Source organism: Hydractinia symbiolongicarpus, chromosome 7 (assembly GCF_029227915.1).
Source record: "Hydractinia symbiolongicarpus strain clone_291-10 chromosome 7, HSymV2.1, whole genome shotgun sequence".
Classification (NCBI taxonomy): Eukaryota; Metazoa; Cnidaria; class Hydrozoa; order Anthoathecata; family Hydractiniidae; genus Hydractinia; species Hydractinia symbiolongicarpus.
In genome coordinates this window covers 20,840,784-20,981,843 of record NC_079881.1, presented here as the reverse complement: position 1 = coordinate 20,981,843, position 141,060 = coordinate 20,840,784, and the positions used below count along the sequence as shown (strand labels likewise).

The 141,060-nt window shown below is 36.6% G+C and overlaps 18 protein-coding genes and 2 long non-coding RNA genes across 23 annotated transcripts; 10 read left to right on the top strand and 10 right to left on the bottom strand.

Annotated features, from left to right (window-relative positions):
- Positions 1-6,624: 6,624 nt before the first annotated feature.
- LOC130649447 (uncharacterized) lies at positions 6,625-16,494 on the bottom strand. 2 transcript variants are annotated; one of them, XR_008983053.1, is made up of 5 exons: positions 16,355-16,494; positions 15,144-15,327; positions 9,956-10,132; positions 9,168-9,529; positions 6,625-6,936 (listed from the first exon to the last, which is right to left on the bottom strand). It is a non-coding gene; the product is annotated as an uncharacterized LOC130649447 (long non-coding RNA). The 2 variants fall into 2 exon arrangements; XR_008983052.1 differs by lacking the exons at positions 9,168-9,529; positions 9,956-10,132.
- Positions 7,963-17,044, top strand: LOC130649443 (uncharacterized). Of its 2 annotated transcripts, XR_008983051.1 has the most exons (5): positions 7,963-10,132; positions 15,144-15,342; positions 15,454-15,635; positions 16,243-16,674; positions 16,967-17,044. XR_008983051.1 is itself a non-coding variant. In XM_057455716.1 (4 exons), exons 1-4 carry the CDS (start codon positions 8,654-8,656, stop codon positions 16,309-16,311), a joined length of 1,929 nt encoding a protein of 642 aa, XP_057311699.1. In that variant the 5' UTR covers positions 7,963-8,653; the 3' UTR covers positions 16,312-17,044. The 2 variants fall into 2 exon arrangements, 1 of the variants encoding a protein (XP_057311699.1); XM_057455716.1 differs by having other exon boundaries at positions 16,243-17,044.
- An 827-nt stretch (positions 17,045-17,871) lies between these two features.
- On the top strand, positions 17,872-20,411 carry LOC130648624 (uncharacterized). The gene is made up of 2 exons (XM_057454680.1): positions 17,872-17,901; positions 19,506-20,411. The coding sequence occupies exons 1-2, from the start codon at positions 17,872-17,874 to the stop codon at positions 20,409-20,411; spliced, it is 936 nt and encodes a 311-aa protein (XP_057310663.1).
- Positions 20,412-26,734: 6,323 nt separating this feature from the next.
- On the top strand, positions 26,735-28,734 carry LOC130649445 (uncharacterized). The gene is made up of 2 exons (XM_057455719.1): positions 26,735-28,435; positions 28,516-28,734. Exons 1-2 carry the CDS (start codon positions 27,918-27,920, stop codon positions 28,727-28,729), a joined length of 732 nt encoding a protein of 243 aa, XP_057311702.1. The 5' UTR covers positions 26,735-27,917; the 3' UTR covers positions 28,730-28,734.
- LOC130649444 (uncharacterized) lies at positions 28,734-30,621 on the top strand. Its single transcript, XM_057455718.1, has one exon. The coding sequence runs from the start codon at positions 29,087-29,089 to the stop codon at positions 29,882-29,884; it is 798 nt and encodes a 265-aa protein (XP_057311701.1). The 5' UTR covers positions 28,734-29,086; the 3' UTR covers positions 29,885-30,621.
- LOC130648623 (uncharacterized) lies at positions 30,071-30,996 on the bottom strand. The gene is made up of 2 exons (XM_057454679.1): positions 30,268-30,996; positions 30,071-30,121 (listed from the first exon to the last, which is right to left on the bottom strand). Exons 1-2 carry the CDS (start codon positions 30,994-30,996, stop codon positions 30,071-30,073), a joined length of 780 nt encoding a protein of 259 aa, XP_057310662.1.
- Position 30,997: 1 nt separating this feature from the next.
- LOC130648622 (uncharacterized) lies at positions 30,998-31,915 on the bottom strand. The gene is made up of 2 exons (XM_057454677.1): positions 31,598-31,915; positions 30,998-31,422 (listed from the first exon to the last, which is right to left on the bottom strand). The coding sequence occupies exons 1-2, from the start codon at positions 31,788-31,790 to the stop codon at positions 30,998-31,000; spliced, it is 618 nt and encodes a 205-aa protein (XP_057310660.1). The 5' UTR covers positions 31,791-31,915.
- Positions 31,916-33,661: 1,746 nt separating this feature from the next.
- Positions 33,662-37,175, top strand: LOC130649446 (uncharacterized). Its single transcript, XM_057455720.1, has 7 exons — positions 33,662-33,794; positions 33,888-33,963; positions 34,171-34,501; positions 34,603-34,800; positions 34,907-35,337; positions 36,912-36,977; positions 37,093-37,175. The coding sequence occupies exons 3-5, from the start codon at positions 34,330-34,332 to the stop codon at positions 34,951-34,953; spliced, it is 417 nt and encodes a 138-aa protein (XP_057311703.1). The 5' UTR covers positions 33,662-33,794; positions 33,888-33,963; positions 34,171-34,329; the 3' UTR covers positions 34,954-35,337; positions 36,912-36,977; positions 37,093-37,175.
- Positions 36,477-40,121, top strand: LOC130648621 (uncharacterized). The gene is made up of 9 exons (XM_057454676.1): positions 36,477-36,578; positions 36,912-36,977; positions 37,296-37,350; positions 37,446-37,507; positions 37,683-37,838; positions 37,945-38,496; positions 38,637-38,816; positions 38,920-39,118; positions 39,232-40,121. Exons 1-9 carry the CDS (start codon positions 36,477-36,479, stop codon positions 39,609-39,611), a joined length of 1,752 nt encoding a protein of 583 aa, XP_057310659.1. The 3' UTR covers positions 39,612-40,121.
- A 10,042-nt stretch (positions 40,122-50,163) lies between these two features.
- On the bottom strand, positions 50,164-54,074 carry LOC130648914 (uncharacterized). Its single transcript, XM_057455044.1, has 2 exons — positions 53,634-54,074; positions 50,164-53,452 (listed from the first exon to the last, which is right to left on the bottom strand). The coding sequence occupies exons 1-2, from the start codon at positions 53,659-53,661 to the stop codon at positions 53,022-53,024; spliced, it is 459 nt and encodes a 152-aa protein (XP_057311027.1). The 5' UTR covers positions 53,662-54,074; the 3' UTR covers positions 50,164-53,021.
- LOC130648620 (uncharacterized) lies at positions 51,490-52,878 on the top strand. The gene is made up of 2 exons (XM_057454675.1): positions 51,490-51,754; positions 51,837-52,878. Exons 1-2 carry the CDS (start codon positions 51,490-51,492, stop codon positions 52,784-52,786), a joined length of 1,215 nt encoding a protein of 404 aa, XP_057310658.1. The 3' UTR covers positions 52,787-52,878.
- A 93-nt stretch (positions 54,075-54,167) lies between the features above and the next one.
- Positions 54,168-58,102, bottom strand: LOC130648619 (uncharacterized). Its single transcript, XM_057454674.1, has 7 exons — positions 57,668-58,102; positions 57,212-57,580; positions 56,927-57,115; positions 56,614-56,777; positions 55,323-56,535; positions 54,314-55,164; positions 54,168-54,271 (listed from the first exon to the last, which is right to left on the bottom strand). Exons 1-7 carry the CDS (start codon positions 57,979-57,981, stop codon positions 54,168-54,170), a joined length of 3,204 nt encoding a protein of 1,067 aa, XP_057310657.1. The 5' UTR covers positions 57,982-58,102.
- On the bottom strand, positions 57,992-59,002 carry LOC130648618 (uncharacterized). Its single transcript, XM_057454673.1, has 3 exons — positions 58,999-59,002; positions 58,767-58,955; positions 57,992-58,644 (listed from the first exon to the last, which is right to left on the bottom strand). The coding sequence occupies exons 1-3, from the start codon at positions 59,000-59,002 to the stop codon at positions 57,992-57,994; spliced, it is 846 nt and encodes a 281-aa protein (XP_057310656.1).
- An 806-nt stretch (positions 59,003-59,808) lies between these two features.
- Positions 59,809-60,429, bottom strand: LOC130648617 (THAP domain-containing protein 1 A-like). The gene is made up of 3 exons (XM_057454672.1): positions 60,085-60,429; positions 59,951-60,022; positions 59,809-59,889 (listed from the first exon to the last, which is right to left on the bottom strand). The coding sequence occupies exons 1-3, from the start codon at positions 60,427-60,429 to the stop codon at positions 59,809-59,811; spliced, it is 498 nt and encodes a 165-aa protein (XP_057310655.1).
- A 369-nt stretch (positions 60,430-60,798) lies between these two features.
- LOC130648616 (uncharacterized) lies at positions 60,799-61,731 on the top strand. The gene is made up of 2 exons (XM_057454671.1): positions 60,799-61,232; positions 61,617-61,731. Exons 1-2 carry the CDS (start codon positions 60,799-60,801, stop codon positions 61,729-61,731), a joined length of 549 nt encoding a protein of 182 aa, XP_057310654.1.
- A 5,727-nt stretch (positions 61,732-67,458) lies between these two features.
- Positions 67,459-69,502, bottom strand: LOC130648615 (uncharacterized). The gene is made up of 5 exons (XM_057454669.1): positions 69,334-69,502; positions 68,924-68,949; positions 68,400-68,859; positions 68,059-68,340; positions 67,459-67,895 (listed from the first exon to the last, which is right to left on the bottom strand). Exons 1-5 carry the CDS (start codon positions 69,500-69,502, stop codon positions 67,459-67,461), a joined length of 1,374 nt encoding a protein of 457 aa, XP_057310652.1.
- A 2,884-nt stretch (positions 69,503-72,386) lies between these two features.
- Positions 72,387-72,758, top strand: LOC130648614 (uncharacterized). The gene has a single exon (XM_057454668.1). It carries the CDS (start codon positions 72,387-72,389, stop codon positions 72,756-72,758), a length of 372 nt encoding a protein of 123 aa, XP_057310651.1.
- A 5,137-nt stretch (positions 72,759-77,895) lies between these two features.
- On the bottom strand, positions 77,896-82,332 carry LOC130649044 (uncharacterized). 2 transcript variants are annotated; one of them, XR_008982995.1, is made up of 4 exons: positions 82,266-82,332; positions 78,927-81,906; positions 78,763-78,825; positions 77,896-78,117 (listed from the first exon to the last, which is right to left on the bottom strand). It is a non-coding gene; the product is annotated as an uncharacterized LOC130649044 (long non-coding RNA). The 2 variants fall into 2 exon arrangements; XR_008982994.1 differs by lacking the exon at positions 82,266-82,332 and having other exon boundaries at positions 78,927-82,016.
- A 9,232-nt stretch (positions 82,333-91,564) lies between these two features.
- Positions 91,565-102,198, top strand: LOC130648875 (cell adhesion molecule DSCAM-like). Its single transcript, XM_057454986.1, has 16 exons — positions 91,565-91,724; positions 91,844-92,125; positions 92,496-92,816; positions 93,360-93,659; positions 94,163-94,426; positions 94,656-94,994; positions 98,063-98,314; positions 98,753-99,070; positions 99,469-99,681; positions 99,845-99,937; positions 100,232-100,335; positions 100,469-100,646; positions 100,750-100,840; positions 101,152-101,294; positions 101,505-101,642; positions 102,021-102,198. Exons 1-16 carry the CDS (start codon positions 91,670-91,672, stop codon positions 102,077-102,079), a joined length of 3,150 nt encoding a protein of 1,049 aa, XP_057310969.1. The 5' UTR covers positions 91,565-91,669; the 3' UTR covers positions 102,080-102,198.
- A 27,011-nt stretch (positions 102,199-129,209) lies between these two features.
- On the bottom strand, positions 129,210-131,661 carry LOC130648613 (uncharacterized). Its single transcript, XM_057454667.1, has 3 exons — positions 130,638-131,661; positions 130,163-130,562; positions 129,210-129,441 (listed from the first exon to the last, which is right to left on the bottom strand). Exons 1-3 carry the CDS (start codon positions 131,659-131,661, stop codon positions 129,210-129,212), a joined length of 1,656 nt encoding a protein of 551 aa, XP_057310650.1.
- Positions 131,662-141,060: the final 9,399 nt, after the last annotated feature.

Below are 141,060 nucleotides of genomic sequence, written 5' to 3'. Positions count from 1 at the left end.
AAAAATGGCAAGTTTCGGTGAACTTTAAACAAAGAAACTTTCGCTTCCGTTTTAGAAAAATTTGCGGACAACACGTTTTTAGAAAATTTCACAGAAAGGCCCTAAAAACCGCGAAAATTTCTTCCAGCGTAAGTTTCTTCCTTTAAAGTAACAAAGGCACAGTTTAAATCTCATTTGGGCGAATACATAAACAAAGACAAAGATTTATTCACGGACTTCGTTCAGTGTATTACAAAAATTTATGACACTAGTTTATATTAGTTTTAATATATGTTAGCACTAGTTAAACCTTCTCATTATTAAGAACATTAAGTTTAATCTCAATCAATACACAAAGTATAAAGCTTAACAAAAATTAACACTTTCTTGTAAACCTAGATATGTGTTCCATCAAGATAGGTCTTTAATTTTATCAGCATACAAATGTTGGTCAGTTTAAACCTTTTGTTTATGTTCTAATTAACAATTTTATTTACTTGTGAAAAGAATTATCCACGTCATAACCATCGCTACATCATACCATTGCATCCAGTTTATTAGATGATGAGGTGACAAAACAGCTAGCTGTAATGATATTTCTTGTCTAATGACAGCTGGTTCTCCTATAGTTAGAGGTTGCAACCCTCTAGAGATTTTTCAAAAAAGCAAAATCCCCCTTTTTGCAAGGATTTCCTAAAAACATTGACCGTAAAAGGCAGAAAAATACAACAGCGACAGAACGCAACACTAAACAATAAATATTAAAGCAATTCAAAATGAATTGAATAGGTACAAATAAGATAAATAAAACTTATCATAACGTGAATATCCTTAAACGGATAAATTTAAAATTATTCTTTAGAGAATGTGTTTAAGAAGCAACCAACTATCTGCGCGCCAGGACTTGTGACCCTGGATGTAGCTTTCCACGTGTTATGGAGCTCCAACACTCAGCCTTACACAGATAATTGTTGCTGTGGACCTGCCTAATGACAGTCTCCCTCCTGCATACATAGCGTATAACAGCGCATGAGATGAGCAAATAATAAATAGTCGTTCTCCTTTGCGCAAATCGTAGCCTTGCAGCATCGTATCCATCGTAGCAGCGTATCATAGCATCGTATCCATCGTAGCATTATAGCATAGAATCGTGGCATCAAAAAATATATCTCTCCTATCGCAGGTTGTATGTGGCTCATAAATATATATTTATGAGTGTTTAAATGCACACATATATAGATCTTCTTCCTAGAGTACTCTGGTTTGTATTGCCCATAGTTAGTTCACCATTTACCTATGTGCCTTTTCTGGTCAGCAGCATATATTTTGGTCAGCAGTCTTGCTAGTATTTAAGCTGCAGTTGCCTCATGGTTTTCCTTTTCAGTTCTAGCAGTTTTTCTTATGCTTATGTCTGCTGCTTATTAATCCACTTATATCTAATCAATCATTTTGCAATCAAACCAATCTTTGGCTAATTAAACATGAATTTATCACCTATAGGGATGCTGTTATATTTTATCTCACCTACTCAAACGCCAGATGGCTCAGAAGATGAAGATTCAACTTCACAAACCTTCCAATCTGCTGCAATGTCTGTCGCTCTTGAGGAATCGTCCACACTCAAAAAGAAACGTATCCCAAAATGTCCTGGCTGCAAGGAACTTCTGGCTCTACACGACTTTGGTATTCCCAGTCGTCACTGTCCAGGTCGTCGTTCTAGCGCTACCAGCACTGTCACATCAGCTACTTCAACACTTTCCTCAACTATCGCTAATAACCCAATGTCTTCAATCCACAGATCTTCGCCTCTGCAGTCTCACCTAAACAACCCAAACAAATCTTCTTCGGCGTCTCAGCTAGCTGCTCTTCGAAATCAGCTGGCTGTCTTAGAACAGGAAGAGCTATCCCTAAGGGAAAGTTTACAAACAGAAGAGCAACACCTTCTCAATCAGATTGCTGCTCGACAATCAGAATTAGCTAGGCTTCGCTCAGCTTCTTCCAGAAATTCCCGCCCAGCACAAATTTTAAGCACTTCCCCGTTGCAGCAAAACTGTAAATCCAACCAATCGTGTCCAAGACAATCTCCGCCCTTCACCTCTTGACGTACAACCGCCATCTTGTTTTGCTTCCTTGCTTGCTCCGCAACAGTCCGCCAATTTGTTGACCAATCGCACTGTCATGTCACAACAACAAACACGCTCCCTATCGGATGTTTTTCGCCAGCAAGAAGACCGTAGTTCAGCATTGTTTCTGTGCCCTGCACTTTCTTCAAACACTGGAAATGGTAAGCCACTTCGTATTGTCGATTTTGTGTCTCGTCTTCGTCCTGTGGAGCAGGAGAAAGTTATTTCTACTGATCCTGGTTCGCAAACTACGCTAATGTTGGCCATTGGAAATAAGAAGCCAAGACTGGAATCTCTTTCCATGGAACAATATAACATAGCTAATTTGAGAATTTTTTATGAATTATCGTCTTCTGCCAGATTGCCAACCTCGTCCGATTTACGTGACTATTTGTCTTATTCCATTAAGATCTTAGAGTTGGCTAGAAAGTACACCTGGGAGTCTGTGCTAAAGTATGACGATGAATATCGAATTCTTCAGCACACTTATGGCAATCCATGGAGCTTTGACAATAGCCATTTGCATGAAGTGATGCTTATACCTCGTTGGGTCTCCCCTCCTGTCTGTAACCCTTCCAGTACCTTAAGTAAGGGAAATTCAGGTTCACCTGCCTCAGGATCGTCTTCAGGGTTTCCTACACATACTTCTTCCGGTGTGGAAATATGTCGTAATTTTAACCGCCAAAAAGGTTGCCAGAAAACAGAATGTAAATTCACCCACGTCTGCAACCGCAAAATTGGTAATCAGGCTTGTGGCAAACCTCATTCTGGACAAAACCACAATTCTGACAATTGAATACCCTCAGAATTTCGCACTCCTCTTAATGTTGACTTATGGACCAATGAACTGGCTGAAGACCCAGATCGTGACTTCCTCCTTAATGGAATTCACTGTGGTTTTCAGCTTCTTCCTAAGGACTCTGATTTATTGCCTGCCGAAATGAATAACTACTTTTCTGTTACCAGTCCTACAGCTCATATGAAAGTAGAAGCTACTCTGCTGGATGAACTTAAAACTGGTAACTATATTCTTACTCAATGTAAACCTACCATTGTCAGTGCTCTTAGGGCTGTCCCCAAACCTGACTCTGACGAGTTACGCATTATACATGACTGTTCCATGCCAGTTGGAAAGGGTGTCAATACGTACATTGATATTGAAAAACAAAAATTTCAAACTATCGATGATGCCTGTGCTATGATCAAACAGGGATATTTTCTGGCCAAGGTTGATCTACGCCATGCATATCGGTCACTACCTGTTCATCAATCAAACTATGCTGCGTTTGGTCTAAAATGGCGGTTTTCTGGAAGCACTCGATACTCATATCTTGTCGACTTCGACTTCCTTTTGGAGGTCGAAGTGCTCCTGGAATATTTCATCGCCTTACACAATCTGTTTATCGTATGATGCTAAGACGAGGTTTTCCTCTCGTTATTGTTTACCTAGATGATTTTCTTGTTATTGGCCGAACACAGACTGAATGTTATGAGGCCTATAACACACTCTGTAAATTACTTGTTGCACTAGGGTTTTAGCTTAGCCCTGCTATGTTGGTTCCTCCATGCCAGCAACTTACTTTTCTTGGAATTCTGCTTGACACTGTCACTTACCCTTTCTCTTCCACCTGCTAAACTGGATGCATTGAGGGAAGTAGTCTCAAATTTTTTAACCAAGCAGAAAGCCTCTAAGAATGAGTTGCAACGTCTTGCTGGTCGCCTAAATTGGGCTTGTAAAATCGTGTATGGTGGTAGAACGTTCTTGAGACGTGTCCTGGATCTGATGAACACCTTGTCTTCCCCTGCCCCGAAGTGTCGCTTGACGCTCGAATTTCACAGGGATATAGCTTGGTGGGATCAGTTCTTGGGTGTGTTTAATGGACAATGCGATTTCTATGACCAAAGACCTATTACCAGCCTGCAAACTGATGCTTGCTCTGACGCTGTTGGTGCCTTTTTTGAGGGTGATTGGTTCTATTCTCATCTATGGGTAGACCATTCCCCTCTTGCCTCTGCATATTAATTTTAAGGAAGCCCTGTGTGTAGTTCTTTTTGATATTCGCTGGGCTCCCACTTGGAAGAACAAAACTATCCATGTCTTCGTTGCTATGCTTAATAAAGGAACTACCAATCACCCTGTTATGATGGACTATTTACGTCAGTTGTTTTGGTCATCGGCTACCTTCAATTTTCTTTTGAAGGTTTTGCATGTAGCTGGTGCTCAGAATGTCCTTGCTGACGACATATCACGTCTTCATTCAAGACAACACTTATTATCATTTTTGCACTTTTTGCAGCTCAACTCACTGACTTCAGTCTGTGATTTGGTTGCCATCAATCATATGTCTGCCTATTCTTATTATTTTCTCATTGGTAAGTATACCATCTGTGGTAGCTAATTTTTGTATTCTCCTTCCTCTAGAGTTGCCCCCCTTCGTTTCGGAGTTGGTGCACGACGTTGTCCTTTTTCGGCAGGCCACCTATGCTGAGAATACAAAAAAGAGCTATCGCACGCATCGCAAGGCATATGAATATTTTTGTAGCCAGATGTCTTCGCCACTTGTGCCTGCCTCCACAGAATTTTTATGCCTATATATTGCCCAATTGGCTAGGTTTTTACTACAACAATCAGTTTGTATGTATCTAAATTTTGTTGGCCTTCTACATCTTGAGATGGGATATGCTAATCCTCTAACCAATAATTGGACACTATCCACAGTTTTAAAAGGTATGAAGCGTATGCTTGGTGTTCTGGCCAAGCCACGTCTTCCTATTACCACTGCTCTTCTTTTTGGCATTCGTTCACGCCTTAACCTAAATTGTAGCTTTCATGCTTCATTTTGGGCTGTTTGTTTAGTTTCATTTTTTGGTCTGTTACGTAAGTCACATTTATAGATGGCATCTTCTACGATATTTAATCCGCTCAAACAACTAGTTCGGTCTGATTTTACTTTTCATGATGACCATATTCTCGTTCTAGTTAGATGGAGTAAGACCATCCAACTGGGACAGCGCACAATTACTGTTCCACTGGTGGCTATTCCTACAATTTTAAAGGAAACTCTTTGCATTTAATTTAACGCATTGCAGTCTATTTTAGAGTTTTCTTTCATAATTTAAAGAAACAAAAATACCTTGGTTTTTATTTGGCTTGCACTTGGTAGAATGAGTAAAAAAGGTGAGAATTTTACGTTTTTTTACAGTTATTTTTTTACTAAGCATCTCAGTGCATTTCTTGGCTTATCGTTTCCTACTGTAATCAATTACCCTTGTGCTATTTTTGTTGATTATTTCCCAAGCTTGGCCTATTAGATTAACGTTAATTTATGTTCACATAAGTTTTTTTTTATCATTTTAGCACACCAACGATATACTTCCGCTGACATAGCACAAATAATCTTAGAGAGAAGAGGAAGATAGGAAAATAATTTACAAAGAGGTGGCAAGCCACCGCAATGATGAACTCAACCTGTTAGGTCTTTGGAAACAAGATAGAGGTTGTACCCCAGTGGGCACACGACGTCTTTTCAACGTTGATTAGACGTTGAATTCTGGTCGCGACGTCGCAACCAACATTCAACGTCTAATCAACGTTGGGTCTGCAACGTCGATGCAACCGACGTAAATTCAACGTCTTTTCAACGTTGCCCTCCGACATGAATACAACGTCGCATCATCGACGTCTTTTCAACGTCGTTTCCACAACGTTGTTTCAACCGACGTGATATCAACGTTGATACAGCGTCGAAAAAAGACGTTGTTTCAACGATCGTAAAACCGACGTTTATTCAACGTCGTATTGCAACGTTGATTCAACCGACGTCTTATCGACGTTTATTCAACGTCACTCCCGCAACGTTGATTCAACCGACGTCTATTCAACGTCGCACCCGCAACGTTGATTCAACCGACGTCTTATCGACGTTTATTCAACGTTGCACTGCAACGTTGATTCAACCGACGTCTTATCGACGTTTATTCAACGTTGCACCAAATTAACTTTTTACCGAGAATCTGTTCCGTTCAAATCTTATTTGTTTTAGTTCGTCTCACACTGGCCTGCAAAGTTATATCTCAAACAGACGTTCATAGAAGTGTTCCAAACTGTCCAACAAAATAACGAAGCGTACTCGGTGTTTGTTAAAGATCGTCATAAACTAGAAATAAAGAACGCACGTTTTACTTAATTTTTTTGTAATTTGTCAGCGATTGGATATATTAATGCCGACGTTATGTTGTTTTTCATATATATCGCTAATTTTACTGCAGTTTTACTACTTCAAAATATTACCATTTGTTTGCAACTTTACAGCCGCATCTATGTACTTTTTTACATGTGCATTCATTCTCTTATGCTATGTTAAAACTTTTGTGACATAACATCAGAGAATGAATGAACACAAACATGAAATGTACACAAAACATTCAATGGATTTTTTTTCAACAGAGCGTACCAAACGTTCGATTTATTTTTTGTAATATTTATCAGGGGGGTTTTTGTCCTCGTATTTTGAGAGAAACAAATATTTCAACTTGTATTATGGATGTGAGACATTTAAAATACAATCCATTTTGTCAAATTATAATTTATAATACAATAATAACTGTTTATTTACTTCGCTTTCACATATTTAAACCTTTACTTTGTCGCATGTAATATCCCTCCTAGTCATTGGCGGGAAACTTTCGATGAGGAAATTCGCGCCTAAGCCCCTAAGAAGTTCGTATCAACTCACAAGGCGAAAAGGGCGAAGAACCACAGACGTGAGTAAAGTATTTCTGTACAGCATATGCTAATTCGTAAACTTTGCTTCGGTAGCATTCGTAGCAGAATCTAAAGAAAGAAAAAGTTAGCTAAAATTTTCACGCATATTTATTTGACACATTCTAGAAATAAATCGTTTGACCCTAAATTATTTTAAATCAAATTTTTCCATGTCGGCAAAAAATTGCCGAAGTGATGTTATTTGTCTGCATGTCAACAAGTCGACATTTCAGTACAAGAGAGATGGGGATTCTTCAGAATGTAAGAAAAATTTATTTCCAGAGACTTATCTCTAAAAAAACAATGCTAGCTAGATTTCTCAAAAAATATTTAATGGATATAATGCCCAGGCTGAGGTGGTCTTACTTTTTTAATGTTCCAGCCTGGTATTGTTATTTTGTATTTCCAGCTTTTTTTATTATTTTACAGTACATTACACATACTTGCAATCCAAAAATTTTGGCGGGAAGAAAATTTGGCAGATAACAAAAAAAATTAAATTTGGCGGAGAACAAAATTTATTAATTTTGGCGGGAATTTAATTTGACGGATAACGTAAAACTCATTAAAAATATGAAAGATTGTTTGTTTCTTTGTAAATCATGTGACAACATTAGTTTTTACTATCTCGCCTGCGAGGATAGTATTGGTTTCCAACTCGTAACTGGCTAACTATGTCCCAAATGGTCAATTGCAACGTCACAGATTTAAACTTCGTACCTAAACTCTCTAAGTACTTAGAAGTCATCTAAATGACGTTTCAGACCAAAATTGGTATTTGTTTTCGACAAAATTTGGCACAGTTAACAAAAAAAGTATGCTGAACATAATGGTGACATCAAAATTTTGATTTTTTGTCACCTAAATGTCATTTTAGGCCAAAATTGGTCTGAAAATTAAAACTACTTCATTTTCGACCAAATTTGGCACAGTTAACAAATAAAGTATGCTGAACATAATGGTGACATCAAAATTTTGATTTTTTGTCACCTAAATGTCATTTTAGGCCAAAATTGGTCCGAAAATTAAAACTACTTTACTTTCGACAAAATTTGGCTCAGTTAATAAGAAAAGTATGCTGAACATGATGGTGACATCAAAATTTGGATTTCTTGTCATCTAAATGTCATTTTAGGCCAAAATTTGCCCAAAAATTAAAACTACTTTATTTTCGACAAAATTTGGCTCAATTAACAAGAAAAGTATGCTGAACATGATGGTAACTTCAAAATTTGGATTTTTTGTCACCTAAATGTCATTTTAGGCCAAAATTAGCCCAAAAATTAAAACTACTTTATTTTCGACAACATTTGGCACAGTTAACAAAAAAGGTATACTGAACATGATAGTGACATCAAAGTGTTAATTTTTTGTCACCTAAATGCCGTTTAAGACCATAAACGTTTCAATCGCGCCACTGTAACCATGAATGATAGGCTGTATTTTTTGTTAGCAGAAATTGTAGAATTGGGTCGCATTGTCGATGTTTCATAGTTGTGCATTTTTAATAGCGAGATAGTTTATGCAGCGCCTGCATCTTGTTTACATTAATAACCATCAACTTTAGATAAAAAAAAAGTCATTCGTCGTCAATACTAAAAGCATGTCCATTGAAATCCTCTTGTACAGTAGCAACACGAAAAAATTGGCGGATGGCGAAAAAGTTAATTTTGGCGGGGAATTTAATTTGGCAGGCACCGCCAAATTTTCATTCTACCAAAATCTCTGCCCTTAGGTATCAAATGATATAAAAACGTTTTATCATTATAAAATATTTTTTAGTGTCATGGCATATTTGAAAAGATACAGAAAAAATATTGCTGAAGTGAACAAACTTGCAAGAAGCAGTGATAGCGATGATGCAGTTGAAACTCACAGGGAAGGGGGAAATCAAATTTTTGAAGAGTGTTACATTGAAAGCAATTCATGTAGCATGGACTGTGATATTGACTCAACTGATACTGTAAATGACAGTGGCAGTAGTAGTGATGAAGAGTGGTTAAGTGATGCAATGGGAAACATCACATTATCGGAAGAACTTGCGTCATGGGCAGTGCGAAATAGAGTTACAAGAAATTCTGTTAATGAACTTTTGGACATCTTGAGAAAAAATGGGCATACTCTCCCAAAAGATAGTCGCACTCTTCTCAAGACACCAAGAAACGTGAACACAGATTCAATCTGTGCGGGAAAATATGTTTACTTGGGCATAGAAAATGGAATAAGACGAATGCTTCTTAACAATCCGAACATCACCGTAACAGAATATATCAAGCTTGCAATAAATATAGATGGAATACCTTTATATAAGTCATCAAGCACCCAATTTTGGCCAATTCTAGGTCAATTTGAATATGCAACACCATTTGTGATAGCACTTTTTTGTGGCAATAGCAAACCAACACCTGTTGAATACTTTTGCCATGAATTTCTGGAAGAGCTGCATAAACTTCGAAGTGATACCATGATCGTAAATGATATTGATGTACGAGTGGCTTTGCACTTTTTCACTTGCGACGCCCCAGCAAGGCAATTTTTAAAAGGCATAAAAGGCCATACAGGATACGACGGTTGTGAACGTTGTACTGTTGCTGGAGAGTATATCGAAGGTCGGATAATCTTTAATGACATTGATAAAAATCCCCGTACTGACGCTGGTTTTCTAAAATATGAGTACAAAAAACACCAGCTCAAATTAAGCCCCCTGATACAGTATAACATATGTTGTGTTACAGACTTTGTTTTAGATTACATGCATTTGGTATGTCTAGGGGTCGTTAAACGTCTACTGAATTTCCTGATTAAAGATGGTCCAAGACTATGCAAATTATCCAGAAATCAAATAACGTTAATTTCCAGCAAGTTGGTTCAGCTAAATGGTACACTTCCATCTGAATTTGTTCGTCAACCACGATCACTGAACGAATTCTGCAGATGGAAGGCCACAGAATTTAGACAATTCTTACTATTCACAGGGCCAATTGTATTAAAAGGTATATTGTCAAAGGAAGCCTTTACTCATTTCCTATCATTATCAATTGCTATCAAAATCATGTTGGAATCTAATGGTGGTATCAGGTCTGCTTACTTGAATTATGCTCATCAACTTCTGGAATATTTTGTGACAAATTCACAAGAATTTTATGGAAATTATTTCTGCTCATACAACGTGCATAATTTAATTCATCTATCATCTGACGTCGAGAAATTCAACTTGCCCTTAGATGCCATGTCGTGCTTTCCATTTGAAAATTACTTGCAAATTCTAAAAAAATTTGTTCGTAATTCACAAAATCCTACAGTACAAGTAGTCAAACGTATTACTGAGCTTGAAAATTGTGGAACAAAATATTCAAAAAAAGTGCTAAAAACAGTGATGTCAAGTCGAAATAGAGATAATTGTTTTTTATTGAAAAATGGTAGTTACATATTTATAAAGGAAATTATGAATGAAAGTGTAATATGTGATGTAGCAGCTAACGAGATCACTGAAAGCTTATTTCATTCACCTTGTGACTCAATGAAATTAGATATTTGCCTTATTCCACAAAACAAAATGCGATTGTTGAGACGGATGGAAATACCAATGACAGAGCTGAAAAGGAAAGTGGTAAATATTGTAACGGAGAAAGGTTTAGCATTATTTCCACTACATCATGATGTTAATTAGGATATATATTTATTAATAACTGATATTCAATGTTAAACCTCTTTATATATTTTTAAGTTTAAATTTAAGTTAAACTAATTCCATCGACTTACTAGAAGCAAACATCACTTTTTTGCTTTGGTGTGCACCAGTTATGCTTGACACTTTCAGGTGGTTGGAGCAGGCTGAAAGGCTGCCTTATAAGAGGGCGTGCCTGGCACATTCAAGCATACTTATAGAAATCTATTTGAAAAATAAACCTGCCTCATAAGATGTGTTTAGTACTTGAAGTTGTATATATAAATCGGTGAACTTCAATTAACTTTATATTTCATAATATAGATTGCATTTTGCTCACAATGTCAGTCACATAAAATTAGTCATGTATTATAATATATAACTAGGCATAATACCATTGTGTTATATTAGGCAAAAAGAAGATTATGTTGATCAATTTCTTTTATTTCTTATTTTCTGGCAAACTTTCTAGAGTACAGAGTTAATTTCAAGAGTTACCTTAAGTTGACTAATTTTCGTGAGGTTTTGAATTTTTTTCTTCAATTTTTTTCGTTCAGAGATAGAGAGATGTGTCTCAGGGTCAACATGTTAAAGCTTCCAGTCACCTGATAGCTTTGCTAACACAACTATGACTTCATAACCATTGAAATTTTAAATTGCTCTTATTCAACATCAGATTGAAAAATAGTTGATAAAAAACACATTTTTGTTATCGTCTCATCGTACTATTTTATTTCAACAGAAAAAAACAACAACAAAATTTTGACCTCCTGTTTGTTCCCCTATAAGGTATAATATAGTTTTCGTAATTCACACGTTTATACTTTACAAAATAAATCTTCATTCTATATGTTTTAGAACTTTAAATATATTACATTACAAGAACATCTTTACTTAATCATGGAGAATTTAGCTACCAAAGATAGCATTAAAAGGTATGCATTTATTCCACTATCCAAACACACAATATTACAGTTGATAACAATCGAGCTAACTAATTTTAGCAATGTCAGCTTTTGTATTAGTAGTAAGGTAGACAGACATTTTTCGTGAATTAACAAAATGACTATTGTTGAATCAAATCATAGCCCTTTCAAGGTGTTGTTCTATACAATTTTCATATTTATTAGGGTTTTAGCTAACGAAAAGTTCAGTTCACTCAAGGTATTCCTAAAATGAATTTGTTCTTGGTATATTTATGTAGGAAACATCCACGTTCTGCTGAATCAAGGAAAAGAAGGAACCAAAACAAGAGGGAAAAATTAAAATTGAAAAAACAACAATTGATTGAAGTGGAGGTTGAAAAATCCTTACTCCAGGAGAAAAGGATAATGGAGTTGGAAAAAAATAATTCAATTTTGAAAAGGGAGGTAAAGAAAAGGAAACCTGTAACCACATTGAAACAATCTGGTCCAATCACATATTCAGGCTCCTTGATTAAATTGCATCAAAACAAAAGCCACAATATTCTCAGGAAATTAAACAGCAAGCTGCAGATTTTTAATCGAACAGACCTGATGCTGAAACAGGAGATATTAGGTTCTGGTGTGTTTGGTACAGTCAAAGAAGGTTTTATACCTAGTATACAACAGAAGGTGGCAGTAAAGATTTTTTCAGAAAAACTTGGAAGGACAGAAATGCTTGCAGAATGTGCCATATCATTGGAGATGTCTGGTCATCCTAATTTTGCTTTTGTATTTGGTATGTGTGAACCGAATAGGTTGATTTTAGAGTTTATTGGCAATGATGTGACTGCCCCAACTTTGGGTGATACTATATCAAATAGTGTTAAGTTGCCATATTGGAAGCCAATATGTATTGATTTAATACATGCTTTACATGACTTACACAACAAAGGGATATTACACAATGATCTCCATTCACGTAACATCTTATTGCGCAATTTGAAGCATGTTAAGATAATTGATTTTGGAAAAGCAACCTTGGTGGAAGACCCAGTCCGTTACTCTATAAAACCCGGGACTCCAAAGCATCAAAGATACAACACCATTCACAGACACCTGGCATTCGAATTGCGCAATGTACCTGGCTCATATGTCTCCTGTGAAACAGATGTATATACATTGGGATACAACTTTGAAAGTATTGCTAAACATGTTGCATCAGAAAAGCTTTTGATGATTGCAACAAACATGTTAAAAAACAAACCACATGAGAGACCTTTGTTGTCTCAATTGCTTATTCAACTCAGTAGATTATAATAATTTATATATTATTCAGCTCGATTTTTATTGAGCACTCTATGTAAAAACAAAACAATAAAATATTTATATTTTATTCTACATATATATTTATTGTCAGAATTTTTTGCGAATTTGCATTGCATTCGAGAAATTAAGTCTCCCAAAAATTTTCATTGACTGATTTGCGAAATTAATGCATGCCTGGCATATGCAAGCATACGTTTACTAATTTATTTGAAGATATAACTTTTGATTCAATAACCATTTAAATTTTTTGCTATTTTGCTTTCATGTGCACCAGTTATGCTTGACACATACAGGTGGTTGGAGCATGCTGACAGGCTGCCTTATAAGAGGGCGTGCCTGGCACATGCAAGCATACTTATAGCAATCTATTTGAAGATATAACTTTTGATTCAATAACCATTTAAAATTTTTGCTATTTTGCTTTCATGTGCACCAGTTATGCTTGACACATACAGGTGGTTGGAGCATGCTGACAGGCTGCCTTATAAGAGGGCGTGCCTGGCACATGCAAGCATACTTATAGCAATCTATTTGAAGATATAACTTTTGATTCAATAACCATTTAAAATTTTTGCTATTTTGCTTTCATGTGCACCAGTTATGCTTGACACATACAGGTGGTTGGAGCATGCTAACAGGCTGCCTTATAAGAGGGCGTGCCTGGCATATGCAAGCATTTATAGCAATCTATTCGAAAACATTGTGACAAAAAAATATATAGCTGAAGCTAAATATCAAGTATTTAGTAATTCTTAGTTATAAATCATCATATTTAAAAAGCTGCATGTTTTGTTCCAAAGCCCATGTAAATTCTTTTAATTTGTTTTGACTTAAAAAATCCAACTTTTCATGAAAAAGGCATATTGACTAAAATTTAATCCCGCGAAATATCTGAACTCGATCGATTCGCAAAAAATTGTGACATTTAAGTACTTGAAAGACATTCATAACTATGCAGAAGTGAAAATGCTGATAAATAAACGTAGAGGATTGAAAACTTATGATTGTATTGTCTGCTTGAAGGTTCCTTCAATACATTTTGTGCACCTGTGGAATTCTATTAAAAAATAGAGTGCTTGCTTGCTTGATAAATTACAATTCTTACACTAAAATTATAACAAAAATAAGAAAATTAACTTGGTGATCACTACTTGCTTTATACCAGAGACCTGCACACACCACTAGTATTATGTATATATACAAATTAGGTTAAAACTTAGTTATTAAACTTGTAATTATTGCAAAGAGCTGGAAAAAGATTGAGATTTTCTATCAGCCAACTTCATGCCTCATTCGACAGTCTTACAATCCGGTATTTGATCTTGTCATGTTAAGTCAATATTTAAATCCTTAATTCCCTTGAGTAACCATTGTTTTATATTAGCTATATTTGAATAAAATGAGTTGGAGCCGAGCAATATGGTTGGAAAACAAACAAGAAGAAGAAGGTACAATACCAACAGTTTGGATAAAAAATAATTTAGTCTACTGGCCAAGTTTTTTGAATGTCGAGAAGGCAGCTGCAGAATTAAAAGAACCTACAGCATTATGGCACAAATTTCCACTAGTCCGAGTTAAAATTACAGGAGGTACGATGCTAAGTGGCTTTACTTCAATTAATTAGTCAAATACAACTTTAAAAAAAACTAATCATGTATCAGAACCATTATATATTATCTTTACAGATAGAAAACTATGTGAGGAGTTTGATTTCACGGAGGCAGAAACGGATGACGAAGAAGTCATCACAAAAAAACAAAGCTCGCCGTCTTGTGATGTATTGTTTACAAAAAGTATGATTAATTTTGTATTCCAGAAATTTTTATGCAATTTTTATGCAATTCGTAAAAGCTTGTTACGTTTTTACTTTGTGTATTTCGAAATGTTCAAAGTTTTCAAACATTTATTTTTGAAAAGCACTGTTGCTATGATTTTTTTATGCAAAAATGAAAACTTTTAGAAAAACCAATACCAAGTGAACCACCAATGACATATCGACATATAGAAGATGATGCTCAAGACTCTGGTAAGTGCTTACATAATTTTTTTACAAAATGTTCAAAACAGATTTCTTATTTGTATATACATGTACATTCTTTAAGCACAAATATGTGGAATTTAATATGCACAAAGATTAGTACATAAGGCATATTATATACCTTAAGGGTATAAAGTGTGAAAATAAAAAAAGTGTGGGATTAATTTTAGTCCCTCAATTTTTTTAGATTAGGGCGGAATTAATTAGTGTTAATCGGCAACATTTTTAGGAAGTGCGATTTTAGTGTTTTCATGGGATAACAAGTTTCACACTTTTTTATTTTGCACGCTTTTATTCTCGCACTTTTTTATACCCTTAATACAACATTGATATTAAATACCTTTTTTATGTGCTTACAGACTCATCCATCATGTCACCAGAAGTCAGACCATTGATACAACATCAAAACACAACACCAACACATACACCACCAAATAGTTTAAAGAGGAAGCATGTCAGTCCAGTAAGACAAACACCATCTGGATCACAGAATGCAGGTGGAAGTTCTGGAAACGATCCCTTTCCTATGTCGACAGGAAGTAAGTTGTAATTACAAAGCAGGATTCAATAAAATAGATATGTTTAAAATATCCCACTGAAATACATGGTATATATATATTTAGTAAATAAAAAATCCAATTATGATTTAGAGTTTCAGAAGAGGGTATTGTATCTCCTAACCGATATCAGGAATTTGTTGGGAAGACAAAATGAAAAAGCAGCAGAGCCGGACACAGCTCAACCACAGGAGCCATTTGAACTGCTAAAGAGTGTTCAAGAGCTAATAGAGTTTGAGGAGACATTAAAAGACAAGTCAAACTATGATAGATTGGTCAGTTAAACATTTACATTCATTTTTTCCCAAAGGATACATGAAACACACTATTTAGCCTGACAGCATGTTCACTTATTCTCGGATCCGGGTTAACATGCTTGGAATTTTCTGATCATTTTTAACAAAAATGACCAACATATTTAAATTCAGCATCAAAATTTATGGAAACATGCAAATTTTCAAGTTTATACACTAAGTACAACTGCCAAACTTTTGATGTTGTATGAAGAAATGACCACACAAATTAACTGCAGTGAAATTTTTTAACTCTTATAAAATTTAAAAACTTTAAATTACAATAAATCCTGTTCTAATAATCTCTTGGTATTCTAAATTTCCTATGTTATATAATTTTTGCTGATAAATCCAAATATGCCACTCATTTTTCTCAAAAGTTCCTTGTTTTCTTTTTCAAAATTTGATAATGTTAACCTGGATCTGAGAATTCTTACACTTCTAATGAAGTGTGAACACAGCTTAAAGAACTGCCTTTGTTGTCCCTCCTGGAAACAACTATAGCTAGCTAAATACTACTTTTCTACTTTTGTGTTTGTGTGCACCTGTAGCTAGAAATATATTTATTGATATATGTTTCATTTTACAGCTATCCCAGTTATCAAGAGTTGGTGGCTCAAAAATTCGCGAAAATGTGAAAAATGTTCTGTTAAAGTGAGTCAAAGCATAAGTACCCCTTAGAGAATTTAAAATGTACTAACCTTTGTTGTGTAGTTTACAGTGGTAGTGGAAAATCACTTTGTTGTGCCCACATGCTTCGTTTCATCTTCTCCATAAAAAAATCGTGCACGAGGTCCAAGAATTATTTAATTGAATGAATAGTTTACGGAATGCGGCCCCGCAGCCTAATGGACTCGCAACTATATATTAAATGCGCTTACGATGTCGATTGTTTTACTTTTATTCCACTTTCATTATAGAATCATGAATAATGAAGTAATGTCGGCACTCAACATGAAAGGGAAGGGAAAAAGTGAAAAGGTTGGGTTTGCAAGGATGAACTTATATAAAGCTGTTGTCGGTTAGTAAAAAAATCCTATTCCTAATATTCAATTTATATATGTGCTTGTAAGCGTTTTAGTTTGTTGTTGTTAATTTATTTATTGTCGGTTAAAATATGTACAAATAAATACAATAGCTCTTATTAAAGTGCTAATCCAAACCGACAAGTTTGTATTAAGTTTTTCCCGCCATTTCGAGGGGTCGACGTTCAGGGGGAAAAATACACATTAATCTGAGGAAATCTATTTGTCCAGCTGTTGTACTGTAAACTACCTCCATCAATATGTGATAAGAATTTTGTTACGTTGTAGAAACTGTTATCAAACATCAAAAGAATGCGACAGAAGGAGAAGTTCGTGCGTGTACGGCATCAATCCTTAAATATGCACCTGATAGATGTGGAGGAGCGGGAAGAACTAATGCCGAAGAAAATTAAATCGATTAATTTTTAAATAATTTACAACTTTTATATCAGAGAGGATTATAAATTTTTCAAGCGCCGTAATAAATTCTTCTAGCTTATATTAATTTTGATTGGGTGGCAGAAAATTAGAATGGCAAAATGTTAAAGTGATTTTAGCTCAACAATTTTTAGTGTTTCTACTAGAGATCGGACTTGTGACTAGTAAAAGTATGGAATATGCATGAGTGGGTGCTTTTTTTAAGGAAATACAGTGCTAATATAATATTCATTATATTTTTATTGTAATTTTCAACCTCGATTCCTGGACTTCTTGCACCTGGTGAGGACGGTGGCTTTTCACACTTTTTATAAAGTATAGCATCATGATCGTATTTATTCGCATCTGGTATCCTTAACAAACACCCTTGTATTCAACTCTGACTTCATTAAGAAAACATACTTTTTCTCTAACCAATGCTTGATTAAAGACTTCGGTGCAACAGTTTTGCTTGACACTTTAGGTGATTTGAGCATACTAACAGGCTGCCTTATCAGGAGGCGTGCCTGGCACATGAAATCGCAGCTATAAATTTGCAAATACTGCACGTTTAACAACCTCGTCATTGCTGCGTTACATTTTTTGCATTGGGTTGGAACGCTGGAGATTCTCACATAGTACCAGTTGTGAATACTTGAAATATCGTTTTTATATTTTGTATTATAAAACTCCGTTAAGTTTCATTTAGGAAGTTTTCAGCGGAGAAGTTGTATATACTGCCGATGTTTATAATAAAAAAATGACATATCGTAGAAATGATTTTATTTCTTTTTCGCAATAACCATGTACAAATAACGTAACACAAATATAAGCGTCGGAATCATGCTAGGGAATAGATACATGGACATGTAAACTATGGACATATAAAACTGAAGCCACAATGGCGATTATGATTTGATTCGGTCAAGTTTGTCTGTTTCTTAAGGTTGAAAAGACGCTGAATAACGGTTGCGAGAGCATTTCCAAACGACGTTGATTAGACGTTGTTAGACGTTTTTTCAACGTTGAAAAGACGTTGCGAGAAGTTATTTCAATGTTTAAAAGACGTAGCGAGACGTTGTTTCAACGTTGAAGAGACGTTGCAGGACGTTGTTTCAACGTAGCTTGCGACGTTGAAAAGACGTTGATTTTACGTTGCAAATGAAAGTTTTTTGACGTCTTTTTCCGACGTCTATTCAACGTCGGACATCAACGTCTTTTCAACGTTGAAACAACGTCCTGCAACGTTGTTTCAACGTTGAAAAGACGTTGCGAGACGTTGTTTCAACGTTGAAAAGACGTTGCGAGACGTTGTTTCAACGTTGAAAAGACGTTGATGTCCGACGTTGAATAGACGTCGGAAAAAGACGTCAAAAAAACTTTCATTTGCAACGTAAAATCAACGTCTTTTCAACGTCGCAAGCAACGTCTTTTCAACGTTGATTCAACGTTGAAGTGCCCACTGGGACTCCTCTAGAGAATATGCCTCTAAAAGCACAATTCTCCCTTTTTACAAGGAATTAAAAAAAATATATATATATAAAAAATAAAATAAAAACGACACAACACATTTGAAAAGATGAACGAACTTTAACCAAGGGCAGGTAGGATATTTCTGAACTAAGTACCCTGGATGTCTAGCTGAGTCACCTCGAAGAGGTCCGCAGACGGTCATCAGCAGAAACTAGACATCCCTATCTTCCTAAAATTAACTTTGACCACTTTCTGTTCAACTGTGCTATTCTTTGTTTTTAACTCAGGTAATAAGTGCAGTCGTTACTCTCCAAGGACAAGATCATGTGTGATCAACCCCCCCTGCAAATATTTTTTTTTATTTATTATTTTTTTTTTTAACTGGGGTAATAAGTGGAGTCGCCACTCTCCAAAGACAAGACTGAGTGTAGTCAAGCCCCCTTGCTGACTCATTCCGGTTAAAATATTCTTATCTCAGCTCTTCTAAAAAGAAAACATATGACTCGTGACTGTTAATAAGGCGGTCATCACAGAAAATTACTGCTCTATCGTTGCAATGTATCCACCTGTGTACCATTTGGTCAAAGGCTATGGTTGTGTAGTGACCATTATTTAAGTTGCCGCAATGGTTTATAATAGCCCTTAATTGAAAATTTTTACGAAATTTCACTTCTCCATCTACGGTTAAAGGTATGGAAAGGGTACCAGGGTAAGCAGTAATACGAGAGGCAATTTTTGACACAAGGCCGTTGGCACTGGCAAAACGTTTTAGCTGTAAAATGAGATGAACCGCACGGAAAAAGCTGTGTTTCTATGATAAAGAAAGTGGTGTTCTGGCTTGCTAAAACTTCATCCATATTTACATTGATTAAACAAATCGTGTAGCAAAATATTAGCCGCTTAACACGTTATCCTTGACGAACATTCATACTCAAAGAGAAACGAATCATTACTCCCAGTGACTGAAGTGATATACGCTGATGATTACGACCACATCACAGATGACATCAACAAAAAGAAGAAATTCAATAACATCATAAAAGAAACTTTAGCTAAGGATAATTTGTTGGTAAACGAGACAAAAACAGAACACACATTACTAGAAAGAAAGAAAAAAGTAAACAACGAAACAAATGAACCGTGGAGACATGTCAAGAAATTGGGGTCAAAGCTAGGTATCCATGAAGATATAGCTAACAGAAAAGCATTGTCAACAGCTGCCCTACAGAAAATAAGTGATGTGTGGATTAAGAAAGATAAAATCAGTACTCAGCTAAAAATCAGAATCTATCAAACTGTAGTCAAATCCATATTATTATACAACTGTGGTACATGGGGTTTGAACAAAAATGAAGAAAAGAACATGAATTCCTTCCATCGTCGACAACTTCGTCAAGTATTAAACATCAAATACCCAGTAACAATAAGGAACAAGAAGTTGTACGAAATATCAAAAACAAGACCTATTACATTGGATATAATCCAAGCTCGATGGAGGTTATTTGGGCATGTTCTCAGATTACAGAAAGACACACCCGCTCAACTTGCTATGAATCACTATTTTGAACAATCGCAAGTATCAAAATTCAAAGGTCGTCAACGAATTACGTTACCAATCAGTTTAAACAATGATATGAGAAGAGCAGTGGAATCTGATAACAGTTTTGCAATAAAATTTGGCGTCTCGCAATTGATTTCGAAACATGACCTAAAGGTCTTAAGGGTAATCGCTGAAGATCGAAATACATGGAAGTCCCTTTCAAGACACATATATATTGCAGCTGAAGCAACTACTTATACTGAAGAAAATCTTACAGTAGATGATAGAAGCGAAGACAGCTGATACATACATACACTCATAGTCATAAGAAAAAAAGATAGTCTGGACAGTAACAATAGGCCAAAGATGGCGGACGTCTTTCCGCTAACGGAAAACAGCTAATCACGAAACCAAAAGTTACATTCTTAAGTTATTTGTACGTCTATAAACGTTGAATCACATATGAACTTTGCGAATTGATAACACATTGGGACAAGTTATGGCTGCAACAAATACGCCGTTAGTGATGAACACAGACGCCACCGGGAACGATGCGCAAATGAACAATCTGACGATAACTATGAGAAATTCATGTATACGATGCAAAAGAACTTTCAAGACGAGCAAAGGACTCTTGGTTCATTTGAAAGCTTGCAAAAGAAAAGAGGTATCATTAGTAGACAACTCACCGACGCAAACACCGAAGGAAGAAACTTTATTTAAATTCAAGTGGAATGAGGTAGAAGGCGAAAAAGTTAGCAAAGATCTCGACATGATTTATAATGAGATTGTGTTTTGGAAAAAGAATTTGTTTATACTACCATCAGGTAACGCTGGAAAGTCTTATATTAGGGAACTCACTCGTCTAGTTAATGCTTGGAACAATAGTTCACCTCTTCGCAGTATTGCAATGAAAGCGATCCATGTAATGCCAGCCTTGCTACTACAGAAACCAAGTAAAAAATCAAAAGCGAAAGACCATCAACTAGCTCTCGAAAAGCGATTGAAAATGTGGCACGAAGGAAACTTCTTGGAACTTTATACAGAATATTTAACTATACAAAGCCGTATGACGAACGCATATGCAAAGAGAGATATATCGGCGATATCTAAAAAGTTTAAACTATTCATGCAGAAAGGAGACGTCAACTCAGCAATGCGATTATTATCTAATAGTATGCAGAATGGAATTCTTCCGTTAAATGACGAGACCTTGATGCTGTTAGAACAGAAGCACCCGAATGCACAAGAGGTATGTGGGGATGATGAAATCTTACTCAATTTTCCGTTACAGAGAATACACCCCATTGCCTATGACGTCATTGACGAAGACCTTGTATTGGATGTTGCTGCTCACACGAAAGGAGGATCTGGACCATCGGGTCTAGACGGCGATGGATGGAGGAGAATATTATGCTCTTCTTCGTTTGGTACTACGAACTCAGATTTGCGGAAGGCTATTGTTGATATGATAAAGAAATTGTGCACGGAGAAGATAACTGACTCAGAGGGTGGTGGTGATTGTTTGGAAGCTTTTGTGGCATGGCGTATGATCCCTTTGAATAAGAATCCTGGTTTGAGGCCCATTGGGGTAGGAGAGGTTTTGAGACGAATTGCTGGGAAGGTAGTTATGCGTGTAGCTAAAAAGGACATCATGGAATCAACTGGGTCTTTACAAGTCTGTGCTGGACAGGACGCGGGTGCAGAGGCGGCAATTCATGCTATGCATGATATTTACGAGAATGAAGAAACAGAAGCGGTGCTACTGATCGATGCTGAGAATGCATTTAATTCTATCAATCGGAAGGCGATGCTACATAATATTGCAGTCCTTTGTCCTCTTATTTCTACTTTCATGGAAAATTGTTGCAATGTTCCGGCACGTTTGTTTGTTATTGGGGGTAAAGAACTGTTATCAAAGGAAGGGACTACTCAAGGTGATCCGACCTCTATGGCGGCATACGCAATTGGAGTTTCGCCTCTTCTTAGAATTCTTCTTGATTTTATGAACACTAGTGGTAACAATACGGCAAAACATGTTGCATTTGCGGATGATTTCACTGTAGCTGGTAAATTGTCAGAGATAAAGAGCTATTGGGAAAAATTGACTTCGATTGGGCCGAAATTTGGTTACTTTCCGAAGGCTGACAAGTCTTATTTGATTGTCAAAGCAAGATATATAGAAAGCGCAAACGAAATTTTTAAAGAGATGCATGTGAAAATAACGTCATCGGGTCAAAGACACCTTGGAGCTGTCATTGGAGATATCAATTACAAAAACCAATATGTGAATAGTAAAATTCAAGATCTTTCGAATCAACTCCAGCTACTTTCACAGATTGCTGTTATGGAACCACAGTCTGCATTTACTGCCTTCAACGCTGGTTTCAAATCGAAATTTACGTATTTGATGAGAACTATACCAAATATTTCGAAAAATTTACAACCAATCGAAGATATCATACGTAACGAATTTCTTCCAGCAATTACCGGAGGACATTGCTGCTCAAACGCTGAAAGGGATCTCCTATCCTTACCGATTCGTCTGGGTGGCTTGGGAATCACTAATTTCGTGAATGAAAGCGACTTTGAGTATGACAACTCTCGTTCCATCACTGCTTCACTTTCCAAAGCCATTTACGAGCAAGTGGACAAATCTATCTGCGAGATTGAAAAACGTCATTTGAAGAATCAAATCAAGGACTCTCGCAACAAACGTCATGAGGACAGATTAACAGATGTTAAAAAAAACTTAGACGAAAAATGATTACGATTAAACGACATATGCAGTGAGAAAGGTTGCTCCAACTGGTTGACAGTATTGCCATATGCTGAACACGGATTTGATCTCAACAAGCAGCAGTTTTGGGATGGAATAATAAAGCTCCGTTTTAACTGGCCTGTTGAAGGATTACCGACGCATTGTGTTTGTGGGTCGACATTTGACATTCAACATTGTTTGAGTTGTAAGAAAGGTGGGTTTGTCACGCTTCGACACAACAACATACGTGACATAACGGCATCCATGTTAGGTGAGGTTTGTAAGGATGTGGCAATTGAGCCTTCGCTAATTGGGTTGACTGGCGAAACTTTTGATTTAGAATCTGTGAAAAAGGGGGATGATGTAAGAACGGATGTACGTGCTCGGGGATTTTGGACGAAGGGTCAACAAGCATTTTTCGACGTAAGGGTTTTTGATCCCAACGCTTCGAGACACCTTCAGCATACTCTCCAACAATGCTATGCAAAGAATGAGGCGGAGAAGAAAAGGCAATACAACACTCGCATCAACAAAGTTGATAACGGGACATTCACGCCACTGGTATTTTCTCTTTACGGAGGAATGGGAAGAGAGTGTGCGACTTTTTACAAGCGTCTCTCAGAAATGATCGCCGAAAAACGTAAAATAAATATTTCTGTTGCATCATCTTGGGTCAGAACTAAGATTTGTTTTGCTTTAATTCATGCTTGTTTGCTTTGTTTGAGAGGTTCGAGAGGGATTTATAAAAGAATCGAAATGGGGGATGATATTGTTTTGAGTGAGTTGTCAAGTTGTATCAAGTAGTTCGGTTGTACCAAGTTAATGAACTGTTAAATCTATATCTAATTTATTTTGTTTATTATGTTTGTTAAATGCTTTTGTATTCAAGTAACAATTTTTAGATTGTATTTATTTATATTTATTTATAATTATGTATCAGCTTTGAACAATAGGCCATTGTTCTATCGTTTTGTGGCCGTTTCTAAACTCGGGCCCATTCTCTCGAATGCATCAAAATCTAAAATGGCGGTTTTCTAGCATGTTCGTTAGGGAAATCGAAAGTTTTGTTTGCTAACATTGGTTTTATTTTGGAAATTTACTTCGAAATTGTTATTTGATACGTTGAAAGTTGTTATGCCTGGTGCTAATTGTTCTATTTACGGCTGTTCAGTCTCACGTCGACCAGAGTATAAGGGTTTATCGTTGTTCAAAGTGCCAGCTGGAAAAAGCATTTTGACAAGAATTGGAGGGATAAACTAATCTCAATTATTACTAAAGATCGCGTGATCGATAATTCACTTCGTGGTCAAATTGAAAAGTGTAATTTACATATTTGTCAACGTCATTTCAAGGAGGATGAGTACTACAAACATAATACAAAAGCAACCCTTAATCCAGGAGTTTTACCAACACTGAATTTACCAACAAAAAGTCATCCTTCATCTTCCACCATCACCAAACCTCGTGATTCTGCTTCCACAATAATAAATAAAAGGGAACTTTTTTTATATGCATCAACTACACAGACTTCATCATCATATTACAAATCATTTGATGATTTTAAAAATCGTGTGAGTTCTTTGAAGTTGAACAGTTGGGTAGTATCTTCACCGTCGACAAGTTGCATGTCTTTTTTTCACCATGATCAAACTCATTCCGTACCAAAGTTTGAGATTTATGTTGATCAACACCTTGATTTTGTAGTACGCACTTTGTTGTGGTCAGTTCCCGTGAAACATGAAATATATGAAAATCATGACAGATCTGTGAAAAATGTTACTATTTCTAATTTATGTTCTTTGGTTTCATCATTAACATTATGCCCTGGACTGTCAGAAAAATTTTCTGCTAGCTGTTTGGAACATACCGTACCAAAAATCTTTATGGGATCATTCACCTCTTCGCCTTTATTCCAAACAAAGTGGTATCGGCCGACAAATTGTTACCTGTTGATACAAAATGGAATTGAAAAATGTGCTGAATGTATTCTTGTGGAGAAGAAGGAAGATCTAAGTTTAAAAAGAAAAAGTGCAAATATGAACATTCCTGCCAAGCCGAAAGCACTGATAACATTGACATCTCCGCAACGTGTAAAACTTTATGTTCAAGAGTTGAGACATGAAAACAAGCAACTGCGCGTTGAAATAAATAAGAAATCTGTACCGGTTCCTGAAACTCTTGGTGATGATCTTGCGACTATCATGTCTGGTGCAGACCAAAGTAAAATTACACCTTTTATGAAAAAATTTTGGGCAGAACAACAAAATTATTTATCAACATCAAAAAAAGGAGTGAGATATCATCCAATGATCATCCGATATTGTCTTGCCTTGGCAGCAAAATCACCCGCGGTATACGATGATATCAGATATGATGAAAAAAATAAAACAGGTTTTTTAATTTTGCCAAGTCGTAGACGCTTAAGAGATTACATAAATTACATCCGGCCTCAACAAGGATTTAATCCACCTGTTATCAAAGAGCTCGCAAATATTGTTTCTAAATTTCAAGAAATAGAAAAGTATTGTATAATTTTGATGGACGAAATGAAAATCCAAGAGAATTTAGTGTGGGACAAGCACACAGGTGATTTAATTGGCTTTGTTGACCTGGGAGACACAGAACTGAATTATGCCACCTTACCAAAATCAAAATCAGAAGATATAGCCAGTCATGTTTTGGTTTTTCTGGTCCAAAGTATTGTTAATCCTCTTAAATTTTCTTTAGCAAATTTTGCTACATCAAATGCTAATTCAATACAATTATTTCCGTTGTTTTGGAAAGCTGTTGGTATTTTAGAGGACAATGTTGGTATGAAAGTTGTCGGAGTGACTAGTGATGGTGCCTCGCCAAACCGTACTATGTATCGAATGCATCAACACATGGAATGAGTTGAAGATTTTAATCCTGACATTGATGTTACATACCGTACACTGAACATAATGGCAGAAGAGAAACGTTTTATTTATTTTATATCTGACCCGCCGCACTTGATTAAGACATCCCGGAACTGTTAACTTAATTCGTTATCCGGCCGTGCTACTCGCAGTATGTGGAATGACGGTCATTATTTGACATGGAATCATATCTCAAAGCTTTTTCATGATGATTTAGATTGTGGGTTACACTTGGTACCAAAAATTACAAATGAACACATTTCTTTGACACCCTTTTCAGTCATGAATGTGCGACTTTCAGCTCAAGTGTTGAGCGAATCTGTATTTCAAGCTTTACAGACATATGGTCCACCGGATGCAATTGGTACGGCCACATATTGCAGGATGTTGGACAAATTTTTTGACTGTATTAATGTCAGAAATTCTGTGGAATGTGTCAGAAAACAAAAACCATTTCTAAAACCATATGAAAACCTTGATGATGAACGTTTCACATGGTTGATTGATACCTTCTTAAAATACTTCACCGACTGGAAAATTTCTATCGCTGACCGAAATGATGCTCAGTATACTGATAATGCTAGAGCGAATATGTTTATTTCTTGGTAAACCTATGAGGGACTTCAATTGACCGTTTACTCCAGTATTGAGCTCATAAAATACTTGCTATCTCAAAATGTACCTTATGTATTTACCGAAAGATTTTGTCAAGATCCACTTGAAAATTATTTTGGCCAGCAACGGTCAATTGGACACCGTAAAGATAATCCTTCACTTAGGGATTTTGGTTACAACGACAATACAATTCGTACATCAAAATTATTTCGACCGATAGCTGGTAACTGCCGCAATGATGACCCTATACTCGCTACAATAGATGTTGAGACTGTTCCATGCCGTAAAAGAAACAAAAAGAACTAACTTGTACACAACGAACTAATTAAACGGCTATTTTTATAGCCACACATTTAAAAAAGTGAACTATTTTTACAAGGTACGTATTTTTTCAAAAATTTTTAAATTTTTCAGTTTCACGGTTTTTGGCGATGATAAAATTAGCTTACTTTATTTTCTTTTTTACTGTAATCTTAGTACCTTAGGCAGAAATTTACGAGATTTAATTTAGCGATTAATGAAAAATTAGAAAAATATTAAAGAAATCTTTTTTGTGTGATACATAAACTTTCAAGAGCTGAAAAACCCCAAAAATTATTTTGACTTTTCAAAACATTTGCGAAACATTGTATTGAAAAAATTATTTTCTTCCTTCCCAAATTTTAAGCGAAAAGAATCAAAATTCACGAAATCTGCTATATATAGGGATGAAGTTCAACATATTTTTCTATACAACAGCAATAAAAAATAAGTGCCTTACCATAGATATGAAATTCTGGGATACAGTATCCTTCTAAAATATAAAGTTTATATGCCATTTGCCATAATAATGCTTTTTTCAAGTGTGTGGCTATAAAAATAGCCGTTTAATTAGTTTGTATAAGAGGTTCAATGACCTTTGTCCAGTGATACAGATGATTTTTTTATCTCGGTTCGAAGTGATCTGGTCTTCTTTTTTTTCGAGGCAATTTTATGTAGTTCAATTTTATCTTTCACCAAAGAAAACGTTCGCACACGGATGTAAAGTGTTATCAAGTGATCCAACAAATTCAACGCTATTTCTTTTTCAACTTTTTCAGCAGAAATATTTCTCAATTTATTGAAATTACACAAAATGTATGAATTTTCCATAAGTTTTGATACCATTTTTTTGCTGTCTATAGACGAATTTCCGTGTGACGTCACATAACCAGTTCCCAAGCCTCTGCGCAAATCGACAGGCAAAATGGCAGGCAAGATAGTAAACAAATAGGGTAATTGCTTATTAAACGATCGTTTTAAATCGCTTAAAAAGTAAACAAACCTTTCGATCGAAACTTGCACTACCATTATGAACTCCGTTACTAAGATTTTAATGATATTCTCCATCGCGGGCTTTTATTCTCGACCATTACTTCGGCTTTACAAGCCTACACACCAGGAGTACGCGAGTAAGCAAGTCCTGCATTGTGTTCGACTAAATAGCTGCCTTTAAACTGCGACGTTTTTATATCCTTGCCTTGGAAATTTTTGTGGGTAATTGATACAGCCCAAAATATGTACGCGAGGTATAAACACAGACCAAGAGTTGTACAGAGTATAATGCGACAAAACGAAAGCGGCCGCCTCGTGGTCTTCACTTCCAATATGTCGACCGAATACTTCTCGAAATTAGTAAGTGAAGATAAACAGCATTATTCAAAAAAACTCACGCTTGCCAACGGAACACTCCTACGCGACCCTTTTTCACTGAAGGGAGAAGATTGGAGCGACGATGTATCATTGCTACCCGATGTTACGCATATGGATTTGTATGTCTATCTCATCCATACACCCAGTGAATTTACAAATGAATCTTTGAAAGCTTCTAAATCCTTAGAAGCTTACAACTATTATCTTTCTGGGCATGTTCAAGATGTTTATTGCCACCTCTTGAAAGACGTTGAATTTTGCTACATTAAATCCTCCGTACTACCTAGTCAGAGACAAGGACAAAAGCAAAAACTATATGATGTATGGATCATTTTACACACAAGTGGATGGGTACTTTCAGCAAATTGTACCTGCGTTGCTGGGTAAAAATTCACATTAGCTTTCCTTCTTCACTAACAATTTTTTTTCTTTTTGAAGTGACTAATAAAATTTTTACTTTTAGCCTTGGCTCGGCATGCAGTCATGTTGCTGCCCTTTTGTTCAAACTGGTTGCTTGTGCTACATTGGAGTTAAACAAAAAAGCTTGCACAAGCAAATTATGCTCATGGAAAAAATCTAGAAAAAGAGCACACCCTGCACCTCTGAAGCACATAAACTTCAAAAGACCAAAAAAAAGCGAAGTCCTGCCTACTATAGACGAACCTTTTGAAGGTTAATTGAAAGGATTCACATCAGTGGATCCCTTGAAATTCGTAACAGAAGAGGAAAAACAACAGTGGATTTCACTCAGTCAAATTGCTCCAGATGCAGTTGTACTTAAAAATATAAGTCTGGATTTAGGTGAAACAACACACCATGATGATAGCGAAACAGAAACTGCGGATGAAAATGAAAAAAACATTCTTCCTGAACCATTGACATACATATACGACTCCGCTGCCATAAATAAAAATGAAATAGAAATAAATAACATTGCTCAAAAAAATTACAATCAATACAAATCCTCGTGCTTTGATATACAGTTTGAAAACTTGAAAAAATTCACAGAAGCTCAAAGCCTTAGCGACAAATGGATGCTACATCGAGCTGGGCGAATAACAGCTTCAGTTTCAAAACTTGCCTTCACTTCAGATTTGAAAAAAACAAAAACGTTAATTGAGACCATCATGCAATATAAAGAGCCTGTTGACGTTGTTGCAACAAGATATGGGAAAAGAATGGAGAATAGAGCTCGTTCAGTATATGAACAACATGTCAAACAACACCATGTTGATCTCCAAGTTGTCACAACTGGACTTCATATTGATCCAAACTTTCCATATCTTGCAGCAAGCCCTGATGGATTAGTGAAGTGCAAATGTCATGGTCAGAGTTTAGTTGAGATCAAATGCCCATTTAAATATAAAAAAAGTTTGAAGCTATGGAGAAACGATAAAAATTGTCCCATTGATAAAGCTGGGAAATTCAAAAAAAATCATGCTTATTACTTCCAAGTACAACATCAAATGTTAGTAACTAAAATGAATTATTGTGACTTCTTTGTTTTTTCACAAGGAAAGCAAGAAAATGATACTTTTCTGATCAGGGTTACAAAAAATGAACCATTTTGTCGGAAACTTCGTGAAAAACTGGCCATTGTATTCGAAAAGGTTTTGTTACCAGAGCTTGTCACTCGGAAAAGTGATCACAAGTTACTAAATGAAGAAAAGGTGTATTGCATATGCAGAAGACCATCCTTCCCACCTATGATTGGTTGTGACAATTTAGGCTCATGTGACATAGAATGGTTCCATTATTCTTGTGTGAAGATAACAAGAGCACCGAAAACTTGGCTATGTTCTACCTGTCAGAATAATATTAAAAAAAAATAGTGTGTCACATTATATCAAAGTAATATATGTAATATAATATAACAATATGTTAGTTGTGTGCGAAGTATCAAATTCTCTGTAATAATGTATGTTATAAGAAAAGGTGTATTGCATATGCAGAAGACCATCCTTCCCACCTATGATTGGTTGTGACAATTTAGGCTCATGTGACATAGAATGGTTCCATTATTCTTGTGTGAAGATAACAAGAGCACCGAAAACTTGGCTATGTTCTACCTGTCAGAATAATATTAAAAAAAAATAGTGTGTCACATTATATCAAAGTAATATATGTAATATAATATAACAATATGTTAGTTGTGTGCGAAGTATCAAATTCTCTGTAATAATGTATGTTATATAATGCCTTTGTTCAAGTTCACCAAAGCACATATAACGATAAACACATCGTCCAATAAATCTACTTGAGTGATAGGTATGGTTGTGTTCAAAATTTCAAACTTTCTCAAACGTCCAATAACTCTCTCAATGTGGATTCGAACATTGGCTATTTTTCGAGATCGATCTACATCCATTGCTGACATTTGTTCCTTCCCTATGGTAAATTCAGGTATTTTTAATACCACGCCTCGTGTTGCCAACTCTTGCTCGATAAGGAATCCTCGATCAGCCAAAACAAGATCTCCATTTTCGACTAAATCCAAAAAACCACTTTTTATTGTTATTTCCTTATCAGAGACTCTACCTCCCCATCCTTCTGATAGGAAACTAACACTTCCTGTTGGAGAACATGCAACCAAATACTTGATGGTATTAGTATTCTTGTAATTAGACCATGTCTGTGCTCTGGCATTGAGATTTAATGGACGTTGTATGAATATCTCAGTGCAGTCAATGATGCAGCGACAACTTAAGTACTTTTTGAAACACTTCGGCACATGCTTACGTATAGCTTCCTTCTCAGGCCACACAATTAAAAAAAGTAAAGATTTTGATAATACTTTAAGCAAGCTTCGATAAATTTTGGTGACCATTTTGCATGTAATTCCAAACCTGAAAGCGATATCTTTGTTATACAAGCCAAGTTTCAATTTTACCAGGACAACAACAAGGTGATCTTTCGGTGTCAATATTCTGCTGATACGTTTCATTTTATTTTTGATAATGACTTTTCAAATGTCCATAATTTAGTTGGAATTTTCTTGACAAATTGTTTTTATTTTTTAACTGATGGATTTCAGCCATCCTGTTGACAAGTTCATTTTGGATGCTACAGTATTTTCGAGTCACTTCCTTGATGTTATTTTCTTTTTCTTTCACAACATTCTCTATTTCTGTCACTTTTTGTTTTAATTTTTCAATCTCCATATCTTGTGGGCTTAGCTCTTCCTCCTCTGGTTCCAAAACTTCACTGGGCTCTTCCACAACAGGAAGATTTGAGCGCTGCTTAACTCTCAGACGTGCACGTTGGAATCGATCCTGTTTCTCTTTCTTTTTTTCCTCACTCATTTTTTTCCCAATTCGGTGGAAAACTGATGGCACAAAATCAGGGCTCAGTGGGTCCTTTGATTTTTTTCCTACAAAAAGAATAGAATATTCCATATATTCACAGTGACTAGATGTGCAAAACATTGACTTACTGGGAGTGAAAGAATCTCAGTGCGGTAGTAAATACGAGACAGGGAGGCCTCACCCAGAGGGGGGAAGAGGGAGTTTCAAACGTTTATGGACAAGAGAAATGAATATACATACCAGATGTGAAATGCAGATGGCATACTTTAGCATTTCCAATTAGCTGTTCTGGCCAATCCACCCTGCCAATCGCAGTCAACCATCTTTTTCTGACGTCTGGGTATTTCTTCGAAGGAATTCGAAAAAAACCACCACTTCCATCGCCTTTCTTGCGTCTGTTCGTACAATTCGGTACACAGCAACTATCAGGCATCCTTCCACAATCAGTACTTCAACGTTTACGACGAATATTTTAAATAATTTTAAGTTTTTTCTCTCTAACTATCACAACACGTCTTCCCTCTTCGATAACTTCCTTATGAAAGAACGAAGGCGCGGCTAATGTTTTGCCTGTCGATTTTAACGGCAAGCCGCGCATGCGCAGAAGTGCTGAAAAATGTAAACATTGAAATTCGTCTATTTGTCTACCAAAATTGGCTGTTGATTCGCGAAATGATGTTTAGACTTCGGTAAATATTGCATGAACTTCTGGGGTAACACTCCATAGACCGCCTCTATCCTTAGCTTTTATTAGGACATCACTTTCGCAACTTTCATCGGCCGATTGCTTGCCAACTATAAGTATGTTCAAACATGGAACACCCAACATACTCTGTGTAGCTTTTGAACGTCTCAATCGCCTGTACATTGTGGAAAAGACATAACCACTCAAATATTTTATGATATTGATTTCCTCGGCACTGTAACATGGTTTCGGAAATTCAACGGTGTTTTCTTTCACAATAGAACCTGTGATATGAGCCAAGACATGATTTGCTACCTCACAACCAAGTAGAACTGAACATTTCCGTGATAATTTCTGAAAGATGACTGCATCTGCTGATATACATTTGTAAAATTTTGGATAAAATTTCTCAGCATTTCCCTTGAATTGACCAATTACGTCACGAACATAAGCATATGATGCATTTGCCTCATCAAGTGTCACTGTGTAGCCATCAAATTCTTCACGTGCTTTCTCAGAGTAACATTCATCCTTTGCTAGCTTCAATGCACTAGCGTTTACATATTTCTTGAAGTATAGAGGATGTAGCAACTCTTCAGGGGTCTTTTTCACATTTTGTGATGTCGAAGCAATGGCAGAATCAGTATTTGTGGGTGCGTGTTTTACATTACGATGCCTGGTTAAACCACGTTGAGTTTTGCATACTTTTTCGCACTCAGAACACTGAAATCCCGCGGCAGGAACCTCATCATTGATTTCATCAACTATTCCCTCGAACTCTCCAGTAAAATCTGTATTATTTTCGAGAATATTCTCCTCAAGTATCAACAAAATAGCATCCAAATCTTCATCTCCAACGTAATCTTCGGCTGCGGCAGCCATCTTGCTGATTTTAGTGTATTGGCGCTCGGGCCACCCCCATTTTGACAACATGATTACCGAGAATATCTTTTTTCTTATGACTATGATACACTTGATACCACATAAAATAGCTATAATTAGAACAAAATATTACATCATACAATCAAAATGGTAGCATAAAATGTAAACAACAGTGGCCGCAAGTGCTAGCTGGCTGGAACAAAACAAGAACGAAGAATGGATGTTACACAAAGCTAAGTATTTTAAGCTAGAGGTTGGATTTAGTCCTTCAGGAAACACTGTAGTCCTACGTCCCATAGATACCACAAAATACCACATATTTTTGTTTGCAATATCTGTAAATGCCAAAGAAACTTTCCCACCACCCACCACGTAAACTCTTTCTTCTTGCCTATTATGTCTTTACTGATTAGAAAATTATACAACTATCGAGGGTCTAGGAATTTTTGGTCTGGCAGTTCACTTATCTTATTTAGCTCGCCCTAGACCCCTAAACCACACGGTAGTTAAAAAGGAGAAGAAGAAACACAAAGCTAGCTAATTTTTCTAAATTGTAGCATTGTTTGTTTTCGCTTTTTATATCTAGCCAGATGGATAATCTTCAAACTTCTCCACCCCCATGTGATCTTGAAGCAGAAGTAGTAGTAGTACAATCCACAACGTCACTAACAGCATGTCACTTTTCTTATACATGGTCGCCTTTTTTATGCATTTGCTCGTTGACCCTTTCTGCCTTTTTCCATCCTTATTGGTCATCGAGTTTATCCTTTGTCATACTTTGTAGTAGTAACTAATGGTACATTTTCCTAATTTCAGGTCAGTGTTAATGCTGAAAATACAAGCAATATGATTTCATTATAAAATGAACAGGTTTGTGGCTAAAAATTTAATTTTATTATTTTATGTATAGCTAGTTACAGTATCACATTGCGTACATGTATGTCTAATATTCTTACAAAATAGAATACTATATTGAATCATGAAAGTGCTGAGCAATCGAATATTGAGGATGAAACAATGGATATGACTTCAAAGCAAAGTATGATTTATAAATGATGTCTGATTATCTTTTCATATTTTATCTTTAATACTCACTATAACTATTGATATTGTATTATAATTGTACTTATTGTTTGAGTTATATTACATGGGTTAATTCAGATGCTTACGTACTGTCATGTTGGCATTCAGGAATTTCATCAAAATATATAACTGCTTAATATTTCGTTATATTCCTATACTTTAGGCGATGAGTACATAAAAAATGCTTTAAATTGTCTCAAAAAATGCCAAGATGGTATTGCTTTGGAAATTGACTTTACACAAAAAATGAGAAATGGATATTTCAAGTCATTTTGCAGTATGTTAGCTGCTGAAGACACACTTCTTTCTTTGGCTACAAACAATGGCAAGATATTTTGAATTTGGAGCATTTTCAGGATTTTACCTAAATGTCATGGGCAGTATGATTAAGGAAAGATATGCATGGAATGTTTTGCCATACAATATTTATACAGAAAAAGACGTTATTGTGGAAAAACAACGTGCTTGTGGCCTATACGCAAGTCGACGAATAGGTATAAGTTCAGTATATAGTTCTAAATATTATGTTTTATTATGTATTTTAGCCTTTGTTTGTTATTCCAACAATAAATCTACACATTTTATTTGTATTCAGAGAAGCCAAAGAAGGAATACAAAAACTTCTCTCGAAAAATTTATAAACGTACTTCTACTGGTATTGCTCAATGTATGTCGAACTTACTCCAAGAAAAAGTGAATGAAAAGTGGATTGTGATTTGGTTGTGTGTATGGTGTTACAAAAAAGACAAAATTGGGAAGATAAATTGGATTCTTGTGGGCATAGTAAACAAAGGTAAGTAGCTTGCAATAGTTATATATATAATTTTATTTGCAAAATAATTTTTTCCTTTGGAAGTTCTGGTGTAATACACTGAGATGAATTATAATTTTATGCACAGGTATTTTATTTCAACTGATAGCATCACAGACTGGGAATCGCAGTTGAAACTATATAGATCTAATCCTCAAGAAGCATTTGCTATACCAAACTTTGATTTAGTTACTTCAACTGATGATAGAGTTTTATCTTTAGAAGAACAACTAATGTTTTTGTCTTCGTTCCCTAATTTTCATAAATGGATTTGGTATGGTAAAAATAACAACGCCATAAAATTTGAACAGCGTTTTTCAATTAGCTCACGTTGGTTTCCTGGCTCACCTAGAAGCCGTATAATGGCCAAGACAACGTTGTCATTGCATGTCTTAAAACCATTCTTGGTGAAAAGTATGTTTTGATTACAAAACAAAAACAAGGCGTCAGAGTACTGGTATAAAAAGACCTAACTCTGATAGTGCATTGTGTGAGGCCCTTGGATACTCTTCAGAAGAGGTAAAATGTTGTACAATTATTTATTCTGTAATTTTTTATTATTAATATTTACCCAGCATAGCTTATTAATACCCTATTGCTGCTGTTGTCAAGTAGGCTCCTGCTACTTTCAAGGAAGAAATTTTCGCGGAAGAAATTTTCGCAATTCCGCGAATTTTGGCCAAAATCGCGAAAATAAAGTCCCGCGAAAAAAATCAAAAGGGGTCGTTCGCGAAAATAAATTCCCGCGAAATTTTCAAGTATGCTTGATTCGCGAAAATAAATTCCCGCGAAAAAAATTTTTTTGCAACATAACAAATACCTTATTAGGGAAAAGTTTGAGAAAAATGTGCAAGGTTTTATTTATGGCACTTCTCACTCTAAAAAATGAAAGCATTAGGAAGTAATAACGTAAACAGTTTTTCGATATCTTTTAAAAATTTTCTTTTTGTTTTGTTTAATCTATTACAATTACTGTTTCGGCTTTGGCGTCGTCCCTGTTTTGTTTATTGTGATTTTTTTGTTGGCGACGGAACATAACCCTTATGTCCGGGATATTCTCATTGACGTTTGTTGTGGTTTTTTTCTTCTTTCTTTTCGGAGCAGTTTCTTTTTCTGGTGGAGAAGCATTAGTAGTTGAAAGTGCTTGAAAATTTCCGAGAATTTCTTCATCTTTTGGTTCGATATAATAATCATTCAGCAATTCTTTATAACGATCCAAAATCATGTGGTTTTTATTGTAGCTGGCATTCTCACTCCAATCCTCCTTGAACCAATGGAGATCGACGATAATTTGTTGACGTTAGAGTAGCCGTAATCGTTGCACCCCTGTCTAGAATAAACTTTGTTATCCTAGAAATTTCTCTGGGTAAGTGTCCCACTGTTGTTCCAGAATCGCACTGTTCGGTTTTTATAGCAAACAGATCAAATGCGTTGTCTTGTTCATAATAGCAATTAAGTGTTTCTTTTTCTCTTGGGAACCATAATCTCTGATAATAATGGAAACCTCTTACAGCTGAAGAAAATTTTAAAATCTTTTCTGTCGAAGACATGATGCAAGAATGTTGTACACATAAGTGATGACAAAGATGATTTGTCGTTCGATTTTGTCTAAAAGAGGTGTCTGCTAAATTCGATCCAAAGAGCCGACGACGACGAAAATGACGATAGCGGTGAAGACGACGAAGATGAGGATTGTGATTTTGTGTGGGAAAGATCTGCTTTTGACGCTTTTGAAAGCATGGAAGATGAACAATGACACTGTTAGAACAAATATTTTTGTTACTCGTTAATACGAAAAGCTTTACCCTGTAAAACTTGTTTATATATAGTTTATTTTGTGTTTTGAAAAAGTGCAAACGAAAGAAAAACTTACATTCTCAAATCAGCTGTCATTTATATAACTGCTTTTTGTATAAAAAACACGTTTTTTATAAATTAGGTACGTATAAAAAAATCAAAAATGTCTTCGTTCGCGAAAGTTTATTCTCGCGAAAATTTCTTCCTTTAAAGTAAAGGATCTCTGATGCATTCAAAGAATTTGACCTTAGTCCTATATTTATATTTAAGTTATTGTTTGTTTTTAATGTTTTTAGGTGCAGGCAACTTTAAATGGTATTTTGCAGGAAATGGGTGGAGAAATTGTTGAATTGCCTTGCAAGGTTAGTGGGACAAAAATTAAAAAAATGACACTATATCATTTGTTTTGTTTTTTGATTTAAAGTTAATAAATGTAGTTATGTCTACGCAGATAAATACTTTCTATTTTTAAATTAGGCTATGGCAAAGGAGACACAAAGCGAAGGCAGAACTGTAACCGTAAATTCAATTAGTGTTTTATTTAATTTAGTTGACCCAAATTTATAATTATTTGTGTCCAAGAAAGATTTACAAGCAATGAATTGAAATGCTAGCGATTATTAATAATGTTTCTATATGATGTTATTACTCAATTTTTATATTCTTTTTTGAATCATTAGTTTGAAGACGATACTGACACTCAACTCAATGATTGTGACGATGATAGTCAGGTATGTATTATATCCCTTTCAATCTTTTAGCTGTGCCAAAAATGTTCTTTCAATTATTTCCAAAATTCAGTACTGCTGATTATGCTATATTGTTTATAGCTAGATGTACCTACACATTTACCTTCTCAAGATTTAATAACAAGATTTTGTCTGAAAAAGAGGTAAGTACAAAAATATTTACTGTTACAGTAAAGTCTCCTAGGGACAAGGAAATTTGTTCCAAATACATAAAGTTCGAGAGAGAGAAAATGTTAGAAATAGAGAGCTTTTGTAATATAGAGAGTCCTTTGATATATAAGTTGAATAATACTTAAGTATTCTTTTTCTGTAATTTAGATTGCATTTGGTACAGTTGTTCAGACGAAACCGTCACTGTACTCGTATTTTTGTGGGGAATTATTTAGGCAAAGAACAATCGCTTGGCGTGTGCTAACAGAAACTGAGTCAACCGTTACCATGTATGCATATCATTGCGAATCTGGCGACTTTTTGGTAAATACATGTCATGTTTCATCATGTAGACATATGCTTGTAAATATGCTTGCACATATGCTTGTACAATTGCGAAAAATTAAATTTAATTTGAAATTTTGTTTAGCCCACTGTGTTTGTTCACGCATCTGTCAAAGTAATAGCACAAGAATGCACTTTTAGTTGTACGTGCCTAACATTTTCAACAAATCTCTCGCCAAACGAAAATGCTACAACATCTACCTGCTGTCATTGCCAATTATTGAAGGAATTGCATGTCGGCGAAGTTTCAACATCCTTCGTCAATATGTCAAAATTAAAAGAAGCGAAACAATTACATCAAGTTAAAGTGTTAAAACTTCCCTCAAAGGACGGCACTGACAAGTTCTCTGTAGCGGTTGATGGTGTTCAAACTGAATTCGTGACATTGTTTCATGTATCTCGAACCGGAAAGACTATCGTAAGGTGTCATTCGTCAAGATGTCAACGGGAGCAAGGTTCTTGTAGAGATATCAAGCGACTCTCGAGCAATGCTGCACTTTGTCCTCATTTGTCTGCGTTTCGATCGTTTTATACTCAACAAGTACGCCTCTCTTGCGAAGAGCTTGATGTAAATAGTGAAGAGGAGGATAATTTACATGAAGATGTCGAAGAGGACTACACACTCATGGAGGCCGATGTAAGACATCTTGTTGAACATAAGTTTGTAAATTAAATTAACCAAATGAATTGTTTTTTATTCAGTTATTTTGCAACTATACAGTTACATCACTCTGTTTTCCTGTCATAAATCAGTCTAATTTTTCTATTTATTTGCAGTGGGGAAAGGTATTTGATGTTGACACTGGACTGTGGAATTTTGCACCGTCTTCTCCGAGTCAAGAAACAGTCGACGTAAATCGTTATAGCGAAAAAAACATATACGACGTAAGAAAACGATGGAGTACAGGTTTGACAGAACTGGTGTTTGTTCCCGACATAGGTTCAAACAAATGTGAAGTAAGTATTTTATCTGATGTGCTAAGTATTCATGTGTTCATTTGTGTGCTGATATGTTACTACTTATGTGTTTATTCCATTAATAATCATTTTTCTTATATAGGCTGGTTGGACTTCCTCTGAAAATGAAAACGGTGTTGTTGTATTTTCACACTATAGCAATCTATTTACAGACAGAGGTGTGCGAAAATGTAAAATTTACCGTCGGACTTGTTTACTCAACAATTGTTCAAAGCGATGGGATGGTGCGAGTGATTCGATATTTCAATTGTCACATGCTACCTGTGCTGGATATGAGTTAGGTACAAAGTAGCATTCATATTTTTTTATTTGTTTTGCGAGCATTTGTGTATAAAAGAAATTTCTATTTTATTTTACAAGTTATTTCATAGAGCTTTTTTTTCTTTGCGTGTAGGTTGGCAGTTTGTTGACAGTGTTGTCAATTCAAAAATGACATTTAGCGGTTTTGTTTCCTGCTGTCAAGAAAAATGTAAAATACTTGACTCATACTTCATGAATGTTAACACATTTATTAATTGGTTTTTTGGCTGGGCATCCAGAATGCGTATCGATTTTCGTCAACTTTGTCCTGGATGTGATGGGCCTTCCCCGTTTCTAGCATGTGATGGCACTAAGATTGGTTTGACATTCAAAAATTTATGTGTCGAACCGATTGAAAAGGCAACAAAGGAAGCACCAACAAATGTAAAAAAAAGAAAATATCGATTGGATTACGTCAAGCGTATGTGGCAGTATTTAAACTGTTATCCTACGATTCATGCATCGATGCCTTAATCCCGTTAAAAATTTGTGACGAATTTATGGCATTTCTAGAATTATGTGAACTAAATTCTAGTACGGACGAATTAAAAATCAGTTTTATACAAAAAATGCGCCATTACAACTGCGAAATCGCTACGTTGCTGTCTGTGACTGAACCGGGAACAGATGTTATCCAACTTTTCTTTTATTGCTGCACCCTAGTAAAAAAAGTACACGAAGACAATAATGACGCGGTTGCTGCTGCTCCATTGGAAAATACTTATAATCCACCTCGGTTTGGAGTGCTTACTATTTCACAGAGCATGGTAAGCAGCTGCGAGAAGTACGAAGTTTCCCAGTGGACACTAAAGATCGGCAAAATTTTGACGACACGTCAGATGAAATCTGTCAAAAACAATTTCTACAAGTTAGCAAAAAGGGTACTTCGTATCTCTTTTTGTGGTTTTGCCCAAAACATGGACATTGCCTTGGTTTTCATATTATTCCTGGATCTGAAGGGCGCAAAGATCCGGCAGCACCATTGTATGCTTATTGCAAACATCCCCATTCTTTCATGACGTGTTTCATGGCTACACGCATAGTTGCTCATCAGCATTCCGTTACAATGGATTACTTAGATTTGAAGCCGTTAACTCTTCTATCTGTGAACAGTTTAACTCGTTTATGCAGAAGATTAAGACATCTGCGAAACTGATGTCACAAACGCAATTAACTTCTTATTTACAGTTTTTTATACATATTTGGAATAAAAAGAAAGAGGTTTCTTTCCTTAAGAAGAAAAATATTGCATTAGCTGGCGATAACTGAGGAAATGCATGTTTTAAAAAAATGTTTTCTCTTTATTGTCTACATTACCCTATTTTAAATGCTGTGCAATAACCTAGACCGCTTAATTAATAATGCCATAAACAAGTGCCGAATTTGTTGACTTTTGTTCTGAAATTTTATTTTCCGGCCAAAATTTAGCGAAACGAGAGAAAGCTGGAGCGCTTAACTGATAATGCTATAAACAAGTGAGAAATATGAAGCATTCAACTGATACTGTCATAGACAAGTGTCGAATTTGTTGACTTTTGTTCTGAAATTTTATTTTCCGGCCAAAATTTAGCGAAACGAGAGATTAACTGATAATGCTATGGGCAAGTGCCGAATTTGGTGATTTTTGTTCTGAAATTTCATTTTTCTGTCAAAATTGAACGAAACGAGAGAAATATGAGGCGTTTAACTGATACTGTCATAGACAAGTGCCGAATTTGTTGACTTTTGTTCTGAAATTTTATTTTCCGGCCAAAATTTAGCGAAACGAGAGAAAGCTGGAGCGCTTAACTGATAATGCTATAAACAAGTGAGAAATATGAAGCATTCAACTGATACTGTCATAGACAAGTGTCGAATTTGTTGACTTTTGTTCTGAAATTTTATTTTCCGGCCAAAATTTAGCGAAACGAGAGATTAACTGATAATGCTATGGGCAAGTGCCGAATTTGGTGATTTTTGTTCTGAAATTTCATTTTTCTGTCAAAATTGAACGAAACGAGAGAAATATGAGGCGTTTAACTGATACTGTCATAGACAAGTGCCAAATTTGTTGACTTTTGTTCTGAAATTTTATTTTCCGGCCAAAATTTAGCGAAACGAGAGAAAGTTGGAGCGCTTAACTGATAATGCTATGGACAAGTGCCGAATTTGTTGACTTTTGTTCTGAAATTTCATTTTTCTGTCAAAATTGAACGAAACGAGAGAAATATGAAGCGCTAAACTGATAATGCTATGGACAAGTGCCGAATTTGTTGACTTTTGTTCTGAAATTTTATTTTCCGGCCAAAATTTAGCGAAACGAGAGAAAGCTGGAGCGCTTAACTGATAATGCTATAAACAAGTGAGAAATATGAAGCATTCAACTGATACTGTCATAGACAAGTGTCGAATTTGTTGACTTTTGTTCTGAAATTTTATTTTCCGGCCAAAATTTAGCGAAACGAGAGATTAACTGATAATGCTATGGGCAAGTGCCGAATTTGGTGATTTTTGTTCTGAAATTTCATTTTTCTGTCAAAATTGAACGAAACGAGAGAAATATGAGGCGTTTAACTGATACTGTCATAGACAAGTGCCAAATTTGTTGACTTTTGTTCTGAAATTTTATTTTCCGGCCAAAATTTAGCGAAACGAGAGAAAGTTGGAGCGCTTAACTGATAATGCTATGGACAAGTGCCGAATTTGTTGACTTTTGTTCTGAAATTTCATTTTTCTGTCAAAATTGAACGAAACGAGAGAAATATGAAGCGCTAAACTGATAATGCTATGGACAAGTGCCGAATTTGGTGATTTTTGTTCTGAAATTTCATTTTTCTGTCAAAATTGAACGAAACGAGAGAAATATGAGGCGTTTGACTGATAATGCTATGGACAAGTGCCGAATTTGTTGACTTTTGTGCTGAAATTTCATTTTTCTGTCAAAATTGAACGAAACGAGAGAAATATGAGGCGTTTGACTGATACTGTCATAGAAAAGTGCCGAATTTGTTGACTTTTGTTCTGAAATTTTATTTTCCGGCCAAAATTGAACGAAACGAGAGAAATATGAAGCGCTTAACTGATAATGCTATGGACAAGTGCCGAATTTGGGGATTTTTGTTCTGAAATTTCATTTTTCTGTCAAAATTGAACGAAACGAGAGAAATATGAAGTGCTTAACTGATAATGCTATGGACAAGTGCCGAATTTGGTGATTTTTGTTCTGAAATTTTATTTTCCTGTCAATATTGAACGCGACAAAAGCATTATCTAAACTTTTATCAAAGGCCTAATTTACCGACACAACCGTACGTCTTATGTATGGATTGCTTCTAGAAACAGGACCCTTTTCCCGAATGTTTATCAAAAGTCTAATTAACGAAACACCCGTACGTCTTATGTATGGATTGCTTCTAGATACAGGACCCTTTTCCCGAATGTTTATCAAAAGTCTAATTTACTGAAACAATCGTATGTCTTGTGTATGGATTGCTTCTAGATACAGGACCCTTTTCCCGAATGTTTATCAAAAGTCTAATTCACCGAAACAATCGTATCTTTTACGTATGGAGTACTTTTTGAAACAGGAGCTCTTTTTTCTAAATGTTTATCAGAGACCCGCTTTACCGAAATAACCGAATCTCTTATGTATGGATTGCTTCTAAAATCGAGAATTCTCACCTGAATACTTTGATAAGGTACTTTCGCAAATGTTAGCTAATTTTTTTTGTGTATGGATTGCTCCTGACCTGCCAATTCTTAATGTTTTGTAAAAGCCACAGATATAAATTTCTACTGCCTCTTAATGAAATAAAAATCTGATATTAAAGTACCACATCAAATGCGACTAACAATTTATCTCGAAAATCAAATAAAAGAATAATTTTAACAAAAGATCTTTGGCTTTTCTGAAATAAAGGCAGTCTAGAAGGGGATTAAACACAAGACAACGATAAACATTTGCGTAGATATTTACATTCCATCTTATAATACATATATAAGTATATCTTATAAGTATACTACACCAAATGTCAATAAGAAAACTAATTAAGCAAGAACATATTTGTTAATCTTGTTCTGCTTGTGCTAACGCATTCGCCTATTGTTTATCTTAATGTCAATAAAGCTTGCTGCAATCTTTGGTCATATAAACAATAACAATAACAGCCAGTGGATTTCATTCTTCACTAAAAAACAAAATAAAGAATACAAAGCAATAAAAGATTAAAGCAATTCTCCGGAACTTGCAGACAACACATAAAGGTCTAATAGTATTCTAAAAAGATGTGTGTCCACATATTTCTATTTGAGAAAGCTAAAATAATAAAAAATCAAGGACTTACATTCACGTTGTAGGGATCTTCGTTTGATATTGTTCTTACGATTTCTCATATTAGTAATTGGCTGTTCGTCCTATATAATCAAAAATACAATTTAGCAAAGCAAAACAGAAAATCCATGTCAAGATTTAACCTAAATAATTTGCCTATTTGCAAAAGGTCAGCTCAAAATTTTTAGGCTCAAAAAGTTTAATCACATAAATAACAAATCTATATATTTTAGCCTTTGACCCTAACACCAATAACAATGCCACGTAAAGATTCCAGTGTCACATGCAAACGTAATTTGCTTTACCGAAGCAAAAGAGCTAAAAATATAATTGAATTGGTATCTGGTAATACTGAAGATGCTTTTGTTGCTCAAACAGCCTCAATTATAAAAGGAATCGGAGCTGAAAGTAGGCAAGAGATCATGACAAAATGGGGAAATCGGACTATAATATCACCTGATCATGTAGCTGCAATGAAGTCAACCCTCAATTTACCCTGGAACCAAATGAGAGAAATTTCAAGATGGTTGCGAACATTTGACATCAAAATGGCATCCGAAAAAATTGTACGAGAAACAGCAAACAATTGGGTACAGAAAGGATTGCAAGCAGAGTTAGCACCACTTCATGTTAAGGTCAAGGGCAGCAAGAGAATATCTATTGTCCCAAAGCCTTGGGTTTATCTTTACAATGTTGTTGGTCATATACTACAGAGATTAAGAGAGATGCACAAACAAATATTTACTCCTAGCTTTATTCCTGAAGGAGAGGTTCATCTTAAAATTGGTGGTGATCATGGCGATACAACATTTAAAATGGCATATCAAATAGCTAATGTTAGAAACCCAAACAAAAAGGAAAACACTGTTGTTTTTAGCACCTTCGAAGCTAAGGATCGCTTGTTTAACCTTCGACTTTGTTTGGATCGATTCAAAGCGCAGATAAGAATGTTGCAAACACTGAAATGGGAAAAAAATGTGTGCGTGTTTTTCTCTATGGGGATTATGAATTTCTTTGTGCCATGTACGGGCTAACAGGAGCAAATGGTAGGTTGAGAAAGTTTTTTAAAAAACATCAGATATATTCAAACATTTCAATATAATGACAAAAAATTTATTGTATGAATCCAACCTTTAGTGTAAATATTTTAATTATATAATTTTGAGAGTTTGCCATTCGCGAAAATACTGGCACAATGCATTTTTTTTTCGACTCGCGAAGTTAATTACCAGCAAAAAATTCTACCCTAAAGGTGGAATAAATCAAAATTTATATGCATAATACTTTTTAAATGTTAGGTCGTCACAGCTGTCTTTGGTGTTTAATTACATCTGAACAAATGAACACACGAGACACTTGTTATGGGCCCAGGACACTAAGCAATTTGAAAGAGGATTTGGAACGTTTTAACGAAACTGGTCGAGATCCATTGAAAGCAAAAGAATGCAACAACGTCATCGCAGAAATGTTTTTCAGTATACCACTCGACCAGGTACAAATCTTTGGTCTTTGGGATTATTATATACTTCTCACTTTTCTTTCAAAGGATATTTATATATACATATATAACTTAAATTTAGGTTTCCATCCCTGGTTTACATGTTACTTTGGGCGTCTACTTGAAGATTTTTAACATGTTAGAACACTTTTGCAACACCATAGACATAGACATAGCTGTTGAGCTTGCGAAAACAAACATTTCTCTTGATCTTGATTATGGCGATTATATTGAACATCTGAAGCAACTATTGACGATCAAAGAAAAAATTATTTAAGCTGAGGAAAACTTGGAGTCACTTCAGGAAGAAATTCATTGGGCAGTGGTATCCAGCGATGACAATGAAGATTCTTGAATCTACAATAACAACAAACACAATTAGAAGAGACAACATGAGAAATGAAACTAAAATGCCTGATAATGTTGGACTTTGTGCATCCTCATTAGATGTTACGTTAAATAAATTGGGCGTACAACGTCAAGCTTACCATGGCAAAAGCTTCATTGGAAATCATTGCCACAAAATGTTAAAGGTATATAAAGATTATATACATAAGTTTTTTAGAGATTTGTCTGTGAGGACACTTGCAAAAATTTCAATTTGATTCACTTAGGACGAAAACATAAAAATCCTATGTAGAAGCATTCCAGATGTTGTTGAGACTTATGTGGGAAAAAATCAAATTCATGGAAAGGCTACAGAAGAATGTGAAAAGTTTGAAATTCTATTTCAAAAATTTGCGGCTTGTCACAATATTTACAATTCTTCGCATCACCTTGATGATGATACAATAGCAAATTTGGGTTAGTTATTTTATCACAACATATTTAGATGAATATATATATATATATATATATATGAGAGAGCAAATTTATTTAGAAACTTATATTTTAGATATTTCGATCAAAAATTTCTTGGGTTATCTACGAATAACTTGGCCACATACAAACATCAGCCCAAAATTACACATGATGGAATACCACATGATACCTTTTTTTAAAAAATGGAAAGCTGGCTTTGGATTTTATGGTGAACAAGGAGGGGAAAGTTTGCATCACGATTTTAAGCACATGAAAATCCGATACAGCAATGTCAAAAATCCGGTAGAACGTTTGCGGTATCTGATGAACCAACATTTGCTTACAACAAGTCCAGAAGCACAGGGAATAAAACCAGAAGTAAAGAAAAGGAACTTTTTAAAGAATGTTTAACTATATATTTAGCTAGATATTACTTGTATAGCTATGTACCTGTCTAAAAAGTTCAATTTGCCCAATTGGTAACGTCTAACATCTTTTCATAAAACTGAAACTTTGGGCATTTTGAAATTGAAATTTCTCAGCCAAAAAAATTGAAGTGGTCACAAAATTTTCAAAATCCCTCCTGACAACATTGTAGAGTGCGATAAGAATTCATCCAAACTTTGGAAAACTCTTGACTTGTGTATTTCAACCATCAAGCTAGGTATACTCTCCATGCAAGCAAAAATGTTATCCATCTTTGAGTTGTGTTTTTTCTGGTAAACTGCTGCTAAATTCGAAAACAAATAATGAAAGTTATGGATTCAAACTTCCACGTAGACAAACCAACCATATTTTGTATCCAGTGAACTTTTATGCTATGTTTGTTTTGATTTTAATGCGACATTTTTAAAGCCCGTAAACGGTTAAAAATGGCGCATGCGCTGATTCTAAATTTCTCGCTTGCAACAGCCGTGCTCACCAGACGCCACCATGGCTACCGAAGAACAAATCCAACGTATGCTTATGCTTATGGAGCAACAAATGACCCAACTCACAACTCTCCAAACTGAAAACGCACAGCTAAGAAACAATGTCGTTGCACCACCCCAACAACACCAACACCAACAACCAAGGGTAAAGACGAAATCCCCTGACTGACCGGTGATCAACGCCGACACCGACAAACAAGAATGGGAACTCTTCAAAGACTCTTGGGAGAGATATAAGACCATGACAGCTATAACTGACGCTAATATACTTCGATTAGAACTTAGAGCATGCTCCCAAGACGGCAACCGCCTGCTGTTTGAATACATCGCCACGGAAACATTGAACACTACTACAGAAGATCAATTGTTAGACTTTATTAAAGGTGTTGCCGTAAAAGGCACTCACAAAGAAGTCCATCGTATGAAATTTTTTAGACTCTGTCAAATGGACGGCGAAACCATTACACAATTCGTCGCCCGTCTGCGATCGTACGCTATCCTGTGCAAATTTAAAGTAGCATGCGAAAACCATGAAGAACCACACCACGTCAGCTTTGCAGAGGAAATGATCACCCATCAACTAGTGTTCGGTTTGAGAAACCAACAACACCAGTCCCGAATCCTCTCCGAGACAGCATCCTTACCAACGCTGAGAGACAAAATAGAACGCTTGCAATGACTGGAGTCAACAGAACAATCAACTGATCTCATGAGGGCGAACCCTCCCACCACCGACTGTACCAGCGCACCAATCAAAATCAACCTACAGACGCACCCAAAACAAACGCCCGCAACAGCAACAACAACAAGGAGGCAAAACCATCCACCCATGTAAGGGCTGCGGTCGTACGTCACACGAAGGGAAAACCATGTCGCGGAAGGACTGCCCAGCATTCAATAAGAACTGTGGTCATTGCGGTATTCGAGGGCACTTCCGTGCCGTGTGCATTAAAGACACATCCAACCGCTCACAAGCACACGCCACAGGAGTAGAAACCGCCCAACCACACCAAGGTGAATCAAGCCAACCGGAAGATGCATCATCCTTCGCCTTCGCAAACGCTGAGGATTTTCGTCTGGCCCCGCATCCGAACAACCGACCCTAGCAAATGCAGCCTTGCCCTCCCACATGGAGTGGAAGGGCGACTCCTTCGCCCCAATCCAACCTGAGAAGCCACCCAAGATCGACGTCTCCATCAGCGTCATCGAACGAACACACACAAAATTTGGTAAAAGGAACGGCCCATTAACTACGGACGAATCTCCAGCCGATGAGTGCCACTGCCTCAAGAGAAGGCCACCACCAGAACGGCCGAAAGACATCCCTTTCGAGCCCATACCAGAGAACAGTCCGAAATTGAAAGAATGGATCCTCAACACATTCAACTCCTCCGCCTTCAATCAATGCCCTCATCAAGAACTACCTACGATGACAGGAGAACCCGTCCGACTACACCTTAAAGAAGACGCGACCCCCTACGCGGCTCATACACCCATCCCAGTCCCACATCACTGGAAACAGAAGGTTAAAGAAGACATGGATCGAGACGTCCGCTTAGGAATCATCGAGAAGGTTCCCCAAGGAACAACATCACCATGGTGTGCACGCATGGTCGTAACCGCCAAGAAAAACGGAGACCCTCGCCGCACCGTCGATCTGCAAAAACTCAACGATGCCACTCTCAGAGAACCACATCACACACCAAGCCCCTTCATTGTCGTATCAACTGTCCCTGTGAGAACCCTCAGGACCGTAATAGACGCATGGAACGGATATCACAGCTTACCGCTCCACGAATCCACCAAGAGTTCATCACAGAATGGGGCCGGTACCGATACTGCCGTGCCCCTATGGGATACCACGTCTCCGGAGACGCGTACACTCGGAGATTCGACGACATCACGCAAGGATTCCCACGATCCGCAAGAATTATTGACGATACACTTCTTTGGGACAACAGCATCGAAAACTCTTTCTGGCACACAATAGACTATCTAATTCTGTGCGCCAACAACGGCATTGTGTTCAACAAAGATAAATTTCAGTTTTGTCAACCAGTCGTCGAATTCGCTGGTTTTGAGCTATTCGAAGACGGATACCGCCCGCTTAGGAAAATCCTCTCCGCCATCAAGGACTTCCCAACACCAAAATGTGTCACTGACGTGAGATCCTGGTTTGGACTAGTCAACCAACTCGCATACGCTTTTGCTCAGGCCCCGATCATGGAACCGTTTCGACAAATACTATCATCAAAGACATTCTTTTGGGACGAAACGTTAGATGAACTTTTCGAAGCTTCCAAGAATAAGATTATCAAACTAGTTAAAGACGGTGTGAGAACATTTGAACCACAACGCCCTACCTGTTTGACAACAGACTGGTCAAAAACAGGAATAGGTTTCGATCTGACACAGAAGCACTGTGATGTCAGGGATCCTCCAAACCGGATTGTGGAGACGACCATTGGAAACTAGTCTTCGCTGGCTCCCGTTTCACGAACGACGCTGAGAGCAGATACGCCCCAATCGAAGGGGGAAGCCCTAGCAGTTGTCCACGGCCTACAACGTTGTCAAATGTTCGTGTTGGGGTCCCCAAATCTTACGGTAGCGGTCGACCACAAACCGCTGACTAGGATACTGAACGACAGAGAACTAAGTTCGATATCAAACCCACGGTTACTATACCTCATGGAGAAAACACTCATGTACCGTTTCAAGATCGTCCACATCCCAGGCAAGTCCAAGAAGATGAAGTTTGCCAACACCACATCCCGTAACCCCGTCGAAGAAGCCAATGAGACTGAAGCCTGTGAAGCAGCAGCACTATCATTCGCACAATCAGAAGCAGATAGTACCTCCTCAGTCGACTGGGAAATCGTCCGACGCCATGCAGCTCATGACCAGGAGTGCATCGCCCTTGTTGACGTAATCACTAACGGATTCCCGTCTACGAAGGCCGACCTGCATACCGACCTGCATCCCTACTGGAACATGCGAGAAGAACTGTATGTTGTCGGCGGCGTGCCGTTCAAACGCCACAAAATGCTCATCCCCAAAGATCTCCGTCGCATCGTCCTCGAAGGCCTACACGCAGCCCACCAGGGAGTCAGCAGTATGATGGCAAAATGCTCGTGAGAGATTCTTTTGGCCAGGACTTGATGCAGCTGTGAGATTGTACCGACCTCAATGGCGCCAATGCAACGAGCAAGCACCAACACAGCCGACAGAACCACCAATCGAGTCACGATCACCAGAAGTTCCGTTCGAAATCGTCGCCACAGACCTATGCAAACTCTCAGGATTCACTTACCTCATCTATGTAGACGCATACTCTGGATGGGTCGAAGTTGCAAATCTAACACTTCCGGTCCCTCAAAAAAGTCCTACTGATGTACTTTGCCCTGTTCGGAGTACCGGAAAAGATTGCTGCCGATGGAGGCCCACCATTCGACTTGCACGACTATAGAGTCTTCCTGAAACAATGGAGGATCCGCCAACGCTTATTGTCAGCCTACTATGCCCAAAGCAACGGGAGAGCGAAAGCCGTTGTCAAATCAGCTAAGCGCATCCTCCTCGGCAATGTTGATCCAAGAAACGGGAAATTAGACAATGAAAACGCTGTCAACGTTCTTATGACTCACCGTAACACCCCTGTCAACTCACCGGGATATCACCAGCAGAAACATTATTCGGTCAACCAATCAGAGATCACCTTTCAATGTCAAATGTCAAGCTACGAACCGAATGGCAAGAAATCGCCAGCAAGAGAGAAGCGCTAGCAAAACGACACGTTGTCAAACCGCCACAAGAAACGACCAACAAACTACCAACACTCAACGTAGGGGACTACGTGCAAATACAGAACCAGAAAGGCAATCAACCAAAGAAATGGAACAGTACCGGATTCGTATCCGAGACTGTGCCGAACCGCCAATATCGGATCGTCGTCGATGGAAGCCGACACACCACCTTGAGAAACAGACGATTCCTCAAAGAGATCTTCACAGTTTGCCGCCAGACCAACGATGACAGCTCAATCCCCCCCTCTAGCACCTTTGCAACAACCGCAAAACGTTTCCGTCGCTCCGCCCCCGAACGTTCCCCAAGAACCCACAACACTATCACCGTCAAGACAGGCAATCAGCCATCCATCACCCGATGAACAACCCAGACGCAGCACACGTCAACGAGGATGCCCCCGTCCCCTATCACCAAAGATGACTGGTCAATCACATGATTGACGGACATGTATATTATGAACGCTACAATAGTATTTGGCTTCCAAAAAGGGGGCATGTAAAATGTATATAGTTTATCATAGGCCGTGAGGCCATCCTCTTTTAAGATATCTAGTTCTGGTAATCAGTCACGTTGTTGATCCCCTGTCACTTGTCACCTTTGTGCTAAACATCGAGGCTTTGAGACTCTAATGATCCTACCTAGCTACCCACTCACGAACTTTACACACATGGCCAACATTTAAAAACAAAGCTTTCCTTTACTTAGAAAAATAAGATTCACGTGACTAGAATACGCCAATCAGTTTCTACGATGGCCCTGAAGGTTCATTGTGCGCACGCACAAATTTCCTCAACGCGCACCATTCCAGGGAACATAAGTGCTTTAATTTACGCGCGCTCAAGTTATAGTCTTGCACGCACAGCTTTGATGCACGCACCATTGTATTAATACGCGCAAGGAAAAATTCATTCACGCCCGCGAGAGCATTTTGGCACAAATTTAATCGATATTTTTCATCTGGTCCTGATTTTGTTAAATTTTCATTGCTTTGTTTGCGGGGCAGGAAACAACATGGCGACATCGTATCTGCCTTGTTTAAGTTCAAAATGTTTTGATAGAGATGCTTTAATAACTTCTTACTTTGGACAAGGCTTTAGTAATCTAGAAATCCTGGGATTCTTAGCAGCACAGCATGATGTGTTTGTGAGTTTGTCTAGCTTGAAGAGAACGCTTTCCAAGTTGGGACTGTATAGACGACATCCGGCTAAGATCGAAGACAGAGAAGAAATTAAAAAATTGGTTTCAATGGAACTACTCGGCAGTGGAAACTCAATGGGTATGCCACTTTAAGTACATATAATCATGTATGTTTCTAAACAATCTATGTTGGTGATTAATTTATTATATTCTTTTTATAGGGTACAGAAAGGTTTGGAATGTAATAAAGAATTTGGGGATTCCTGCTAAGCGAGCTACTATCATGGAAATCATGCGAGAATTAGATCCCGAAGGTGTGTCCACGCGGAGGAAAAGGCGGCTGAGGAGAAGGGTCTATACAGTCCCTGGACCTGATCACCTATGGCACATCGATGGATATGACAAGCTCAAACCATTCGGATTCAGTGTACATGGTTGTATCGACGGGTTTTCGCGGAGAATTATTTGGTTAGAAGTAGGTGTAACCAATAAGCAACCAGAAGTAATCGCACATTATTACATTCAAGCTGTGAAACAGATGAATGCAGTTCCCCTACGTATTCGCTCCGACGACGGGACGGAGAATAGTATCGTAGAAGCTATACAAATTGCACTGCGCTCTGCTCATGATGATGAATTTCAAGGGTTGGCCAGCTATTTAATCGGGGCATCAACGGCAAATCAACGCATTGAATCCTTATGGTCGCAATTCCGATACGACAGGATTATATGGTGGCGAAATTTTTTTAAGGAGTTAGTAGATTTTGGATTACTTGACTCAGGTAATCCAGTTATAACTGAGTGTGTCAGATACTCTTTCATTCATTTGATAAGGAAAGATTTGAAGGAATTCGCGGAGAGATGGAACAAACATATACTGGCGCCAAGTTCTAACAAAATACTGCCTCGTGGTCGGTTAGATACCTTATACTTTGTACCAGAAATTTTCAACTCTCAATCCTTTAGAAAAGAAGTAGACTTAGCAGAAGTGGACGAATTTGACGACCCACAATTTTGCGTTTCCTTGCAAGATAACAGCGCAGAATTTTTAGAATTCGCAAAAATTGTTTTTGAAATGAATAATGGAAGAAGTAACAGACGGCCAGAAAAAATAACTGAGGCGTTTGAAGTTTATATTAGTTTATTAGAAGCTGTGAACAAATACATGTAGAATACATGCTTAACATAAAGTTAATACACACTTTCAAGCTAGTGGTTATAACTACATTTCTCATACAATGTGATAAATCTCCATAACTTATTCTCCCAGTTTCAAATTAAATTTCCACCAACTTTAGATCAAATGCGCGAAAACTGAATTCGTCATTGAGCGAGAATTGATTATGGTAGTACCAATAAGATATTTAGCGATGAAAAAAGTTGATTTCTTGACAAAACAGTGTTAATTACATTTCATTCTTAAAAGCAGAGAGGTTAAGAATATCCGAACCCTCAGACTGCTTAACGGTAACAAAATTGCCACATATGCCTTTTCTTTGGTATCTCACTTGCACTTTCATTGACTTTGAAGACTTAGGTGTATTTTGTTTGTTCGGCGTTTTCTTTTGTATTTGATTCAGCAATTTATTAAGGCGTACTTCAGTCTTCTCCTTTTTAGGATGGGAGGATAGTTGAGTGTCTCCATTAGTTTCTCTGCTGCGTTTAGCATTAGGGTTACTGCCGATAGAAGGGTTGGTGGTGATGGTGGTGCAGCTTGCGGTAACATGACTGTTGACAGTGGTTGTACTTGGTGGTGCAAAAGTACTACTGGAAGGATTTGAGGAGAGAGCTCGCTCTACTTCTTCCCTGACTATTCTTTTCAACAGTGATTCCATTTCTATAAAGAGAAAAAAATGTCAATAAATACACCCTGGCTGACAAGCATAAAATTAAAGCCACCATCCTTATATCAAAGTTCGAGCACATTAAAGCATAAACCTCTGATTTGATAAGGATTTAGATGGAAAAAGAGTGATGAATAGCCAGCAAAAAGATAACATAAAAGCTTCACACTTTACCTCGACAATGTTGTTCAGTATCATGCATGAAAGTGAAAGTGGCTGCTCTGTTTTCGTAGTCGAGAAAATGTATAAAATCCAGACCCAGTGACTTTTTCCGGGTTATTGAATGCGGGTCTATTCAGGTGCGTGGAAGTTCAAATTCGAGGCGCGCGTGGAAAATTTCGCGTGCGTATATTTTAAAGTCATGCATGCATACAAAAATATATTAGAATGGTGTGCGTTGAGTAAAAAATGTGCGTGTGCACAAATTTGTGAGTGCGCACAATGAACCTTCAGGGCCATCGTAAGTTTCAATATTTATTTAAAATCACATGCTAAAAGTACGAGTATACCCGTAGCTTGCAAATAAGTGACGCCCGCGTACTTGGCAGTCAACGTGTTAAGCGGCTAATATTTTGCTACACGATTTGTTTAATCAATATGGATAGTATAGTATAGTATGGTGGTGGCTAGTTTGTATCGGTGAAAGTTGGTCGATATTTTTTGACGACTTTTCAAAATTCGTCTTGCCGCCAGTCCCGCGCCTCGACTTCACGGTCCCTTGTGTTTCCTCCGTACGGGAATATTTATCATGGAAAAGGAGGAAATTAGGTGTGTTGTGTCATGGTTTGTTGTTGATAAGAAAAACTCTAAATCTAAAAAATATAGGTACAACTAAAAGAAATGTCCGTCCTAACATGCCAAGCATCTCCATTTTTTATGCTCATCGTCGCTAGCAAAAACTTTTGCTGGAATTTTCGCACAGCGACGATGAAACCATTCTTTGCATTCACCGCACATGGCCATGAACAAATTTTTATCTTCTTCAACATCTCTATCAAAGAAAATATCTCTACATATGCAGTAAATCGAATGTGTCTTCGCAAAAGGTCTACAGAAACGTTTTCTCTTTGTTGATTTTGGGAAAAAGCTAAAGGTTGCTGATTCTAAACACTTTAGTAGGTGTGGTCTCATCTGTTTAGTGTCAAAAGATATCGATTGTGGACTTCTACCGAAGGATTCTTCGACAGCGAACGCAATGGCAAATAGACCGCAATCAATATCATTTTCTTGTTGTTGTACTGACGCGTTAGTGATCTTTATGGCGTCATCGTGGCAATACATCATTCTAGCGATTTTTTTCAACGTGTTTCGTTCAAGCTCTTTGTTATACACACTGAGCGAATCGTACAAGTAAATTTCGTCTTGCGACTTTCTTTTTTCTGTCACCCAATGATTTCGCTCTTTTATAAAAAAAATCTGTACAAATTGATTCGGAAATCTTGAATGACAGGTGTAACTGAGTCCCGTATCTTCGAATCCATCTACACCACTCTGCTTCTTCAAAATACTCTGAGCAAAATTTATTGTTTCATGTGTCAGCCGTTCTCCATTCATGACTTCCTTGCGCATGGTATCGTCTAACACACCATTGTATGGTCTTGGTGGTAAGTCTGGATGGAGGATTTCATCAATGATGGAAACTTCATTGTCGTCACCACCTTGATCGAGAGTGTCATCATGTGCGGTATCAGCAAGATCGTGAGTTCTGAATTAAAGGAAAGTTACTTTAGGTTGACCATGGAAGAAATACGTTTTCAACATACAAATTTCGAATAAATAAGTGAAATAAGGCTGTTACTAAAGTAAACTTTGAAATTTATCAGAAAAAAAATGACATTTGACATAACTATATGAAATATTTACCTCTCTGTAGTTACAACTTCCACCTCTTCAGCGACAGTAAGTTCTGACGAAGTTGGTGGAAAAGATTCTTCTTTTCTCTTTCTCGGATCGTTTGCTTTTGACTGTTCAATTTCTGTCAGGGAAATGCGTGCCCTGTAATACTGTCTCATCATTTCCGCAGTGCTACCGACTCTACCAGTATATGGATGTTTTAATGTTTTTTGTTTCGGTAATGGTTCATATTGGGATGTTGATTTAGATGTGGTATGTCGACGCTTTTTTGGTGAAGGTCGTTCAGTAAGGCCATCACCATGAACCTCTTCTAAATATTCCGACGTTTTTGTTATCAGAAACTTCACATTATTGGTCAGCTCGTCAAGAAATGCATCACTAGCAGGAGTTTCTGAAATCGTGTAGCACTGTTCATTAAACACTTTGATGAGCGCCACTAAGTTACCACGTTTTCGATTAAATGTGGAACTCCTGAGAGAAAGCGATTTGTATTCAACGTCTACTTTCTTGTTCAAACAAGTAGCGCCACTTTCGTCATCTGCAAAATCGTCATCTGTAACATCACTGGTGTCTGGTTGAAATAAGTCTGTGTTCGTTATTGGCAAATTATCAGTTACGTCATTATCGTTTTCAGCTTGGTCATTTGCGCCAAAAAGATCATAGTCCAATGTCACATAAGGATGAGATCGATACATCGGCGTTATGCAGTTAAAGTGTAGAAGTCCAGTTTTCAAAACAGCGAAGAAGTGCTTGCAAAGAGTCCGATGTCTTTTGAAGTGGCGACATGTACAACTACAGATCTTTTCATCGGATCCAAAGTTCACGTAGTAGTAAACATTTTCTCCTTTAACATTGAATGTATGACCGAGACCTACTCCAACTGAATCAACCATAGTTGTTGTTACTTTGTCACGCTTGTCAAGAATATCACGAACAAACCATCTTGGACGATCGTGTAAAAATGGTGGAATACTTGATTGATACTTTTTATACCCAGAGGTGTATTTGACATTCATCTCGACGTATTTATCGTAAAGTTTGGGTAGAAAGCTCTCCACAATTATCTTCAACAGCTCGCTCAATGTACAAGAACGATATCCTTCAAGTTCGTCATACTTGATGTCTTCATTCAACCTCTCAGTACCATTATTTGTATTACACAACATAAGGTCATCTGGGCGAAATGCGAGTGCCCACCTTTTGATTTCTGGTAACCAGGTCCCTTGAGAAAATCAACAATAACTCATAAACAACGCACTCCTATATATTACGAAAAAACAATTGGTATTAGAAAACATACCTTCGAACCATTTCTTCAATTTTCCGCTATACAATTCCCATTTTTTCAAATCTTCGACAGCGTCGTTCATTTCTTGCATAGAAATTGAATTCGCAATACGTCTTATCCTCGCTTTCACATCCCCAGCTATGTTCGACACACCATTGTCAGATTTGTTCGTCCACCTAGAATGTCAATAGGTATAATAAAGTGTGTAGCACAAAAATCAAAGATCACTCAAGTGGAGGATAACTGATGTCCCATGGGTTCACGTACAGATATAGATACAGTGATCGTATGCACAAACGTTATAAAATAAAATAAGAAAAAAAACCTTGTCCACGCCTGTTCTCGATGGAAGTCACATAAGAAAACTTCTATATCTGGAAAAACATCTTGCAAACTCAAGATTTCTGAAGTGTCGTAATCAACCATCGCGTATGTGGGTTTTACAGCTGGATTCCACTCTACGATGGAAATAAATAAATAAATAATAAAATAATAACTAAATAAATAAGTTGCTCTGCATCGTTATAATTATTGGCCCACCTTTGATAATTGATAATGATTTAGTAACCATCATTTTCGACTCATCTTGTGGGATCAAAACAGCAGCAACCTATAGAGAAAGAGAATTGACGACCTATATATCACTTGATAGTAACTAAAACTAAAATTTTTGAGTAGATAACTAACCATGTAGTTTACGTTGGTTTTCACAACCAGAAAGTACAGTGGCAGGGCGTATTTAGTTGTCCTGTAGGTCGCATCCAACAATATCAGCTGTGAAGCGTATCTTCTGTAGAGGCGTTGCATTACTTTTGATTGATAAACGAAGAGAAATTTACCATCGGTAGATGTGGTGTCATAAATTTTTTGCTCTTCCTCGCCCACTTCTTCATCGTCAATATCGAGATCGTTATCGTTTTTATCATCGATTTCATCGTCTTTGAATTCAGTAGTAACTTCAACTTGTTTGTTTTGCAATCTTGAAAAAAGTTGCAAGATGAAATTAATTAAATACGGAGATAAAAAAAAAAAAAAACATTTCGTAAAAGCATTCGTATAGTCTCACCGTGCACTGAAATAGATATCCGCCCAGTCTGACCATTCGTTTTTCAAAGACTCAACATTCTCCTGGTCAATCTTTAAATATCGTGTTTCGATTTTGACTGAAGTAATCAAATTTTTGATTTTCTTTCTACTTGGCGTGAATCTGCGCCTACTTTTTTCTGGATTTGATCTACCAGAAAAAATAGTGTTTTTCACAAACTCAGCTGCTGCCAACTTCAGCTCTCTTGTTTTTCGACACCCACCTCTAATTAATTGTTTCATATAATTAGCAACTCGTTGGTCCAATGGTTCGATTAATCCAGCAGCCTCTCCCATATTATGGTTGCTATGCGTCTCTAGATAAAAAAAAATAAATAAAATAAAATAATAATATTAAAAAATAATAATAAAACAAACAAATAAAAAATAACGTAAAAATCCAGTATGCGCTAGCGCTCGTTCCAAAATTTGCTGTCGTACATGTTGCAGATAGAACAAAGTCGAGTAAGAAGAACATATAGGTTGGTATATGAAGAAATATAAAAATCGTACCAGTTGGAAATGTCGTTAAATACTGCAATCGACTCTCTATTGTTAATTGATCATCTTTCATGTGATACTTCACCAATGCGCCTTTCAATTTTTTTGAAGCAACAGTTCTGTTCCATTTAGAATCTTTTTCGATTTTATACCCAGGAAACAGTAGGAGTTTCTTCACGCTGAATACAACAGGACAATCCAACTTCTTGGTGTGTTGTGCCAGTTTTCTCGTTCTAACACATTCGGGGTGGTCACCACGAAGTTTTTCTTCTCGATCTTGTTTGTATTTCTTTTTTATAGAGATACCTCTGTCTTTCCCTTGGTGGCATTGGTATTTCTTTGTACCGAGCCATATATATGGTATGCCATTAAAATGAATGGGAAGACTGTCTTCTTTATGTGTTAATTGCCAACAAATTTGAGGTGATGAAGAGGCTTCTAAAACCTCTTGTAAACATTCTGTAACAAAACGATCAAATCTACATTTTGTGTGATGTGTGATCAGTTGATCTTTTGTTATTGCATTGATTGCTGAATATGAGTTCAAATGAAATATATTGATAATATTAATGAAGACTTACGATCTTTGTTGAAATCTTTGGTTTCTGACAAAACTGTGTAATGAGTTTTCGTCTTCACTTCGTATGAATCCAAAGCCTCGTGAAATTCACTATACGAGGGATAACGATGTAACGAACTACTAGATTCACCGGATTCACCTTGAGAAAAAATATCAAAAATGTAGTAATCCATTTCGTGGATAAATATTTCTACATGAAAAAAAAATTCAGTCAAAATAAATGAAAAACTCACCCATAATTTAGCAACAACACCACAAAGTACTCCGTTTTTACCACCAAAATACGTATAAAAAATACAGTTGTGAAAAAAAACTTTCAATTTTAATATTTTCTTCGTGTTTATGAAAACACGTGCAACGCACACCTTCTTCTCATTATATAATTATTTTATGAAGTACTTTTCCCGCGGAATCTGATATTCACGGCGAGACGACATCGCTAACGTCACACGACGTCGAAAAAAAAAATATATTTCAGGCCGCCAACTTTCACCGATACAAACTAGCCACCACCGTATAGTATAGTGTATTCTGACAATAATTTCAGGTTACAACAACCTCTAGGGTCAGCTCAAATAATTAAATAATAAACTCCCTGGACAAGAATGGAAGCTCGCTAAAGAACATGGATAAGATTTGAATAAACCTTATAGCAGCTACCTAAAAGCAATTGAACAAGGAGGCTTCTCAGTCAATTTGAGTAAATACATTTACACTGCGATTTCGAATACATCTGTGTACCAGGCATGAAATACTATGATTTTAAATTTTTAATACTTTTTAAAATGTAATTGGTAAAATATTTAACTTTGCTTTAGATTGTAAATAAAATTTGAAAAAAAGGCAATTAAAAAAAAATAATGATCGCAAAACAATCAAACAAACACAAACAAACAAGAAAAGAGTATGATAATAACGAAATTAGTGAGGTTAAAGGGATTCCTGCATTGAAAATGATATTTTAGTGATACATTCCTATCATGCCAATAATAACGAAAGTCGCATTTTTTTGCTTCGAAAGATATGGAAAACAGTCATACCCTTCAAATTCTTCTACAGCTTCCCTGTTCCTCCTTCTCCACTTCTGCTTTCCTTTCCGTCTCGATGTTCAAACTCGCGCCAGTCTATATTTTTGTTATGATGTCATAAGAAAGTATGAACCAAGCTGGCCGATAATTCTTGTACCAGAAAAATGCGTAAATAAGTTCTTGTGGTAAACGAGCTCATTTCACATGTCAATAATGGCGGAATCTTCAACTGTAAAAACGGCAGAAAAAAAGTATCAAGATAATAACGCAGATGACTTCACAATTAATTACATGTTCAGCACGTGTAGATCGGCCAACAGAAGTGCTTCTCTCCTTATTTTTATTTTCCTTATGTTTAAACAAGGTTGGCACGGCATCAGGTGTCAATCGGCGACGGGTAGCTTTACGTGCTGAATACAAGTCACCACAAAGTTCCTGTTTTAATGTTGTTGTCGAGACATAACACGACTGTTCAAAATGATCAGAACATAATCTTCCACTTGGAGGTAAATCTGTTCTCCCAATAGCCACTTCCCACTTTTTAAATAATGATTGCTTTTTAGGCATGGTGTGGAAAGAAACATTTTTGTTGTTTTCTGTTTGATTTGAACAACCAAAAGCCACACAAAACGGCATAGCGACTGGCAGTCTTGTTTATGGAATTTTCCCGCCGTTTCTTCGTCTCGCTCAAGGGTCCCGCCACGGAAGATAAGAAGATTTATCATTTCGAGGCTAACTTGGATTAGCTATTTAAAGGGGAATTAAGCCTCAAACTTAAATACCATTATTTCGGTTAACATTATGTTCGTTTCCCAAATTCTGGTCAAAATTTTGAAAAATAAATATTATTTGGATTGATTTTAATATAAAAGTTACCCCTTCTATGAGCGAACGGTAAGCGCCATTTAAATTTTCTGAGGCCACGGCTGATTCTGGAGACTGTTATATCGTGACGTATATTACGCCGAAGAAGCATAAGCTTGCGCTGAGCGAAAGCAGCGAGATATGGAAAATTCAAGCTCCTGGTCTGACTCTCCTATTTCAGAAGTAGAATATTCAAGTGACAAACATCCTGTTACTGAAACGTCAGTAACAGGATGTTACATGAATGAGCCTGAATACTCCAAAGCAGAACTTGAAAAAGAGACTTATAAATCTAGTGATAGCGAAGAAGACGAATTGAATTCAAGCAGACTTGAAAATTTGCATTGGTGTACTTGTACATGTTGCGTTATTTATAATTGCTTCACTCTTGTGGAATGCAAGTGTTGCCAAGAATTTTTCAATTTATTGAACGACAAGTTGAAAGATAACGAGTGCATCACGATGCACAAGGATTTTGAAATGTTATGTTTAAACCGCACAGTGTTAGAAACAGCCAGCATACGACATCGACGATATCAGAAAAAATATAACGAACTCTCCACATATACTAATAAGTAAGTCTTTCTTCAAAAAATATGTTTCTCGTAAATATTTTCACAGACCATATTTCTCATTGTCACACACAAATAAAACGTTCTTCTTATCCTCTCACTTTTCGCTTTATAATGTTACAGGTCCATGCGCTATGAAAATACACACCATCGCAGATTATTTAATTAAATTAAAAATAATGTCATACCTTGAATATCTAATAAAAAAGGAGGAGAGCCCATGTGCCTCAAATAACAATTTGTTTTAAAGAAGTTTTGATGAATAAATAATTTCTTTCGAATATTTTATCCTGGTTTACACTATAACATAAACTTTGATTCCGTTGTAACGGAAATGAGGTACACCAGTTACCGACAGTACACGGCCTGGGTACATTATTATGAAAGGCTTGGAAAAGGATGTCGCGTGGTGATTCCAGCTTGTGTTGTGCGGAAAATAATGGAAGAATTTCCTGATTCAGATGGAAAATATACTGGATTCAAAGAATTTGTTGACATATAACGGGACTTAACATTTTTAAACAAACAATAACAACAACAAAAAAGCGAAATAAAGTACAACGGACCAGAGTTATTTTTTGAATCGTTTTGCATAATTCCGTTTCTCTAAAATTTTCGAAGTGTCAGGTCTGGCCGTGTGGGCAATGTTACGTGGTCGACTAAGCTTGTTTACAACTTCTTTACTAGAGATCTTTACCTTTACCCCACTCTCCTTTCTTTCAATTATGTCATTCATTATCGCATCAACAAAACTGAAAGACTTGGGTTCTTTCACAGGTTTCGCGACCCACTCTTTATTCAATTTGCTTGAGACAAACTTCCACTTTTTTTCACCGACCTTCTGACTCCCTTTACGCGCGCATTTTACAACAGCCTGCTTTCGACCAACGTTATTGTTATGGTCCAAGATAGCCAACTTCACTCGGGCGTTCATCACATTCAACTCGAAATGTTGCCGTTCTTTCCCAGTACTATTTCTACAGCCATAAGCTTTACAAGTAGGCATCGTTTTTGGAAGAAAGATAACATCAACAAATACGCTGTTACGTTTGTTCACATTGTGTAAACAACTTTAAAAAAGATGAAGAGATCAAAAAATTGAAATGAGCGTAAAATACGTCATAGATCTCCATCGCAGATTTTTTATGATTTAAACATGGCGATTACTGTTGTCAACTTTTATCCTAGAAAAGGGATGTAAATTCAAAGAATTTCAATTTTTTTTATATACCATCAAAATAAGTAGGGTTTGTAAAAGATATTTCCGAAGAAAAAAAATTTGGGCTTAATTCCCCTTTAAGGAACTCTACCGTTGTGTTAATAAAAATGCTAAATATAAGCTGGAAATAATTCTTTATATTGGACATCCGTGGTAGAGCGCTAATGTTATGGCTGATGCAATAATCAAATTGCCTCGATTTTCCGAGAAAAACATTACTACGAAAAAAAAGAGGAAGTTCTTGTTGCAAGGAAGTTGTTAATTCTTTTAGAAAGGCTTTTATTAGTTAGGCAAGTTGAGATTCTTATATTTTCTCCCTTGTTTTGTATTAAACGGCAAAGTTAGGTACTTTCTTATGACATCACAAGTACTTCGAGGAATGGACCGAATTTACTTAGTGGACGAAGCACACTGTCCTTCCAGATCATAGCGGCGGCCATTTTTTTTGAAATTATTTTTCACATTTCTGACGAATAAAGTGAAACCGTTGAGTAAGGTATGAATATTTGATTTTCTATTCTTGCTTACAGTTTATTGGCATAGTATCATTTTGTATGCAGGAATCCCTTTAATCTCAAAAAAAAAAAAAAAAATTGTTTAAACACCCCATTCACAAAGACACTCCTCCCTATCTAATATATGAAATTAGTAATATCCAGATCATAATAATATAATTGGTCTTTATCAGACCATAATTTGTCTAGCTTCATTTTAAATTGATTCACTGTGTTACATGACACTGTCCTCAGGTAAAGAATTCCATAAAGTCACTACACGATTCGTGAATGAGAACTTTCGCAAATCCAAATTACAGCTTCTTTTAAAAAGTGCTTTATCGTGTCCTCTGGTGTTAGACAATTTTGGCAATAACAAGTTCTCAGTAACAACTTCGTCATAAACATTATTAGTTATCTTGAATGTCTCAACCATATCTGCTCGATATCTTCTGTAGAATAATGTGAGAAGTTTCAGTAACCTGAGCCTTTCATCATATGTTAAATCCTTCATACCTGGGAACATTTTCGTAGCTCTACGTTGTACGTTTTTCACAATCAACATGTCCTTTTTCAAGAATGTACACCATACTGTGTTAGCATACTCAATATGTGGTCTGACAAGGGATGTGAACAACAAGACAAAGTTTTCATTACCCATATAGTCAAATGTCCTTCGAATCAAGCCCATAATCTGATTTGCTTTTTTAACCTTTGATGAAATGTGGCTTGAAAATGTTAGATGGTTATCTATAAATACACCAAGATCTTCTTCACAACTTGTATTTCTAAGGGCGGAACCATTCATAACGTAATTGCATGGACTTGATAGTCTTTTTTTTGTAGTTATTCTCATTGCAACACATTTATCTGGATGAAATTTCAACAGGGTATTATTAGACCACTGCACTATACTATTTAGATCTTCTTGTAGTTTGCGACAGTCCTCACTCGAAAATATTTCACGAAATAATTTATTATCATCAGCAAATAAACATATATCCGAGTATTGAACTTCCTGTATTATGGTATTGCTGTAAATCACAAACAAAATTGGTCCTAACACAGATCCCTGTGGAACCCCACTAATCACTTCAGCCCAGTCTGACTCTTCGCCATTTATCACCACGCGTTGGAATCGGTTGGATAGAAAGTCCTTGACCCACGATATAAAGGCAGAGTTTGCTCACTTTGTTTTCAGGATTGACAATCCTGCTGCCCTTAGTCATTTTAGAAGAAGCTTTGCAAGGGGGTTAGATTTTCTTATCTGGTCTTCGTGGTGTTACGCCCACGCATATTACCCCAATTATGACAGGCTGGTACTGTCATTAGGCAGGTCCACAGCAACAATTATCTGTGTAAGGCTGAGTGTTGGAGCTCCATAACACATGTGGAAAGCTACAGCCAGGGTCAAGTCCTGGGGCGCAGATAGTTGTTTGCTTCTTAAACACATTCTCTAAAGAATAATTTTAAATTTATCCATTTAAGGATATTTACGTTATGATAAGTTTTATTTATCTCATTTGTACCTATTTAATTCATTTTGAATTGCTTTAATATTTATTGTTTAGTGTTGTGTTCTGTCGCTGTTGTATTTTTCTGCCTTTTACGGTCAATGTTTTTAGGAAATCCTTGCAAAAAGGGGGATTTTGCTTTTTTTGAAAAATCTCTAGAGGGTTGCAACCTCTAACTATAGTAGAACCAGCTGTCATTAGACAAGAAATATCATTACAGCTAGCTGTTTTGTCACCTCATCATCATCATAATGGAACAAACGAATTGATAAAACTAAGTAAGTGAAATATCGATGAAGTTTTAGCAAGCCAAACTTGGGAAACACATGTTATGCAAACTCCATCTTACAATGTTTTTATAACCTTCCAAAAGTTAAAGAAGCCATTTCTGTCAGCAAAACAACCTCAAAGTTAGGCGAAGCATTTGTAGGTGTTCTTCAAAGTTTGGCTGTTTCTAGAGTCCAGTTGATCCCTCCCATTTTTTGCGTGCTATGAAACATCATATCTCAGCCGCGAAGGGAAGTGCATTTAATATCTTTGCTCAGCACGACGTCCCCAAGGTTCTTGAATATCTCCTACCTGGTCTGTCATTAGACTTTCCATTTCTTGGAAGTCTTTTTAGTATTGGCATCAAGACATCAACCTCTTGCAATTCATGTCATATTACCAGCTCCTCAGAAGTTATAGCACCATACATCCAACTTTCTCTGCACCCTACGTTACAATCTTCCTTAGATAATTTCTACGAAAGCGAGGAGTTGTCAGACACCAATGCCTACTTCTGCCATGTTTGCAACGCTCATCAAACTGCTCTAGTTGAAAAAGAGGTAGTGTCGTGCGGTTCCGATCTCATTTTACAGCTAAAACGTTTTGCCAGTGCCAACGGCCTTGTGTCAAAAGTTGCCTCTCGTATTACTGCTTACCCTGGTACCCTTTCCATACCTTTAACCGTAGATGGAGAAGTGAAATTTCGTAAAAATTTTCAATTAAGGGCTGTTATCAACCATTGCGGCAACTTAAATAATGGTCACTACACAACCATAGCCTTCGACCAAATTGTACACAGGTGGATACATTGCAACGATAGAGCAGTAATTTTCTGTGATGACCGCCTTAGTCAGTATGTTTTCTTTTTAGAAGAGCTGAGATAAGAATATTTTAACCGGAATGAGTCAGTAAGAGGGCTTGACTACACTCAGTCTTGTCTTTGGAGAGTGACGACTCCACTTATTACCCCAGTCTAAAATAAAGCAAAATTAAGTAAAAATTAAGTTAGCAAGGGGGTTTGATCATACTAGGTCTTGTCTTTGGAGAGTGACGACTCCACTTATTACCCCAGTTAAAAACAAAGAATAGAACAGTTGAACAGGAAGTGGTCAAAGTTAATTTTAGGAAGATAGGGATGTCTAGTTTCTGCTGATAACCGTCTGCGGATTTCTTCGAGGTGACCCAGCTAGACATCCAGGGTACTTAGGTTCCGAAATATGGGTCGAAACCTACCTGCCCTTGGTTAAAGTTCTGTTCATCTTTTCAAATGTGTTGTGTCCTTTTTATTTTTATTTTATATTTTTTTAATTCCTTGTAAAAAGGGAAAATTGTGCTTTTAGAGGCATATTCTCTAGAGGAGTACAACTTCTAGCTTGTTTCCAAAGACCTAACAGGTTGAGTTCATCATTGCGGTGGCTTGCCACCTCTTTGTAAATTATTTTCTTACCACTTTCTTTATCATAGAAAAAGAAAACTTTGAGCATTGCAGCAAGGCACAATAAAATACCCAACCCGTTAAGTTTTAGGGTTAAATCATAGAGGCTTTGTTCCTGCAAAGTTACTGCCAAAACGACAGTTAAACTTCCTTTTTCGCAGGATACGCAGTATCCGTTAAAAAACAGACAAAAACAAAAAACACACACAAAAAAAAAGCAACACAAAACACACACAACACAGATTGCACAATCCCTACCCTGACACCAAACGGTTTCGCCCCAAAGCCTCAACCAAGGGGTGTCAGGATTGCAGGCGGGGCACCTCTAATCCGAGGTCCACTAATTGGTCATCAGGAGGCCCTGGAATCCTCTTTTGTCATCAAATCTTCTTTAATCCGTGCAATCTATTGACATATGTATATGGGGTATGATAATCACGAATAATACGAGACAGAGAAAACACGTCTGTTTGCTCTACAGTGAGATCTCCAGAATCGTGCTCGGATATCTCGTAGGTTTCAAAGTACCATAATGCCGATATATATACAAGTTTGTTTGTTTTTTTTTGTTTTTTTTAACTGATATTGTGTATCCTGCGAAAAGGAAGTTTAACTGTCTTTTTGGCAGTAACTTTGGAGGAACAAAAAAAGGTTATGATACATTGACTACTAACAACCCGCTTTCCAGATATGGTGTCTCCTACAATAAAATAAAGCATATTCGCTATGGTCTAAGTCATCATGTGGTCGGAGAACTTGCGTGGTACACAGCGATTACGAGTGGATCTCCTGGCCTCTACTACTGGTTCATCTGGGGTTGTCTGATTTTAACTGTTTTTTCGCTCTTCGGGTGTATTGTCGGGTGTGGTTGATGGTGTTGGTAGCAGTTGGTCATGAAGGGGCAGGTGTTGTTGGTGGCACAGGTTGGGTGTCTGCTGGTGGAAGTGGAAGCGTTGCAAGTGACATGATTTGCGGTATCCAAACTGGATCGTTGCGACAGTCGTCTGGTATTTTTCGCAGGAATTTCCTGTTGCGGAAAGTAGTCCTTCTGCTCCCATCCAGGCAAACACGATACTAGCGTCTCAACGACTGCTCCTGTATTATCCCGTTTATTTGGGTGATTCCCGTGTTGATTTTGCACTGAAACGACGTCACCTTCTTAAATCTGAGGCAAGCTTGTGGCGGTGTCCTTTAAATGAATGCGGTTGAATCGTTTTGTCATTGACTTTTCTTGTATATCGGCAAGTTCTAGCCATTCTTTGCGAAACTTGGTGGGATTTGGCAGGTGATCGCGAATGGGTCAACCAAAGAATAATTCAGCGGGAGATGTGCCGATGTCAGGGGGCGGTGTGTTACAGTGAAGCAACAGCGCCTTGGCTACGTTGTTTGTATCCAGGGACCCGCTTGCACTGATGGTACATGTTAGGATCCGTTTCATGCATTTAACGGCAGCGTCGGCTCGACCATTACTTTGAGGGTAGTACGCAGATGTGATACGATGTTTTACACCCCAGGAAGAGAGAAAAATTTTTACCTCGTGGGAATCAAATGGAGGCCCACCATCACAGGTTATTTCCTCAGGAACTCCAAAGCTGATGAAATAATGGCGGAGTATGTTGCAAATGGTGGTTGCTTTAGAGTCGCGTGTGTTGACGCAACTTCTGTCCAACCAGAGAATCGATCTGCATATATAATGTATTTGCGATCGGCCATGTGGAATAGATCGGTAACCATTTGCTGGAAAGGATAATCCGGTTGAGCAGCAGTCACAGATGATTCCTTACGATTAGATGGTGCAGTCTCATTGCAGCGACGACACTGATCCCTGTAGTTCTGCAGTTGTTTCCCCATCCCAGGCCAAAAAATCTTAGCTTGGCGTTGCTTCGCATGATATTTACACCTTGGTGACCAATATGTAGTTCTTTTATCGTATGATGTCGAAGCGATATGAGTATTCGACTATCTATGAAGATGATGTTGTCCAGGGTGTATAAAGAATCTCGTAGTTTCCAGTATTCTTGAAGGTCGTCAGGAAGACTATCACGACTGTCTGGAAACCCTGCTTTAATGACGCAGGTGAGGTGCTGGTATTGCTCATCGCGGAGAGCCTCGTGGAGAATCTCCTGCACTGTGCTTGTAGTTTTGCAGTTGCTCCATTGTAGCTCTAAGGATGCTATTAATGCTGTGTCGATATTACTGTGCGGTAGTACAGGAGGTGTTTGGTTGATGGGACCGGTATACAGGACACTGCATCGGCTCCATGGTTTTTGTTTCCTGGTATTGCAATGACTTTGAAGTTGCACATAAGTGTCTTTTCACGTATTTTCGAAAGTCTTGGGTTCTTGATTTCATCTAAACGGCGATCATTGAAAATTCGGACCAAAGGCTTATGATCGACAACTACGACCAGATATGGGCAACCCATCGTAAACATTTTGCAACTATCAAGAACAAATGAAACAGCGACAGCCTCTCCTTCTATAGGAGCATATCGGCTTTCAGCTGGTCTAGTAAAACGGGATCCAGCATATACGACTTTCCAGTGACCTTCGCCGCAAAGTGGGTCATCGGTGTATGGGCAGGAGCAATGTTGTTGTGATAGCGTGAAACCGATTCCTGTCTTGCTCCAGTCAGAAGCGAGGCATGTTTGTCGGTTTGTTTCAAACGTTCTAACACCGTTTATTTTGTGCAAGATTTCTTCCTTAGATTGATGGAATAACCGTTTAAGTGTCTTGTCTCAATAAAATCTGCCGTGCTGTAGCAACTCTCTGATTGGATTCATCACTGGCACCTGAGCGAAAGCGTATGATACTTGATTTACTAAACCAAACCATGATCGTACGCCAGTGATATTAGGGGGGGTTGGAAATTCTGCAATTGCTTTTAATAGTTTATGCGATGACTTTTATCCTGTTGTGGTAACGTCGAAGCCGGCAAATTCAACGGTGTCTTTGGCAAAATGAAATTTATCACGATTGAAAACAATTCCAATGTCCGCGCACAACTTGATATATTGCATGGTGTGCCAGAATGACGTGGAAATGTTGTTGTAATAATAAAGAATCGTCAACGATCCACGCTACTCATGGGAAGTCTGATGTGATATCGTCAAAACGTTTTGTATATCTGTCGTTTGAGGCGTGAAAACCCTGGGGGGGCACGGCAATATCGGTACCTTCCGTATTCAGTGATGAATTTGGTGGCGTCTTTAGCGTCTGGGGATAACGGCACACTGTGGTACCTATTCCACGCAGCAAAGACAGTTTTCTTTTTATTGATCGGAATGACACTGACAACGTTGAAAAGTGAAGGAGTATGATGCGTTTAGCGTCTCGTGGCGACATTCAGATTCTGTAGGTGAATGGTACGTCGAGGCATGCCATCTTTTTTGGGCACGGTAATCATCTTAGAACACCATATCGTTGGTGTACCAGCTGGAACCAGTTCAATTGTACCCAGTGCCACGTCTGCATGATACCCAGTGCCACGTCTGCATCGAGCTGAGCTTTAACTGCGTCCTTCCAATGGTACGGTATTGGAATCGGTTTGTGAACGGCGATCGGGTGGTGGTCAGCAATTCAGGTCCCGCGGTACATGTTTGAGCGCCTGTGTCGGCAATAGCACGAACCTTATCGGACTCACATGATTGTCTAATTGGCACACGATGTCTCCATTTCTGATGCGCTTTTATGTTTAAAGAGATTGCCACTTCTATTGTTAAGGGTGGTTCGGGCTTTTCGGGTAACAATTCGTTGTTGAGCCACTGCCCATGCGGTATTCCATCTAGTCATAACGGGGCCATTGGTGTTGTGATGGATGTCGAAAGCGAGAAATCTTCATCTCTTTGAAGGTCGGGTGAATCATCACGAACAGCGTTTGCGGATGAACTTTCACATACATTGCTGAAATGGTTCATTTTTCCACATTTGATGTATTGTCTCCCTTGTGCGGGGCATTGTTGTCGTCCATTTTGGTGTCGATTACGACCGCATCCTCTGCATTTTTGTTGAATGCATCCTGGGGGTCTGTTTTCGTTGTTGGTGTCCTTGGTAGGTGGTTGTGGTGGTTGTGGACTGGGTGGTGTACGTGGAATCGTTTTCGACGTTTGATACTCGGACCTGATTGGCGCGACGTAGTCCGGTGCGGTGGGTGGCTGGAAGTGTGATGTAGCTTTGGCTGATGATTCTAGTATCAGGAGGCGTTCTGTCAGGGCTTGCAGCGTCGGATAACCAAAATTTATCCCAAAATATTATTCCAAAATCAAGCAATTCGTTAGAATTCGCACTACGGGCTAGTTGGAATAGTATAAAGAATTGTTCTAAATCTGTGAAGTTAATAAAATATCAAAAATGTGTAATTTTAAGAAAAAACCAATCACATTTTGTTATAATCTAGTTAACACATACAAAATAAATGCATAAAATTGTTTTGTTTTTTTTCACAGTGTTTACCCTGATACGCATATTTTCAAGCACTTTGCATCAGGTCATTTAAGCCGTTTTATCCAGTGGGCCTGACATTCGGCATGATCTACAAGCTGTTGTACAATTTTTTAATCGCTATAACATTTATGGTGACGTTTAAATAAACAGCCAAGTGTAGCTCCTACCCCGAATACATATGTGCATTGAGTCAAAGGAAACCCCAAAATTTGCTCTGATGAGGCAAGCCTGTTGTTGATTTCTCAGAGCATAGTGACGTAATCTTTTCGAAAATACATACCCAATCAACTGACATATCAGTATATTATTCAAAGTTTCGACAACTCCATTCTCGTCACGCATATCAGATCATCATCGAACTCGTCCAATTCTTCTTCCCCAATATTCGGAAATAAAATTCCATCAGGTTCGGATTTCTCCCACTCAATAGCTTGTACTGCAGATGGAAGCTTCAAAGTCAGCGATAACACAGGCCCAAATATTTTAAGGCCTTTGGGTAACTGTGATTCACCAAACGTCAAAGCTGACTTTAATAACGGCAGTATCCCATTTACGATAGCGATATTGTTACAGTTGGTGTAATAACCTTAAAAAAGCTGAATGTCTACTTTTAAACAAGTAACTTTTGAACAATAACCATTTTGATAAATTGGCCCATTTTGTTCTTTCACTCTGAAATTCTACATAAAGTCATCACGATACTATATTAAAAATACTAACCTTTAAAAGGTTAACGTTTGATGCCTTCCATGTCTTTGTGTTGTTTGACAGTTTCGATTTTACTACGGAGATTCTCGATAACTAACCGATAAAATTCAACAAAACTACACATGTCCTTGAGTAGTAACGTTTTATCTTCAATTGACCTTTTTAGCTTTAAATATATATTCACAAGGTAGCGTTATATTGTGTGGGACTAATAAGTAAAAATTAATTCATATTGCACAACATTTTCAAAGTAGATCTATTTTAAACCGACATTGGTTCATATATAATTATTAAAATTGTAAATCATATTTCTCAGAAATGGGTTTGACACCCGAAACGCAACGAAGTTTTTGTTGAAACTAAAAAGTTCCATCATTATATTTCACCTGTAAGGCCTAGATTAGACGCCTCATTTTTGCCGAGCGAAACTTAATTAAATTAAAATCGGCAAAAGAGCGGCATTGGTATTTAGTTCGACACGGCGTGGAATTATTCGCCGAGTTAAACTAAATGCCATGCATTTAAAATATTCGTGGTTTATTGTTTCACTCAATTTCACAATAAAAGTAAAATATTGTAAAAGGGTCGGTGTGACAATGAACAAAATAAAATCTACGTGTTTCCTTTCATGCTGTATTTTAAAGGAAAGAATAATGGCGAGAGAAGATATCAATTGTTTAGTTTTGGAATATTTAAGAAATAAAGCATCCTGGTATGCAAGAAGAAGAATTTTGGTGATTTTAGTATCAGCGATTCATCGCAGAAAAAGATTGTTGTCGAGATATCGTTACCTGGTTTCAAAGCTGCATAACGAAAGTTTAAATAGACCAAGAAGGATCCGATGTTGTAGACGTTTTCGAAGAAATGCTATATGGTAGGAGATGGCTTCAAACGAGTATTCTGATAAAAGATTTAAAGAATCTTTCAGGGTCAGTAGGGAAACTTTTCATTATATCTTGGCTAACATTGAGGCTGGTATTTCCAAGCAAACAACATCAGAACAACCAAATAGTCCAGACATGCGCCTTGCAATATGCTTATATAAACTAGCTATAAGATTATAATTACACATTCCGAAATGTCAGGAATAGGCCAGTCGATTGTTATAAAGATCGTGGAAGAAGTTTGCCAAGCATTAGTAGAATATTTATGGGTTGACGCTGTTGAGAAACATTTTCCGAAAGTAAAGCAAGACTTTGAATCAAAAATGAAGGAAATGGAATCCGAATGGCAGTTTTCTTATAGTTTTTCAGCCATCGATGGCTCTCATTTACCAATTAAGTGCCCACCTGGAGGAGGAGAGTCAATGAAACAATACCATAATTTTAAAAATTTTTACTCCGTTATTCTTCTAGCCCTAGTTGATGCTAAATACAGATTTATTTGGGCAAGTATTGGTGCACCCGGTCACAATTATGACTCCACGTTATTTCAATCAACAAACTTGTGACCAAAAATTATTTCTGGTTACGAAATGCAATGTGTAACATCGAAGATATCTGTTTTCCTCCATTAATTTTAGGAGATGGCGCTTTCCCTATGAGGACATGGATAACAAAACCATATGGTGATGCTGTTTTGTCAGAGCGCAAAAGATATTTTAATTACCGCCTTAGCCGTGCTAGAATGGTTAGTGAAGGTGCATTTGGTAAACTAAAGGGTCGCTGGCAAGTTTTAAGTAAAAAGTGCGAAAGTCATAAGGAAACAGTTAAAAAATGGGTTTAGCTTGTGTTGTTTTGCACAATATCTGTATTGAAAAAGGGGACGTTATTCCACGTAACATTGATTTATCAGTTCATCCACTGACAAACAAGAGGAGACCGCAATCGGAACTACGAGATTTGCTGCAAATGACAAGCACGAACCAAAGAAATTTGAGAGACAGTCCCTTGAATTCAAAATTGATAAGGGATAAAATAGCAGATAGCATTTTTAATGAAAAGACAGTATATGAGGAAACATTGTAAACTTTTTCAATGTCTAAAATAATATTTTACAACAACTAAAAACCTTTATAAATTTTCATACACTGGTCCTTCTTTATCCATATTTAAACGATGGTTGCTCATACCATATCTAGCATGACTATGGTGCTGTTGTGGATGAGGGGGTCATGAAATTCCATGGTGTATATGCCTGGTGTCCTGGTTGTTGAACAATTGGGTGCTGGACAGTAGTAGATAGTAGCTTTTTTTTAAATTTTCATCCTCAATGATGATATCTACTAAATCATTAGCCATACCTGTTGGCCAATAAGATTTTCGTCCAGTTTTACTACCTTTTTTCTTTGTAGGTCGAACTAAGAGAATCTTTTCATTAAATGTTTTTGGAAAGAAAAGCCATAAGTTCGAGAGCATTGATATGCAACAGACCTTCCTCCTGACACCATTTCCCCCCTGTTACTACACCCTGACAGTATGCACCCCACCCTTGTGTGGATGCATCTGTCTGAATTACCAAACTCGGATCCTGCCGGGAGATTTTGTGGCCATTGCACAGTTGCAAATTTTCTATCCACCATAGGAGTTCTTTTTTCGCAAGGACTTTCAATTTTACTTGACCTTTGTAAGACCCTTGCTGCTTTAATGCCAAAATTTGTTCCTGCTGAAGATATCGAAATTGCAACCGAGCTGGTAGTACTGCTTGAACAGTTGATGAGAGAGTTCCCAATAATTTGGTTAGTGTCAGAATTGATGTTTCCGTTTTAATTCCTTGCATTGTTGAATAATTTTTTTCATTTTCTCCTGGGTAAGTGACAATGTCATTTTTACAGTATCTATCCACAGACCAAGAAACTCTATTTGTCTCGTTGGATGTAGAACAGACTTCTTGAGATTTATAACAAAACCCAGATTTTGGAACAAGGAAATCAATGTGTCCCTGACTATTATAATTTTCTGCCAGGTTTTGCCCATCAAAAGCATATCGTCCAAATAAATTATTACACGAATGTTGATTCTTCTCAACAATGCTATTGGGATGAGTAATTTCGTAAAAACCCTTGGGGCCGGTCCCAAACCAAAACAAAGACAAAGGAATTCGTAGAGGTTGCCTGACCATTGAAACCTCACATACCTCCCAGATTTTTTTGAGAGAGGAATCGTGAAATAAGCATCCTTCAGATCTATTTTGCACAGATAATCTCCTTGTTCTAGAAGGAATTTCAAGCAATGTAAATGGGATAAAGCCGTTCAGGTTCCTGAGGTTTATCACAGGGCGGTTTTCTCCATCCTTTTTTAAGACAAGGAACAGATTGCTCAGAAATTCGCCCCCCACATGATCCACTTTTTTGATGGCTCCCTTGCCCAGCATTTCCAAAACTTCCTGATCCACTAACAGTTGTTGATCTTTGGACATGTGTGTTGGGTGTGGAACCCTTTGTTGGACAGGTGGAAATGGAATTTCGTAACCGTTTACAATTGACAATATCTCCTTGTCGTTGGTCAGCTTTTCCCAAGCTTTTGTAAAATATTTTAGTCTTCCTGCCAAAGGTAAATCTGGAATGCTCTCTGGAAACAGGCTTTTCACAATTGGATGTACATTTTTTAGTGAGGTTAGTGGCATCAGAGTTGGAAATGACTTGGCCAAGGGAGCCTCTTTTGGTAGAACAAAAGAGGTATTTACCGTTTGTTGTGTTGTTCCTGCGGACTTGCTTTTGCAACCGACCATTTTTGTTGTTGTTGTAGTTGCCTCTGTTGTCCCGCTTTCCCGCATAATAAAATCTTCCTCCACCTTGCGGTTTGTTTTGATAGTGTGGAGGGTCCCTTCGAAAGGGCCTTTTCTTGTCTTTAAAAACTTCCAAAGTTCGTTTTTTTGGAGCGTTCAGTTTTCACGATATGGGCTCTAAATTTTTGCCTTTACCAAAACCTTTAAAACATTAAGGCGACGTGCATATGAAATGGACGTGGATGCCTGGCCCAGCAAAATTGTCGACTGCTCCACGAGTGTCGTAAACTGATCTATAGGTACATTTACGGGACCCACACTCTTACGAGTCTCCTCTTACCCTTTCCACAATCTGGAAAGGGGCCCCATAACCTGAAGGATTTTATTCTGAAATTATTTTTTTTACATCATTTAAATTTGAAGGAACTGGAATTTTTGGTAACAATCCCTCCTCTAAATCTTTTCAGGAATATAATTCTGAAAATGCTGGTTGGCATAATCTGCCATCCCAGTTGGGAGTTTCCACTTGTGTTCCTCTGTTTTGGGAACTATCTTAAATCGTTTTACCATTTTGTTTTCCTCTCCTGATTCATCTGAAGGGCTATCTGAAGAAGAAGACGAGGAGGAGGATGGAGATCTTTTTCTTTTCCTCCCTTTTTTGGACTTCTTTTTGGAAGACCTTACCTTTGGCCTTGGAGATACATCCTCCTCCTCTCTCATAGCTGGCTCGTAAAACGAGGTTTCTCCAGCTGGCTCACATGCTGGCTCATTAGAGTCTCCAGCAGTTTCATTATTTTGTTCTTCTAATTCAAAACTCTCGGTGACATTAGACTCTTCATCGACAATATTATCTTGTTGTTCCATATTACAAAGATTTATTGGATTTTTGGTAGGATATTCGTGGATTAAAATGTTTTTATTTTAATTCACGAAGAGCTCTGACCGTTCGTGTAGCGAACAAAGTGAGAAGAGGAGGAGAGGAATGGGCTCTACTCTGTTAAGCGAGGCAAGGTTGGGAAACGCAGTATTAGCTCGCCGGAGATTTTATGAAATAAAATCACTACATGAGCTAATGACTTTCTAACAAGTTTTTGTGAGCTAAAATACATACAACATTTATCTTTAATGAGATCAAACAAAAAAGTATAAAACGAATAAAAGTATAATATAAATCTTCAGAATCTTCTAAAAATAATAAAAATTATTTTGCTATCATAAAGAATATGATACAAAACAAACATGAGGGTGGTAAAGGTCTAGGATATCCATCCACATACGAGATTCGATTATGGTATGGATTATCTATATGTACTTTGCAATCACACTCATAGCACATGCAAATGTAGGAGCACTCTTTGCAGACTATGATGCCCCTTATTCGTATAGAGTGAACATATACTTTCAAGATGATGCATCTGTATCACTACTTTTATGTCCTATCAGTGTTCTTGCCAACTTTCTTCACTGTATTCCATTCTTACCACTCATGTTTTTGCTTTCTATTAACAAAAGATTTTAGCAACAGCAGTAAATCATGTATGGATTTCTTAACATCTATATAATAAGACATGATATATAATATAAAAATTCTCAAATCAATATAGAAAGTGTTGCAGAGAGGTTGTCAAGGCAAAGGCATTGAGCACGGCAAGAAAAAGACACGGCAAAGGCAGGCAAGGAAACAGGAAGAGGAATCAGTAAGGCAGTTGTTGGCAAGGAATGGGAGGCACAGGCAAGGCAAAGGCATTAAGCACGGCAAGGAATAGGCACGGCATAGCCAGGCAAAGAATTAGGAAGAGGAATCAGCAAGGCAGAGGGTAGGTAAGGCATGGAAGGCACAGGCAAGGCAAAGACATTGAGCATTGCAAGGATAAGGCACAACATAGGGAGGCAAGGAAACAGGAAAAGGAATCAGCAAAGCAGGGGTAGTCAAGGACCATAATAGATATTCACCCCTTTACAACTCAAAGATTACGTATTCTCTAACTTGTATCTTGTATGTTTGGGAGCATTAGTTTAAATTTAATACTTAAAAACAAGACATTACAGTTCTATAAGATCAATATGCAAAGGATCATCTTAGCAGAATTATGTGCCAATTTAAAAAAATTAGTCATAACACCAAAAAACTATCATTGTTTGATAAATTTGAGATTAAAAGTCAACTTGGCACCAATGAATTTCATTAACAATATTGGTCTTTCGTAACTCTAAAGTCAAGATACAGAAATAATCAAAAGTCATTATTAAGGACTGCAACTGGTAACTATGCTCCGCAAAAAGTCATACAGGCAAGGCAAAGCGTAAAGGCAACAGGTACACCACCCTCGTCCCCAGGACTTTACTGAGCCTATGATATCCCGCATCCTCCATCCCAGGTCTTTTTTTATAAAAGGGACGGCGTTATAAAAAGACCCAAAGACCGCGAAGGTCGTGGTTTCTCCCCCGGTTTAATTATTAGGAAAAAAATAATTTTCCAAAGAAGTAAACTACGCTTCATAACATTGATAAAAATACTCAGAAAAAAACATGACACAAGTGAACGCCAAGCTTAGTTTCCATTTTGCGTAATTTTTTCGCGCTAATGTTTGACCTCAGAGTTACTCATATTGGGTATTTAGCGCAAGGAAGTTCTCATTTGGCATTAAAATTGTATCTTTCACTCCCTCCATTTCTTTATTTTTTTACCACCTTCCGTTTAGTAAGAACATTCTCAATATTTTTAAAAAGTACCAACCCTTTTCGTGTATTAAGATTTAAAAAAAGTTACACCCCACCAATGGCAACAAGTCAACACTCAAGCTTTTTCGGCAAAATTTTTTCTAAAAGTACAACTTTGGGGGCTAAATCTGGTAATTTAATTTGCAGTTTAAAGAAAAAATTTTTTTAACAAATTATAAATATATTCAGTAACAATTTAACATATATACAACCAGGGAGGCTTACAACATATATGCAAATGACGAAAACAGGTCTGTTACCGCTTGCGCCTGCGTTTTTCACGTGCGGCATCCTCCCGGGTGAAAAAGTCTTTTCCCCCTGAAAGCACGCCACAGGTGAAAATTCTCTTCACACACGTAAGCGCCAACAGACCTGTTTTCGTCCACGTTCTTCTTAAAAACTTGCCAAGTTAATATCTTCTTCTAAAAAAATTAAAAATCAGCAATGTAAACTATAAATTGTTCTCTAAAATTACCATAGTCGTCCCTAGGACTTGTTAGGTTTTTTATATTCGAACAGGCAAATAAAAAAGCGTAATAATTCATGGGGACGAGGTTGGTTTAAGACAAATATTAAACAAAGGCGGAGCAACACGGGATATGACACACTGTTATGTTTTTGTTTAGTAATGTCATAAAGGACTTCAGCCTTAAGTTTAAGTAGAAAATAATACTTAACCAGCTTTTTTTTAGTTGAATAATTTCTTCTTGATTGTTGTTTTATAAAAAGCATGAGATAACACAAGTAGAAAGTTGGTTTTATTTAGAATATATGGTTTTTTTGTGCTGCTGATACCTAAGGTAAACTGATTCAAATTTACCAACTGATTTTTTAAAAAGGTTGACTCCTCTTTTCCCTTTCTAATTTCCTCATTCTATAAAACACTAGAAACTGCCTTATTGGAGATTCCTACTAAATACCAAAAGGATAACTAAATAATGGGAAAACGCTATGAAAGTTACTGCCCCATATAAATAGCGAGTACATACAAAAAGACATGAAAAGTAAACCAGTACACTATTTGTTGTTTTTGCAAATAAAAATGCAAGTACTAAGTAGATACTCACCAATTGATTTTTTAACGAGGTTGACTTTTCTGTAAATCTTACAAGGGTGCTTCTTACAAAATCCTACATCAAAATGAGAAAATAATTGTAAAAATAATTTGTTTGCAACAAAATAATAGGTATTATTTTTAGAAATAGTATTATTTCAAATTGAGCCCGCTTACCAGTTCATTTTTTAAAGAGGTTATGTCATTAGATTTTCTTTGTGCCTGTTCGGCAAATTATTTTTTTGCTCTAAATAAAAAGAATACAAATTAATTACGAAGAAAGACTTTGAAAGTATGACGTGCGTGAGTAGAAGCATTTAAAATGAAACGTAATAGTGACAGAAACCAGATACATACATGAATGCTTGTCATATTGCTCTAAAATCTAAAATAGAACTAAACGTAGAACAGATTAAATAGTATTACTTCTATGGCGGGAGTTTTCGATCCTATTTCTTATTGGATAGAGTGAATGCAGAAGTGTATGAAAACAGCCTGTATGAAAAAAGCACATCCGGGTAAAATAAGGCGGATATTCAGCATTGCAATTGAGTCATTTTTATTTCAATTATTCTCATTAATTAATCGAAGTCACGGCAATTATTCCTTAAGTTCGCGATCTTTCATGTGACCAATACGCTCGGCTGGCGTGGTCCATGACGTCCGAACGTCGTTGGATAATTCTGAGAGTGGCCAGCTAAACACTTAATAAACCATACAAATTTGGACAAACCCAAGAGGATTTCTATGCACATTAAGGTTGACGGATTTCTGGAACATTGCAAATTCCTAGTTGTATAGGTCGTAGCGAAATCTTACTCGGATACAAACCAATACGGTTTTACGTTTCGATTAACAACTTGTTCACGTACGTTTTAGCCAATGTCATATCAATTCGTATTTTTTCATATATCTTAGGCAAGAAAATATTTAATTGGGTATTAAGCTGTGAATGTTAAAACAGTTTAAAAAATCGTTAGACCCCTAATACAAGGTGTGTTATGATTAAATTCGTGGTGTATGTGTATATTCGGATTTTAAGAGCTTCTTTCATTCTGGTCGATTGTACTGTTATGAATACGAAAAGTTTATCTGTGATTCAGAATACTGAACAATATTTGCCTTTCTAAAACTCTTTTTACTCCAGGAGATTACGCAAGTTTGAAGATCGACTCTAATCATTACGTAATTACGAAGATTGACGTCAGTGATATTATTAAAGTTGGTGAAACTATTGCATTGCCCTTCTTAGTGCAAGGCCAAATAAGTTGGAAATTAATACACATAAATAACGTCACCTCCTGTGCGATTAGTAATGGACCCCGTAGGACCAAAATGAAATTAATCTCCTGGGTCAACCCATTCGAACTGACCGATAGTGAAGTCTTTAAAATACCTTAAAACCCTAATATATCGTCTTTAACAGTTCGTCGAAATGATCATATACATTTCCTTGATCATTGATTTAAGGCTCTATACAGTATACAATTTCGGCAGGTCCTCGCTGACGTTAGCAGATTTTTTAAACCCCTACATCCCCTGAGTAGGTCGTCAAAAGCACTACATTTTTTAACCAGCGCAGTAAGCTTCCTATATTAGTGGGAACGGGAAAACAACTTTCCTAAAATGTTTTTTAAGTATATATTGCTCACGTCATCGAAACTCCTGAAAAAACACAAGCTTTTCGACTGGTTATTTTTATTAGTAGTATTATTAACTGTTTCATGATATCAACTACCAATAAGTGTTTACAAGTTTTGTTTAAAAATTTCTTGATCTGAAATCGGAAACGAAAAATTACAAATTTACACGCTTTTTTTTTATAAGAATAGTGTTTTTCCGTTTCAGCCTCAGTATTTTTAACTTTTTGACAAATCTAAGCCTCGAATATTCTTTAAAATATTCTTAACATGGCTACAGCCGGAAAGCATGAAATTACCTTAATGTGCCTAATTAAACAAAGTGTAAAAGACAGGTGAGCTGACAAGAAAATAAACATACAGTATAAGAAATTAAACTTCTAATGAAAATTTGTGCATCACAAAAATTTTTATATCTAAAACGAAAGATCGAGCCTGGGTATGTTCTTAGGATATTCTTAACCCATTCCTCAGGCTCCATATTCTTATAGAGTGTATTCTTATAAAAAAAGCGTGTATAGCAGTGATTTCCAAACAACGCTATTCACAACATCAGTCTGATTTCAATATTTCCCAGCGTCTGTTAATAGGTCTTGTTTTATATCGGCAAAAACAGCACTATCCTTTACTCAGTTATGGTTCGTATATAAATGAACTTCGCGTCAGATTCCTATCTTATATATATGTTAGATCGGACACGTACGCCCAACTGGTTGTCTTTGTAAAAATGCTTGACTTTTTCCGGTAACAAATCTTCCGTCTCTTGTTCTTCATATATACAAGGAATGTTGTATTAGCACATGGCAATGGTAACAAAGAGACAAGAACTGGTTTTCAAAGTCCGCAACTATCGATAATATATTTGGAATGAATTACCTTTCACTTTAGTCCCTCTGACTACTTTTAAGGTGTTTGTACTCTTTTAATAGCACAGTTGAACAGAAAGTGGCCAAAGTTTACTTTAGGAAGATAGGGATGTCTAGTTTCTGCTGATGACCGTCCGCGGACCTCTTCGAGGTGACGCAGCTAGACATCCAGGGTACTTAGGTTCAGAAATATGGGTCGAAACCTACCTGCCCTTGGTTAAAGTTCTGTTCATCTTTTCAAATGTGTTGTGTCCTTTTTATTTTTTTTATATTTTATTAATTAAATCCTTGTAAAAAGGGAGAATTGTGCTTTTAGAGGCATTTTCTCTAGGGGAGTACAACCTCTAGCTTATTTCCAAAGACTTAACAGGTTGAGTTCATCATTCTGGTGGCTTGCCACCTCTTTGTAAATTATTTTCTCACAAAAAAATAATTATTTCTAAATATGCGAATAAGAAATGCTTCCATAAGAAATGACTAAATAATATCGGGAGAGTAAAAAATAGTCAATGAGGTATAAACCTTATATCTTCACTATTTCTAAATTATATATACTAACTTTTATTAACAAGCTAATTTAAACTAAATAGACTAAATTTCTACTTACATTCTGAAGATGAAGCTATTCTTCTGTGTAGTTATTAGTTTTACCTAAGAACAGGAAGAAAAAGTCGTTAAAACCTTCCTGTTTCTAGGGTTGCACGATGATGCCGTGCAACCAGGGCAATATAAAAAAAATTAAATTTAATAAAGCTTTTATTTATTTATTTCAAGAATGGTTACCTTAATGACATTAATTTTAAAAATTTAAAATAAAATTGTTGGAAACATTTTCTTTAAAAAAGCAGGTTCTTAAAAAATACTCAATTTTTTTGCAAAAGAACTTTTTTGCTTCCCCTCAATTTTTGTAAATTTTACTAAGCTAAAAAGCTAGCTTTCGTAAAACAATAACAAAATGTCTTACTGTTAAAATTACTAATATTATTATTATTTGTTTTATTTTATCTTACCTTAAAAAATCTTGATCCGTTTGTTTTTATTATTTTATGTGGACATAATACTTATCCTGTGGAAGAATTAAAATATGTCTCAAAAAACTTAAGTCATTAAGGTAATACGTAAGAGTTTCCTCTGCTATTAAGGCCGATATACACATAAGAATATTCACAAAGAATATTTACTTTTTTAATATTCTTTTAATATTTTTTGGTAAATATATGTAAAAATGTTAAAAGAATATTGTGACACCTGCCTACTAATCTCATATTCTTTCGTTATTTCTCAAACATATACACGGAAGATTATTACAGTCATAGTGCAACTATGGAAAACTTCGAGAAGAAGCTGCTTTTCTCATTACTATCATTGCTACTTGCAATGGCGTTATTAAAAATTATTAGATATAGTAAAATAATATTCGAGAATTTTTGTTTTTCTACAAGATATGCGGTAAAATAATGGAAGAATATTAATATACTTAAGTTATTTTTCCAATTATTCTTCAGTGTATATATAAAATATTAACGATACCGGCTTGAAAATTGATTTAACATTATTTTTAGCCAATCTTTTTTGAATTTTAACCCTATTTTATACCTGTTTAGTACCTGGAACTCGACAGCAGAAACATTGTTTTATTTCCGAATTGTATGTGATATACCAAAGAAGTTTGTAAGAAATCCACAAAAAAGACTTTTTAATTTACATTGCCTACCAACACATCCAACATTAGTGTCACCATAGCATCAGCAGCATTCAATACACCATATCCACAATCAACATAGAACATAAATGGCATTTGTAATATCTCATTTCGATGCAAGACTGAAATGGGTTGAAATATAAATACTAAAAATGTTATGATCGAAAATTATGTTTGATATTTTGTTAGCACTTTGCATGTCCTTGGAATTTTTTAGGGATATTTTTTAATTTCGATTTAGGACTACTAATGGAATACATTGTGCAAAATATTCATGATATAATTATTATACAAGATTACACACTAACAACGCAAAGCCCATCCCCTAGAAAGGATGCCACCATCAGTATAACCATAATTCACCAAATCATCACCAATTATGCAACAACTTTTTTTTGGTAAAATGGTCACGATAATTTGGCTGGCATTCCGATAAATGGACAACTTTGTGTTTTAATTAACGATAATTTTCTCACAAATGTCCTAGCAACATACCATGTGTTGCGTTATAGCCTCCTACCTTCACCTCCATAAATGTTAAGTTTTTATAATAAGCTTGCTGGAATGTTTTCTTTGCAATAATAATGGAATACATTATGCGACATATGCATCTCATATATTAATTCCCTTGCGTGAGTAAAACTGTGAGTCCACGACACGGAAATCACGGGTCACTTTCCTATGACGTGGCTGTACGCTAAAATTTAACTAAAAAAATTAGGGATGTACTTCATAGAAATCGCACATAAGGTGTAAATATATAACCCGCTGCTAATAACGATATAAATATATATACCCTTATGCCAAAAAATCTATATGAGCATATATATATATATATATATATATATATATATATATATATATATATATATATATATATATATATATAGGTATCGTTGCATATGAAACGGTATTAGATATTCACAAAGCATGCGGACTGTTAAAGTTCCTGGCATAAAACGATAATTGTGTTTACGAAAAAGATGGCTGTTCTTTTTGAGTATTCTCTACTCTTTCATTCAAAATAAATCTTTAAAAAACCCAAAAGAGCTACTTTGTTGATTTCAATTTTATACTCTTTGTAAACTATTTTTTTCTTCTTTTTGACATTTTGAATTAACTTATTGTTTTAGAAGGCAAATAATATGCATGCATATAAAAAAATGGAATTTTGCAAATTTCTGTTTTACCACTCAATTTTTACATTTTATAAATTATTTGGAACAGAATGGTATGAAATAGACCAAAATACCTGATCTTAGTTATTTTTAATGTACAGGCTGTGTATGTGAAACTTTAAGGGGAACATTTTGTGGAAGACAATGGCATGACATATACTGACAGAACTGATTTTTGTTGTGTTAGATGTTAATCTGAACCTTTTTGACATTTTATGTTAATTTTGCGAGGAAGGACCATATTTACACAGAAGAAGTATTCGATTATACACCTTGCAAGCTGTGTTTTTCTATATTTTGTCTAAATTATTACCGGGGAGGACTCTGTGCAATATACCGAAATGACTGATCCTTCTCGATTTAAATTTGATGTGTTCTAAATCGTGTATAGTTTTTGAAATTTTGTGTAAGATTTAATGGGTAAGGACTAGATGCAATATGTAAAAAAACTGATTTTTGTTGAATCAGAAGCACTCCCTACAACCATTCTTTTTTTTCTGAAGCTTTTGTGGGGAAAGAGTGTATGCAGTATCATCGAAATAACTGCTTTTTGTTGCAAACTGTTTTTCTTTGGCATTTTGGATTAAAATATTGTTTTAGAGGGCATATGCAGTAGATATATGTACCGAAATAATTAAATTTTGCAAACTTTGATTTTGTCGTTACCTCTTATTTTTTACATTTTGATTAAACTTGTGTGGGAGACCGTCGGTATGCGAAGGACCAAAATAAGAGATTTTAGTATTATTTAGAATTTGTATTTTGTGTTGCAAAATTGGTGCAAAAATTGACATAAAATGAACTTATATATAGATTGATTGCTGTTGTTTAACATGACTCATTATGACTTATATATATATTTTATGAAAATTTGTGACAGAATACTATGTGAGATTTGAAATTTTGTTTACTTTATTGATGGTAAAACAGCATGCAAGTTGCTAAAAGGACTTTATTAATTTCGAGTGTAAACACCGTTTTTTTGTTGGCATTTTGTCTAAAGTTTGGTGAGGAAGGACCGTATGCAATATATCAAAAAACGTTTTATTGCATTATAATTTATCCTTGCAATCCCTTTTTAACACCTTAGATAAAAATTTCTACTTAGGCCCAATTTATTGTTTGTTTTTCACATTTTGTGTCAACCTTGGGTTTGCAATAAACTAACTGATTTTAATATATACAATGAGAGAAATTTGTGTTTGACATTGATAAGCTTTTTTGTATATATGTGACGTTTTGAGTGATTTAAATTTTATGGGTGAGATGTATGTTGAAATGCTTTTGAAAACTTCTTTCCGAATAATTTTCGCATTTGTCAGATGGTCAGAGCAGTAATTTTAGTAGATTTAGATTTTAAATGTCACATATATACTGCAGTTGTTGGACACCTTTAATTTTTTTGGTCATTTATATAATAATGCAGATGTAAGATGCGCACTGCTGTATTGTTTGTTTTTTGATGGACATATATCTGCTGCACAAATTAAATGAGAATACAGTGGATTCTTCCACGGGAAACAGCTAGTGGTATAATTATAATACATGATTACGATAATTTTGCTTGTATTCAACATTTCTCGTCTCTTCTCACCTTTGCCTACAAGTAAGTATAAAAAAGAACTAGCATAGTGTAAAAAAAATACACCAAATACTGTAAAAGTTCACCTTCTCCTTTATCTTCCTTTAGAACATTTTAAGAATTCTTGCTTGCACCTGAAATGTGACGGAAAAGTTCAAACCGTCTTCTCAAGAAGTTAAAGCAGAAAGTCACACGAATCATTACACACTTGTCTCACTCACGATTCCCGATGCCTCTTCACCATCCGCCATACTTGCTCGCTCACTGCATCAACTGGTCATTTGTCACTATTTTTGCAAATTTTGTTGCTTTTGATCGAACGATAATTGGTTCCCTTTTATAACGTGACCACAGATGTAATTGATTGGTAAAAAAAAATATCCTACAAACCTTATTGGTTACAAACATAATCTATTAAACTTTCCCCAGGTGTTAACACAAAATACGTGAACACATAAAAAGGGATTTGCAGAGAAATATTTCTGCGGTTGAGAACATCATTTTAACTGATACAATAATAACTACTTAAAATGTATCGAAAAGTTTTTAAACAATTTCTTTCGAAAATGACTTCGGAACAAGGTTGTCTATTCTGTGTAACCTCCATCCCCCAGTTCCCTTTTTCTTTTTGTTCAATGCCAAGACAACGTACACTAGCGTACTCTGCGTATCCTGCTACCAGACCCAACTTTACTTTGGGTCTGGTAGCAGGCTAACTCTGCATTTCTCTTGGTGTATTATGTCCGCAATATCGAGTACGCATATTAAAATTTAAATACACGGCCTGCTGGCTACGGGCATACTACAACCCTTCACATAAATTGGTGAGAATTTTGAGCAAAATCGCCGACTTTCGTATCCTTTGGTCAAGTATAACTGTCGATTTTCAACGAACACATGTCCCAACGCAATTATTCGACTTTTTACGAGTAGCCTGGATATGAGGCTCGCACCCACCACATTGTCGTCAAATGTAGTACCCTTTATGACACTTTCTGTTCGCTTATATTTGCCAAAAATGGCATAGAATGTAAGGAACTTCTCACATTGTATGCGGATGATTGTAGATACACTTTGCGTGGGTATTATTTTTCGAGTGAAATAGCGGTACATTTTTCGCCATGCTCAATTTTACGGAACCTACTTCTCAGCTGTTGTCCAACCTCGTTTCCTGGGTCTCGTCTTTTTTCACTTTAAAACCCATCCCTACCAAGAGTCTATCCAAAACGCTTTCTCGAACTATCAAAGTGAATATCAGTTCATGAAACTGCCAATTATCTAGTATTACGATCGTAGAAATACAACCGCGTTAGAGCCCTCAACATGATTATCTTCAGCTTAGCGAAAAATATTCATGAAAATTTTGGTCGATAAAGTAACATAGATCTTCCTGAAAGTCCATTGTGCAATTTTTACATTCCTATTTAATTGTTCAGACACGTCCGGGGTAGTACAGCGTGAATGCAGAGCCCATAGCACCACGCAGTACTCAATATATGGCATTTCTACGTTAGCTGTATGTTCAAATAGTGTGTCCTTTTTATTGATAATATGCCCTCCTTCTATGCTCACGCCCTTGTTCAGGCCCTTGTCCTCAACCGCCGAATGGTATAAATCGTAAATATTAAATTAAACCCTTATCTTAATATGGACTGGTTAATGAAAAAGGCAGATGGTTCAAGACGAATGTTTTTCTTGTTTTCCTTCAACGTGTGCTGATAGTCTTATAGATTTCTTAAGTTTCCTTTTCCATTACCCTGTTCCCTCTTCTCTTTAGCCTGTTTTAAAAATTGCGTGCTTCGTCCTTTTTCGCCGCCGTCTTAAAATTAAATAGTGTTTACGAACATTGAGAAGGTTTACGGCACCGAATGACTGTAACAGTGATGGTCCATAAAACGGTTTATAAAGAAAAATAATTGTCGATTTTCTAAGAAGAATTAATGTTTTTCTTACAGCGGTGATGATCGGCCACCAAAGAAAAGGTAATTTAGCAGGCCAAACTCTCTTTTTTCCTCTCCATAGACACATTTTTATTGAGTTAAAGAGTGAAAGGTTCACGTAAGAATAAGTCGAATTCAACATCGTTTAAAACCACTGTGTTACTGGCAATCTATATTAAAATACCCATATGCGTCTGTCTCTCTGTCTGTCTGTCTGTCACGCAAAATGGTAGCTTAGCTGCGCAATAGCGAAAAGCACGCAATGCGGTATAAAAAGGACGGGCGAACCCGTGGATTTTCCACGGGCTAACGACTAGTTTATTTAAAAGCGTTAGATTGACGAATCAACATATCATTCATTTTTGTTTTAATAAGTGTTCCTTTCGAGTTAATTCATATCCTTCTTAAAAAGAAGAATGTGCTAATTCAGCTAATTTTGTCAATAACAAGTTAATTACATTGTATAAACAAAGGTAAAACCATATATCTGTAATTGCACCCACTTTTGTTTTATAGATAAAAAAGAAGCTTTTAAGCAATATTATTTGAACGCGTTATTGATATTCACTTTTGACATCATTAATAAATTGGTGGCTTATTATAATGTTTCATAAACTGTTAATAGAATTCTTAAAAGAGTCGCGCTAGGCAAAGTTACAATAACAATTTTTTAAATAAAAAATTATTATTATCATATTTTCTTTTTCTAAGTTATTTGCACATTTAATTTTTAGCGCCAAGCCTTCGCGCAAAGATTATCAAAGTTGGTTAACTCCGCGAAAATTTAATATGCGAGGAATATTTCTTTTTAGAAAGTGCGACTAGATTGCGCGAGGTTGAAGAAAAAACAAATAACGCGATTTAAAGTATCGTGAAAATCCCTTTCCAGAATTTATCGCAAAATTAAACATAGTCTGTGTTTGGGTGGCAAAAATCTGAGGTTGATAAATCTTTTGAGAACCATCCAGGCATATAAGCATTTAAGCATAACAGATGTGCAGTACCTTCTCTGTGTGTATTAATTTTTGAGCCTTCTAAAGCTTCATTATTTAGGTACACTAATGTTTTCTCTCCGCAAACTTTTAACACCGTTCTTATTGCCTATGATTCGCGAAATCACCAACGCATTTGTATGTTTGGTCAAATTTTAGAATTAGGGGTGATACGCAGAGCAATTTTTAGCCATCTTTGTGACATTTTTAAACAATGATCTTTCGCAAAATTTTAGTAAGTATAAACACTAATTTTTTAAAACATTTTTGCGTTGAATTACCATAGAATTGCCAAATCTCTCTCAAACTACATATATTTTGTATCCTTGTGTTTCCTTAAAAATATTAAACAAATAAGAGTCTTTGGGAATTACTTTTTTCCCGTTTTCTATTAGCATGCTTCAATTAAAAATAGCCGGGAAACCCGGCGTCGAATCGCTGGGATGAGCCACAAGTAACTGTTGTTGAACGCCCTAAGGAGCACTTCAAGTGAACTGCAAACTGTGCGACACAGTCAGGTGGAGCGCTTTATTACAGGTATGCAGTATGTTGTAAATCAAGTGAAGCGCACACACCATTATAGTGTTGCGATTGTAACATGTTTTTCAAAAAATAACTTTCCTAAAATAAAAACACAGTTTACAACCGTTGTGACTCCGTCATAGCAAAAACAATCGGTCAATATTATTTTGCGGAATAAGTTTTTGTAAATGGTAAAAAATTAATCGTGACACTGGACTGAGCGCTTAGTACAGTTAAATGGTGTTACGTAGGTGTATAGGGATAATACCCTTTTGAAAAAAACTCTCTTGCAGACTCTATTTAAGTGAAAATACAAGAAACAGTCCTTCGGTTCTTGCACAGGGCTAAACGGTTAGTCCAGGTAAACATTGTTGGACATTTGTACAGGCTTGTTTCCCAAGAAAGTTTATAAATTAATTGTTACATTGGGCTATCCCGCATAGGCGTAACAGCCTTTTCCAAAAAACAGGCTATTGTTAACACTGAGCTGACCGCTTAGTACAGTTAAACAGACTTGAACAGTACCCTTTTCCAGAAAAACTTTATCAACTTCGGTTAAAATGACAACACAGGAAACAGCCTGTCGTTACCCCTCCAGCTAAAGCAATTGCTCAGCCATTTTATTTGCAAAACAGTTTTTAAGAAAATAATTAAAGATGTATAGCTACCTATGCTAAACTGCATTTAGCATAAGATTTATTGCTGAGAATATTGCGATATTGATAGCCAAACTGAATTTTTATACTATCACTTTTTAAATAAATATATGAGATAGCTAAATGGCTATATCCTCGACATAAAAATAAATGTTGGGTTGGAGAAAAACCTCTTATACCAAACAAAATTAGTAAAAAGTAAGGCTATTATCTAGTAGCCTTCAAAATATTCGTTCCTAGCCAAAAATCCTAAAACTGGTGCGTTTAAGATCTGCACGTAGCTAAAAAACGTGACAATATATTTATCTTCACATTTTAGAACATAAAAAAAACAAATATTACAAATATAAAAAGCTTATAGAAGATAAAAAGGTGAAACAGACTTAGAAACAACACTGACCACCATTACTTTTTAAAAACTAAATCATGTTTCTTCGTTGGCATGTCTTGGCCGCGAAAGTCTTAATTGGTTTTTAAAAGAATCAGGCGTTTTGATTGATATACGCGTGCCAGCGGTCAAAACAAAGTCAGTTAAACTGTCAGTAAAACCATCCTATTTGTTTTCTGTGGCTCCTTGGCGGAATCGGCGATTAAGGTCACGGGGGTAAATTATTATTAAAAATGGCGCATTTAAATAATGAATTCATTTTAATCACTTAATTTGTTTTTTAAATTAGAGGTTTATCAATTAAATTAATTAAATTATGTAAGGAAATAAATTAATTTCTGTAATTTATTTTGATAAATCATAAGATTTCCAATTAAACAACCCCCTGGTTTCTAAAAATTTGCGGAAAGATCAATGGAATATCGGTAACCCTTTTGAACAGACAAAATACGGCTATTATTATAGAGATAATAAAAGTATGTGGGACATTCGTTTCCAATAAGAGTAATTGAAAAAACAAATTATCAAGCACGATCTTTAAGTCCACAAAATACAATGCTTTATTCATTAAGTTTATTGAGATAATATTTTCTGGGAAAGAAGATCGAGTATAAGTAAAATAAAATAAAGCTTCTCATGCTACTTTTCTGATCAACGTAACTAACTCAGTCAAAACAATTTAACAACGGCTGTCATAAACCTTGACCTTAATAACACATAGGTGTTATTGGGATCAAGGTTTTCGATTCAAATTTGTAATATATTGTTAGGTAAACATAAGGTTTCATAAAACACATTTTTTTATAAAGAGACGTTTCTATATCCTGCTTTTACCAGTTCTATTTTCTTTTGCAAAATATACAGTAAATCTGGATAAGAATCCACATAATATCTCTTTGGGCAAAATCTTTGGATATTTAGTTCTGTCAAGTAATGCCCTGCAAAGATAAAGGTTGCAAGAAAAAATCTACCTTGTAATACTAATAATTGTTAGCTTTTGTTTGAACACGACGAACATTAATAACAGTTGCATTCTATATATGGTACAACTTTATATAGTGGATGAAGTTATTGTCGGGTATAAAGATTCGCAAATGAATAAATAAATTTAAATGAAAAAATATATAACAACAAAATTTATCTTTATGTGGCGAAATTTTATTTTTTCAAAGTATATATATTCGTTTCTCTACAATGTATACAAGAAGGCATACGTCATAGCCACTGACGTCATAAAATAACAAAGTTGTAATTAGTATTTAATTATAAATTAACATTACGTAATTAGTGACCTTTTACAATACGAAACTGCTTATCTCATAAGTTTATTTGAAATTAATAAATTACACTACTCTTCACCACGCTATTTGTAGAAAACGTTTGAGCAGTCAAGAGCAGGATCAATTTTAAACACAACAAATAATATTTTAAATAAAGTGTATATTATAAAGTCGATGAATAAAGTTCTAATTTTTCTTAGTATTCTCACAAATACGTGGATTGTACAAGGTGAGATTTGCGTTAAATGTTTTTTAATCAAGTTAAATCTACCGTCTTTCACCTTTTCATTATTTAGTGGCGTAAAAATAAACCAAATTTATATAGATACATCTCTTTATTATTTATAGCTTTTTATGGAACTAGGGTGCGACAATATGGTTTAAGCAACCAATATATAAAACAAGGAAAATTGGTGCGATTAGTTTGCCTGAATGTAGATCCAAACAATACCCTGTTTGGTGATCTTGTTACATGGTATCGAAATGGAACAGTTTTTAAAGACGGAATGCGTGATGGACACACCATAACGATCCAGTTAAATACTTCTGCAAGCTATTCATGCACACTCAAGAACACACAGTCAAACATTACTCTACAGCCAGCAGTTTTACTTTCTTTGAAGGCATACAGTAGGTTGCGTCATAATTTTCTTTAACGCTCTATATAATTTTGCTTTATAATAAAAAAAATTGGTAAAAAGTAAAAAAGACATTTGACAAAGTACCTTTAAAATTTGATATTCTTTAAAATAAGCCTGTAGTTAATAAGTTCTTTCTTCGATTTTTGCTTCAGTTCTTTATTCTCATTGAGAACCTGAATGCTTTAAGAGAAGACTCGTAATGAATTCCTTTGTATATAGTTAATACTTTATAGGCTCAGCAAATATTTCTCGGCAAGAAATGTTTACAACTTTCTGATCCACGAAAATATCTACACGCAAAAACTAGATCCTTTAAGAAAAGATATATGATCTAAAATTTTCTTAATTTTTTTATAAAGCAATCGACGGATTAGCCGCACCGGTGATTCAATCCAAAGGGCGAGTAGATGCTGGAGATAATCTTACACTAACTTGTCAAGTATCAACAGACCATCCAATAAAGTCGTACACCTTTTATGAAAATACTCTAAATGACAAAGTTATTAAATGGACAACAGAATATATTCGCTGGGAGTTCTGTTATCGCAAAAGTCCTTGTTTTCTAAATTTTACGCGTGTTGTAAGAACAACTGTAAACAAGCATAGCACATATCATTGTAGTGTAACAACGATAAACGGCTTCACGAAGAATAGTAAACATGTTGCTGGATTGGTGTCAGGTAAATATTTCATTTTGTTAGCTTTTAAGTTCTTTTCAAAGCTAGTCATTAGCCTGGGAAATATTTAACAGGGGGAATGTCATGGTACATATTTCTCGCATCGTTATTTTGTACCTCCTTGCCTCCTTATTGAAAAATTAACTTCACTTGCATGGAAAAAATCCATGGGGTCGTATGTCCTTTATATATCGTATTTCGTGTTTCCATAACAGACGGACAAACAGACAGACGACGGCTATTGTTTTAGAGATGAATTAATTTTCATGAAAAAAGACTTTTTATCATTATGTTCAACTGAGAGAACACAATACCAAGAATGCAGCTACCTTCCCTAATCCAAAGTAATAATGACGCTTGTTAAAGAAATGAACTTCACTTGCATGAAAATTTTTACTGTGCTTATAAGTGCGATTGTAAAGTCATTTTCCGTGACAAAACCTCTTTTTTTAAAAATTCCCTTACAGGCGGCAAATAATCAACACGTTTATTTTTCCGCCTTCGAATGTAGAAAACTAACTAAGAAAGTATACTATTCTCAATTAGATTTGGCACACATCGAACTGAAGCTTTCCAAGAATTCGACTATTGCTGGTTCAATCTTGTCATTATCTTGCAAAATTTCACATTTGTCGCCGAAGGTATCGAAAATAAAACATTATAACTGGTACAGGAATGGTGAAATTTTGCATATAACAGGTCGATTTTTTCATACACCAATGCCCACTGTGAATCTTACTGGCTTGAAGTTGGGTAGTAGCGGTGGTTACACATGTTCAGCCACGCTCGAGAGAACAGACAACATATCGGTGCAAAGTTTTTCTTACAACAAACCATATTTGACAGGTAGGAAAGGTTACATGTTTTCTTAAATTTTTGTAACAGAGTAGCTTATCATTAACGGATACTGACCGTTTTTTTGTAACAGTCAGGTAATAATGTATGATCCTATTTTACACCATCAATAATTTAAAAAAATAATTAAAAAAGCCCCTAAAATATTTGACGTAATAAGTGAGAAATCCCTTAATTACACGGCCATCCCTTAATTATACTTAATAGTCTAAAAAAAATCAACTGTACAATAAAATAGGTATAAAATGACTTAAACCGCGAAGACTGTTTGAGTATTTTCACCCTGTGCCAACAGCAGCTCTATCCAAACAATAAAAAAAGAATCAGACATTTGTAAATTTATGGTAAATAGTGGTCCGGTCACTTGAAGTTAATTACAAGCCCATTTTGTGTGTAGAGCCAAAAGAGGCAAAACAACAACTTGTTGTTTTTTCTGTTTTGGTTGTACACTTGGTTACACGCAGTTCTTTTTATTTCTTGATTTGTATTTGTAGTTAAGCCTAAGCTGAGTATTAAGAAAACGTTTGCTCACAAATGGAACTCCTTGTCTGTCCAATGTGAAGTTCTTGGTGGTGAAGGGATTCTTTCGATCAATAAAGACAATATTACATTAAAATCGCAGGAAATTTACTTGAACTATCAGTATGCTATCACATGGGGGAAGCAAACCTCCACTACGAATGATTCTGGAACATATACTTGTAGGATGACAAGCGGAAATAAAACATTCGAAGCAACAACAAATGTCCCAGTCTATTGTACGTAGTTAATTATAATTGAAAATACAATTTATTTACATTTTTGTTAGGATTTGTAATGATGTCCTCATGTAAGCATCTACGAATCATTTATGTAAAAATGTAATTTTAGCTGTAAGGTATGATGTGGCAAGAGTGCTTTGTGAATTAGATAATAAACATCTTTGATTGATGTAATAATCAATTTTTTTCATGGTATCTTTTAATGAAACTTTTACATTTTCTTTAGATATGGATCCTCCAAAACTAAAACTAGACAATAATTACATTGATTTGAAAACCAATCAATACAAAGTGAATTATCACGCTATCATCATAGTGAATGAAAACGAAAGTCATTGTCTGGAAGTAATCCCAAATTTTATTCTGCCAGCCTTCAACTTAACATGGCAATACTATCAAACAAACAATGTATCAAGAAGCACAAGTGAATTTAAGATATGTTTTGCCAACATCACATATGACATTCACAATACTATTACGTTTGAAGCCTTGGTGCCATATATGCCAGACAGACAGCATTATATTCAATATCTTCAGAGATTGTTCGTGATAGTACGTTTTAAAAGTAAGTGTTATGTTTACTTTCTGAATAAATTAGAGCAAGCGAGGATAAGTAAAAAGAAAATTGATAAGAAATTTTAGTCTGTACTTTATTAGTCAGTTGATCAATATTTAGTTATTTAATTAAACTTTTTGCCACTCACTAAATAAATTCTAGTGGTATAGTCAGATTTTGACCACTAATTTTTGAAAAAACAATTTTATTCGCGCTAGCTAAAACCATGCAAAAGAAGTTAACAAATTGTCATTTTTTATAAAAATTTCATCTAAGATATTAAAAATATCTTACATTAGTATACTCTTTTTATTTTTTAAAGTATTTAATTAAAAAGAAATTTAGTGTAATGAATGAAAAGAAAAGTCGGTGAAAGAACTTAAAATGACTTGGTAAAAAAATTTTGGTAATTAAAAAAAAAGTGAATGTGAGTCGTAAAAGTTGTTTAAGAAATTGTTTAATTTTAACCTAGACTAGTGTACATTAAATAACGTTTTGATTAAGATCGAGTCTAATTGCATTTTTATGCCATCAATATTATACCTCTTCCTCCTGCACATTTTTGATCTTACATTTTTACAATTTTTCTGCCACTAAACTTAAAATATCAATGCCATCTTTTTGCGGAGAGAAGCGGAGGGCGCGTCAGCGCCCGGAGCGTAGCGGAGCCCATTTCCTCATTAAATAAGCCAAATATAAGGGACGGAGGAGAGTGTATAGGATTTCCGCCCCCACTATACATCAAAATCATTGAATTTTCGTGCCACTTTTTTTTTGGACTGGGTTGCCCAGTACTTTAATCCGGTCATTCTCTTATATAATTGCTAAATTAAGCGAGACAAGGTGTTTTTTTATTGACACAACGAGGGAGTGCTTTTGTTTATTTAAAGATGGCCTAGCGTAATTTGTATATTGTATATATATATAAGGTCATTTTCAAGAAACGAAGAAAGGGTATGTTTAGCTAGCTAGTATATCACTATTTTTTTTTTACATGTAATGAACCCCTTCTTAGCCTTAGATAGGATATAGTGTATAGCTAGCTAACTTTAAAAGAGTAATAGCTAGCTAGCATAAAAAGAGCAACAAGTGCCTTTATATAGCTAGCAAAAAGACTAGCATAAAATTAACCACTTAGCTGGGATAAAACTACCAATATAGCTATACATGTACTACACAATAATTATATTTTGTCCCATCACATAGCTTGTTTCTAGCTACAATTGTGCACAAAATTGTTGGCCCTGACAATTTTATATATCAAAAACCAAAAAGTTTAGATAGATAGATAGATATAGATAGATAGATGTGCATATTTTACATGACTAGCCTCACAAATATCGAGGGATATACCCTGTCTATTATTTCCAGGAGGGGCCATGGCTTGATGGAGAGTCCTAGAGTATTTAATGCTCATTTTGAGCTACGCAGACCCAATTAGGGCCCGCGCTCTACTAGACAACTCCCGGCAACATCCAACGGCCCACACAGTGTGCCATCTTCCCAATTTCCCTCACATGGCTTGGGTTAACCCGGGGGTATGGTAACATTCACTCGCCCATGTTGAATCGCCGTCAAGAGGAATCGAACCCCGGTCTCCCGCACAGAGTACGAGAGCTATAACCACTAATCTATGGCGCGACATTACTATTTTAGAAAAGTCAGCAACACAAAATTTGTTGGCTCTGACAGTTTTATATATGAAAAACCAAGAACCAAAAAGTTTAGAAAAGTCAGCAAAAAAACATAGCTAGCTATAGTCACATATTCTGCAAATAGTACGTTCGGTCCCCACTGATGATCAATGTTTATGTAAAGGTATGTCACGTGTAATCGTTTACGTTGGTCAGCCACAAAGGGCAGTAGTTTTCAACATTGAGGGGGAATGGAAAGCCATATTTTTGTGGACGATTGTAGCTATATTGTACACAGGTCAGGAAATAAATTTTTTTAACCCTGCCAGTGAGCATACACCAGTACGGCTCAAGTTACAGAAACGGAAATTATTGCAATATAAATATATATATCGGGAAACTTTTTGAACATGTATATACATTTGTTATTTGTTTGAGACGTTTTAAATTCTGATGCTTACATCCAACACCTGCATTTTTTATTACCAGGGCAAATTCTGACGAACGGTTATCATGCAATCGTCAACACCTATAGCTATACTGAAAATATTTAAATATATGTATATATGGATTTGACGATATTGGTTGTTAATAACTCTAACAATATTAACAGTCAAGGTACAGAAGAAAGCTTAGTAAGTTTCTGAGTATAATGTGAAACTGTTAAAATTCTGTATGCCATGTATATATTATGTATTATGCCCTGTTGGTCTAATGTCTTTCCTGGTGCCTGCCTACTATGCCCTTGCCTGTGCCTTCCATGCCTTGCCTACCCCTGCCATGCTGATTCCTTGCCATCCTTCCTATGCCTTTCCTGGTGCCTGCCTACTATGCCGTTGCCTGTGCCTTCCATGTCTTGCCTACCCCCCTGCCTTGCCGATTCCCTGCCTGCCTTAGGCCGTGCCCTTTCCTTGCCGTGCTTAATGCCTTTGCCTTGGCAACCTCTCCGCAACACTTTCTATACTGGTTGTCATTAATTTTCGTATAACATTAAATATTGGAAATAATAACGCTTTCCGCATGTTTTTCGATTTAAAAATGCAACTGCCAGTAGTAACGGGCGAATTCTCTTGGCTTTTTATTGAGGTTTCAAATATATACTAAAATTTTTAAAACACGGCCGGGTTCTGACGAGCGAGAATAGAGAAGCCATGTGCGTACTGTGTACTCCTTTAGTAATTAGGCTGCCCTAACTAAAATTATGAAAAAAAATTTAAATATGCAGAATTTTTTATTAGGGACTGAGCTTATTTTGTGACTGTTAACTTGTAAAATATTAAGAGAATTCAAAAGTGCTGTTAATAGATTGCAAGGTCTGTTGCTTAAAAGACAATATGTGTAATGTGCTGCCCAACTCTTCAACCTTTTAGGATATCTCCTTTAAGTTAAAAGAACACCCATTCTGGCCTGAAAATTTATCTTCTCTTTTTGTTATTATTTTAGCTGCACCAAAGGTTCACAAGTACAAGGTTCACAGATACCCTAGGGTTGGTCGATCATTTTCTCTCCTGTGTCCAATATATGCTCTACGAAGTCCTAATATCACATATACTTGGTACAAAAATCATACTCAAGTTGGAAATACATCTGTTTACTACATAGCTAAAATATCATATGCAGATAGCGGAAACTACACATGTATCGCCAGAAATAATTTGGGGCATGCCAAGGCAGTCAGAGTTTTGACTGGAATAGGTAGGTCTGGAATACACTTTAACTGCTACTTTGTAATAATTATTACCGCATTTGTAAAACTTTTAAATTTTCAATAAAAGAAAAAAATGTAACCTTCCCCTTCCCCTTCCCCTCTCCTCCTCTCAATCCATACGTAATAACTAAAGTATACAGTTTTAGGCGCTGAAATCTGGTGAGTTTTCAGAACGGTAAAAAAATTGTTGTCCTTTTTGCTCTATTTTGTCCTTTAATTGCCTTTGATATTGCTAACAAGCGTTTGTGGCAATACAATCTCTCTTTTAACCACTCTCTGCAAACAGCCCATGCCCGGATTTTAAAAGCCTCGGAATCGGAATCGAAATAGGGTTTAACATAATTTTCGAATATCTTTGATATATCTTTTAAAATAATTAGCACCTATATGACAATTGATAAATCATATTTGTTGTCTTGTTGTAGATGTCCCAGATACGCCTGAGAACATCACTGTCCAACAAGCAACAACATCTTCAATATCGCTGAAATGGAGAAAACCTTTTGATGGCCAGAACACCATAACTTTGTATTATGTTCACATTACAAAAACATCATACTTCAGTATGAAATGTTTTTCTGACTCTTATCCGAGAGATTCTTGTAGATATGGATCATACAATACCACAATTGACATAAAAAACTTGGAACCATTTACTGCATACACCATAAAAGTATCAGCTCGGAATGGAGTAGGTACAAGTAAATACTCGGAGAACATTGAAGCATCTACATTAGAAGGATGTAAGTTTCTTGTGTGTGTCAGATCATAAGGTTTACCATTAATGTCAACAATTAGTAAGCAATAATAAATAGCTGATTTACGCCGTGTTACACATGTTTTCCCCACATACAGCATTAAAAAGTGTGTATGACAAGCTATCTAATCAGAGCATGTCATTCTCGTTTAAGTAGTGACAAAATTCTGTTATTTTCATTTGCGTCGCATTTTATAAGACTATATATATGTTGTTTGCAAAATTGATATCCTTAAATCTAACCATATGGATTTTCTTAGACAACCAAAGTATATAGACTAATCACTTATAATAAGTAGTTATGTACAGGTGATCAGGCATTAGGAATGTTAATTATGGATTTGTTTCTATTACCTTTATAGCAATTTTATATTTTTTTATTAGTAAGCAGCCAACCTCGTTACTTGAAATATATAAAAATTGGTGACGAAGAAGAACTTACATGGGCGTCACCAGAATATACCAATGGAATGCTGCTAGGCTATCGGATATGCATACAGCAATTAGACTTGGATGGAGTAGGACATAATACTTTGCAGTCATTTCAATGCATAAACAAAACAGTTAATGAAAAGATCTTTGCGCTGAAAAACACAGGTAATTTTTATGTTGTTGAATTAACAGACCAATGATTGCTACAGCTAGGCTAACCACTTGTTATGGCCTTAGTTAACCTGTTTAATTCAACGAATCTAATAACTGAAATGCAGTTTTATTGCTTATTTTCTTAATAGTTTAGTTCTAATTTGCTTATTTATAGACAATTTCAGTCTGTACAACGCATCAATTCAAGCAATAAACTCAGCTGGCTATGGTGAGACTGCAAACATTACCTTCAGGACGAAAGAAGGAGGTACGAAGATATTACACAGACATTTAAGATTAAGATATATTTATTGTAAACAGTCAAAAAAATATTTAGCATTTCAGCGGACTTTACCGTAAATGGTCAACTTTTTCTTTAATTTGCTGGTAAAGATTTAACGCCCTTTAAAAGAAAAAATTTGGATTTACCCTACAATTCCAGCCTCGTTATTTTCAAAATCGTGCACTTTGTATAAGAAACACGTTGTATATCAGAAATTTTTTTTATAGATATGTTTAGATCTAAATTGAAAAAAAATGTTTTACATAAATTTTATTTTAGAACCGGAGAACGTACGTAACGTAACAACGAATATCTCAGCAACTGAAATTCAACTTACTTGGACTAAGCCTCTCCATTTCTACGGCAACTTTAAAGAATATACGGTATGTTTAATACTACATAGAAAATTTTTTTTTCTTTAAACTGCATCCAATTTACTTCAAAAGAGTAAAAAGGAATGTGTACTCTAAAAATCTTTGGCGGTGTTATTAAAAGAAGTACGTACGATATGTTTAGATTAAGCTTCAACGCCTTCCTTTTGGTGTTATCCAGGAAATGAAATGTGAATCGATAAAAAAATTAATGTGTAGGATGAAGCAGTTGCAGCCAGCAACGTCTTACAAAGTTTTTATTGACGTCAAGAACACCATCTCTACTACAACAACAGAAATCGTACTGAAAACCAATTATCAAGGTAGGAAACAAAATTCGCCTTTACTGCACTACAAATAGTGCAAAGGATCCTAAAAAGTTCCAGTCTAACCTATACTCACAACACCACGCCTTCTCTAATTTAGCACCAACAAATATACATCCTCCAGAATCTCGTATTATTGGAACTATGATGAGAATTTACTTGCCAGTATTCCACACTGATGCACCAATAACGTATGTAGTCAAATCTCCCTCGTATTCCTTACCCTAACAGAACCACAGTCGCTAAACCACGTTGAAGTTGATCGTCAAATGTGATCAAGTTTACATATTAACAGAAATAATTATAATATGCATACTATTTTTTTGCTTTTATTTATTTTCCTTTCATTGCTAAAGATCCAACATGATTGTGTCCCTGATGTTTCTGTAATAAATTTGTAGTGATGACAAACCAGCTGCATCCAAGGAAGAGCCAATACAATATACGACTGCGTTTGTAACTATTACTTGAAGCCTATTTTTATCACTCTTTATACTTTTAGATACTACGAAATACTTGCAACTAAACATGATAAAGCAAACGTGTCAGAGGAATGGATTGTAGCAAGAATGGAGGCTAAAACATATTCTAGCTTGCGTGTATTTGATTTGGGCTGCGGAGAATGTAATAAGGGAAACATTACAAGTATGTTTATAAACACGTGTTTGAATTGAATCACCACTGATTTTTATTATTCTCCTTTTCTGTGAATGCAAAACTAGAATGGCCAGACCAAGTTTCAATTGATTTGTTTTTGCTACCTTGTTATTTTTTTTTCTGTATTGAAAATGCGCCAGTAATTACCAAAAATATAACAATTATGTTAAAATACAAATTTTTCGCTTCTTTTTCCAGTTCTCAACAACAAAAAATTGTCGTCTAATGCTTACTATGCTACTGCAGTTAGAGCTTTTCTTAAAGATGAAATGTTCACAACAACGAAATGGAGTATGGCCAAAATAATAAAGAAAAAAGAAAATTCTTCAAAGCAGGGTAAGTAGCAATAGAGCTTTATTAATTTTTGCAACAAATCCACTCCCCTACATTAATTTAAGTATAACGACCTAAAATATCTTATACGTATTCTTTTAACCGCATTAAGTTCTGTTTTTGTAATAACTAATAATGACATAATGTAAATATATGGCGTAGATTGAAATACGTTGACAGATATTTGCGTCGCAAAACATACAGAAAATGAATAAAAAATTCATGGCAGGAATAATGCAATGTTTCTTGTCACTCCAATTTGATTTTGTACCTCCACACAATAGGCCATAATTATTTTAACTATTTTTTAAAGCAAAATATTTCAAGGAAATAATGTTGGATCTTTCTTTGCAATAAAAATTATATTTATTATTTTTTTAGGTATTGCATCGGCAACCGTTGTATTAGCTTTGGTTTTACTTTCCTTGGTTTTGGGGTAAACACCAATGAGTTTTATGGCAATATATTTTTATTTAGTTAGACAATTATTTGATCTTTAATGATTTTTATAATTTCTGTATATCAAACTTATTGTTAAATATAATTTTTATTTCGTGTATTTTCGTGTTTGATTATAATTAAATTACAATATAAACTACGTAAGCTGAGACTTTTAGCAGACAAATAAAATATATATGCCATAATTCTTTGTTAACAATAGCTAATCTAACCAGCTAGACAAAAATAAATACAAAATATAAATTCTGTTACTGGTGGAGAAGTACAAAGATAATCAAATTTTCAAGGTTCAACTTTACTGCAACATTTTTCATTTCACAACAACTATTACAACATTGATTTTATGGTATCATACCAGCTTTTAATTTATGTAGACAGATGCCTTGCCTCCATCCTGGCAGTATCTTTTTAAATTATCACAACTTGAATTTGACATTATTAGTTTTGAAAGTTGCAAGTTTTTCTTACACAATTATTCTTATTATGAATTTAAATTTAAATTTGTACAGACTGCTGCATTTTACACTGGCAAATAAAACTGATTTATACCCCTTCAGGAACTTCCCTGTTTTCTTTAAGCTGTACATGATCAAGCAAGATATAAAAGGTTTTGTATATGTCATGTACTATTGGCTTTTTTTTACAACAACAAAACTTGCGTTACTAAGAAATTAGTTTAAATATTCTGTAAATTGTTTACTTCTATTTCCACCTAGCTTTTTTGTATATTGTCTTGCGTGGAAAAACTATTACAGACATGTCCCCATTAAAATTTTGCTGATATTGCAAAATGTAACGTCAATGGTAAAGATTACATTCCTTATATTTTGCAGGAATAAGCTTACAAATATTCCAAAAACCTTATTCCCTCCAAGTATAAGACTCTGTACAGGACTGACAAAAGGTAAAAAAATTGCCATGCCTTAACGGAAAGGGTGAGTAAACAGATCTGCTATATCTGAGATATACATTACTAAAACAAACACACACTTTTGGTGTTGATTGAATCAAATTTGCAGAAAAATATTTCATTTTGGCAAAAAATCGACAAAATAAAACACCATTTGTTTGCATCGCGCAGGCACAATCCCATAATTAAATTAATAATGAAAATTAAATCAAATATTTTGAAAGTTCAAATTGCATTCGCACTTGCCTAGGGATGACATGATAGAAAGGATAAACCCTGCTTTTGACGATGAGGATTTTGAGCTTTGTAGATTAACTTCCACACGCGTGACAAGAGTTGTAATCTGTCGCCAGCTAGGACAATGCTTGCTGGCTGGTTGTGTTTGATATAAACTATTTTTAGTTGCATACGTTCGAAGTTAGTTATAATCTTATATATATATTCCCTTGCTTGAGTGAGCATGGTTGTCCACGACACAAATGAACAGTAACTTTCTTATGGCTCATACATTTGCTTTCCCAAGGAGTGGCCTTTAAGCATTTTTATAAGAATATACTGTAAAAAGTAGGTTAAAAATTAGAAATTTGCATATCAAGTAAACTGGACTTCTTTATTCTTCCAAAGCAACAATAGAACCGTTACACGACGCAGAATTTGCCATTAGCTATAGCAAATTATAGCAAGTTTTATTTTATTAAGGCATTATACATTTTAGGTCATGGGTCATGCAAAAAATACATATCAAAGAATAATGAGGACGATATTTGTCAAAAGTGAAGAATATTCAGGCTGAAACAAAAATACACTTTTCTTATATAAAACAGCGTGTTTCTCCTACAGAAGAATTTATATGAGCTGTGAAAAGTAATTTTTCCGTTGTTACTGTTTATAACACTACAGGGTGGAGTGATTTAGTGTTGATGTCGTTATTGTCGTTAAGCACAAGCAAATGTACGCAAACTTAAATCAATGTTTACATCAGTTAAGTTATGGTCATTTGAAGTATATTCGATTCTTATTCGCAAACGCTGCATTGTTATCACGCACGGCATGTTTGCACTCTTTTCTGGATACGGTATGATGAAATTTCACGCTCTGAAAGATTTTTTGATATTTTGATATTTTGTATAAACTTTTATGAGAAAGACGGATATGTGACCAAAATGACTGATTTTTCCATGGTTGATTACATTTTGTGTAAGATTTTATTTGCAAAGACAAAATAAATGGGTTTGAGTGTGTAAGGCAAAGTGTTCTTCTTAATATTTTAAGTAGAAATAATGCGGTAGTGGGCTGCATGCAATATACCAAAATGATGTAAGTTTTAGTATTTCTATTCTACTGTTGATTTTTTACATTTTGTGTAAAACTTTTAGGAGGTTTGTAGACTAAATAGCTGATTTTTTGCATCTGTTACAAACGGTAGATGGTGAAAATTATATAATACTCTTTTTGTGTGACTTAACGAAATATGTTGGAGTTTTTTAATGCTGGTATGCTTTTTTTGGTGTACTTCTGACATGATCAAAGCAAGTATATAGTTTAGCGTATTTAGTTTTTACGTGACAGTTGTTAGACACCTTTGATTTTGTTGGCTATTTTGATTTTTTTTAAACGTTTTGTTTCAGTGGGTATAAATATGGAATATTGCAGATTGTGACTTTCATGTTGTTTGTGTCACTTCGGATTCTTCCACGAAAAAACAGCTAGTGGTCACTCATTTGTTCAGGGCTATTCATTGTCTTTATGTAAAAGGATTATTTCACAACCACCTTTACTCGCGAAATATTTTAGTAAGTCCATAATACATCTAATGTAAAAAAATAGATTTTAACAAATCAAGACTTATCATTTATCCGGTAAAATACAAAATAGGACCTGGATCCAGCCTTTAATTCGATCTATATGTTTCTTGCGTATATGTTGCGTTATATACCCGGTTCTTACCAGCCTATCGCATCAGATGAATGAAGGAATGACACTTCTAGCTGTAAACATGACGTCTGAAACACCAGAAAAGAGACAGCACATTAGCCATTGTATTACTTTGTTTTTATAAATAAAAATTTACTTTTCAAATTTGCTATATTATGTAGTACGAGTTGTTGTTTGGACATTATGGCGGGGAAAGGTGACGTTTACGAATATGACTATCTGGTTTTCCAATACTCAAGATAAAACTTATCCCCCAACAAGTTACCTAAAGAAGCACCTGCATTTTTGAATTCTTTTTATTGGTTACAAGCGCATGGAGACACTTTTAAGTATATTTTGCTATTGAGAAGTTGAAAGTGCGCCCAGTCTAGCTGGACTATTTTGGTGGAAAATTCTAGCGGGTGGAGTTTACGTTTTAATTTACAAGTTTGTCTCTCAACTCTCCTAAAATTCGGCTTTATTAACATTAGTAATGCTGTACATTTTAAGGTGCGCCCACCCTACTTTCGTGCATCTAATTACTGATTAAATGGCCATAACTTTAAAAGCGCCCCACCCTGTGATCAAAAGATATTGAAAAGCGCCAAGCGAGTCTAGCATTGAACTTTTTAAATTCGAATCAAGGGGAGCTTGTAAGAACTTCGGTATAGTGTCAAGTTTGTGCAACCAGTCTAGTTTGACGCTTTTCGTGGAAAGAGCTAGCGGTTAGACTCTCTCTCAAATCTTATTTTAAAATTAAATTTAAGGAGGGACAGTTGTATTTATTGGGATTTTGAAATCAAAATGCGATATGGAGGGGTTTATATTGTTAATTTCTTATCTTTTTTGGTTTTTTCCTTTATCAAAAAATAGGAAATTTGAGTATATGTCAAGTTTAAAAAAATTATTTCAGACATATAGTAAAAAAATATAACCCACAAACGAATAAATATGCTTAAAAAACCTATAAGGAATGCATAGAATGAATATAAAACGATTTTTTAAAAAAATAAAGTTTTTTGTAACATTTTATTGATATGATGAAAAGTTAAAAGATTTTAGCCCATAATATGGCGTACTTCAAAAGTTATCACAAAAAAAGTGAGGAGATGGGGGGGGGGGGGTAGTCAACCCCCCTCGGTCTGAATAGGATTAACAAGCAGCCAGCGTAACAGCTTCAAATTTCACGAAGCGCCCAAAGCGTTTATTCGTTTATCGTTAATTCACACGTCATGTCAAAAATTGACAAATTGCCTTATTCGCCATGATAGCTGTCATGTCGGACAATTTATTCGTTATTAATCTTTTGTAAATTTATAAAGTATAAAGTTGTAAATACAAGTCATTGAGTTTACGAAGTAATGCACTAAATGCTAGCATTTCCTTCAATATGTAATGAAACAAAGGGCGGTGCGTTACCATTTAAGGAAACGTCCCGACATTTTTACAAGACAGTAAATCCCCAGGTCCTTTAGTCATAACAAGCCCCTTAAAATGAGGAGCCATAATCGCATGTGTTGCAAAGTGAGAGTGGTTGGTTACGTGACGGATATGTGGCTACTGCTTACCAAAAGGTTTAGCAGATCGATCGCGTTAAAAAAATCGACAGAATATGCCTAAATCTGGATTTCCTGGTAAAGCTTCCAAATAATGTGTTTCTTTTGTTGTTAATTATTTAGTATTTCATATAATAATAAGTAAATCAGTAAGTAACGCAAAGTTTTAACGTCCTTAGGGATTTCATCCTAACGGTTAGCCCTTTCTTCCCACCAACTGTAACTGTGTTTAGAGATACGTGTAGCATTGCTCTAACTTGCTTGCCTGCCACACTAGCCGATTAACGGTCAGTAGATGGCATTAAATGGGTTGAGAAAACTACATTTAATGTGAGCTGGAGAGGGGACTGGAACCTTATAAGTACAAGCCGAATCGCCTATAATCTAAAATATGATGTAATAATATATTAGTAATATAATCTGAACATAGCATGAAATGTTAATTAAATCGTTTCTTGGTTAATACAGATCACTTCTGTATAATCTGCGAATTTCTTAGATTATATTAAACATGATTTAAACTTGAATCGTAAAACCATTACACAGAAAAGTCTTTCTTCCAATTTTAAGTTTAATACTTTTCGTGTAGTACTTAAAATGTCTGGTATGGCTTGTTCGGGATTTCAAACCACGATCTTCGGCATTGGAAATAAACGCTCTACAAGTAGCTGTTAATGGAAGAAAATGTTACAGCAATGCGGCATAAACAGTTAGTAAAGGCTTAAGAGTTGGCAATTCATTTTTCGAACGTTGGCGTGGCATACCACTTGATTGAATGTTTCTAAAATTATTTTTACAATTTTACGCGAAATCGATTACCTGTTTAAAATTATCAACAGAAGTAAGCCACTTTAAGTTTGTTTTTATTAAAATATTTTACTACAAAAACAAATTGGTGGTGGACATTTTGTTTTCTTATTTTGCTTTTTTTCTAGCATCAGATTGAAAAATTGGGGAAAATATTTGCCGTCTCAACTTTAATTGATGTAATTGATATTCTACTTATTATGGAATTGACAAATACAACTATTCTGTGTCATGAGCGCACGAAGCTGTTCCATTTTTATTTATACGATTCTAAATCATCTTCATACGAAGATGAAATGCGTGTGTCAGTTCCATCTTTGTAACAAATTTATTGTCACGAAACATGGAAATTAATGCCAGCTTAATTGGATGCTGTACCAGACTGCTAGCAAGCGAACAAAAATCATAGAAAAATTAAAATATAAAAAAAAGTAAAAAGATTTCAAAATTTCAATATCAATTCATTTTATAACTTTCTTAAACGTGTAGAATAGAATCTCCTTATTAGCTGCCAAATAGTTAAAAAATCTCAAAACGATACTTTGTTTGTTTGTTAAATAAAGGTAACTGCAGAGGTAGGGTTAGAGTTTGTTTTTAATGTTGAAAAGCTCTAGGAGTTTCCATTAGAGTTCAGTCAAAATTGAATCAATCAATCAACGTCATCAATGCAAAAAAGATAAAAAAAACCCTCAAAGTTACACGATTGTACTATTTGTATGATTTTCGCCGACCGCTACGCGAGGCGGAAAAAAAATCGCCTTGAGGGAGATAGAGAAAGACAGCGCAGCTAGGCTGGACGTACAGGGTTGTGACATTTAGGCTAAAACTTTTGCGCGGACCCTGGCCATTCTTATTACCTTTTTTTTTCTTTTTCTTTTTATTACCTGACTAGCCAATAGGAAAGCTTTGTTTACGTTCGTTCTTTTACAAGTAATAACAACACAGATTCACGACCTTCTGGTATTCTACTATGTGAATCGTCTTTTGGCTGCGCATGTTGGACTTTCTTTTAGGGTTGGCTTCTTGGTGGGCGGTCCAGAGTAGTTTATATTTTAGTATACTTGATATGATACCTTTGTCTACCTTTGTCTAGTTACCAAGTTATAGAATAGTTAGAGCTACCACAAAAAGAAAAGTCTTTAGTTGGGTTAATAGTTAGCCAACTGGACATAGGTACCCCTTTTTCTTTGGTTTAATTATCCATTTCAGCACTTTGTCAAAACTGCTTGTTAAGTTCCCTAACCCATCAAAAACAATCACAAAATATTTTTCCAGATTTTGATTGGATGAAGCTATACTTGAATTTTGTATAAATCACTTTTTACACTTAGCTACACTTAACGCCATCGTGTGGTAGCTAGCTACCTAGAAATTTTATCGTGATACAGTGATGTTTATATTTTTAGACTCCGAACGCGAATTGAGAGCCAAAAAAATACCACATTATATACGTTTAGCCTTTCTAATTCACATCGACACTCTGCAATTGACCAAGGCGAGTACCCAGGTGTTAACAAAGATTCTTAATTCACGTTGGCATGTAATCGCCATGTATTATTTATTGCAGTTGGATGTGACTTAAACTTACAAAAGTTTTGTTCTCACTTTCTCATAATTTCTCTCTAAATTTAACTGGTATTCGTGTACAGGATACGATCACAAACAAAATACACATTTCCGACGTAAAACGCAAGTTTGCCAACTTAGCGCATGCAAATGATAGTTTATATTGGTAATTTTTTTTCAGACAGGAAATAAATTGAATTAGAAAGTCAGACGTTTGACTTTATATAATAAGTGTTTATTTGGGTACACGTTTGTTTTATAAGAACCTAGTTTATAAGAACGTTGAGGCTGAGATTTTGCCAAAAACTAAATACATATTAAGAACGCACTCAGCTTGAATATCTTCATAGACTATAAGAACAAAATGATGAGTCTACAATTGCAAAATATAATGTAGAAGCTGGTGATATTTCATTGAAAATGTGTTTTACCGATTGTGTACAAATTTAAGGAGTATAAGTAAAAAAATCAAATATTTTCACAAGCAGCCATAATTTTATATTAATCTTACATGTAAAATATGTTGTAAACACTGTCATATGTACTTTGCATGTCTTGTATATACGCTTTTTGTCTTGACGGTTTTAAAATTAGATGGACGGATAAATAAGGGATAAATATGCTCTGTATGGAAAACTTACGATGAGAAAAATACACTTTCTTGATCTCCAGAGTTTTAAAAATATTGATTCGTGCGAACAGGGGACTTTTCCAGCCACCGTCCTTGGCAAAGACTCTTGATAATATGTCCATCGTCAAATTGTTAAAAGCATAGAAAAATGTGAGAACAAAAGAGTGTGGAATAAAAAAAGTGGAACTTATGCATGAATCGCATTAATTATTTTGCACAAACACCCCAAAAATGACAATTGCGCTAATAAGTTTCGTACTGCGCAAAGAAGTTAAGATTAATGACACTAACGTAAATTGAGTAGCATGCTTAAATACTGTTTAGAGTATCCCATGACAACCCCAATTGCACTTCCTAACAGTGTTTTACTGAAAATAATAAAATAAGTGTGTATCAGCTTGATAGATAAATATTTATATACGTTTTGCATCACATAAAGTATTGGTTTGTCTCTTTTTAATAAAATGCTCTTTTTAAATGAATAAAGTGCTGCCTTAAAGAGACAATGATTGAATAGTAACCTGGTGTCAACTCAGGTTGTGTGACAATTGTTCCTCATTTTATGAATGTTTTTCTTTTCTAGATCAGCCTTTATGGAAACATCCACCGTCAGCCTTTCAAAAAATTTTGCGAGGGAGTAAGAGTAACGTCTTAATACCAAAATATTCAATGAACTTGTTCAGAAGTTCAATTTTACATAAAAGGATTTGTATATATCATAGAATTTCAAAAGATTTCTAGATTAACTTCAAAGAATCAAGTTAAAGCTTTTATTTATTTTTTTGAGAATGCTATATGTAAAATAATTTATTTTTTTATTTACGTATAGACATTCTTTTTTTATAAGAACATTGAAATGGAAGAAAGCCTTGCAATGTTTTTAGCGTTTTCGAAATGCAGCCTATAAATGTTCTTGGGATGTCCTTAATTTTCCGTAAATGAGAAATAAGCATGCGAGTAGGGGAGCTTATTTAATTTCGGCCATTAAAGCGGGCGCTTAATTGACTTAATTAAGGGGGGTGTTGGTTATTCAGCAGAGGGCGGTTATTCTGTAATTTACAATGTTACCTTAATCCAGTGATAATTGCTAGTGAGTGTAGCACTTGGATTTGTTATATTTTGTTTATATTTTTATCAAAAAAAGTTGTTGTCAAGCTTCACAAAGCTTTCTAATAATATCTACATGTTCCTAAATTTTGAGGTGTATGTTTTTATATACATTGTCTTAGAAGAGCTAAAAACGCGTTTTGAACGTATAAGAATGTCGCTCACAATTGTCGGATGATTAAGAAAAGTTCACACTGAAAACAGTTTTCTGCGGCGCCGCGCGTCGCCGCATCATATTTGCGTTTTCTCGCCACATTGGATTTTTATTTTCCTATAAAACAGAAAAAATCACGTGATTTCAGAATATATATCCATGAGAAGGTTCGAGGCCCTCGTTAATGTCTATTTCAGTGATAATGACACAGGCAAGCCTAAACTTTCTCTAACATAAATGTTTACAAAACCTTCTAAAAGCGCTATTTTAATTACAAGCTGTCCTACAAGAATTTTTACCTCTCCGAGCGCCGACACGAGAAAGTCGGGTGTTCGAATCTCATCTTGGTAACTATTTTTACTTTTTTTTTCTTTTTTCTATCTCGCCTGCGAGGATAAGTTTTAAACTCGTAACTAACTAACTAACTAACTAACTAACTAACTAACCATGTCCCCAATGGTCAATTGCAACGTCACAGATTTAAACTTCGTACTTAAACTCTCTAAGTACTTGGAAGTCATCTAAATGATGTTTCAGGCCAAAATTGGTATTTGTTTTCGACAAAATTTGGCAAAGTTAACAAAAACCTATGCCGAACATGATGGTGATAATAAAATTTTGATTTTTTGTAACTTAAAAAAGGTAAGATAAGTGTTCAAAACCCTTTTTTTAACTAACTGGTAAAGTAAAGGTGTTTCCACCAAAGATTTCAAAAGTGAATGTATGCAGAATTAAGGCGGGAGACCTTAAGCGCCTGGAATGTAGTCTGAGAAAAATAAAATTTCCACAACAATACGTAAGAGAAAAACGAAGAGGCTCCACCATTGTATAAATAATGACGAGAACGAAATTTTTTTTGCTACGCTAATGAAACGTCAAAATAGAGAAAAACGATTTCGGAAACACTCCAAAAAAACGTAAATATTTTGATTCCCTGCCTGTTATTTGTGTCCGCGCTACAAGTGGACAGGATTCTTTTTATCGAAGTTTGCTGTTTCTGACAGTTCTGGTATATTTTTTAAACTGCAGCTATTTCTTTTCTCGAACAATTAAGATCGTATATTATTTTATTTTTATTTGTCTTATTCTCACTGAGTGACTTTCTTATGTCCCGTTTTTTTTGTTTCATTTCTATTTTATTTTATTTATTTTTTATTTTTTATTTTTATTTTTTTTTTTTTGGGGGGGGGGGGGGTTACTGAATAACCGAATTTCGCAAATTTTAGGTGCGGCTTGTGGTCTTTCTTCTTCCTGCCAGTCAGTTTACTCTAGACTGACTCAACGAAAATTGAAATTTCGAGGAATTTTCTGTTCAAGAAGATCTCAAAAATCAATTTGCGTAACAGAAATCACAATTTCATAGACATCTTTGTGTAAATTTTAATCGCGAGGTTGTTTGCGTATATGATACGTCTTGTTTAATTTCATCCTCAGATCAAGCTATCGGGCTTCTTTTTTTTTATCTTAACCTGTCGTAATTTAGTAATTTGTTTGTTTGTTATTTTCTTTTATCGCTGTGTTTTTTCGACACGGCGAAGAATGAGAATATTCTAAAAAACAAGAATCGTATTTCAATACACTATTACAATTTGGTGAGAAAGATGAGACAGCCACTGAATAACTGTACGATGGTTTATATTTCTGCCAATCTTTTTGCTATACGACTTTTAAATTCTATGAATTCATAGAAATGGTTCAGGACATCACAAAAAAGTCTATATATCCATAGCAACGTTGAAGGTGGAGTTGGACTGGTTTTTTTAAAAATTAAAGGAAGGCGCATTTGAGAATTTGTGTTACTTGTTTACATAAAATTGCATTGGTTGCGAACATGCACGTTTGAAATATTTAATTTTTGCGCTTCCGCTTTCATAGTGCATGGTCACTAAGTCCTTATGGTCACTTTGTTAAGTCCCCAGCACTACTATATACTATGGTAGAAGATTCTGTGACAGCCTAGTCAACTCTGTGACTTTACAGAAAATATTGTGTTGTCCTAAGTCATTTTTTTTGAATTCATAGAATTACAAAGTAGTGTAAAAAAAAATTGGCAGATACAAACCACTGTATGGTTGATCCCCTTTATTTCCATAACGCTTCCTATTTATTTCAAAGTATTACTTTTATTAACAGGTAAAGTTGTAAAAGGTTACAATAAGAAATACAAAGGTTAAAATAAGAAATAAGGTACAAATGCTCACAGGCTAAACTACTTACGCCTACTTAAAGTACTTAAAGAAGTACTTATATTTGATGAAGAAAAGACCTAAGGAAGTCATGAAATACTTAAAGTGCGTTTCTAGAATTTTCATTAACATGGTCTAAAATATATACAATCGAAATTACTATTCTTGTAAAATTAAACAATTTGAAAATTATTGCTGTTCACAACTTCGGAATACAGCTAGTCACAGTAATCTGTTTATTTGAACTTCTCCGAATTTACTCAGAGACTACGTAAACAATCCAGTTTCGAAAATTCTAAATTGCGAAGGAAAGAAAGAAAGAAAATGGGAACAATGACATTGTTTTTTGGGGGTAGTTAATATTCACAATATAGCACGATCGTGTGCGTGTGCAAAATACTGTTAAGCGGAGTAAAAAGCACTGGAAAGAAATTTGTTGACAATTTGTGTGTTCTTGTAAGGAAAACATCAAGAGACCTAGTGACGAACTTAGTTGCATCAACCCTCGTGTTTGCGAATTGGCAAGTAAGCAGTTTTGCTTGAAACCTATTTTAGTTTTTTACTGCAACTATGATGTGCTGACAAAAAAATAAAATCGAAAACACTTGGTTGATAAATAAATTATACTTTAACAAATGTTCTTGTTCATATTATGCCAGCGTCGGGTTAGCTAGTAATAAAAAAGAAAATAATTTTTGTCGAACATTGATTTGGGGAAACCAGTATTCCTGTAACAATCTTCCGGTAACCACCCAGGAATGAAACTACCAAAAGCCAAATTGTGCATCGGATCACACGTAATTAAGTAACTTGTGCACGTGTGAATGACATATTGACAATATTGACCCATTTTAATTATTTTTGTAATTTGATACATTTAGCTTCATTATTATTTACAGTGTTTCGATTTATATTTACACTTCAAAACAGAAAGCAAGTGTTAAAGTGGATTTCTACCAACATGTTTTTCGTTTTTGTTTTGAATTGGATCCGAATGGATCAGACATTTTCTGGCCTTTTCTGTTCCAAGTGATACGTCTGATGCTTATCAATGGAAACAGAAATTTTAATTTTTTTTTCGCCGTTGAAGAATTTACAGTTTTCCGTAAAAATAAAATACAAATCTTAAGCTATTATATATCGTATAATCTAAAGATAGGATTGCATATGCTAAAATATTAGCCAGAGAGGTAAAAAATGGCAGGAGCGAGAAGAAGGCTATAATAGGCTTATCACCAAGCCTCCAACCTATATAAAAGGTTAGCATTGAAGATGATGAGGAGTTGTGTTATATGTGTCGTACGTTGTAACTGTCGTGTGTTCTAAAATAAATATAGATTGTCAGTAGTCAATAGTTTATGTTTTAGTTTATGTTTGAATTCGTTAAGTGATGTAATAGTTTTCATATCGTTATCAAGAAATGTATTCCACAATTTACGTCCTCTGCTAGTTATAGAGAACTTTGTGATTGTATAATTAATCCTAGGTTGAAAAAAACTGTTAATTAAAAATCTGGATGGATATTTATGTTGTATCTTTCGAAGTATGTTTTTAAATACTCTTGGTAACATATTGTTTTCAAGCTTAAACATAAAAATAAGAGTTTGATAAATGTTTATTTGGTATACATTCAGTACATTGAGCTTTTTTTTTTTTTGGAGTGAGTGCACCTGTCAACATTTAAAATAATTCTGATTGCATGTTTTTGTTTATTTTGTAATTTTGTCAATTTTGGAGCGTTGTGCTGCACCACGCATTATTTGCATAACTTAAATAGCAGTGAGTGAAAGAAGAATATATGTTTTTTAAACAATTCTTATCTAGAACAAATTTTGCTTTAAATAGGATACCAATATTCTTTGCGACCTTTTCTTCTAAAATATTTATATGTTCTCTCTAAGTAAGATTTTCATCAAAAATAACTCCTAAAAATTTCTTGGATTGTGCTCTTTTTATACTTATATTATTAATAGATGAATCAGGAAACTTCAATGGCATATCATCTTTTTTATTTTGCCTGTGAAAAACTGTGTAGCTACTTTGTTTTCGAAATATTTAGAAACAGTCTGTTTGCCTTAAACCATTCTGCCACTTTAGAGAGTTCATTATTGACTGTGCGAAATAATGTTTTTATTTCTTTACGTGCATAAAACAGATTTGTATCATCTGCAAGTAAAATTGAATGTAAAATATTCGAAGCTTTGTTCAAATCATTTACATACCTATATAAGGAATAAGAGTGGTCCTAATATGGAACCTTGTGGAACTTCACAGATGATTGTTTTGTAATTTGTACTTCCACCGTCAAAGGAAATGTACTGTCATCTATTGGATAAATAACTTTCAAACCAGCGAATGTTGAAATTGTGGATACCATAGTTTTTGAGTTTTTCTAATAGAACTTTGTGATTTACGGTGTCAAATGTATAAAAAACGTATATAATATTAAATATATGCATTAGTGGAATTTTTTGTTCGCTTAACAACGTTACTATTTACTATATATAGCATTTTTTGTTCGCTTAACAACGTTACTATTTACGTCATCAAAACCTGAACTTTTATTTGATTGTAGTGAATCGATCGCTTTGAATAATTCATTTTCACTTAGTTTGTTATTTTCCATCTGTGTGTTATTAACAGTGAGAAAGCATTTAAAACTCAAATTGCTAGGTTCAATCTAAGATGCCAGATTTGAACCCACTTTTACAAAAAAATCATTAAGCTCCTCAGCTATTAGACACTTGTTCTCGATTTTATTTTCATCAATATTCAACCTTTTTGGAAGTTTTTCTTTGCTTAATTTTGTTTTACCTATCACTTCATTGATTATACTCCAAGTTTTCTTCACATCGTTTTTATGTTTATTTATCAGTCCACTATAGTAAAATTTCTTGGAGCGCCTCTTAATAATTTCAAACAAATGTTTATAATGTAGACAGATAAAAATGGGGGCTTCTAGAACAACTTCACATTTTCCACGGTCAAACCATTATAAAACCGCTTTTCTTGCTACCCCACTCGATACCTCAAAAAAATTATGACGTCACAGATACCTCAAACTAGTCTTATAACCTCCAAAATTGCTGACAACAACAAAATTGCTGACATCAGATCACGTGACCCTGCTATCATGCTCAACTTGAGTAGAAAGGGGGGAAATTCCCTGAAAAACTGACCCTGGTTGAAGTCTTATCCCCATAATAAACGAGTGTGCTAAAAATGACCTCCTCGAATACAAATTCCTCATATATAATAAAGATGGATAATCAACCCGAGCATCAAGAGATGGTAGAAACTCGTCCAGTGGTTGAGAGTAAGCTGAGAGGGGGGTATAACTGGATCGTAGACTATGTGCCAGAGGTTATCAGAAAGCCAGTGAGCAGCGCTTTTTCAACAGTAAAGAATCGCATTCTCTCCATGTATGATGGAGTAAAAAAGACCCTGAGGAGTGAAGTTGAGGAAGAGGCGCAAGAAGGGCACGTCACTGAGGAGAATGCTGAAAGCGTTGAACCAGTGAAGCACAAGGAGGCGACGAACGGTGCCTGCAAGACTTTTCGACTAGACGGGTGAGGTAAGACTGATATCGACAGCTATATCGAGCTTGTCAAGGAGTAGGTTGAGACGCTTGTCGAGGAGCAGGTGAAAGGCTTAGATGCTGCCACAGTTCAGATGCACCTGTGGGTGATGTGGAAGAAGGAAGAAGGGGTAGTTTTGACGTAAGACAACGATGAGGAGGGGAGGGATACTCATGAGGTAAAGGTGGAGAAGACATTCAACAGTAGGATGACAGAGATTCTCCGAAGCAGCGACGTTGCAGAACTGCTACAGGGTATATTTGCGCATCTCAAGACTCAAGTCGAGCACCCTGCGTTACCCAAGAGTGCCTTCACTATTGATCATATCGTGTACCTAGACATTGACTTCCACAAGCTGAAGCTGACGCGAGGGTCTTCATACATCGAGCTACCTGCTTGGATTTCCCTGAAAAAGGCTGTGATTAACCCTAGAAACGCTGATGAGAAATGCTTCAAATGGGCTGTGATAGCAGCGCTGCATCACGAAGAACTTGAGAAGAATCCACAACGTATCAGCACCTGCAACCCTTTGCAGCGCAGTATGATTGGGAGGGGCTCAAGTTTTCTGTAGCACTCAACAAAATCGACAAGTTTGAACAAAGGAACCCTGAGAGCGGTGAATGTGCTTTTTGTCAATCAGAAGAGTATCTACATTGCTCGCAGGTCTGAGTTCAATAGCAAGCGAGGTAAGCAGGCCAACTTGCTCATGATCACCGACGGTGATAATAGACACTACACAGCGGTGAAATCGCTTTCTAGTCTGCTGAAGTCATTGAATGCGAAGCATAAGGAGGCATACCACTTTTGCATGAACTGCTTGAACGGCTTTCGCACAGAGTCAGCAAGAGACAAGCACTACGAGTAATGCTCGAGTCATGGTGAGGTAAATGTCAAGATGCCTGCGGAGAAAGACAAGTGGTTGAAATTCTACGATGGTCAGTGCCAGTTCAAGACCCCTTTCATGCTGTATGCAGATTTTGAGAGGATCTTGAAGCCTGTAGATCAACGGTACAAAGACAAAATGAACCAGCTGAAGACTGTTAGGAAGGGTAAGGCCTCATACACGGAGAAGCTCAGCACTCACGTTCCCTCAGGGTGGTGCTTTTATAGCAAGTTGGCTTATGGAGACGTTCCTGATCCGCTGAAAGTTTATCGTGGAGAAAGATGTGTAGAGAGGTTTGTAGATGATCTGAAGAAAGAGGTAAAACAGCTGTATGAGCTCTATCCGCAGCAACCTATGACAGAGTTGACAGATATCTTGAAAAGAGAGTACCAAGCGGCAGAAAGTTGTCACATTTGCATAAAAGCGTTTGGTGACCTAGAGAACCGTAAAATTAGAGATTACTGCCAATATACAGGGCCCTATCGAGGTACAGCGCACGATCTCTGTAATTTGAAGTGCAAGATACCAAACTTTGTCCCGATCGCTTTCCATAACCTGAGCGGGTACGATGCACACTTGTTCATCAAGGAGCTTGGCAAAAAGTTCAACAAAGACAACATCAGCGTCATCGCAGAGAACAAAGAGAAGTACATCAGCTGCAAGGTGTCAATCCCAGTCAAGCTTACAGGTGTGACGGATAAGAATGGCAAGCCTGTGTACAAGAATGTCGAGCTCAGGTTCATCGATAGCTGTAGGTTCATGGCATCGAGTTTGGATAATCTGTCAAGTAACGTGAGTGACGAGCAGTGTAAGAATCTTCGTCAGGTTTACCAAGACGAGGAGCACTTCAAGCTTTTTCAAACGGAAAGGTGTGTATCCGTACGAGTACATTAACAGTTGGCAGAAATTTGAAGAGACGGCGCTTCCACCTAAAGAGGTCTTCTATAGCAAGTTGAACATGAAAGGAATTACCGACGAAGACTACGAGCATGCACAGAAAGTGTGGGAAAGAATCACACCTGAGGATAATGAAAAGTAACTCTGGGAGACTATCACGATGTGTACTTGACGAATGACGTCTTGCTGCTTGCAGATGTGTTTGAGACCTTTCACAAGACGTGCTTAGAACACTACAAGTTGGGTCCTGCACACTTTTACACAGTTTCCGGGTTAACCTGGAATGCAGCCCTTAAGGAAACTGGAATTCAGCTGGAGTTGCTGACAGATATTGACATGCTCTTAATGTTTGAGCAGGGTAGTAGAGGAGGTATCACTCAGGCTGTGAAGCGCTACGCAAAGGCTAACAGTCGCTACATGCCTGACTATAAGCTTGAGGAAACCAGCACCTTCCTCCAGTACTTGGACGCCAGCAACTTGTACGGCTGGGCGATGGTGCAGAAGCTGCCAACACACGGTTTCAGATGGATCAACCAAGTTGACAAGTTTACACCTGAGTTTATCGATAAAATGGTGAAGAAAGACCACAAGGGGTACAGTTTGGAAGTTGACGTTGAGTACCCGCAGGAGTTGCACAAGAGCCACAATGACTTGCCATTTTTGCCAGAGAGCATGAAGATCGGGAAAGTTGAAAAGCTGGTACCAAATCTCAAAAAGAAGAAAAGATAGGTGGTTCACATCAGAACACTGAACCAGGCTCTCAAGCATGGCCTTGTGTTGAAGAAAGTGCACCGACCCATCAAGTTTGAACAGAGTGTCTGACTCCGGCCCTACATCATGATGAACACAGAGTTCCGTACAGCGGCGAAAAACGAGTTCGAGAGAGACTTTTTCAAGCTGATGAACAACAGCGTGTTCGGCAAAACGATGGAGAACCTCAGAAACCATAGAGACATGAAACTGGTGACAGATGAACAACAGTACACAAAGTACGTGATAAAGCCTATTTTCAAGGACAGCGTGCACTTTAGCGAAAATCTCACAGGTGTTGGAATGGGGAAGACTGCGATCACGATGAACAAGCCCATGTATCTTGGGCAAGCCATTTTAGACCTGAGTAAGATGATAATGCTATGATGAACAACGGCCACTACCATTGGCCAAGAACAAGAAGGTCATTGGCTTGATGAAAGACGAGCTTGGCGGTAAGATTATGACCGAGTTTATAGCGCTGAGGGCAAAAATGTACACGTACCGAAAGCTTGAGAGAATGAAGACAAGCGCTGCAAGGGTACCAAGAAGTGTGTAATGACACAAACGTTGAATTTTGAGGACTAAAAGGAGTGATTGTTCAGCGGCAAAACGATCTACAGAGAGCAGATGTAGTTGAAGCACAAGAAGCAAGGGGTTTTTACAGTCACCAAGACTAAGATTGCCCTCAACAGAGACGAAAAAAGCGCATTATCACGGAAGACGGGATATCGACGCTTACTAGAGGGTTCCTCCAATAAATGGTTCAGTTTCAAAAAAGCTGTCCAAAGTTTTGTAAAGGTATCACTTTACAAAACAACAAAACAACATGGAAGAGGCCAAGAAATGTACAGCCTGTAATCACTCTTTACCACTAGACAACTTTAAAGTGAGCCATCGATGGACAACTGATAAAAAATGTGCATCAATTGCCTCGATAGTAAAAAAGCGTCAGTACAACGTAACAAATGCCTACATGGTAAGCAAAAAAACCACTGCTCCGTATGCGATCGCCCTAGGTATCTTTATCAGCTAATTCTAATGAGAATACGCGATGCTTTAAGGTATGATACAGAGATAGCCTCTACGGAGTACCTAGGATCCAATATTGTAACGTTGATGAAACACATTCAGACGCAATTTAGAGGCGGGATGAACTAGGGGAATAGAGATCAGTGGGAGTTTGACCACTAGATACCGATATAATGCGGGGAGAATAGAGAATATCCTAGTGAGGAAGTGCAAATTGCAAGACTGCACTATACCAACATGCAGCCTTTGTGGATTAAGGAAAACTAAACGAAAGGTCATCGATATATCTCCGAGTAGTGGAAAAGATTTAATAGCGCGGTTGCTCAAACAAAATTCCAAAAAATGGTGGAATTCGTTTTCGTATATTGCGATAATTCTTCCGTACGTCTTGATCGTGCTCTGCTTTTGTCGTTATAGAAAGCTTCTAATAAAGATGTCTGCAATCTCAGAAATATTTGATGAAGTAGATGTAGTCGCAGACTGCGCTAGCACACCAGTAGAAGCCTTTGAGCATCGCGAAAAACCTATCGACAAACGTCAAGCTTTGAAAGATGCTATACGGAAATGCAAGGGGCATCTCTTGCCGAAAAAAATGTACAGAAGGCTTTGTTGACAAGGCGTAAGATGAGTTGTTCGAGAAAGCGTATACGGAATTTGTTCAACGTGAGATCCACGAGAAAGGGGAAAAGACCGCCAAGGCACTGTCTTCACACGCCATTAGCATGTACTCCAAGGCCGTGGGGAATGTGGTGCAGCTAGATAGTGCTGAGACTCTAAGGCAAGATATCGATGAAGACTAATCATCAAAGAGTCTGTAGTCATTTGAGAGTCTTCGTGTACTCAACTTTCGGGAAATTTCTAGCGCCACTGTTAGTCGCTGCGCATACGATTAATAACACTCCGTTTTCCGTGAAAAAGGAACACGATCGCCTAGCGGCTCAGCAAGAGCACGATCGAAATGAAAAAGAGTTAAAATAAATGAGTGAACATACACATGAAGAGAAAGTCCTCACGAGACCAGTAAGGCAGGGTCTCAAGTTGGCGGCACTGATGAAGAAGAGGAAGGAAGAACTGAAACAACAAGAGAGTACAGTACAATCTACAGCCAAAACCTCTTCTGGGGTCAGTTACGTACAATCAAACGACGTATATCTCTATAGCGCTGGAGGTCTTGTTGTACTTGCTTGCGTGGCGGCAGTTGGGGTCTATATCTTCCATAAGCAGCAGGTTGGAAAAGAGCAGCCTGTTGAAATTGGAGATCGCTCTGCGACTCAGCAGCCCCGCCTTTCTATATCATACTCTAGCCACAGGTCAATATCACGTCTTTCGAATATTGCCCATGCCTTTTCGCCTGATGCTACTCTGTCTAGAAGCTCAGCATCCACTGGATACTCAAACCCTTCATAGTACTCCCCCATTCGAAATCTAAAATTTTCCAAACACTTCGGGCAATACCCTGTAGTAGACGCCGCCGTGATACAACATCGTAGTACGGGTACATTGATGTTGTAAATATTTCTAAATTGGTGTTGTTGCTGCTGTACGTACTCTTCCATATTTTTGTTTTTATATCTCAGTCAGTTTTTTCACTTTTTTGTGGTGGTCAAGCAGCATTATCATGCGTGTTTTTGTGGCTTCAATAGACCACAAAACATGCTTACGCCTCCTAGTCTTCTAGTGCTGGTACACCTAAGTCGTATTAGTCATCTCGAGTAAGGTCGATCAGCTTGAAGTGCGCTCTACATGCCCGTCCTCTTTAAATCTATTGAAGAGGACGGGCACAGTAGTATGGAAGATGATGGTATTTATCCTCGTCAGCCGTCGTATGTTTCCGATAGATCATAATCGTATGGTCCTTCCCTGGATCTTGGGCATGTGGTACGTAGCGTTCTCTGAGCCTTGCATTTTCCAAACTCCGTGCCTCGAGCTGTCTATCCTTTTCCTCAACTTCATCCTCCAACACCATTAGCGTTTATCTCTCTCTTCGAGATCATCCTCAAGGAAGTCAATGGATGTTTCCATTGATTTGATGGCTTGACTCTTCTCCCTAACCTCATTCTGCAGTTTTACAACACCTTTTTTCGTTAACCATCCCATAAGCTCAACGGGTTTGGGCTTTCTAGAACGACGCACGATCTCGAGAGCACCGTCCAATGTCACGAAGACATCATGCGGATTTTTCGCCTTGCCAAGTAGTTTAGTAAAACCACCTATTTCATGACGTGAAATGGTCGTGATATCTCGATATGGTTCTCCAACTCTTTCAATCCCCAAAATCCTCCCGATATCAGCACGCTTAAAATCACTCGTTCCGAGTGCTCATCGAACATTGTCTTGATGGCTCCAGCAGGTATAACATTAAAAAGGGTAAGAGACATTTCTTTCTTGAAGGAGTCCAACCGGGGCCATGGGAATCAGGACTGACATGTAGGCTTGTGATTTTGCGGACAGCTAAGGTGAGCCACAGGTTCACCTTAGTACTTACCTTCTACTCAGGGCACCATCTAATGGTACGAAGCCGTCGTGCTCTATGCATCTATAAGTGCTCGCAGTCTACCTCGAATATCGGGGTCTCTTGTATTGCTTTCCATCCACTTGAGTCCCTCGAGAGAGATGAAGATATCGTGGGATTGCCGTTGTTATTCCTGAGCTGCTAGCGCGTTTGTTTAAAACGGGCTGCAAGGGATCTCAAAAGACGATTTATTTTAGTCTCAATGGTACTATTTTTCATCTTGCAGTTTTGGAATAAGTCCAACCAGGTTGTTGGGACAGAACTCGTCAGACAATACCCTTGTGTGTGTCTGATCAGACGAGAATCGTATAACCTCTGGGATGCTCCAGTCTCACATACAGACACGCATGTTTAGACTTCTTTAGCTGAGATTTGATAGTTTCCCAATCGCTGATCATATTCGTCTCTTCATCGATCATCCTCATGTCCGTGCGCTCGTGTGGGTACCACATGAAAAGCTGTTTCTTTTGGCGCCGCAAATTCTTCGGCAGGGCTGTGTAACTCTGTGTCAACAGCCAAAGGCTAAGCTCCCGATGCCTTCCCGAGATCGCAAGCTCAAGTAAGGAACGACGCTTTTTGTCGAGACTCTCGTCAGCGATCATATCATCTATGATGAACAATGTTTCTTCGCCTGCTAGCAACGACGACAATTTTCCTATCCATTCGAAGAGCTGATCCTTGGGGCCTATCAGAAAGACATAGTCATCTTTCCAAAGTGAGGCTCTTTCAAGGTAGGTGCTATTCCACTGTATTGTAGGACAGAGTATCACTATGTTGTAGTAGTGCTGCCTATACTCGTTCTCAAGCAAATCCAGGACACGCTGCGTTTCCCTGCAGCTTGTCGAGCTAGTAAAAATTGCTGTCTGTGGATCTTTTACGATGTCTAGAATTATTTATTCAGGGCCTTTTGTGTTAACCTTAGTGGCGGTAGACACAAATTTCGCTGTTTACTTTTTCGGTACAATACTAGTGGGAATCCACCCCTTGGAGACGGCCATCTCACGGCTGGCCCGACCTGAAGCAAAGTATGCCGTCATCTACATGACATCTTTCATGTCCATTTTGGCAGAGGGTTGTGTGATCCCCAAAAATGTCTTACCTCCAAGCGTTCTACTGACGCTTTTTTACTATCGAGGCAATTGATGCACATTTTTGTCAGTTGTCCATCGATGGCTCACTTTAAAGTTGTCTAGTGGTAAAGAGTGATTACAGGCTGTACATTTCTTGGCCTCTTCCATGTTGTTTTGTTGTTTTTTAAAGTGATACCTTTACAAAACTTTGGACAGCTTTTTTGAAACTGAACCATTTATTGGAGGAACCCTCTAGTAAGCGTCGATATCCCGTCTTCCGTGATAATGCGCTTTTTTCGTCTCTGTTGAGGGCAATCTTAGTCTTGGTGACTGTAAAAACCCCTTGCTTCTTGTGCTTCAACTACATCTGCTCTCTGTAGATCGTTTTGCCGCTGAACAATCACTCCTTTTAGTCCTCAAAAGTCAACGTTTGTGTCATTACACACTTCTTGGTACCCTTGCAGCGCTTGTCTTCATTCTCTCAAGCTTGCGGTACGTGTACATTTTTGCCCTCAGCGCTATAAACTCGGTCATAATCTTACCGCCAAGCTCGTCTTTCATCAAGCCAATGACCTTCTTGTTCTTGGCCAATGGTAGTGGCCGTTGTTCATCATAGCATTATCATCTTACTCAGGTCTAAAATGGCTTGCCCAAGATACATGGGCTTGTTCATCGTGATCGCAGTCTTCCCCATTCCAACACCTGTGAGATTTTCGCTAAAGTGCACGCTGTCCTTGAAAATAGGCTTTATCACGTACTTTGTGTACTGTTGTTCATCTGTCACCAGTTTCATGTCTCTATGGTTTCTGAGGTTCTCCATCGTTTTGCCGAACACGCTGTTGTTCATCAGCTTGAAAAAGTCTCTCTCGAACTCGTTTTTCGCCGCTGTACGGAACTCTGTGTTCATCATGATGTAGGGCCGGAGTCAGACACTCTGTTCAAACTTGATGGGTCGGTGCACTTTCTTCAACACAAGGCCATGCTTGAGAGCCTGGTTCAGTGTTCTGATGTGAACCACCTATCTTTTCTTCTTTTTGAGATTTGGTACCAGCTTTTCAACTTTCCCGATCTTCATGCTCTCTGGCAAAAATGGCAAGTCATTGTGGCTCTTGTGCAACTCCTGCGGGTACTCAACGTCAACTTCCAAACTGTACCCCTTGTGGTCTTTCTTCACCATTTTATCGATAAACTCAGGTGTAAACTTGTCAACTTGGTTGATCCATCTGAAACCGTGTGTTGGCAGCTTCTGCACCATCGCCCAGCCGTACAAGTTGCTGGCGTCCAAGTACTGGAGGAAGGTGCTGGTTTCCTCAAGCTTATAGTCAGGCATGTAGCGACTGTTAGCCTTTGCGTAGCGCTTCACAGCCTGAGTGATACCTCCTCTACTACCCTGCTCAAACATTAAGAGCATGTCAATATCTGTCAGCAACTCCAGCTGAATTCCAGTTTCCTTAAGGGCTGCATTCCAGGTTAACCCGGAAACTGTGTAAAAGTGTGCAGGACCCAACTTGTAGTGTTCTAAGCACGTCTTGTGAAAGGTCTCAAACACATCTGCAAGCAGCAAGACGTCATTCGTCAAGTACACATCGTGATAGTCTCCCAGAGTTACTTTTCATTATCCTCAGGTGTGATTCTTTCCCACACTTTCTGTGCATGCTCGTAGTCTTCGTCGGTAATTCCTTTCATGTTCAACTTGCTATAGAAGACCTCTTTAGGTGGAAGCGCCGTCTCTTCAAATTTCTGCCAACTGTTAATGTACTCGTACGGATACACACCTTTCCGTTTGAAAAAGCTTGAAGTGCTCCTCGTCTTGGTAAACCTGACGAAGATTCTTACACTGCTCGTCACTCACGTTACTTGACAGATTATCCAAACTCGATGCCATGAACCTACAGCTATCGATGAACCTGAGCTCGACATTCTTGTACACAGGCTTGCCATTCTTATCCGTCACACCTGTAAGCTTGACTGGGATTGACACCTTGCAGCTGATGTACTTCTCTTTGTTCTCTGCGATGACGCTGATGTTGTCTTTGTTGAACTTTTTGCCAAGCTCCTTGATGAACAAGTGTGCATCGTACCCGCTCAGGTTATGGAAAGCGATCGGGACAAAGTTTGGTATCTTGCACTTCAAATTACAGAGATCGTGCGCTGTACCTCGATAGGGCCCTGTATATTGGCAGTAATCTCTAATTTTACGGTTCTCTAGGTCACCAAACGCTTTTATGCAAATGTGACAACTTTCTGCCGCTTGGTACTCTCTTTTCAAGATATCTGTCAACTCTGTCATAGGTTGCTGCGGATAGAGCTCATACAGCTGTTTTACCTCTTTCTTCAGATCATCTACAAACCTCTCTACACATCTTTCTCCACGATAAACTTTCAGCGGATCAGGAACGTCTCCATAAGCCAACTTGCTATAAAAGCACCACCCTGAGGGAACGTGAGTGCTGAGCTTCTCCGTGTATGAGGCCTTACCCTTCCTATCAGTCTGCAGCTGGTTCATTTTGTCTTTGTACCGTTGATCTACAGGCTTCAAGCTGCTCTCAAAATCCGCATACAGCATGAAAGGGACCTTGAACTGGCACTGACCATCGTAGAATTTCAACCACTTGTCTTTCTCCGCATGCTTCTTGACATTCAGGGTCGGATGGAGGTATAAGCAAGATAAGCGCGCGCTTACTTTCAAAAACGTAGAGAAAAAGCCCGCGCGCGTTTCGTGTGTAGTTTTCCTTGCATTATTTAGGAAGTCTGGTAAGAAAGTTGTGTTTTTGCTTATTGCGCTTATTCAGTTTCCTAAACAAAGTAGATAGATAGTACTCTGAGGAAGCGAAACGAAAAGCAACTTTGCTTTCTCGCTTATTAAATAATAAGCAAGTAAGCGTATCAAAGTTGATATACTTGCTTTTTTGCATGGAGAGAATGCGGGGATGAAAAACTACTTTGCTATCGCGTATAAGCAAATAAGCAAAAAAAAGTCAAGGTAGACAGAATTTCTCAACCTTAACAATATTAATGCAAACATAAGTCCACTTTGTTCGTGTATATAAGCAATCAACCGAAGATGGACGGAGGTACTGTGGTACTTTGAGGTTTCTGGATGTCTTTTTCACTATTTCTTATGAATTTTAAGTACCCAGTGTGTAGTTGTATGTAGTTCCGTGACCTAAAATATCAGATTTAGTTTTTGACTCGGGAAGATTATTCTAGGTTACCTAGGCTAGGTTCCTCTCGGCAAAAATATCTCTAGTGAATGACATACTTATTTATTATTCACAACGCCACTAGTTGAGAATATGTGTGTAAACTAAGTTTTCCCACTGGTTCTGTTCTGTATGAAATTTCTGGTGCTATATTTTGTGAAAAAATAAGTTTGTGTAGCTACTGCTTTGTCTTGTGTTATTGTTATACTCAAACCTCCCCACCACACAAATAAATACATCAAATGAATAGTTGAGGTAACATACACTCAAAAATATTCTCAAGTGTTCATATGGTTCTTCATTTGTTATTTTATACATAATAGGAAGGATACACTAGTAGATGGATTTTCATAAAATATTGAGCCAGCATGATGAATGGAAACAAAAGTTGTATGAAGGATGGAAAACGTATCCATCAATTTTCAAACCAAGTCATCGTGGTGTTCTCCGCCAAGACGACTTTGCATACGTTATACATAACAATATGGCTAGAAAAAGTGCTGCTTCATTTTCAACATTGAGGACAGTCAGGTATACCTACATTAGTTTATGCTTTTTTCATAAGCCTATCATTAAAGTTTTAATCTGGTAATCTTACTAATATTTTTTATTTTATAACTGCCTTCCGATCTGATGAATTTTTTTCTTGTTATGCCCATCAGTGTCAGTGGAGATGGTAACTGTCTTTACAGATCTATTTCCGTGTTGCTGATCGGTGATGAAACCCTAGCTTCAATTTTGAGAATTTTGACCTCTTTGGAAATGTATCAAAATGCAACATATTATGCTGAACATCTAATGCTCCAACAATCTCCTAACAACATTTTTGTGCAATGTTTATCGGATGTTGGTTGTGACGTGTACACAAAGACAAAGTCAAGAAAACTGGCCATAATTGAGGAAGCAAAGCATGTTTCAAAATCCTTCATTTGGTCATCCTTTATGTGCGTTTTATCAATTTGCAATGTTATTGAGGTATGATGAGTTTTTCATGGAATATGCACATTTGATTTTTTTTTACTAAATGTCTAAACTCCTGTGATCAAATGGTATGATATTTATGATACAATTTCGTAAATAGTTCAGGTTCGATTCCTGACGGGGAGTAAATCATATGTGATGCAGGCAATACCTTTAAAATTTGTGTCACTCTATATATATATATATAAATATATTCTCTATATTTTTAGTTTTGTAGCATCCTATTGAAATTACCTATCAAAGCTTTGGAGATAAACGAATGGAAAATTTATTCAACACAATTGTTGAACCCAGGAGAGGTGTTGCTGGTGTACCTGTGAAGGTTTTATGGTTTAAAAAAGGAGGGCGCAATGTATTGATGGGAACCAAGTCGAAAGTTTTTGATCGACCAAATCATTTTTGTCCAGTGATGGAGATAGGAACCTGTAAAATTCCAAGAAGTAATGTGATAACAATACTAAAAAAAGGCAATACAATTTCAACACCACGTGTACTGAACAAACTTCCTGGTTCGAAAATCAATGCATACTTCAAGCAAGGTAGAAACATGGGTGAGCATAATCTTTTATCCACATTATTTTCAGACTTTTTTATTATTATCTGAGTTTGTGTAAAAAGTCATTTTTAATGTATCAATCGTTTTGTATTGTCAAAATCTTCATAGAGATCTGTGATACCCTCAATTCTTCTGATGACATATCAATGCAATCTCCACCAAGTCAATTATTATCTTCAAACTCTGCAATTTCATCTAAATCCACAGAGATAGATCTTAAGGAAAATAAAGACATGCGTTGGTCTGGTTACGTTCAACATATTTTTTAAATACAGACCTGATTTTTTTTATTGCTCATGATTGTTTTTACTAGGTTCCTACTGGGTTTTCTATAAATATGTATTTCTAGATACATCTTTTTTTTATAGTGACCTTTAATGCTATAACTTCTTCTGTATCGATGCAGTCATCACCATGTCGATCAATATCTTCAGAAATGGCTATTACATATACACCAACAGCCTTAGAAATGGATACAGAAGTACCTGTGGTACTCATAGATAGAGATATAACACAAAATAACTTCGAGAAAGACATCAAAACAAACAGAAAGTTTAAGTATGCTTGGTTTGAAAGCTTTCCTTGGCTAGTTTATTCTGACCTTCTTAAAGGGCATTTTGTAATTGAACAAATGATCGAAGAGATAAGGTTCGTTTAAACATGGTTTATATGTTTTTAGTTACTATTAGATACATACGCCCGTTAGGCGTACTTTAACGCCCATTCTGGGCGGTAATCTCGAAAAAAATTTTTTGCTAAGTTTTATAAAAATCCTGGATCCGACCCTGACATTTACCTCACCAACGAGGTACACGTTTTTACCATTTGTGATCCGTAAGAATATTTTTCACATGATTCTCAAAGTTTTCCATTGATCCTGCAGGTGGCCGGTAGAGTAAATGCATGTGGATGTTTTTAGTTGCTTTGTTTATTATATCTATACTTAATGACTCACAATCGTTATTGTTAGCGCACGTGTCTGATTTTAGGTTGAATAGAATAGAATTATGAATAAACATGCACACCCCACCGCCTTTCTTTTTGCAATTTCTAATATGAGAATTACTGTGTAATTTTGCAATTGAAAATTTGAGTTTTTCTCCATATTATCATTATACCACGTTTCGGAAAAGCAAAGGATTTTAAATGTGACTTTCAGGTTATGTAAAAGATGTTTAAAAATTAAAAATTCTTTTGTATGCATCTAATATTAAGATGTATTGAAAAGGAAAAAGATTTTATATCTATTTCTGTAGAAAGATTGTTTGTATATGGATCATAATATTTTGCATTTCTAGTTATCTCATTATTATAAAAATTTATGTCTGGTCAGTTAAATCGTTTAAAAGTACAGTTTTGTTACCCTGGAATGGGTCGAATTCAAGTTTTCGTAGTTTATTTGTTCAGCCATTTTAGAATTAAAATTTAATTACTAAAAATAATTTGTAACCTTAGGCAGAGATAGGAATATGCGGATGTTGGGACAAAATCCCTTAGCACTTTACCATTTTACGTCAAATCATGGATCATACCCGTTAAATCAACGATAGGAGAGTCCATAAAATCCGTTAGCACTTTACCATTTTACGTCAAATCATGGATCATACCCGTTAAATCAACGATAGAAGAATTTCTGTCCCCCACCCCACCCCAATCCCCCAATCCCCGCCATGTCCCACCCACCCCCCCTGGGCCCCCACCCCCCAACCCCGCTGTGTCCCCCCATTACAGTGATAGGATTCAACTGTGTCTATAATGGCCTCTAGCGTACGTAGTAATACCATCTACTATTATTCTTTTGTCATCATCTGCATCTAGAGCGAGTTTGTTTGTTTTTACCGTGTGAATATCATGCATAATCGATTGGAAGGTAATCTGTTCTATGTAAATATTCACACCATCGAACAAGCATCTCTTATAATCATCAAACCCTATGGTCTTCTTCACCACACATTTCTTGACTCCTTTGCACTTCTTGTCTTCTTTTCCGTCTAGCTGTTTATAAGCATAATTCTTCGCTCTAAGAGCGACAAACTCCGTCATTACCTTACCACCTAACTCATCCTTCATCAGACCTATGATCTTTTTATTCAAACCTAATGGTAGAGGTCTACCATCACTCCTATCGTACCCTGAAGTGTCAAATCTCGTCGGGACATCATCAGCGATATCTTTGTAGAAGTCGTTGGTTTTGATGTGGTACACGAATGAATCTGTATCCATGTAGCAAAGCTTTACATCCCCACCATATCTTGGTCTCATGTAATCATAGTGAAACTCATACATAACCATCTTCGATAGATGGAGGATCGCCGGTCCTAGGTAGATTGGCTTGTTCAGTTTGATCTTGATCTTGGACATCGCTATGCCACTCAGTGTTTCCGAGAAACAGATAGCACCCTTGAAGTTGGGCTTCATAACCAGCTTCTCATATTGTTCCTTCTTGGTAGCCAAACGTATATCCTTTTGCTTACGTTGATTCTCCATAGTTTTACCAAAGACCGAATTGTTTATCAGCTTGAAAAAGTCCTTTTCGAAGTCATTCGTTGATTTGGTACGCAGATCAGTATTAAAATCGATATAAGGTTTCAACCATGCACTCTGATCAAATCTCAAGACCCTATGAACCTTCTCAAGAATGAGACCGTGCTTCAACGCTTGATCAAGTGCACGGATGTGAATGACATAGTTCTTCTTGTCTGAAAGACACGGTGTCAGCTTTTCGACGCCATTAATCACCTTCCTCTCAGGCATGAAAGGAAGATCGTTATGAGTATCATGAAGCTCCCGATATCTTGCATCAACCTCAAGTAAGTAACCATATTCACTATTTTCCGCAGCCAACTTTGAAATGAGTTTAGCGATAAATTTACTAGCATCATCCCACTCAAACCCTCCGGTCGGCAGCTTCTGTATCATAGCCCATCCATACAGGTTGTTAGCATCTAGGTAATGTAGATAGGTAGTCTCTTCAGAAGTATTATACATCTCACCCATATATGGGTTATTGGCCTTCGCGTGTCTATGAACAGCCTGACAGAGACCGCCCCTAATACCCCTCTCCACAAACAGTAACATATCCATATCGGACAACAAATCTAGCTCAACATCTGTCTTTTTCAGACAGGCCTGCCAGGCTAATACCGGAGCCGTGTAAAAATGTGAAGGATCCAGTTTATAGTTTGTAAAACATGTTTCCCTAAAAGTCTCAAAAACATCGGCAAGTAATATAACGTCTGTCTTAAGATAGATATCATGATAAGCACCCATATTTTCAACTTCCATGTCCTTCCACACCTTCTGGACATGCGCATAATCGGCATCACTGATACCATTCATGTTCAACTTGCTATAAAAGTCATCTTTCAACGGAAGCTTAGTTTCATTAAACCTATCGAATGAATCAACATATTCATATGGGTATACACCCTTTCTTCTCATTATTTTGAATTGCTCATCATCATTGAAGAATTTTCGAAGATTTTTACACTGATCATCAGATAGATTGTTTACCAACGAATTCAAGCCGCTTGCCATAAATCTGAATGAGTCTATGAATCTCAGCTGTATCTTTTTGTCTTTGGTCTCCCCATTTTTGCCAATGTATTCACCAACCTTAACATCAGTCGAGAAAGAGATATATTTCTCTTTATTTTCAGCGATAACGCTCATATTTTCTTCTCCATGCTGCTTCGCAAGCTCTTTGATAAATAGATGTGCATCATATCCGCTAAGATTATGGAAGACAACTGGAATATAATTGGCTACCTTATATCGAGATTACATTCTCTATGGGCAGATCCACGAAACTTACCTGTAAAATGACAGTGATCTCTAACCTTGACGTCATATTCACTAAATTCTCCCATGCAGATGTGGCATTTGGTGGCATTTTCATAGCCATCAAGTTCTTCATCGGTGAGATCTTGCATACTTATTTTTGGAAACATATTATATAACCTTTTAGACTCAGAAACTACATGATCAACAAATCGTGAAACACAGTCCTCACCGCGGTAAAGCGTCAGAGGGTTCGAAACTTCACCATGAGCAAATTTGCTATAACAACAGAAACCTGTAGGGATATGCTTACCAACTTTCTCCGTGGATGATCCGCATTTTGTCTCTTTCTCAGGCAAATCTTTTGTGAAGGCTTCGAAATCGGCATACATGATAAATGGGGCTTTGAGCTGGTACTGACCATTGTGAAATTTAACGGTGCTACCCTCTTCAGGGAGTTGAATCTTAGCAGCATCGTTATCTTTACAATATTCAAAGTGCTCATCCCTTTTTTGTTCGCTTAAGAATCCATTTAGACAATTCAAGCAATAATACTCCCTATTTTTGTGCTTCGAGTTGTATTTGCTTAGTACACCGCTCAAGTTCTTAACAGCGATATAATGTCTCTTATCCCCCTCACACAGTAAAAACAAAACAACCGTCTCCTTACGATCCAGATGCTTCGACTTGCGACACATGTAGATACCTTCTCTCCCATCCTTTGTCAAAACATGCACAGCGACATCGGGGTTCCTTCTCTCACACAAATCTATTTAATTTAGCGCCATTGGGAAAGTTAGACCATCCCAATTATACTTGCCTTCAAACTTCTTAAGAATTGAGATACGCTCAGGATGATTATTGATCAGATTGTGGTTAAGCGCAGCGATAATAGCCCATCTGAAACATTCATCATCATCCTCGTTATGAGGGTTAATCACAGATCGCTTTCCACTGAAATCCTTGGGTAGCGGCAAGTAAGAACTACCTCTGGTTAATTTCAGTTTATGAAAGTCCACATGCATATGTAGGATCCTTTCGATTGTGAACCCGCTGGCGGGTAGAGCAGGGTTTTCAATCTGCTCGATTATCTTATTACACATCCGGTATCAGAAATGTCATCGTGGGCGTGCAGTATCTCCATATAGCTATTGAACGCTTTATCGACATACATTACTATGGATTCAGGATTAGATAAATCCTCATTGGATAAATCATCCCTTACCCACCTCACCCACAATGTCACCTGAGTCTTCAAAGACTTCTTCTGTTCGAGCAAGTCCTTCATCAACCTCTTAACGATAGGATGAACCTTTTTCAAAAATACCCTGACATTCTTCTCACCGTCAGAGTTTATCTTGAACCTTTTGTAGGAACCTACAAACGCTTCTTCAATAGGAGTATAGGGGTTTTCCTCTTTCACCTCTTCCTCCTCTTTCTCTCCACTGCCCTTTTTATACAAACCCATGATCTTATCCTTCATGGTTTTGAAAGCTTTTGTTGTTTTATCCTTAATAGCCTTAGGTACATGATTTATCAACCATTCCCTCCATTCATTCAACTTACTTTTTATCTGAGGTCTAGTTTTAGCCATTTCTTGCCGCTCAAACAAATCCATGTCTTGTTGGCTAGTACCGGATCTCGAGGGTCTCGGTGCTGGTACGGGTCTAGGCATCGGTATTGGTCTATTTGGTCTCGGCGCTGGCACGGGTCTAGTGGGTCTCGGCACGGGTAACGGTGCTGACACGGTAGTGGGTGTCAATAATTCGATCAGATCGGCCTTTCTGAGCCTTGAGTATCCATGTAGACCGCGTTCTCTAGCGAGATCCCTTAATTCGGAAACTGTATTTCTCGAAGTCATATCGGGTTGTGATATACTATATGTGGACCTTTAATATGGTTTTATACAATCGTGAAACCAAAAAAAGATTTATAATATTTGTTACTCGCGTGAGTAACAAAAAAAAACAATCTGACCCCCGACAAATCAATTATATTGTCTAATAACAAGATCGATGTATGCACGACATATTGGGCATTTATCTCTCCTCTCTTTCAATATATATGCACATGATAGACAGCAGCAAAAATGCCCTGTGAACAATAGTTGCTTCCTTTCGTTTCAAATAGCAAATTATGCATTTTTCCGAATCGGAAACCGTATCAATGTCCTCGTCATCACTCATATCATTTTCAACCGGTATTGGTACCGGTCTCGAGGGTCTCGGTGGGATAAATCCCGAGTCCTCGTCATCACCCGTATCATTCTCAACAGGTGCCGGTACCGGTCTGATAAATCTGGGTCTAAGTCTCAATAATTCGTTAAGCTCGGACCTTCTGAGCCGCGAGTATCCACGTATGCCAAGGTACCTCGCTCGGGCTCTTAAATCGGAGACCCTGAAAAGATCATAGCCATCATCAATGTGTTCTCTACTGTATATCAAATCGAGAATGATTTCCGAAGACATGCCTGGTTGTGATATACGATTTTATGAATCTTTAAGATGGTTTTATAATCGTGAAACCGGACGAGGATCGCGAGGGGCTTCGTTCGCATAACCACCACCCGAGGTTGCGCTGCCCCATGGTGGTCACCGGAATTTTCCACAGGGTAGTTGGTGGTAAACCGCGGTTTATGATACCAACATCGCGCCACCATGGATCGTTTCCCGAGGGAAATGCGGCTGGGTACTCCCCCAGGAAAAAAAAATCGGGACGTGAGAGCATCGCCTTCATAACATTTGTTACCCGAGCGAGTAACAAAATCCGTTCTAGGTCTAATCACCTTTTGGAAGATCTCTTATCATTATAACGTTTTTGATATCTTAGATATGCTTCTCTGTTGTTTACCCTCCAGTTGGAACAGTATCCATAACATTCTTGTTTGGTATCTAGGTCGATGGTGTAGGATGGATCAATATCATTTCTCGCAATCACCTCACGCAATTTAGCTTTATTCATTCCATAAATATACTTAATCCCACGGGATTTAGCCACTTCTCTCAACTCTTTGAGTTTCATTAATTTGTAGTCGGGTACACCACAATCGGTGGTATCACAATGTAGATCAGTTTGAGTAGCCACGTCAGACATCTTTATATATAATCAGTAAAAATACTTTTAAGCACTTTTATCGTACTACATAATAACAAAAAGGAGATAAATAAAGGTGTGCATAAATAAAACATGTCAAAACTTCAAGAGACTTACTATCAACCTCAAAATTTATGGAAAGGACAAAAGGCTGTTCAGAATTTAAGAGGATTCGGTTTCAAGCCAAAGGAGATTAAGAAGTGGCTATCAAAACAAGCATTTTGGCAAGTACATTTACCCGCCCCAAAACATGTTGAAAGACCACATTATGAAGTTACCACCCCTAATGATTTACATCAATTCGATTAGTTGTACATGCCCGGTGACAAACTGTATGGAAATAAATATAAGTACATTTTGTCGGGAATCGATGCTGCCTCCAGATACAACGTAGCCCGACCTTTGAGGAGTAAGAAAGCCAAAGAGGTTGCCGCTATGATTGAGGACATCTACAAGGCAGGACCATTAACTTATCCGAAAACTTTCCAATGTGATAACGGTTCAGAATTCAAAGCAGATGTATCAAAATTGTGGGAGAAGCATAAGGTTGAAATTAAAAGGGCGACTACAAAATATAAGCATACGCACACAGCTTTTGTTGAGGCGTTGAACAAGATACTTGCGGAAAATTTATTCAAAATACAAGATGCCCAAGAACTGAATGATTCGGAAAAGGTATCATCCACATGGGTTAAGCATCTGTATAAACTGATTGATAGGCTAAACGATACAAAGACGCAGATGATTGGTATGAAACCAAAAGATGCTATTATAATGAAAGAGGTGCCTTTGGTTAATCAAGAGAGTTATCTTTTTGAAGTAGAATTACCTCAAGATGGCTTGTATAGATATCTACTGTCGAATTTATTTCGTAATTTTATCAAATCTTCAAGTTGCTGTCGAATTTATTTCGTAATTTTATCAAATCTTCAAGTTGAGAATTAACTAGTTTGTCTTGATCACTCGAATAATCGGGAGTTGGATGAATATTAAGCTCGGCCATTTTAGTTATTATCTTATTAAAAAGAAAAAACTTTCCTCTAAATAATAAAAAATGGCAGACATTGACATTGACCCTTTTGGAGACCATGGGAGACCGGATGAGGGTTCCGCTGAAACGTTTCCACTCATACCCACCGGGGACCGTACGCGAGTACAAATACACACACCGGGTGAGGAAGAAACATCATTCGGAGGAGGTTCCACTCAACGTACCAGAGTTTTGCGGGAAATGGTTGACGTGTTGTATGATAGATTATCTGAAGGATCCCTGTCAAAACCTGAGGTGCTACATACAGACCTTTTTGAAATTAAGGATGGTGAATTATACTACAGAGGTGAAAACGAACCTTTGACAAACAATGGAAGACTAAGGGCCACCGGTACTATATCAGATATATTAGGCAAGAGAAGGCTGCGTAATTTAGGCTTTGACATACCAAAAGGTAAGATTACGGCCCGACAGGCAGCTAAGCTAACCAAAATACAAGAAGAACTACCCTCGTCATCTAAAATAACAACAGCAAGTGATGTAGAATTAGAAGCTATATCCGGGGATGTGGTAAACAGTACGGAAGATTTAATTTCATTGTTCAAACAACAATCTGTAGACCATGAAGCAACCCAGACCGGTGATCTATTTGAATATCCTATGCGTGAATTGCTAGGAAAGGTTCAGCTCGAACAGCATATTGACAGAGAAAAAAATAATTTGGATGAGATAGAAACACACCAAATATGACCGAGGAACAACAAAATGAAGCGAAAGAAAGGTTGAAAGGTTTGCAAAATGAGTTGAAAGGTCGGCAAGAGATTATCGATATTCTCAAAGGTAAACTTAACAGTCAAATAACAAGCATCAAAGAGACGATTACCAAAGTCCTTGACAAAGATACAACATTGGGTGAGAAGATACGAACACTATTCCGTGAGCAGGGTATCACTGTTGTCAGCGTACTAACGGCATTTGGTATGGTTATCGGCCTTATCGTAGAAACTTTGACGCCCGGGGGTGGGGGGTCATCCACCAATAACGCACAAAATCATGAAAAGGCTGGTACAACCGAAGGCGGTGCAAAGGACCTCCGGTCCTGGATAAAAAACAAGTTGAATGCGTTGGGATCCCTATTGGGAAGGTTGGCGGGGACGGCCGCTGCGGCTCTACCGGGTATATTAGGATCCATCGTATCATGGATACTCAATAGAGCGAAAGAAGCCGTTGGTTGGTTGAGTCAAAACTTGTGGGCTTTGATAGTTGGAATCGGAGGTCTGATATATACCTATCTCGTGACAAAGCGTTAGATCCTTGTATAGATTATATGTTACACGCATCATGTAACATAGAGTACTAGGAGTACTAGGAGTACTATCTTTCAAAATACCACACAGCACCACCGACACCGATCATACTTAGCGCGATAAAGGCCAATTCCCTTTCATATTGATCCTTACTAGGTGTATAAAAGTCGCTCAATACAGGTTCCCGCGGTAGATCCGTAAGATCTGTAAGATCTGATCTATCTCCAAACACTTTTTTATATTCGCGCATTGAATCGTTTAGCTCTATGAATTTTCCTTCGGCCTTCTTTTCAAGTCTGAGCTGCTTATTGATAAAGTCTACTCTCTCTTGTCTTTTACGTTGCCACAAAACCTGAGCTTTTTGCAACTGTTCTATGGCCAGATCATGACGCTTTCTTTCCTTATCTATTCTGTCTTTTGATAAACTTGAAAAGAGATAGCTTGAGCCTGTAAAAGCCAAAGCATTGGCTAAGGCCCCTCCCAACATCATTGCAATTGAAGCCATATTTAGATATTGATAGTTTCGGGTATAATCTTTTGCTTAATTAAGTATTCCCTTGACATTTCACTAGCGGCAACAATGGCAACTAGCTTTCCGGTATCTTCCAAGTCAACCTTTTGAATTGAGGGTGGTGACATTTTTAACACCTTTTTTCCTAGCATTGAATAGCCTACAGCGAAAACGCAGACGACTGATGCTTTATATATATCATTGATTATACTTTTTTTGTCCATGTTATTATATACTGCGAGATTATAATATCGCGATATTATCCCTTTATTCCATTTCAAGTTTACTTATTCTCACGGTTTTTTTAGTACCTGAGGGTGGGGTACCCTTCACCATAATATTTTTGTCTTTATACACAAAATAAGCACCAATAAAGACAAGGACTATCACTCCTCCCACTATGGTGTGGTTCATAGGCCCTTCATCTGGTTTGATGGCAGAATCCGTATCTATTACAATATCCTTTGAATCTTCCGGCTGTGTCTGTGTCTGAGGAGTAGGCTGTGTCTGAGGCGTCTGCTGTGTTTGTGCCATGACCGCTTTTTTATATTCTTCCCGCATTTTACGGTTGTATTCCGCCAACCTCTTACCCGCTTCAACCTTTTTAGGGTTCTTCGTTGTCACCTGAATAGGAGTCTGAGTCTGTTCTTCTGACATTTTTATTATCTGTTGTATTCATATTATTTGCGTTTAAATTTCTTCCAGCGATATAATGCCTACCCGTAATGAGACCAACACTGAATGGTGCTAACAATGAGCCGAATTTATAATATAAGTCACATGTGAACCTTTGAAGGGCGGAATTTAGGAAGGGGTCATTTTCCAGGTCATTGCTCAATGCATTTGTATTATTTATCCCTAATACTGTACAGGCACCCATGGAATACATGTGAATGATTGATTGTCCCAAGGACTTCACCATCTGACCTGATAGTTTCGCTTCATATATACTAAATAGTTTCTTCACCTCATCATCTTTGAGCTTTTGAATTTGATCGTCCGTATACATTTTACCCAGGTATAGCTTGCTATTTCCGGTTAACACACACTCTAGCAATTTTTGCCTCTTACCATCCTCGGATGGAGGACCTGGAAGAGCAATTAAGTTATCAATTGCCGTTTCAGCCATTTTCAATAGCGATAGGTATTTTTTAACACAAAAATAGCAATAACTAAGTACTACTAGTAGTACTACTAGTACTAGTACTAGTACTACTAGTATTATGAAATTGATATATTCTATCATTTTGTTGTGGTCCTATAGGAGTCCTATAGAAGTCTTATAGGAGTCTTATAGGAGTCCTATAGATCTGTTAGATTCTTCTTATACTTTTGTTACAAGAGTCTTGTAACAAAAAAAACGTCCAATCTAGCAAATCACGTAAGTTCTTGGATGTTCCATTCTCATGACTAAATGTGTGTATTTGCCATCTTTTAGCCTTTCCTTAACCGTCTGTATCTCTGATCGTGATTCAATGACATCATTCTCTTCATGAATAGTTGTGAGATCTTGTCTGTCTTTTGGACACCACACATATAACATTTTAGCTTGCCTTCGTAAATTTTTTGGTATAGCGGTGTATGATTGTGTGAGTAGCCACATAGTGTGGTTTCGATGTCGTCCGCTAATGGCCAACTCTAGCAATGGCTGTCTCTTTTTGTCTAGTTTCTCGTCTGCGATGATATCTTCGATCAGGAATAAGGATTTGTATCCGGCACAGAAATCCGTCATCTTTCGAATCCATTCATATAACATACCTCCCGGCTCAATTAGAATCACATATCTGTCGTTCCAAAACCATTTTCGGTCCCTATATGTCTTATTCCATCTTAATGTTGGGCATATAATCACGATGAAATCGAAGTGATATATAAAGTATTCATTCTCTAATAATTTTACAACACGTTTGGAATTTCCGCAGCCCGTAGGGCCAACGAATAATGCTGTGTGGGGCTCTTTCATGTAAAGTGTGTTTTTCACCATTCTATCTTAATAAAGTACATCCATAATTTCACCGTTTTGAATGTTTAGTTCAGCGTCCATGATTAGATATATATAGGCGTTTAAGGATCCTGCGGTTTCTGCTGTCTTTTCAATTTGTAGGGTGATCCCCTCACTTGCATTTTCAATCCGTCGGCCGGTCCCATGCAGGGAGTTTTCATCTATGGTTCTGAAATCTAACCATAGAGCATATTTGTTAGTTAAGTAATCCGAGACTTTTACATCATGTAATTGCAGATGTTTTTTGATTTCGCTGGCATTACAAAATACTTCCAAATTTCACTGTAATGTTCAAACGGCTGCATACCTTGAGCAAAAAGTTATTTAGGCTTACCCTCAACTATGGCGGATACCTTTTTAATTTTAGGATTGTAGAACTTACCGGTATCTCGTTTGTAGGCTTGTTCGTCTTCAAACAAAACCAATATACCCTTCAAAGATTTACAAGGTGTATTGAATGACCAATTCCACGTTGTGTCCGACTTATCCACTCTAATTTGTCTATGTCTCAAAAACCTGTCGTATTGTAAAGCCATGTTTTCGTATTCACTTGAAATGAATCTGGCTAAGGTTGGGTGTGTCACAATCTCATATTCGAGAGATATGTTAGTTATTTTGTATTTAGCATCCGGTGCCGGTGCCGTGGCAGAACCCGAAGGTTTGGTTGGAGTTGATAATACAACCCTGTCGTAATTATTGAATGTGATCTCATAACATAACCTATTACCTAATCCAGCTTGATAATATGGAATCGTGCTATCTAACATTTCAAAATCTAGTGGTATGGTGAACTTGTTTTTGTATGCATCAGCAATGGCTTTGTCTGAGACATCAGATGCGTCTTTATCTGAAGGGCTTACCCTCAATTTCATACAGTTTTCCGTACACCCATCATTGGATATGATGCCTTGTCTGATTGCTATATCTACCATTTTTAAGATTTAATGCATCCTCCAATTCATTCAGATTGAAATGTAGTTCTGTT

What these genes read in the sequence shown, in the direction of transcription:
- LOC130648617 (XM_057454672.1), bottom strand. Translation starts at nt 60,429, where the DNA reads ATGCCGTTTTGTGTGGCTTTTGGTTGTTCAAATCAAACAGAAAACAAC. An exon ending in GATCTACACGTGCTGAACAT is followed by an intron (nt 60,023 to 60,084) that starts GTAATTAATTGT and finishes CCGTTTTTACAG; the next exon opens with TTGAAGATTCCGCCATTATT. An exon ending in CTTATTTACGCATTTTTCTG is followed by an intron (nt 59,890 to 59,950) that starts GTACAAGAATTA and finishes ACAAAAATATAG; the next exon opens with ACTGGCGCGAGTTTGAACAT.
- LOC130648620 (XM_057454675.1), top strand. Translation starts at nt 51,490, where the DNA reads ATGGCGACATCGTATCTGCCTTGTTTAAGTTCAAAATGTTTTGATAGA. An exon ending in CGGCAGTGGAAACTCAATGG is followed by an intron (nt 51,755 to 51,836) that starts GTATGCCACTTT and finishes TTCTTTTTATAG; the next exon opens with GGTACAGAAAGGTTTGGAAT.
- LOC130648914 (XM_057455044.1), bottom strand. Translation starts at nt 53,661, where the DNA reads ATGCATGATACTGAACAACATTGTCGAG. An exon ending in TACTGAACAACATTGTCGAG is followed by an intron (nt 53,453 to 53,633) that starts GTAAAGTGTGAA and finishes TTCTCTTTATAG; the next exon opens with AAATGGAATCACTGTTGAAA.
- LOC130648613 (XM_057454667.1), bottom strand. Translation starts at nt 131,661, where the DNA reads ATGGGTGCTTATCATGATATCTATCTTAAGACAGACGTTATATTACTT. An exon ending in TTACATGAGACCAAGATATG is followed by an intron (nt 130,563 to 130,637) that starts GTGGGGATGTAA and finishes ACTTCTACAAAG; the next exon opens with ATATCGCTGATGATGTCCCG. An exon ending in ATAGTAGATGGTATTACTAC is followed by an intron (nt 129,442 to 130,162) that starts GTACGCTAGAGG and finishes TTCTCATATTAG; the next exon opens with AAATTGCAAAAAGAAAGGCG.
- LOC130648619 (XM_057454674.1), bottom strand. Translation starts at nt 57,981, where the DNA reads ATGGGAGAGGCTGCTGGATTAATCGAACCATTGGACCAACGAGTTGCT. An exon ending in GATATCTATTTCAGTGCACG is followed by an intron (nt 57,581 to 57,667) that starts GTGAGACTATAC and finishes ACTTTTTTCAAG; the next exon opens with ATTGCAAAACAAACAAGTTG. An exon ending in TCAATTCTCTTTCTCTATAG is followed by an intron (nt 57,116 to 57,211) that starts GTTGCTGCTGTT and finishes ATAACGATGCAG; the next exon opens with AGCAACTTATTTATTTAGTT.
- LOC130648621 (XM_057454676.1), top strand. Translation starts at nt 36,477, where the DNA reads ATGACGATAGCGGTGAAGACGACGAAGATGAGGATTGTGATTTTGTGT. An exon ending in TAGGTTCAAACAAATGTGAA is followed by an intron (nt 38,817 to 38,919) that starts GTAAGTATTTTA and finishes TTTCTTATATAG; the next exon opens with GCTGGTTGGACTTCCTCTGA. An exon ending in CTGTGCTGGATATGAGTTAG is followed by an intron (nt 39,119 to 39,231) that starts GTACAAAGTAGC and finishes CTTTGCGTGTAG; the next exon opens with GTTGGCAGTTTGTTGACAGT.
- LOC130648624 (XM_057454680.1), top strand. Translation starts at nt 17,872, where the DNA reads ATGATTTTATTTCTTTTTCGCAATAACCAT. An exon ending in TTCTTTTTCGCAATAACCAT is followed by an intron (nt 17,902 to 19,505) that starts GTACAAATAACG and finishes TCATACTCAAAG; the next exon opens with AGAAACGAATCATTACTCCC.
- LOC130649443 (XM_057455716.1), top strand. Translation starts at nt 8,654, where the DNA reads ATGGCATATTTGAAAAGATACAGAAAAAATATTGCTGAAGTGAACAAA. An exon ending in CTTTCCTATGTCGACAGGAA is followed by an intron (nt 15,343 to 15,453) that starts GTAAGTTGTAAT and finishes ATTATGATTTAG; the next exon opens with AGTTTCAGAAGAGGGTATTG. An exon ending in AGTCAAACTATGATAGATTG is followed by an intron (nt 15,636 to 16,242) that starts GTCAGTTAAACA and finishes TTCATTTTACAG; the next exon opens with CTATCCCAGTTATCAAGAGT.
- LOC130649445 (XM_057455719.1), top strand. Translation starts at nt 27,918, where the DNA reads ATGTACGCGAGGTATAAACACAGACCAAGAGTTGTACAGAGTATAATG. An exon ending in AATTGTACCTGCGTTGCTGG is followed by an intron (nt 28,436 to 28,515) that starts GTAAAAATTCAC and finishes TTTTACTTTTAG; the next exon opens with CCTTGGCTCGGCATGCAGTC.
- LOC130649444 (XM_057455718.1), top strand. Translation starts at nt 29,087, where the DNA reads ATGCTACATCGAGCTGGGCGAATAACAGCTTCAGTTTCAAAACTTGCC.
- LOC130649446 (XM_057455720.1), top strand. Translation starts at nt 34,330, where the DNA reads ATGGCAAGATATTTTGAATTTGGAGCATTTTCAGGATTTTACCTAAAT. An exon ending in ATACGCAAGTCGACGAATAG is followed by an intron (nt 34,502 to 34,602) that starts GTATAAGTTCAG and finishes ATTTGTATTCAG; the next exon opens with AGAAGCCAAAGAAGGAATAC. An exon ending in TGTGGGCATAGTAAACAAAG is followed by an intron (nt 34,801 to 34,906) that starts GTAAGTAGCTTG and finishes TTTTATGCACAG; the next exon opens with GTATTTTATTTCAACTGATA.
- LOC130648623 (XM_057454679.1), bottom strand. Translation starts at nt 30,996, where the DNA reads ATGAAACGTATCAGCAGAATATTGACACCGAAAGATCACCTTGTTGTT. An exon ending in TTATCGTTATATGTGCTTTG is followed by an intron (nt 30,122 to 30,267) that starts GTGAACTTGAAC and finishes TTATTCTGACAG; the next exon opens with GTAGAACATAGCCAAGTTTT.
- LOC130648618 (XM_057454673.1), bottom strand. An exon ending in CAAAGATTTCAACAAAGATC is followed by an intron (nt 58,645 to 58,766) that starts GTAAGTCTTCAT and finishes GTTTTGTTACAG; the next exon opens with AATGTTTACAAGAGGTTTTA.
- LOC130648622 (XM_057454677.1), bottom strand. Translation starts at nt 31,790, where the DNA reads ATGCCTGATAGTTGCTGTGTACCGAATTGTACGAACAGACGCAAGAAA. An exon ending in CCATCTGCATTTCACATCTG is followed by an intron (nt 31,423 to 31,597) that starts GTATGTATATTC and finishes TTCTTTTTGTAG; the next exon opens with GAAAAAAATCAAAGGACCCA.
- LOC130648875 (XM_057454986.1), top strand. Translation starts at nt 91,670, where the DNA reads ATGAATAAAGTTCTAATTTTTCTTAGTATTCTCACAAATACGTGGATT. An exon ending in ACTTTCTTTGAAGGCATACA is followed by an intron (nt 92,126 to 92,495) that starts GTAGGTTGCGTC and finishes TTTTTTATAAAG; the next exon opens with CAATCGACGGATTAGCCGCA. An exon ending in CACACTGATGCACCAATAAC is followed by an intron (nt 100,841 to 101,151) that starts GTATGTAGTCAA and finishes TTATACTTTTAG; the next exon opens with ATACTACGAAATACTTGCAA.
- LOC130648616 (XM_057454671.1), top strand. Translation starts at nt 60,799, where the DNA reads ATGGAAAATTCAAGCTCCTGGTCTGACTCTCCTATTTCAGAAGTAGAA. An exon ending in CTCTCCACATATACTAATAA is followed by an intron (nt 61,233 to 61,616) that starts GTAAGTCTTTCT and finishes TTATTATGAAAG; the next exon opens with GCTTGGAAAAGGATGTCGCG.
- LOC130648615 (XM_057454669.1), bottom strand. Translation starts at nt 69,502, where the DNA reads ATGTCGCCACGAGACGCTAAACGCATCATACTCCTTCACTTTTCAACG. An exon ending in GTGATGAATCCAATCAGAGA is followed by an intron (nt 68,860 to 68,923) that starts GTTGCTACAGCA and finishes CATCAATCTAAG; the next exon opens with GAAGAAATCTTGCACAAAAT. An exon ending in ACTACATATTGGTCACCAAG is followed by an intron (nt 67,896 to 68,058) that starts GTGTAAATATCA and finishes TATCCTTTCCAG; the next exon opens with CAAATGGTTACCGATCTATT.
- LOC130648614 (XM_057454668.1), top strand. Translation starts at nt 72,387, where the DNA reads ATGTCAGGAATAGGCCAGTCGATTGTTATAAAGATCGTGGAAGAAGTT.